This window comes from Spermophilus citellus, assembly GCF_964194105.1.
Source record: "Spermophilus citellus genome assembly, chromosome: 4".
NCBI classification, from domain to species: domain Eukaryota; kingdom Metazoa; phylum Chordata; class Mammalia; order Rodentia; family Sciuridae; genus Spermophilus; species Spermophilus citellus.
In genome coordinates this window covers 193,063,880-193,208,058 of record NC_138185.1, presented here as the reverse complement: position 1 = coordinate 193,208,058, position 144,179 = coordinate 193,063,880, and the positions used below count along the sequence as shown (strand labels likewise).

Sequence of the window (144,179 nt, the reverse complement as noted above, 5' to 3'; positions counted from 1 at the left end):
GCTAGACTGTGGAATCAACCTAGATGCCCTTCAATAGATGAATGGATAAAAAAAATGTGGCATTTATACACCATGGAGTATTACGCAGCACTAAAAAATGACAAAATCACAGAATTTGCAGGGAAATGGATGGCACTAGAGCAGATTATGCTTAGTGAAGCTAGCCAATCCCTAAAAAACAAATACCAAATGTCTTCTTTGATATAATGAGAGCAACTAAGAACAGAACAGGGAGGAAGAGCAGGAAGAAAAGATTAACATTAAACAGAGACATGAGGTGGGAGGGAAAGGGAGAAAAAAAGGGAAATTGCATGGAAATGGAGGGAGACCCTTATTGTTATACAAAATTACATATAAGAGGTTGTGAAGGGAATGGGATAACAAACATGGAGGGAAATGAATTACAGTAGATGGGGTAGAGAGAGAAGATGGGAGGGGAGGGGAGGGGGGATAGTAGAGGATAGGAAAGGTAGCAGAATACAACAGTCACTAATATGGCAGTATGTAAAAATGTGATGTGTAACCGATGTGATTCTGCAATCTGTATTTGGGGTAAAAATGGGAGTTCATAACCCACTTGATTCTAATGTATGAGATATGATATGTCAAGAGCTTTGTAATGTTGTGAACAACCAATAAAAAAAAAAAGAAAAGAAAAGGGCTCAGCTGAAAGAGTTCAGAGTGTTGAAGAGAAATCCTAGAGTCTGTCTCCCTCTTTCTACAAAAGGTCTCAGTTCAATTATCAGGGAATGGTAAGAGCCATTTCCACCTGGCTCCCAAGCAGAGGCCACGGGATGCCTCCTGTGTCCCTCAGAGCAGAAAACTCCCATCCGACTGCCCAAAGGCAGGAAGAGGAAGGCATCTGTGTCCTGGAACAGTGCCATTCACTAGCTGCATTTACAAACAGGACACCAACATTGTAGAACCATAGTTATGACTGAGAGACAAGAAAGGAGAAGGAAATCTGAAAACCACTGGAGTCTGCCTCTTCCCCTGCATCAGAGGAGGACGCAGACAGCGGACAGAAAGGAGAGTTCCATCACTTACCACACTTGTATTCTGAAGGTGTCACAGCCTTGAAGAAGATTCTCATTATAGTACCTTGTAAGTGCCCAGGGAGTATATAGTTAGGGTCCAAATAAGGAAATGGACCCAAAGGAATCCAAGCTGTGACCTTCATTCTGAACAATTAAGATTTTAAAAAGAAAATGAATCATTGAATTTGAAAGCCAGAAGGGATCTTAAAGGTCAAGCAGGAATCCCTCCATTCAATTTCCATGTTCATTAAATATTGATTGAATAAATGTTCATCCATTCTCCCTTCAAATATGTTCAATGATGGTTCTTATTTAAAAAAAAAAAAAAAAGACCTCTAATACCAAATTGAAATCTGCCTCCCTATAACTTTGTATTTTTATGTTTTTTACATCTTCTGGAGCACCACAAAGTTTCACCTTCATATATTCAAGCAACTCAGTGAGACCTTGTCTCTAAATAAAATTCAGAATAGGGCTGGGGATGTGGCTCAATGGTTAAGTGCCCCTGAGTTCAATCCATGGTGCCCAAAAAAACAAACAACAACAACAAAAAAAACATGTCCAACAATTCCTCATGACTGTCCAATAAATTTGAAGCTCCTTAAGAATCCCAAGTTCAACGTATTTTCCTGTACCACATAGTTTTTAGCAGAGTGACTAACAAAAATTGAATAGTCAATAAATATACGTTGAATATATGAATTAATAATACCTATTGTCCACTTGAGTGTTCAACATTTCTATCTGGATATCTCAAAGATGCTTCAACTCAACTCCCAGGTGTAAATCAATCTTCCTCGAAAATATGGTCCTTTTCTAAGTTTCCTCATCTTAGAGAATAACCCCTTCAATTCAAATATTGAGATTTCTTCTCAGATATACAGGCACCTTAGAGCCTACACTAGATCTATAAATCTTTTTCTAGGCAAGATTGACAACACCTTCATTCATACTACCATTGTCTCTTTTCAGTTATCTCTATGGCCTTTTGAATAAGCTATCCAGCCTGTGGTGTCTCCAACTATGTTCTCCCCACAGAGGCCAGAGTGGTTTCCTCAATACAAATCTGAGCATATCATGTCCCTGATTAAAAACTCATCAGCACTTCCCCATTCCTTACATAAAACAAATTTACATCCTTAAAAAACCTCTGACCCCTACCCACTTCCTCCACACACATTTTGCTCTTCCCACCCTCATCTTCCAGGCTCCTGTCCAACATGCCTTCTTGCAGTTGCTTGGGTGTACTAGATGCCTTCCAACCCCATGGCCTTTGCACATATTATTCCCTCTCCATGAAACATTTCTGCCATCTCCTTTTCATTGGTTTAACTCCTGCTGATATTTTTGGATCAAAATCCACACATAGTTTTCTCAGAAGCATCTTGGGATCTCTCAAGAAGTCAGGTTGTTTCTTTTTATAACTTTCAGAAGTCAGCTTATAACATTTCATTACCTCAATTGGGCCTATTTTCTCACTAGTTGGTAGACTCTGGAAGAACAAGGATCAAATCTTACTTTGCTTATCATTAAATATGAAAATTACATGAATGTACATATATAAATAAATAGACAAATCCCCCAAATTCTGGGAGTTTATCATGGTAGACTCTGTTGCATGTGACTCTGTCTTCCATATTCTTACTTTTGAATAGTCTTAGAGACCTCAAATTTACTTCAATCTGGAGCCTAAGGGTTTTCAGAGGCCACGGATATCTGTTTGGTATACTCAAGAGCCCATTTTGGGGTTCACAGGACCAAATCAGATCTGAGCCAGTTCACATGCAGGGCCCTGAACAGGTAAGCAAAACCTGAGCAGCAAGCACAGCTGGCTTTGAGGGGATCCGAGGGCCCATCTGATGATTATCTTCCCAGTGACTCCTAGCTGGACCTGTGGTGGGCCCTGTTGGTGTTTTTTTGTTTGTTTGTTTGTTGGTTTGTTTGTTTTGTTTTGTTTTATGGGGTTATTTTTGGTAGCTATATTATTAAAATACACAAATCTACAATTATAGAGACGCCCTCCTCATCCCTCAAATATGCCCTGAACACGTACAGTATTCCTGATGCTGTGCCATATGCTGAACTACAAAAACCACCAAAGCTCCATTCCTGTCCTCAAGATGTTCTTGCTAGTGGTAGAAACAGACGTGAAAATAGAGACTTCATAACCCATAACCGAGGAAGGAGCAAACAGTTGTGAGAACATAAAGAAAGCTGCAATGGCCCGAGCTGGGGAAGGCTTCTCAGCAGAGGTGACAGGAGGTTATATCAGAACACACTCCCCCTCAACCCAGGTGCAGTGTGCTTGGGGTTCCTTCAAATGATTCAGGAGGGAAGATGTGCATCCACAACAGCGCAATAGTCACACACACACACACACACACACACACACACACACACAGCTATCAGGCTTACAGTTAAAGTAAATAACTAGAAATAAACAAACTGAAATTTGATGGGACCCCTGGACTAGATACAATCAGTTTCTTTTTGCAGGGAAGTAAATGTGTCAAAGCTTTCATAGGAACTCCTTAACCAAAGGACATATCTAATTCCCTGTCAAGGAAAGCTTAGAGATTTCCAAAATAGTGCTATGCTCTGCCCCATAAAAGAGAGCAGCTAAAATGGTAGTAGTCTGGGTTGAGAAGATAAAGAACTAGGTAAAGCAAAGAGGAGGGGGAGAGGAAAAGAATATATAATTTCCTCTATTCATGATCACTCCACTGAAGTTGCTGGGGCATGGACCCCCTCCCCATCCTGCCAATGGGAACCGTGAGGAAGCCTGGAGAGACTCTGAAGAAAGTCAGGCGCTCTACAGGGAGGAAGTTAATGCCATCAGGACTGACCGTGAACTTCCACGTTGGTGTGCTCTTTGATTTTGTGTGGTGTGAAATATTGAGATTTCTTCTCAGATATACAGGCACCTTATAGCCTACACTAGATCTATAAATCTTTTTCTGGGCAAGATTGAGTTGTTTCCATTCCTGGAGTTGTTTTTATATGAGAAAATCTTCTCCTGTGAAGTGTAAAGAAAGTTCAGCTATAAACAGAGCCATTCTGAATCCACTTTCTATTTCTCCTCTGGAGTTGTCTCTTCTCCGAGTTCTGGAAGGAAACAGTGGTCCTATTCACCTCGGCTGTCCTTATTTTCCTCTTTGCACCAGCTGTGGTAACAGAACATGCCCGTTGGTTTTCAGCAATAGACATTTACTTTTTGCTCCTGCTTCTACCACAAGTTGGCGGCTACAAGTTTGCCACTCAATTCCGCATCCTTTGTCTTTCCATTTCAGAGCCCAGGAGGACAGATAGGTCACTATTGGGGACACACTTTTCTTGTGGCAGGAAAAAAAGAACAAGAACCACTGCTAGCTGAAGCTCAGGAAGTTTCTTAAGGCCTCTGCCCTGGTGTGGTAAACATTGTATCCACTCAGACTCACTGGCCACAGATCTTCCACAGCCAAGTCCCAAATCAACTGGGCTAGGACTAGTACCCGCCCCTGCAAAAGCCACCCCAAGACCCACAGCATTGGAAAGGTATCCATACTCCTCTTACATTGGAAGAGGAATCAAATACTTCAGAATTATAATTACAACCTGCTAGACAAGAAATTTGTCTCCATGATGGGGAGACAAATGTCCTAATGTCCACTAAAAGGAATTGGGTGTGATTTTTTTTTTCTTCTTAGGAGGGTTGCAAAGCTCCGGGGCAACATTTGCCAAATTGTTCTTCAGAATGGCCCTGCCACTCAAGATGAGAACAGTTGTAACACAATTAAAAATAATTCCATTTGGTCAGATAATTTCAGCAAGTGCTGCATATTAAGTGTTCCCTAATAGTCACAATACTTATTAGCATGCTAAACACTCTGAGAACCCCTGCTGTAAGGACACCTGTTTAACCCAGGACCGGGATGGCAGAATTCTTCTTGTTAATGGCACAACCATTAATGTCTCATGAGATTTTTAGTATCCAACACTAGAATCCTAAAGAATTATGGGAAAAATCTGTCAGATGAATTCTTGCTGTTTCCTCATCTCTGTGCACCTAGATTGGAAGACACCTACTGATGTCAAGGGGAGATATGGCTGAGGTCAGCAGGTTTCCATAGGCCTCCAAAAGGAGGCTGCATGTTTTGCTAAGACCCAATTCCATGTCAGCAATCTGAAAATGCTATTCAGATATCACTCTTTGCCTACTGAATTAAATACCTCAGCATGGCTTTGATTCCTTCCTTTCTTTGTAAAATAAACAGATCTTAAATTCCTGCTCTGTACCAAGCACTGAGTGTGTAGAGAAAGCAAAACAGGGAATCTGCCGTCATGCACTGATCAGTTTGAAATAAGAGGAAATGGACATGAGACAGACACATGAGTGATAGCCAGCAACGTGCAACCTCCCAGCCGGTGCTGCATCATTGGCCACCCATTTCGTCTTGAAATGCCTTCCACATTTATCCTAGGAGTTGCCATGCTCTGCTGAGTTTTCTCTCCATCAGTGGCTTCTCCTCAGTTCCCATCTGGTTCCTCCTTCTCTATGGAGCTTCTAAATACCAATCACCCTTCCTGGGTCTTACTCCTCTTCCCTCTCTCTTCCTAAGTGATCTCATTCATCCTCACAGCATTAAATTTCACCTACGTGCTCACAACTCACGAATTTAGAACTCCCATGCAAAACTCCCCTGAGGATAGAATCTCCCCTCAACTAAACTACCATTGCACCTGCCTCTCCTGAGTTATTGCATGCATTCTCCCTTTTGCCATGACTGTTTGATTACTTCCTTCATCCTCCTCCTAATTTATAAAGCCCTCGAGGGCAGGGCTCCTTGGTCTGTTTCATCTCCAGTCCCCACAGTGCATTGCATAGTAAGTATTTAATATATGATTATTGAATTTAATGTTTGAACTGAATTTCTGCTTTAGGGATTCCTGAGACACAGATGTAATGAAAGGGAATATTTTATTTAAAGAAATAATGCCTCATCCTCCTGTATTTCCAAATGAACAACCTCAAATGAGAGAACACAGCTACACACGTTGGCATGAGGTGAATGCTTGAGTTTAAAAATGCTAAATTGAGCCAATATCATCCCTTGGGGTCATGGGAGCAGCCGCAAGTGTTTCATAAATTGCCTACATTCCTGCACCCCATCTGGCGATGCTGGTTTCCTGCAGCCACGGATGGCAGGCTCCTCGCAGCAGTCCCCAGTCGAATCTACTCCCTGCTCAAAAATGAAAAGACCAAAAGAAGTCTAGGGGCTTTCCTAAAACTCTCCCACTTAACCAGGGTAGCAATCAACCCCATAATGCTGACTCCTCAATTTGGATTTGGGGCCAAAGAGGAGGTCCAAAGAGGAGGACTCCCTGGATTTCAGAGAGATGTTTCACCAGAAGTTCTAACAATGGCATGTGACAACTGAACTTCTGGTTCCATCTCTAAATTTTTATCCTGATTTTTTTTTTCAAGCCACTCCAAACCCTTTTCTACCTGTCAAAAGCCTGTATTTCATACACCCTTGAAAGAGAACTGGCAGAGCCTCAGCATCTCTGGTTGTCCAAAGGAGAGCTGAGAGCCTCTCTGAACGTCTGTCTGAGTGAGCTGGGGTCCCCAATTACACACAGGGAGGCCCTGGTAATCTCGGGGACATGGACCCCTTGCACAGCTCCCTTGTGTGTATACACGGAGGCTGCTTTTTCTCTTTTTGTTTGCCCTAAAAAAAAAAAAGTTAATCCTTAACCTCCACATACTTGACACTTAGGGCTATCAAAACAAGAAGAAAATTTCTGGGTCTTGTCTCTTCCACAAAAATAAATATTTCTTGGCTGCCATAGCATTTCAAACTATATTTTCTTTTTCTGCTAGATTCCCTCCCTTATCACACTTCCCTGGATAAATACGGAGCTTGTGCTGTGATATTTATTAACAAGGAGTCCTCTGGGCATTTGGTGGCCTTGGGAATTTTCTGCTCAGCGTTTGGTATGCTGTTCAGCCGAGTCCCCCACCACACCGAGTCAACACAAGAACAGCCAATTTGTGAATAAAGGCAACAGTTATACTAACAGGCGGAAGCTGTGACTCTCGGCTCAACCTCTGGGTCACGGAGCTGGAATTCAAGCTGGCACTTTGAAAATAAGGTATTCTGACACAGAAGAGGTCATTGTCAATTGAGTCTTCCAAAAAATCCTCCTCCTTGGCTCTGCTAGCCCATTTCCTCGGTAAGCACCATTCCCTGTGCATCTTTTGTTACCCTGTGTCCCTGGAGTTCCACAGCAGCTGCACACTGCTGTCAGGTTAGATTGATGCCCTGTGCCATGTCATGTACCGTGACACGTGTTATTTCGGTATGACAGATGCTGAGCTGTCCATACACAAGGGCAGCCTTGCAGCATTTTCTTCGCCCTCCTTTGGTAACTTCCTAGGTTCCCACAGCCACTGCTCAGTGGTGCACGTGTCCCACCTCTCTTTCTCCTTGCAATTAAAGCCCTGCCAGAAGGATAGTTCATATTCCCATTCAATAATCTTCTCATTCACTCATACTAAGCATTCATTACCCAGCTCAGTGTTAAGAGCCCTTTAAGCTGTCACAGGCATGATGTATACAACAGCACTTACATTCCAAACTAGGCTTAACACAGCAGTACAACAGTGATTATAAAACAACCACTCTGGCATCTCTAACCAGGTTACATATTGCAAATAAACTGCACACACCCCAGTCCTTGCCCCTGTACTTATTCCCACTTACCACCAAAAGTCACTATGAATCCCACAAAACCGACCAGAACATCTGAGGTGCACAGGTTGTGACCAGGGGGCAGCAGCAGACATGGAGTGGGCCAGGTTCCGGGAAATGGCAAGGGAACTGGGTTTTAGGTCCAAGATTCCACTTGAATACTAACATTCCCACTCCATTGCTTTAGGGACTCTCTTCTTCTAGCCCCCAAAGCTCCCCTCAGGGCCACTCTTTTTAGCTACTGATGTGCCTTCCTGAAAGTACCCTCCAGGGATTCCGTGTTTTTCTTTCATTGTTTCCTCCATCAGCTCTGCCTCCAGTTTGCCATTCTTTTCAGCCTCATTTCTTTTTCTCCCAATCTGTAATAAAAACCAAGTGAAAAATAGTAGGTGTGTTAGCTCAGAGCCCAAGAACTGGAGGCACTGTGAAACTGTGGGCAATGCAGGGGTTTGTTAGTGGCTATGGGACCACTGGCAGAGCACCAGAGCCACCAAAACTCCATCCCAAGGAAAAGACATCTCCTTTCCATCTGTCTCCAGTCTCTGGTCTCAGAGACCCAACCAGAAGGGAGGCCACCTTCTACCCAGCCACCTGAGGGGGAGCACAAGTTCTCCCTCCCAGAGAAGCTCCTATTCCTCTCTCCTCCCTCTTTGATTGAAGGATAAAAGGTCTTCATTTGCTTCCCCTGGGAGCTATGGAATTCCAGCCCCTATAAGCACCAAAGAATCCACATTCTACTTCTATGTGGGGAAAAGCTTTTATATTCTCCTTAACTCTAACCCATGTTTCAGCCTCATCATCATCATCTTGAGCAAAATTCTTTTCTCTGTTTCAGAGGAGAACAGGGAGAGCTTTTCCTTATATATAGCTAATACTACAAAGTGGGAGGGAATTCTACTCAAGTTCTTTAAAACCAACTATCCATCTGTTCCCAATCCAGATTTTCTGCTTCTTACCTCTCTGTTTGGATATTGCTTGTCAGAAATAATAAAAGGAAGGAAGGAAGGAAGGAAGGAAGGAAGGAAGGAAGGAAGGAAGGAAGGAAGGAAGGAAGGAGGGAAGGAGGGAGGGAGGAAGGAAGGAAGGAAAAAAAAACAAATGCCTTTGTTTTTTATTTTTTATAAATGTGCTTTTATCAACAAAGATATATGACATTATCTATGAGCAGCACAAAGCCTCTGTTCTGCTCCTCCATGTTCTGCTCCCCATGGCTTCTAGCAAGCAGGTCAAGACAAAGAGGACTTCCAGAGACAGTACAAAGTTTCCAGTCCATCCACGGCTCTCTATGGCAGAAAATCTTCACTATGAAGTCTGCAATTCCAGGAAAGCAGAAAGTAATCCACCTCTCTCCCTAAGCAAGTGGACCCTTCAAGGAACTGGATACATTTTAACTCTTCGTGATACATCTCCTTGAATTACTGCAGAGTCCCAGTAAACCTGGGAATTACAAAACAAAAGGAAGTTTGGATAGAAGGAAGGAAGGGCTGGGGGAGGGAGAACACAAAGTTGAAATATAGCAAGAACCCATGGCTCAGTCTGGTGAACTGCAGTTTGAATTTCAGCTCTCTCTCTCTCTCTCTCTCTCTCTCTCTCTCTCTCTCACACACACACACACACACACACACACACACATACACACACCAGTGATGTACTGTCCAATGCCAGGAATCACAGATAGTGAGATTCCCTGGATGAAGTCTATCTCTCAGAATGGAGGCGGACATAATTTGGATCAGGAAGATCAGAGCAAGATTAGGAAGAACTAAAAATACAGAGTTGGCCTAATTCATTCAGTACAAAAAGACCCAGCAGGCCAGAATGACAGTACCCAGGAAGTACTGACTAAGCACCCAGTAAATGCCCAGCACTGTGGTAGGAGCTCAGGGGAGTAAGAAAGAAGGTTGGTGCTGACCTAAGTAGATCTTCATTCCCTCTGGTTTGTAAGAGTCCAGCAGTGAGCAGTCCCCAAGCAGGAAAACTATAGAAGGTCCACATTGTCATGGAAAAAAGGGACAAGAAGCAGAAACCAAGAGCCCCTGATCCTACAGCAGTCCTTGTGGTCACAAAGTGGCACCTTTGCCCTGTCCCCTGAAGACAATACTGGAATAAACCTATACTACATCAAATTCATTTTTACACAATGATTTTCAAACCTGGATAATATAAGAATTATCTAGGGAGCTTTTAAAAACTTCAGTGCCCAGAACCCACCCCACACTGATTAAATTAGACCCTCTAGGGGTTGCACCCAGGCCTCCATACTTCTTTAAACTCCCCAACGTGGGCCAAGGTCAAGAGCCACTGCATGGATGTAATTGTTCCAATTACCTTGCCATCTTTTTTCACCTCCACATTCCTCTTATCTAAGTTCCTTTTTATTTGTAGTTTATTCTACTTTGTCCTTTTAGCAGATAATTCCATAATACTCCATTAAACCTTTTTATATGCTTTAACTTTGCTTTTTCTCATTTAACTCTCATTGCCCACTCCACTTATTCCATCTTCCCATTATGTTTGTTTGATTTTGTGTTTTCTTTAGTCCACATCAATATCTACATGGGCAGAGTACTTTGGTAGGTACTTAACTGGTACTGAAAATTAAGTTTGATGCAATAATATTTTCTGTTAAATTCTATGCTACAGTTATAGGCTCCTGTCTCATGGAAGATTGGCATTTTGGCAAATATGCTCTCTTCTGAGGAAGCAGCAGCCTTGGTATATAAATAAAAGATCCAAAATAAATATGTTGCAACAAAAAAAAAATAAAAGACGCATCCATGAATAGAAGGGAAAGAAGCCTTAACAGCAGTCTGAAGCTAAATATCAGCATCTCCCCTGACAAACTCTGAGCCTCACACTAGGAGGGAGATGCTACAATTTGCAGCAGAAAGAGAAAAGGACCAGATCTTGTGTAGAACTCGTGAGGTGGTTCTTCGGGAACAGAATATCTGCCACTTTAAGCTCAGTTCCTCGCTGTCAGGAGGCAAGCCTAAGAACACACAGGCCACTTGCTGAAATGCCAAGGTTGGGAAAAGGAAGAAAGAGCAGAAGATGGTCTCAGAAGCAAAGCCCTTCAGTCCTCAGGGGAGGCCCTGCTATGGATCTGCCCACTTGTCCTCCAGTTGCCCTCCTGCACAGATAAGAGCCACCATGCAGCCTCAGAACCACAGGCCCTGCAGCTTTACCCTGAAAGCCCAAATCACTGTCTTCCTTACAGAGGCCATCAGACCCTGAGCAACCCACAGAAGCCAGCAGCTGCTTTCAGAATGATTGAGTGAATGAGTAAATGACTCCAGTGAAATTACTGCCTGGGAAAATTGTGGAAAAACTGAAAAGGAGGGTGGCTCTGTGGTCCCACACTGGTGCCATGATACTCTCATGTGGCACCTCAATTTCTCTACCTTCCCTATGCCTTGGTTGTTTTTCAGGAATGAAGCCAGATACCTTGTTGGAGCAACAAGAGCTAGAGAAATTTATTCCTTTTAGAAGAAAAAAAAATTGCAGTGCCAAATTTTGCTATTCACCTGTCTTGGTAGGGATGAGAACTCAAGGGGCCAATTCTCCCAGGAGACTTAATACTGTACCACCCTGCTCACAGTGCTGCTACTCTGCCTATGGGTTACAAACTGAATCCTGCCCTCCTCAGACCCTTCCAAACTGCTGAGCTGAACCCCAACGCAGGTCTAACCATAGATCACAGGTGTACGTACCCTTATGCATAATTTCCTGACTACCAACAACTACATGGAACAATGTCCTCTCCACTTTATTGTTCAGGAAACAGGCCAAGAGGGAGAAGTGTCTTGTAAGTAAGTGGTGGGTTCACATGCAAACCCAGATCTTGTGAGTCTAAATGTAGTTGTCTCCATGACAGCATAGCTGCTTGTTGAGAACTGGAGTAAGCAGTGATGAAAGGGGACCTGGAAATTTTAGGGCCTCTTCCAGCCCAATCTTGTGAATAATGCTCTGGCTGCGTCTTGTCTGAGCAGAGGTAGGACCATTCAGCCACCTACTTCTCAACAGTTGGTACAAATTGTTAAGTGAACTAAGCCAGGCACAGAAAGACAGGCACTGCATGATCTCACTCATGTGTGGGATCTAAAACCATGGATTTCATGGAAGTTGGGGGTAGAATAGTAGCTGCCAGAGACTGGGGAGAGTGGGAGAGGGAAAGGTAGGCAGAGGTTGATAGGATTGAGAAGTTCCATTTTAATTTTGCACACTAATGTAGCTATAGATAATTGTACTGTTATTTCAGAAAGCAAGAAGAAGTGAGGTTTTTTTTCCACCATGAAGAAATAATGCTTGTTTCAGAAGATATTTATCAAACTGATTTAAACATTGCTCAGTGTATACAGGTATGAAAATATCGCATAGTACCCCATCGATATGTACAATTTTATGTATCAGTTAAAATTAAATTTTAATTAAAAAAAGAAATGGAGGGTAAATTTAAGGAACATGTTTGAAGAACAGGAAAAGCAGCTCTCTGCTTGAGAACATGGCTGAGTGAAGGCTGAAACAGGGATTAGAAGACTCGCTGAGGTCCCTCCTGCCCTCAAATCTTTCATTTGTCCTTCCATTCCCGACGAAGCCAATAAGCATATCTTCCTCCATGACTATCAGTTGATTTGCCTGGTTCTCCCAGCCAGCACCCTGGCCCTGAAAATGAAATATTAACCACATCAACCTTACAGCCATCTTACTCTAGCAGAAAAGCAAGACACGCTTGTGGCAGTTTGCAAATTAGAGTCAGCCCTTCTTTTCTTCACTCCCCAACCCTGTGTGGGAAGGCTGCAGGGAACAGCAGTTCCTGTGCCGACAGAGCCTGACTTCAGGGCCACAGCCCAGAGACCTGGGTCCTTCCTGCAGCTCTGATCTTGGAATGAGCTGCTTCCTGTTCTTCTGTTCTCCTGTTGTGGACAGCGACATGCTTTCAGGTCAGACATCCTGTGGGCAGAAATCAGGTCGCTTGAGTCAGCATCTTTGAGGACCAGTGAGGGATAACACAGGAGATAAAAACAGACCCAACAGCAAGTGCAAGGCCACATTTGTAACTGTAAAACACTACGTGCAATGGAAGCTCCACAATTTCTACAAATGAGGAGCTGGGGGATGGCAATCTGGTTGCAAGATGCCACCAGAACGTGCCTTGAGGCTGCATTTTCACAGCATTTAAGAGAGTGTAAGATGGCAAGTAGTAGGAGACTGTCGATGATTAGGGGGAAGATGGATACTACCCCCAAACTGCTCTTGCTTTTCCTACTAACTGTTCAAATCTCAGGTATCATTGGTTTTTTTGTTTGTTTGTTTTGTTTTGTTGGCAAGGAGAAAACTCACATAGATAAGCAATGAAACAAGTGTTAGCAAATATAATTTCGTTTATTTCTCACAGAAACCTTGTGAGTTATCCCCCATTTTACAAATGGTAGAGAAAAAATTAGTTTCTCACAGAAGTCACAAGAAAAGAAAGTGACCAGGGCCTGAGAAATTGTGACCTAAAGAATAACTGGGCGGAAGGAACACAGCCTTCGCAGAACTTAAGGTGGAGTCTGAGGGCAGAGCCCTGGAAGGCCTTTCTGCCTCCCACCTGAGCACCCCAGGACAGGAGCATTTTTGTCCAAGTTCCGTCTTGGCGCAGGCCCAGCTGCCTCTCTCTGCCTGGGGGAGCACTTCTCCTAGCCACACCCACCCCAAGCTTCCCCTGTCACCTCTTTCCCTCTCCTGCACTGTCTTCCACCTCTGGCTTTGATTTATTGTTCACACCAGCCCTCTCTTAGGAATAGAGAAAAGTTTTTTCTGTCCATGAACAATAAACTCTTACAATTACCTCTAACTTATAAACAATATAAATCATAGTCATAAGCATACATACATTATTAGGATTTTCCAAGAAGGTTTCCTAAATAATTTGGATAGTTCTAGAAAGAAAGATTTATTTGAGCCCTGCTAACTATTCCTTTGATATTGATAAAGCTTTAAGCCCATGGGTACTTCTGTCTCAGTGGTGTGTGTGTGTGTGTGTGTGTGTGTGTGTGTGTCCGTCCTCATTCCCCATATAGAAGATTTTGTCTCTACTCATGCCCCCTACATCTGATATTTCAGACAGGTTCCCAGCAGGAATCAGGGGGCACTATCAGGGTAGTTAGAGAGAATCTAGTGAAAGAGATATTTACAAAAGTGTGAGCAGATGCCAGAGATTGAACTGTGTTCCCCAAGAAAAGGATGGGGTTCTAACTCCTTGTATTATTCAGAGTTCTCTGTTGACAGAATCAATGGGAGATATTATATATATATATATGATTATAAAATGGGGATTTATTGGATTGGCTTATGGAATCAGAAACTAGATCATCCCACAATGCCCCACAAGGGCTGTCCGCAGGCTGGACAACTGGAGGAACCAGTAGCTGCTCAGTCCAAGAATCTGAAGGCTTAGACCAAGAAGGACCAACAATGCAGCCTCCGATAAAAGGCATGGAAGTCCCTTTTGAAAGAGTGAAGGAGCTGGAGTCCAAAGTCCTCAGGTGATCACAGCAGCCTTGAAGGACCTGCGCAGGAAGAATGGAGATTGCATCTGCTGACTCTCCCACCTTATTCTCCCACCATTTTGTTCCATCCATGCCCCAATCTATTAGACTGTGATGTCCACATTTGGGGTGGGTCTCCCCATAGGTTTGCTGTTCCACATGCCAATCATTCCTATAAACACCCTCATTGACCCCCCAGAAGCCTTTTAATCTTAGGTATCTCTCAATGAAATCAAGTTGACAATTCAGATTAACTGTCACAAGTCTACCCCTTGTCAACTTGATACCTGAACATGACTCCTTACATCATACTTAACCTCCAAATAAACGCAATAACGACCTCATAATTCCTCCTAACATAACTACCCTTTGTACAACTGAAAATTCCCTAGTCCCTTCCCCAGAATATAATAAGACAAAAATATTTTTTGAGTGATGCTTGCTCTTCTGACACCCCACTAAATCTATATAGTAGATTTAATATCACTTTAAATACTGATGTGAAGGGTCTGGCACAGTGGTGCATGTCTGTAATTCCAGTGATTTGGAAGGCTAAGGCAGCAGGATTGCAAATTCAAAGTCAACCTCAATAACTTAGTGAGGTCCTAAGCAACTTAATGAGAACCTGTCTAAAAATAAAAAATAAAAAGGGCTGGGGATGTGGCTTAGTGTTAAGTGCCCCTGGGTTTAATCTTCAGTGCCAAAAAAAAAATAAAATTAAAAAAAAATTACTGACATTAAGTCAATCAATATTACATTATGTTGGCAATTACCAAGAACACAAGTGAGGGCTGGGGATATTGCTCAGTTGGTAGAGTGCTTGCCTAGTATGCACAAGGCCCTGGGTTCCATTCCCAGCACCACAACCACAAAAGAAAGAAAGAAAGAAAGAAAGAGAGAGAGAGAGAGAGAGAGAGAAAGGAAGGAAGGAAGGAAGGAAGGAAGGAAGGAAGGAAGGAAGGAAGGGAGGGAGGGAGGGAGGGAGGAAGGGAGGGAGGGAAGGAGAAAGGAAGAAAGAAAAGAATACAAGTAACAATAAATGTTCTACCAACAGTGTAGCATTACCCACTTCTTGGCCAACATTTATTGTTACTTGTATTCTTTTATTTATTTTTTTAATACTCAAAGTATTTAAAATCAGCATACTTTAGTGACTTGGCCACATCAATGTTTATAGCAGCTCAATTCACAATAGCTAAACTATGGAACCAACCTAGTGCCCTTCAACAGGTGAATAAATAAAGAATGTGGTGTGTATGTGTGTGTGTGTATATATATATATATATATACACACACACACACACACACACACACACACACACACACACACAATGGAATATACTCAGCCATAAAGAAGAATGAAATTATGGCATTTGCTGGTAAATGGATGGAACTAGAGAATATCAGTTCCAAATAAGCCAATCCCTAAAAACCAAAGGCTGAATGTTCTCTCTGATATGCGGATACTAACACACAAAGGAGTGGGGGAAATAGAAGTTCACTGGATTAGAATTCACTGGAACGAAGGGAAGGGATGAGTATACAACTAGGAAAGACAACAAAATGAATCAGACATAACTTTCCTTTGTTCATATATGAATACATAAGCAGTGTCACCATGTACAGCCACAAGAATGGGAAGTTATACTCCATGTATGGATAATATGTCAAAATACAATCTATTGTATGTTTAACTAAAAAGAACAAATTTTAAAAAAAGAAAACTTGCAGGAGAGGGTAACCTCCACTTACACAATACATAAGCACTTTCAGTGAACAAATTTCAGAGTAAACTATAAAAAAATACATTACATGATGAAAAAATAAGAGGAGTAAACAAACATGTCTACTTAATGGATGTGTATATAGGAACAAAGATATTATTAACAAAATAGGAAAGAAATACTCCTGGTAGTTACAATCCTTGTTTCTGTAACTGGTCACATGGCCGTAGTTGGTATTTATAACTTCCTCCTTTTACTACCCATTGTGTATTCCCTCTGCGTTCAGCAAGAACCTCAGCAGATCTTGGTTCTTTCCCTGAAGGGATGACCCACACCTTTATTCCTGAAGGGACATTTGTCAACCTGCCTGGTTTGGGTTGTTGTAGTTTCCCACTGACCTTAGTAACAGGACATGTTAAAGTAAAAAGACACTCAAGGGATCTCCGGCACTCCAGGCCTACTCTTCCTTACCTCCAATTTCCCTTTGGTAATCTGGATCAACCACTCTGCCAACATCATAACTCCCTTTATAGCCTATTGACTCAAAGGAAGGAGGAACCAAACTGGCCAAGGGATTTCTTAACTTCCAGTTTAATGAAATCATTGCCATACCTCCTGGTATGGCATTTCCCCTATGGAACTAAGACTTCTAGGCTAGCAGAGCATAAGATTGAGAGGACAGGAAACAAAACCCTTGCTAGTGGATCATTAGGGGTAATGGTGAGTGATACCATTCCTGTTTCCACCCCTTGATTATTGGATGCATGAATCCTAGCTATAGGAGAGACAGTACCATATAGTAGATGCTGATTTAGAGAATCTTGCCCCACTCCTGCAAGTATTGCCACCTAACTGGTGCTGTACCTGTATCTTCTAAAGGTCATTCCACTGTCCTCTCAAACCAGCTGTTTCAGGATGGTGGGGTCATGGGGAGGCCTGTAAATTTCCATGCGCAGGAGCCCATTTCCACAGTTCTTTGGCTGTGAAGTGAGCTCCTTGTCAGAAGCAATGCCATGTGTGGAATTCCATGACTTGGATAAGGCATTCTGTAAGTACATGGATGGTGATTTTTTGCTGAAGCATTATGTGCAGGGACAACAAATTCATTCCAGGAAGAACAAACTGTTTCCCCTTCCACGATGGAAGTGATCCAATATATCAACCTGCCACCAAGTTTCTGGCTGATCTCCCTGAGAGACAATGCTACATGAGAGGCTTAGTGTCAGTCTCTGCTGCTGTCAAACCGGACCTTCAGCAGATGAGCCTTGATGAGTGGAAGTCCATGTTGCTGAGCCCAGACATAACCACCGTGGTGATGTTCTCCCTCATTTCAAGTCCATGACTGTGGAATTCACCATTTGTATACTGAACTTCTAAAACTATGAGCCAGAATAAACTTTTCCTTTTTGATGTTGTTCTTGTTGAGTCTTTTGGTCACAGCAATGAAAATGATGACTAAAATACACCTAATAACTTAAAATGTGACCCTTATTTGGAAATAAAGTAGTTGATGATGTAACTAGCTATATGAGGTCAGAGGGGAGTATAGTGGTTCCTAACCCAATATAATTAGTGTTCTCATAAGGAAGTCACCTGAAGACAAAGACACACAAGAGAACACACCAGGTGACAGTGAGGCAAGACGCTGTAGTTAAGCAACTGCAAGCCAAGCCAAAGAACTCCAGAGATTGCCAGCAGGAGACAAGAGGCAAGGAAGTGTTCCCCCACAAGTTTCAGAGGGAGCATGGCCCTGTCAACACCCTGACTTCAGATTTTGAGCTTCCAGAACTGTGAGACAAAAATTTATATTGCTTCAAATCACCCAGATTGTGGTACTTTAAGGCAGCTGTGGGAAACTAATACACAGGATTATGGGAAAACAATAAAAGAAGGCGAAACACCCAGGGGCTGGAAAGAGCTCCTACCTACCCTCCTAGGCCTGAAGCATGGTGGGGAACAGCCTTTACTGAAATGTGCAGCTGCAAGAGAGGAGCTGTAGTCTCCAGCAGAGGAAGGCAGCCTCTGCCAACCCGCACCTGGCAGGAAGAACTTAGGGTAAGAACACCCACCTCGCTCTCCTCCTTCCTTTTAGACTCCTGCTGGTGCCTCCAATTGGCTAGACCAAATGGGATACCAGGGAGTGAGGGAACCAAGTAGATACAGTCCATTAAGGTCAGCCTCCTGGAGTAGTAGGAAGCAGAGTGGATCTGGAAGTATAATAGACTCAGTCTCAATCGAAAAGTCACTTCCCTGCCCTCCTGACTGGAACCTGGATTCTCTAATATGCTATCATGATCCTCCCACTTCTGTAGAATACTTATCACAGAGAGCTGCAACAGAAAAATTGATTATGCAAATATTTAAGTGGTGATTGGTTCTTATGCTCCAACATAAGCCCTGTGAGAGACAAGAGCATGTTTGTCATTCACTTGTAAATCTCCAGGGTCTGTTGCAGAGTGATAAGGTAAGAAGGCCTAGATTTATAGGCTGATCCCAGAGCTAGATGACTTGATATAAAAGAGTCATAACTGACACTGAGAGGTAGACCTTGGTAACTTTCAAAGTTTAAGTCCTGAGAGGTAGACTTTGGTATCTTTCAAAGAATTATAGAGATGAGCACCTCAATGTGGTTCAGGTGGGTAATGATGACACAACATTAATACCAAGTAATGTGGTCTCCTTGAGTACTTACTTATAGTCCTGCAGAAATAGTGGGCAGGGTAGTTACTTAGATAAAATGCAACAGAGGTGTGTGGGAAGAGCAAAGACCAGGGCACAGGTGAATTTGAACCACCTTACCTAAATTCCCTCACAGTCTTTCTCAGTCACAATGGTGAAGTCAAGAAAGTTTAAGCACATCTTTCCTCTATTAGCATAGGAACCCAGGTCCTGGGCCCATCCCTAGACACTGCAAGACACCTTTGCCCTTGATTTTTTGCTTACCAAGTGACCCTCTTCCATGTTTTGGCTGTACTTCCTAATTCCCATTATTAGTTTACCTGTTCAATTTTGAAATTTCAAAAATTATTGGTTTTAATTTCCAAAGTATAGGTCCAAAGAATTCAAACACTTCCTCTTTTGAAGTTCATATAAATTGAGGCTGTCATAAACCAGAATGTAGTGGTGATTTCTATGTTTTGTTTTGTTTGTTTTTTACAATATTTTGCTTTGTGGAATTCAGTATAGGTACCCTTCAGGAAAAAAAAAAGATGGATGAGCTCAATAAAGATCAGGAAACTGATTCAAACTTGGAGACAGTGTTTCATTGAATTGCTCTTTTACACGTGGGTGAATCACCCTTATCCAACTTTGCCTAGAGGGAGTTTGCAAGGAACACAACGATCATTACAACATCCTCAGAGTCTTTGTGCAGTAGTATCGATCTCCTCCTTTGATGGTTCTTTTGATTACAGCTGTAAATGTCAATAATTCTTCTTCTTGATATTAACTGTTAACATCACCACAGAGTATACACCATGTATATCTAATTTGGAAATGGAGAAATGATATCGAATTTAACTTCTAGGGCAGGAAACAGAAACCTGGCTATCAATCAAACAAGCTCCCCTCAGCTGGCTTTACTTATGGGACTACATCATTCATCTCAAAGAAGCACTGTCATCCCATCAACAGGAAGCAGGTACTGTGAGCCTTCTGTGGTTGGCAAGACTCCTCAAGGGGGGATGGCTGGGGACAGAAGCTAACACAAGTGCATCATACAGGAGGTATTAACTGAGAGAAGGAAGCAGCTGGGGGCAGCTGGAAGGCAGAGGGGTCCCTGTGTGAAGCCATGCAGAGGATCTGCTTCCTCATCTACCTCGCCCTCTCCTAGGCAGGTAAGGCAGGACCCAGGGCCTCAACAAAGCAAGGCTCAGCAGGACATGACCCTCACCAACACTGTCCCTGATTTCAGCCCCCAGCCCCCACTGAGCCTCTCTCTGTGCCTTCTCTCAAGAGTCATAACAGACACTGTATTGGTGTCTCTACTTTCCTCCCAGGCCACACATGGATAAGGAGCCCACATGTCCCTTCCTCCTGATGCTTATCAAAGGAGGTGTCTTACAGGACTCCCCTGGAGTCTCTGGCAGTTCTCAGGATTCACTGACTTTTTCTCTCCTTCTTAGGAGCCTGCCTGGAATGGCAACTACAGGGGTCTAGGGCTGGTGTAGTGAGGACTGGAGAAATTCTGTCAAGTCTGTAGAATTGCTAACTTTAGCACCCTCCTACATTCACACTGTGAGGCAAAATGTCTGAGTGTGTCTCTTCCATTGTCACCCACTTATCGCTTATACAGAGGCAACAAACCAGCTCAAGATCTGATATCCACAGTTCCCTGCATTCAAAAATGAGCAAAAAAAAAAAAAAAAAAAAAAAAAAACCAAAAAAACTCTGTGGTGGATTAAGGTACAGGAGCCACTATGCAAAGAATAGAAATTAATTTCTAAACAGCCTTCCCTGCTTTAGTCAGGGTCTTAGCACACTGCAGTGTCTCAGACAGTACGTGCTGCCTCATAAATTCTCCAGGCTGACAAGGTGAACAAACTCAGAGTCAAGGCTCCTTTCCTACTCTTCAACTAAACACATTTCCCCCAATATTAATTGAAATGATAGGATTGGACAGCTTTAATTTTTTTGTCAGGGCACTTCATTTGTTCTTCGAGCAAACACCGTCTCTCCTATCTGCTTCATGATGCTCCGTAGCGTTTATCACCCTTTGACATGCTGTGTATTTTACTTGTTTATTTTTCGTCCACTTCTCCACTGGAATACAAGATCCCTGATAGCAGAGATTTTGTCTGTTTTATTCATTGCTTTAACCCCAGCAGTAAGAACAAGTCTGGCACATATTAAGCACTCAATAAATATATATTAAGCAAATGAATATATATTAAGCACATGTCCCTTCCTCCTGATGCTTATCAAAGGAGGCGTCTTACAGGACTCCCCTGGAGTTTCTGGCAGTTTTCAGGATTCACTGCCTTTTTCTCTCCTTCTTAGGAGCCTGCCTGGAATGGCAACTACAGGGGTAGTTTTAATGAGTGAAGGCCAGGCTGGACGCAGGGGACAGGATGGTGCACAAGACTGCTGCTGACTCTGCCCACAGGGATGCTTCTCTCAATCTCTTCTGTCCCCTCCCCTCAATGCTATTGACTGCAATGGAATTTTCTCTCAGGTTGATAATAAAGCACTCTAGGACCCCAAACAACTTCCTGGTGGTGAGCAGATGTTAATTCCCCTAAGTTCCTTGGATATCCTGCTGTGGCACTGGTAAAACAGGGAGGATGGGAACTTTTTTCTCTTTTCTCTACTTTCCTCACCTTTGAGACCCAAGGACCAAGACCTTAAGTCTTGGGTTGTCAGGGAAAAAGGTGAACACTTCTACTTGATTTCACAAAGGAATTTTTCAGACTTTCTCACTAAAGAAACCCGCAAGAGCCTACTATTTTCATAACCAAAAAACAGAATAACACATTTTCCTAAGTGAAACAGCAATTCCTAACTCCCTACCACCTCAGACATCACATAATCTGGGTATTCTTCAAGAATACAGAATCCCCTGGGGTGTGTTTATTTATTTATTTAAGCTATTTACACATCACAAACTCATACATTTATGGATTTAGCAGCACACAGTAGTGTGCATCAAATGCTGAAGACATTATCTGGAGACACGCTCAAGGGCTCTTGAGGTTGCAGTCAGCCAGCATGCCACACTCAATAGGAAAAAGACCTAGTGATGGGACACAGGAAGTCAAGCCAAATGCAATTGCTTGTATTAATTTAAATAAGGTCAGACTCCCAAACTCTGTATTTAAATAAGAAATCTAACCGTCATAAGTTTTCTTTTTACCTGGATGTAGAGAGTAGACTAAGGAAGTTTAAATTATCCTTTTCTGGCTTAAGGACTAAACCTCATGAGTATTTATAGCTTTCAGGAAAAGAAATGTCAGTATAAATATACTACTAGGGCAACAAATTATTAAGAAAGAAAATCAATCCCAAGTATAGATTTTAGAGATTAAAGTTGCTTTCATAGAAAGTAACAACATTCATTTATTCATTCAATAACAATTTATTAAGTACCTACTGTGTGCCAGGTACATTTTTAGAAACACTAGGGATATGGCTCTGGGAAGTTCATAAAGCTCATATTTTGAAGGAAATAAATACAAAATTAAATAAGTAAATATGTTAGATAAATAAAACAGAGAGAGAATATCAAAGAAGGTGTTGCCAAGGGGCTAGAGAGATTACAATTTTCCATCAGGATGTCAAGGAAGGCTATAATGAGAAGGTGATATTTCAGCAAAGGCTGGGATATGGACAGGGTACCCAGTATTTGGAATTTAGGTGTTTTCTAAGTCCTCTGTTAGAAATAACATTTTAATGTACACTTTTAAGACACATAACAACAATAGCTTTTCTGTGAGCTGGGGAAAGGAAACTGCTTTTCCTACTTATCTTGCTGAAAGTTTGAGTAGCTCAAACTTTCATTTTTCAAGCCCAGGTGATGGAAGTCCACTAATTAGCACAAAATATGTGCTGGGGGATAGATTGGAGTAGGGAAGCAAACCAGAAAAGATCAAAACTCACAACATGAAAAGGATGAAGGCAGAATTAAATTATTGACAAGTGGAAAATGAGATGTCATGTTAATCCCTTTGCCTTGACTCTCTCCCCACTTGTGTGACCATATCTATGGACTGATTCTCCAGAAAAGGAAGATGTACAAAGTGGAAGATGCATCTCTTTTGCTGGTCCCAAGCTGCCTCCGCTCTAGGACACAAGCTGCAGCCTCAGCTACACTTGCAGATCAATGTCCCAATAAATTATGAAGCTAAAATAAAACACATGCCACCCAAGTGAGGTTCTTGAGTTTTCCTCCTCTCCATGAAGTCATTCCAGAGAAATCTGAGGAGTAGGATGATCGTGTGCAAGCCCACACCACGCTTTAGGGGTTCAGCCTCCAGGGCTACCAGGTATGCTGGAGTCACAAGCCTGGGCCAAGTTCCAACTTCACTTGCCAACTGACAAAGTATTATTCAGAGGCATTCAAAAGGGAAGCCAGCCTCCACAGGGACAATGCCAAGGAACTGCAGCCTCGTGTGTGCTGTCTTAGCTATCATGTGGGAGGCTCTTCCTACATTGAGACCTCAGCCATGTTTGCTTTGCTCCTGTGCTATAATCATGAGTGAATGGCAGGAGATTAACTGCCCTGGTCCTCTAAAGCAGTGAGGAAGAGTTTCATGCACCAAGTTCATAAATAAGGATCAAAGAACCGCAAAGGGGCCAGGGTCACTTGCACTATCAGTGGAAATCAGAGAGGTGGCTCAGCGTCAATGACCCTCTTCAATAGGAAGAATCAGCTCAAAGTCTTTGAGTTCACACCTAGCCCGTTTCTCAGCATCAAAGCCCATTTCTCTTTGCATATGAGGATATCCACTCCTACATGCACAGAGTGGTAGAACAGTGAGAAACTTTAACCTCTGCCTGATTTCAACCTTTTCAGGAGAAGAAGTAGAACATGAAGAATGGAGAAATGAAGTGAATTCCCCAGTATCACACAACCAGTTAGTGGCAAAACCATAAGAACTCTGATCCAGAATTCTTTCCTCCATACCCTGACACCTGGTTGCCCCAGGAAAGTGCTCTATTACCCATGCACTTCTGGTCCACATCCCTGCGACTCTCTCCTCCGGTCACCTGGAAAATCTTTCTCTTTCCAGCCAAGCTGAGTTCCCAACTAGTACCTTCAAGGCTTAGAGAACAAGAAGTTTTCTCTCTGTTGTGGGAGTACAAGGCCCTTGAAGAACTCCAGAGCTTGCCTACAGTTCAGTCTGTGATCTCTGTCTCTTTCTAAAGAAATTCCTTGAAGTCTCAAACACTGCCCTGGATTTTTTGCATTCCTATAGATACCTAGCATCATACTGAGCACATAGCAGGTGCGCAGTACGTGTTGCTGGGTGAAAGAAGAAAGGCTGGTCTCCTTCTCTCTCATCTCAACCTGTACAACCCTGCTCATTAGGGATCCTGCTCCTCACAGCAGGGCCTCCAGCCTGCTCTGCTGAGGAATAGATGGATCAATAGCCACAGCCCGCCTTGCAGTTTTTCCCTCCTTCCATTCAGAGACAATAGCGCCCCTCCTTTCTTTTTCAACATAAGGGAAAGTCTACAATAGGATAATGCTGTAAAGAAAAATAAAGCCGATGAGGTGCCATGATTATGACAGTTTTATTATAATCACCACTGATGAGCCCCTTCCACAGGATAAGGCCTGGTCCGTTTCCGAGTTGCCCTAAGTGAGCCACAAAGAAATTAGACAATGTTTAATTGCTATGCATGAAGTTATTACAAAATGGAAAAAGAAATCTTAAAGACTACAACTTGGGTTCCAAATCTAGTTTTGCCCTTTAAGAATTTGAGTCCATCACCTCCCTGGGCTCCTTTGTAAGGTGAAGAAGCCTGACTAGATACAGCCTGAGGTCTTCCATAAATCCTATGATAAGTCATCCCCATTTCAATTAGTTGGGAAAAGAAAATCTTTCTGAAGATTCTGCAAAAAGAATTTTAAAATGAAAATTTCCTTGAAAAAAATCATTAGCAACTGCAAAAAGTTACTAGTAATAATCATGATTGATGTCCTACAGTCTTGGAGCACTTTTTTATATGCAAGTCACTGTTCAAAGTAGTTATGTTCTAATCTGTTAAATCCTCACAAGGATCCATTGCTATTTTACAAATAAAGAAACCAAAGCATAAGGAGGTAAAGGCATTGCCCAAGGTCACATGGCTGGTAAGTGGCAAAGCCAGGACATAAGCACGAGACAGCCTGCTTCCAAGGGTACTATGCCACACAACCAGAGAGTCTCCTTTTTCTGGAATATATCAAAAACTGATGATTAAAATTATGTCTGCAGGCAAAGAATGAATTCATTGCCTTCCCAGAGTCCTCTGTGACTTTCATAAACTACTCTATCAAAGGAAGTGTGCATAGAGACCAGGACAGTTTCCTCTTGTGTCCCCATGATGCTGCCCCTGCACTCGGCATCCGAGAAGACCAGCAGCCTCTGTGTATGTCTGTGGCACTCTTCCATCTCAGACCCCAGCACCTGGTGGTATGCCTCAGCAGATCCTCCTTGCACAGTCTCTCTATGGCAAGCAAAAGTTCTCATTGTGAGATGATGTGAGAATCTTATTCTGTCTCTTGAGATTCTTATCAATGCCTCCTCTTGCCCAGAGGTCCAGACAGTCTTTGGAGGGACAAAAGAAATATTGGAACTCCCTGATACTTACCTGCAAATCTGGAGTTTAACTTCAGACTCTTCTATATGAATTGGTAACACCAAACTTCTGCAATGTGAATGTGTTTCCAAACTTAGTCTTTTGAGAGATATTGAGTATTATCCATCTTCCCTGGAGGGAGACTTGTTATCACTTGTTATCAGTAACAATTTTGACAATCAGTTATATTTACAGCCAACAGACTAAAAGAGGGGGACTAGGCTGAATATTATTGTGTTTTGCCACTGGGAACCCAGAGAAACTGAGAGGGACTAGAATCTCCCTGGTAGCCAGAACAAAAGGAGAATCTGCATGTACAATCTTTCCCTAACTGGATCTCCCCCTCCCAGTCTAAACCTCCACCCTGATCATATCTGAACTACACTCTTATCCTTGTATGAACATTACTTTTCCATTTTACTTCTTTGAATTGCCTTGGTCTTTTCCCTCTGACTTACTGAATCCAGAATTGGTTGGGGCAAAGAGTGAGGAGAAAAGTGACAGATGGGGGCCCACCGGGATGAATCTTGAGAGAGCCTTTCAGTAGTCCTATTGGCAAGATCCTTTCACCTCTCTTAACATAAATGATTTAAGAAATTTTGATTATGAATCGCATGCATGTTTATATCTGAGAGTTCTTTTATGAATGAGAAGAATCAAAAATATGAGAATCACAATGTCTTGCTTAGTAGTTCTGGGACCTTAAAAAAGACTTCTCTCAAAATCATTGTAATGTTTTGAGCAACTAATTTAAAAAAATGAAATAAAAAAGACTTCTCTAAGCCTCTACTCTAAGCCTCATCCATAAAATAGGGATAATAATTTCAGAGTCATTACAAGTATTAAATTAATTAATTTCTGGTGAGCACCTGTCAAACCTGGGTGACTGGCACACTAAAGGTAGTCAGTAATACTAATCCTCCATTCCTCCCAACAATTAATGGTCAGAAGTGGACTGATTTTCACTCAGAAAAGACTGAAAGATGCATAATAGAAGGATCATGCCAATGACCACTAGCATTTTTCCAAAATAAGAAATCCACATGTACAGCCAGCATACTTTTCATAAAAATATCTCATTATGCTGGGCACAATGGCACATACCTGTAATCCCAGCAGCTTAGGAAGCTGAGGCAGGAGGATTGTGAGTTCAAAGCCAGCCTCAGCAACTTACCAAGATGCCGTCTCTAAATAAAATATAATAAGGTCTAGGGATGTGGCTCAGTGGTTAAATGCCCCTAAGTCCCATCCCCAATACCAAAAAAAAAAAACCTCATCAGGAATGTTCTTCCCATACAACCTCCCTGAATTCTCTCCTGTGCTACTAATGATAGTAAAAGCCCTAAACGCAAGACCACCACTGTGAGGTCAATCTCCTCAGTAAGACACTGTGCCCTCGTTGCCCTTAGTCTGTCTGGAATGAAGGTGACTCCACTTCACCAAAAGTACTAGGGAGGATAAATTTTTAATACCAAACTTCTTTCCAACTGATCAGGTTCAAATGTCTGGGACAAGAGCTGTACAAGGGGGTCTCAATTTTCAGAAAGCTTGGTCTCATCCAGCTGGATCCATCCTTGAAGCTGGATGAGACCAAGCTTCAAGGATGGTCTCTCAAAGGATCTCTCCATTTTAGGATATATTTAATAAAGGGATATATCTAATTTAGGAGTAGAAAGACTCTTTCCCATCCTTAAAATGGAAAAATAAAATTAATTACTAGCCTGTGAAGAGTAACACTTGTCCATCCTCATGTTCCCCATGCTGTGTGCCTAGGGCAGTTTTCACTATACTATGTGGCCAAGAAAGCCAAGTCCCCCTAAATGAATCCCGGGGGGTAAATATCCTCATTCCAGTCCTCTGGCTTCTTGCATTAAAGGATTATAGGGACCTGGTCCAGGGAAGCCAGAGGAAAAGCCAGGGAATCAGAGCTGCTCTCTTGCCAGAAATGCCTGTTCTGATGGGAGCCATCAGGAGGCACATCTGTGCCAAACCCCATGCTGGAAATCAGCTCTCTGAGATCTGAGGAAACTTCCACCTGCTAAGCAGGGCCAGCCGCCTGTTGGAAAAGAAAACTGTGAGTCAGAACATTTACTCCTAACTTTTTGTGTGACTTTGGACAAGTTGGTTAATCTCTTTGAGCCCAGATTCTCATCTGTACAATAAAAAGTTATATTAGATTACCTCCAAGGTTCCTTCAGCACCAAGAAGCTATACAGGTCTCTGCCCAGAAAGAAAGAGGAGCATTTAGCCATGGAACAAAGGGGATCAAATTTGACAGACTCCCCAAGACTTGAGAAGCACAGATCCCTGGCCTGCTGATGCCTTTATGTGACCTGATAAGGATAAAATCAAAAAAAAGGAACTAAATTAAATATACTCATGATTAATCAAAGGGGATTGAAAGTCATTGCTAACCCCACAGCTACCTTGCATCGCCTCCAGCTCACCTCCCTTGGGACACTCCTCCTCTTCTTTAATGCCTCCTCATGATTCTCAAAAACTGTGATCACTCAAGGTTGAAGCTTTTAATCTCCCATGTATAAAAGGATATGCAAATAGAGTTCAGTTTCCTGTTGAGTCTCTGCCAAGGTCTTAGCCTGGCAGTTCTGGGAAAGGAGCCAAAGACCTCGTATTTCTTGGCTGTTAACATTCTCCCATCTGTGCTCAAGTCAGCAGCCTGGGCTTCAGGCTGTGGCTTGTCTTTAGTCTTACAGTTTCCCAAGTTTTCTAAAGGAACCCTTTAGAATGTTCCTGCAAGAAAGTAAGATACAGCTGGCTCCCAAGAACATTCTCTGGCTATAAATAGGGGCAGTAAGAAAAAGACTGAGAAGTGTACATTCCTATGCTATAGTCTGAGAATCCAAACTTACCAGCTACTTGAGGTACTAATATTAAGTAGGTCTTAGGCAAGGCTTGCAAAAAGTCATCTTTATTTCCAGTATGGGGTTTTCATACCTACATAGGCAAAGTCAAGGCCCTTAGGTACAGTAATAGCCCCATACAGCATTCAAAAACAAAAGGCCTGAAAACACAAACCATTTCAGGGTGTTTCTGAGCCAGAGGACCTGCTAAACCACAGAATTGTCCCCTGTGTGTCCATTATTGAACTCACAGAATAGCATCTGCCCCTTTTACTTGATAAGAAGCATCCAGACTCAAGTATACTGAAATGTTGCTACTAATATTCTGATGGAAAATCATATTTTTTAACCTACGTTAAGTCTGACCACTTATTAAGCATGGAATTTTCACTTTTTCTGCAAGTGTCATGACCTATTTGTATTTCTCAGTATTTCCCTTCTAAAGCTAACTCCCACCAGGGCTTGTCTGTACATTCTCATTTCTATTACAAAGTTAATGTACAAGTTAAATTTTTGAATTTCTTCAGAAACCTCTGTGGAGAGATTTCCTCTTTCATTTCTCTGTTATCTCAGGCAACCTGAACTATCTTGTGACAGTATAACATTAGTTTTTGTAAAATGCTATTATTATTTCAAACCTGGTCATTCAATTGGTATCTTCTGCAGCATTTATTCCTAAATCTCTATTCTTGATCCTTGGGCCTCCACTTTTTTAAATCATACCTTTTTTGAAATCAACCCACACAGAGTGTTGATCTCTATAAACTTTCCACCTCTCAGTTCTCTTTCCCAGCCCCTCACTTTGAGTTTACATCTTCCAATGATGATTATGCCCAGACTGTTTTTATCTCAACAGGGAAGTGACCTAAACCAGGTCCCTTCCTGCTTTTTGCTTCTTGGCCCCACCCCATCTCATGCAAGTCTGAAAGTTAGCACCACCTTGCGCCATTTGTGGGCATTTTTCTCAAAGACAAGTTCCCAGAGCAGGGTTTGGAGACTGAGCCTGAACTCCACTGACCTTACAACCCTTGAGGGTTCCTGTCTCAGAATGACTTGGGAGATTCTACCTATAGCCAGGTCCAGCAACACCATCACTGCAAGTGTCATTAGGAAAGGTTGAGCCATTGCCATATCACTCCTGGAAAGCCTCAGAAGTGAACCTTGGAGTCTACACAATCTACAGATCCTATAAAGCTCCCGATAACTGTCCCAAATGTACCAGTTCTGTGGATTGGCTACTTAGATCATAGGCCTTGGATGGAAGGAAAAAGCACTATCACCTCAGACAACTCCATCTCTCTGGGCCTATGTTGATTTTCCTATTCCACACCTCATTCTACAGTGTGCTTAAGGCAGGCCTGGTTTACTCGCAAAAAACCCAGAACAAGTCAACACAGGCTTGTTAGTCTAGAGGCTCAAGGTAAGTGAATCTGACTCCAGAGAAAAAATGTCCCCTCTCTCCAATGTAAATACTCCAAGTCTCTGTGTAAAACAGGTCTCTAATTACTCTATTTCCATTGGAATATAACTCTCACAGCTCCTGTACATTTCACATACAGAATTTAGAATGAAAATTGAGACTCTATCCTACATGTTCTGATTAACTCCAGTTAATCAGTGCAGATCAGTTATGTGGAGGGGAGACAATTTTGCACCAGCATTTACTAAACTTTATCTTAATGAGAAAAATGAAAGAGAAACTTTTTTTCTACTATACCTTTCTCTCTGTATAGATCTTTCCAGTAAGGGTCAGGATGGCTGACCTTGGTGGTTTTGCCATGGCTCTTTGGCTTCCACACCCCAAGCTATCTTGTCTCCATCATCACATCTGGAAGGATCTCTTTGTTCAGTGGTGTGTATACCACCACATTGATGCCAATAGTCAGATCTGGCTTGGCTAATAAACCTGGAAGAGCCCATTTTCTAAGAGGAAATGTGGGAAGTGGTGGGACAAGTAGGCCCCAGGGCTGGGAAACTGTTCAGATCCACTGCTGACTTGGCCTTCTCACCAGCTGCCTCATCCAACAGATGCAGCTTCTTTATGAGGCAACAGAGCCCCCATAATGTGCACTTGCTGCGGTTCCCTGTACCCCTAACACCCCACATTTGAGTTCCTTTCCAATTCAGAGAACAAAGGTTTCTGGCTTTGGGCCAATTCTCAACAGATGTGGGCTGCAACCACTAACTACCCAGGAAGCATGCACCAGAGCAGGGCATGAGAATTGACTTCTTAGAAATTCCCATACTTCATGAAAATAGAAAAGAGACCAGTAGAGTGGAGGAAGGGACTGGGGGAAGGAAGAGGGGAGGGGCAGGGGAGGTGCTAGGGAATGAAATTGACCAAATTATGTTATGTGCATGTACTAGTATATCACAATTAATCCCACTATTATGTATAATTTAAATGCACCAGTTAAAAATTTGTTTAATTCCCATGCATGTGATACCATCAAAGCATTTAGCACCCAGTCAGAGAGAGAGACTGGAAGACTTTCTCCAGGGCATCTCTGGGTATTTAATTCACTCTTTGGAGAATTGAGAAGACTGAGTTTACTACTAAGATTAAAGAAGGCCGAGACAGAGTTAAGGAAATTATTAGAAAGTAGGTATTGCAACTTTACATGTACTTTAGAAAATCTGCAAATCTTTTCATAAGGTTAATATAATGCCTTCCTATGTCACTGACCTTGCTCATCTCACTCTCTGAATCCCACACAGTGGTCACACGCTGGATAGACACTCAAAGCCATGAGCATCAGGACCTGGCCTCTCTCTATAAGACAATGGCAATGGAGAGTCTGACAATTGGAATATGATTGCTAGGCATATTATATTGTGCCAGGCTTCACAAGGATGTCCTTGTATTGCAGTGGTGCGTAAAAGATTGTACCCTGGCTATCCCTAAGTCTGTAAGGTTTTTTAAAACTTTTTCCCCAAGAAAATAGTCATTGCTGGGCCTACTTGGTAAAGCTAAGAAAGGGAAGAAGGAGAGGGACAATGTGCAAGGAAAGAAACACAAAGACATTAGAGCTGGGCAGAATATTGTTGTGGACTCAGGATGTTTATCACTTTAATTAATAGTAACCTGACTGCCCCAGAAAATGTCAAGATCAGTATGAGGATGTGTGTTTTCTAGGGGACTCTGAAAGAAAATATGAAAACCTGAGGTGTGCTATTGCCAAAAGAAAAAAGAAAAAAAGTGTGTTTATTATCTGTGGCTGCTTGGCAGTGGCAAAGGGAGGCTGCCGGCCGCCAGCCCCTGTGAACTGTGAAGTAGGTTCTCCTGTGCCCCATTTTCCTCCCTAGGCCCTTTTCTTGGGCCCTCCTCTTCATCACATCCTTCATACACTTTTATTCTCTTCAAAACCCAGCCTCAAAAAAATGACTTGAAGCAGTATTTCAAATGACTTGAAATAATGGAGTGTTGAAAATAAGGGAGACTTGAATTTTTCAAAAGGGAGGAAAGGGAGCCTTGGGTTTTAAAAGAGACAATAGCCATAAGCTAAAGACTGAAAGAACCATGGAAGAATTTTCAAACTGTGAGTAACACCACCCGAAATGAAAGATGGAAGGCTGCCCTTTCTTTGGAGACTCCACATGGGTCAGACCTGGAGAGTCTGAGCCTCCCACAATGGGCGCTTCTCCTCCCACATCCAGGAAGAGGTCTGGCTGGGCATCCAGAACACAGAATGGATCATGGAGAAAGGCATTGCAGCACAGGAAAGACGAGGGCCAGAGGGTCGGGGAGACACCTGGGAACACATTTCATTTCAATAGCAGGAACAGCTTTGTAATAGTTCAGCAATGAATCAAGCGTCCTTGTCAGCAAGTGAGTTCAGTGGATAACTACACTAGGAAACCAGTCTACACTGGCTAGGATCTAAACTCATGGCCCTAGGCTCCTTCCTCCCTAGAACTCATTATTCAATTCTATGTTGAAAGAAAATTAGGACTGCCACCAAAAATTAAGTACATTTACTATTTTGGTATGTTTCTCCCCAGTTTTCATTTTTAATGTACATATTAATTCATAGTCTATAAATGTGATCATACTTTACAGGCACATTTTTATCATTTCTAACATTATATAATCAATTTTCTATGTTTGGGGTACTTTCCTACTTAGTATGTCTAATAAGCTACATTAATGCTGTATCTAGGGACATACTGTTGTTTTCTCAATCAATTTTCTTATGGTTGATCATTTAGGTAGCATTTACATTTTTCTCATTACAAAATTTGCTGTGATGAACATATCTAAACTTGTAATTTTTTCATTATTTAAGATTATCACATGTATACAAATAAATTATATATATAATTTATATACATAATTAATACTATACATATATATGTATGTACACACACATACAATGATATAAAATAAAGTAATAAAGCCTCAATTTCCTCAATTAGAAGATTCAAAGTTAAGTATTTGGGCCAACTTGAATATATAAACCCTTAGGATCATATATTAAATTGTCAAATTCTGCTTAGAATTTTGAATTCATTAATTTAATTAATTTCATATTTATAAAATATACGGATTTTAATTGCTGGTTTTTTCTATTCTCATAATTCATAAAATAACTTTATTCAAATTCTTCACAAGTATCTCAAACCAGTGTATTCATCACCATCAAAGCCATTTTATGATCCTCAAACTTTTTTTCAGCGTATATCAAACTCACTTTTGTCTAAGTTCTTTAAAGTATGGCACATCATCACCCCATATGTAAAGTTTTCAAGTATCCATTCTTGAGTCACAACATCTATTTACATAATATTAGAACCATTGTTTTAATACTTATCCTGTGAGTATTCCTAATCTCCACAGTAGAACATTTTAGTTTAAACAATATCAAATACTAGCAATTTTCAAGGCATTGGGAGACCCAAGAACAGTTTGCTTTTTGTTAAACTACTTAGTCCAGCTGGCTTCCATAAGCATCCATAAGTAACTGTTCATTGAGATCATTCCAACTTATTGTGCCCTCACTCAAATGCACTGAATTGTTCAAAATCAAATTATTGAGCACAAGCATTTCAATATTGTGCAATATTGCTTTTTGTAATTTTAGTAAGGAACCAAATATAAGGGCCTCACTCTTCTTTAAAATAATAAACTTCACTTTATATTTAAATACATATATTTCTCACAGTAAATCCCCCCCAGCAAACATGTTTCAATAAAAATATGACACTTTATGTTGCTACTGACATCTTTCCAGCACTAAATGTATCACCTTTTCTAGGAAAATCAGTGCTTAAATATCCGTCCCAAAGAAGTGGTTTGTTAGTGTTTGATTTACAGTTTTATTACCATAGGGTTAAAATAGTGTTTCAAGTTGGCTAACCAATAATTAACTTTCTTCATCTGTCCATTGCCCAATTATTTTTTTAGGTTCTTAATGTTTTACTTATTGATTTGTGTGCTTGTAATAATTGTGTGCATCTGGATTTCAGAGCACTGAACCACAATAACAGGAGATTTCTGAGGTATTGCGGATGGTAGAGGGTGATGATGGCAAAATGCCAAGGACAGTGGGAGAAAGGAAGAAGAGTTTTTGTGCTGACATATTTCACTGTGTCAACGTACCACAGAAGTGGAAGCATATTAAGCCTTTGTTCAAAAACACCCAGCTGTGATCGCTGGTGTACATCTCAGCACTAGGAAGGCTCCACGGAGCACCATGGGGAAATAATACAGGAGCTTTATGGTCCTCTTGCCCCAGCTTCTTCCTTTGGTATTATTTATCTACTGCAATAGTTTCAGAATATGAACTAGTATCACCTAAAGTAATACAAATGATCCATTTAATCACCGAAAAATAATCCCAACCCCAAGCTTCAACACTATTAAATACATACCTCCAGCACTGTATAACAGAATATCAGAGGAAAATAAAGAGAATGGAACTAACAGTGACTGAGTATATGCTAGGTCACACACTAGGATATGGTGAACCAAGGAGTTGAACTCGGATTCGTAATTTCTTTTTTCAAAGAGCTTAATACCTAGTTCAAAACAAAGCAAGGGCTCAAAAAAAGCCATTGTTGTGAGACTAATTCCATCTTACAGGAGTGTGACAGGATTACAGAGTCCCCGCTTTTTGAAATAATGCATTTCTAAAGGCCATCACTGGAGGCAAACCCACAAGGTAAAATTCTGATATCGATTTCCTAGACCCTAACAGTTTATGTGCCTTGTTTTGATGAGAAAAACTGCCAATGAGGAAGTAGTTGTGGCAAGACGGTTGCTAGTAGGTGGCGCAGGACACATGGCCTTGGGATGGGATGGAAAACCCAGGCTCTTCATAAGTAAAACCTAGGTTATTAGAAAGTCACAAATGAGTCAACGGTGGTGGAAGGAAAATTTTTGTGGGGTGGAGTTAGCCAGAAGAGCTCTTAGAGGAGAGGAATCCTGAGCTGGTCCTTGCAGATGGTGAGAAACCTGGCACAACTGGGAATATTATTTCAGAATCAAGGAATCTCCCTCTCTAACACCACCAAGCAATTCCCTCCTCCCAGAGTAAAGACCAAATTTACCTCCACCACTTAAATTTGCATTTTGAAAAGTATTTCTTGGAAACTAAGCAATATTTTTGTTAAATTCAAAGGGTCAATCAAGGCTAATACCATGGACCAGAGGCCTGGGCTCTCCTTCACTCTTCTCTTGACCTGTGTGGGTTTGATCCAAGAGCACATCTCTTTATCTGCGATTACAATCGCCAGATAGCACATCAAACCCACCTGCTTTTTTTCAGTCTAGGAGGGAAAAATCCATACACAGGGGAAGAAAACTATGACTATGCCTCCTTTCTAAGTTGTCCAAAGTAAGTGGGTCTATGGCTTATAAGAGAGAATATATCAATTCAATCAAAATAAAATCAAAGGAGCCATTTTCGGGAAATAAGAACAATTCACAGACACAGTGCTTCTAATGAAATTCTCATTTTTAGTACGGAAATGGAACATAACATCCTTAGATTACTCATTTGATAAAAGTGCAGACTCTAAGATAATAATTTTTCAACAGAACATGATGAGTTTTCAATATTTCTATAGAGCAGACTGTAGGCATTCACAGTTATAGAGAAATATGACTAGCTTCCTGCTTTACCCAAAGAAACCATGCAGAAAAAAATATTCCAAGTCAAGAATAAAAAAAGTTTTAAAGTCTTAGAATACTTGCCAGTTGCAGGTGTAACTTTACCAAAAAATAGATAAATAAATTTTTCTGTCACCATCTTGTCCATGTGACCAGTGTTGTTCTCATCAAGTCATGGTGTCCATCTTGACATGATCTGTACACAAAGCACATCTATCACCTTCACAGTATTCTTGATGAAAATAAATAAATAAACTAAAATTAAGCAAACCTTCAATTCTAACAGTATATAAGGGAACTAGAAGAATAAGTTAAAGGATTCAACAATGAAACTACTACACAGAAAGTGAGCTCTGTGGTTTGAATATGGTTTGAGAGTGTCCCCCAAGGATTCATGCATTGGGAGCTTGGTCCTCAGGGTGGTGGTGTTGGGAAATGGTGTGAAACCTCTAAGAGGTGAAACCTAGTGGGAGGTAATTAGGTCACTGAAGGTATTGCCTTTGGAAGGAATTGATATATTTCTCATGGGACCCTGGCAAATTCTTACAAGAAGGTTGTTATGAAAAAAAAAAAAAAAAAAAAGCCTGGCCCCTCTATGGTCTCTTCTAGCTTTCTGTCTCACCATTTGCCATGAGGTGACAGAGTCCAGGAGTCTTCACAGAACATGCCTCATGCTGCTTGGGCTTTCAGCCTCCAAAACTGTGAGCTAAATAAATGTCTTTGCTTATAAAGTACCCAGCCTCAGGGATTTCATTATAGTAAAGGTAAATGGACTAATACAGTGAGATTTTCTACAAGACAACAGGCTCAGTCCTTCCAATAATCAATGAAAAGACAAGTAAACTCATCCCACTCAGGAGGGCTCTGTTCCTGTAATCTCACCACCTCCTCACCTCCCAGACCACCACTGTAGGAGTTAGATGTTTCAACACAAAAATTTCAGAGGAGAAAACAAATATCTGTCCCTTTAGCAACATGTTAAGAAATAAGGAAAGTGGAATCCTAAAGAATGCTCAATTAAGACCATGAAATTCGTATAATGTCTAGAAAACTAAAAAAAAAAAAAAAAAAAAAAAAAAGAACGACTAACAAAAAAAAAAAGAAAAAAACCACAGTGGAGGGAAAGCAGTGGAAAGGAACTATTAAAGCAACTAAAAAGAGGTGGAAAAAGGCTTAGTAAAAGACATTTTGTGGAGAATTGGGGAAATTTGAGTATGGATTGGCTTTTAAATAATTTTAGGGAATTATTAATATCTAAACCATATATAATATTTGCCATACTTTCTATTTATTTATTCAAATAATTTTAAAAAATCACTAGTATATTGGCAATTCACTTATAAATACTTCAGTAAACATGTTTTAATTAGGATGTTTTATATAACCACAATGTCATTTACTACCTAACAAAGTTAGTAAGTGTCCCCCAAAAGGTCGTATGTGAAACAATACAAGAAAATTAAGAGGTGAAATCATTAGGTTATGAGATCTTTAATCTAATCAGTGCATTAATCCTCTGATAGGGATTAATTGGGTGGTAGCTATAGGCAGGTTGGGTGTGACTGAAGGAGGTGGTTCCCTAGGGCTATGCCTTTGGGGTTTATAGTTTGTCCTGGGTAAGCAAAGCACACTCAGGCTCTCTTGCTCTCTGTCTCTCTCTCCCTGCCCCCTCCTTCATGGTACCATGTCCCTAGCTGCTTTCTTCCACCACACTCTTCCACTATGATGTTCTGCCACAACTGTAGCCCCGAGGAATGGAGTCAGCCATCTATGAACTGAGACCTCTGAAACTGTGAGCCCCAAAATAAACTTTTCCTGTTCTAATTGTTCTCGACAGGCTTTTTGGTCTCAGGAGTGAAAAAGCTGACTAAAATGATCAACAATTGCTCAATCTAAGTTATCATTCTATAGATAATATATTAACCTACCTCTTTTTTGGAATGTTTCAAATTTTTTATAATAAAAGGTTTTTAATTTTTTTTTGGTTTTTAAAGTCGCCAACCAGTCTACAGAAAATCCATACAATGAAAACATAAAACTCCATGTTTTTTGAAAATGTATATACTTTCTTAAAGAATACTGCTCTGCTCAAGTAACTCCCTGAATCTATAGAAGTTAGAGCAAATCTGTATGTTTATCTGACATATTTGTAATATAACAATGAATTCTGTCACTGACAACATAGGATTATGACACAGGTAAAAGATATAAGAAAGCCACTAATAACAAGGTTGCACATTTTGGATTCCTATTATTCTTTTTCAAGACATTTGCATAACTGGGGTATCTTTAAATGATTGACTTTCAAGATCTGAGATGATAGAAGTTCAAAAGCTAGTCGTTCCACTTGTGATAAAAGTGGAGGTAAGAGGTATTCCAGACTTCCACAGTTGTGCCCATGAACCCCAACCAAATGATTCTCAAGTTCAGTTCTCCTTCAGGAGGGTGGGCATCATAGAGATGCTAAGAGAGTAAGTCACAGGCAGATGCCATGTGGATTCGTGGTCCTTTACTCTAGAGCTTTCAACCAATGTGTAGGTCAATTTTATCCTTTCTACAGAACTGGAAGACTAGTCAGTCAAAGCATATTATAAAGTTGATTGTTGATTACTTTAAGCAGGTAGAGCAAGGTGAGAGCAATTGTAGCAGTAGAGAAAAGCTACAATTTACTGATACAATTGTAGCTTTGGCAGCATAAACACCACAGAATTAAGATAGTGGTTTCCAATTTATGGCCCAGTGACTTCTAGGAGCCCCAAGATCTTTCAGGGAATCCATAAAGTCAAAACTCTCTTCATAATAATACCAAACTTTATTTGTTTTTTTTTTTTTTCATGGTGTTGACATGCACAATGTCACTGATAGTGTAAAAACAATGGGGTAAAATTGCTGGAGTCTAAGCACAAATCTGGGCAGTGGCACCAATCCTGTATTAATACCCATTGCATTCTTCGCTGTCACATATTTCCAGGGAAAAGAAGATAGTTCCACATAAAAATGTTATAAACTTTCTTAATTTGCTAGGATTGCCATACAAAATACCACAGATTAACCACCACAAATTGAGATAAGGATGATGATGCAGGGCTATAGTCTTAGCTACTTGGGAGTTTCAGGTGGGAAGACCACTTGAGCCCAGGATTTTGATACCAGTCTGGGCAGCAGACCCCATCTCAAAAAGAGAAAGAAAGAGAAAACCTCAAATTTATTTTCTCATAGTACTAGAGGTTAGAAATCCAAGATCAAGGTGCTAGGAGAGTTGAATTTATTCTGAAGCCTCTGACCATGGTTTGCAGATGGACAACTTCTTGTATCTTCATAAGGTCTTTCCCAGTGGCTCTTTATATGTTCAAATTTTCTATCTTATAAAAACCCCAGTCATTGTATTAAGGCTCACCCTGATGTCCTAATGTTAACTCAACTTCTTTAAAGATTCTGTCTCCAAATATATTCACATTCTGAAATTATGGGGCTTAGAGTTGCTACATATGAATAAAGGGAAATCACAGTTCAGCCCTAGTACTGACAAAGCAGTGAAAACTATTCATTTATTTATTTTTATATTTGTTCTAATTAGTTATACATGAAAGTAGAATACACTCTAATACACCATATATGCATGGAGTATAATTTCTCATTCTTCTGTTGTACACGATGTAGAATCCCACCAGTCATATAGCTATAAATGTACATAGGGTAATAATGTCTGATTCATTCTATTATTCTTCCTACCCCAATACCCCTCTCCTACCTTCACTCCCCGCTACCTAATCTAAAGTAACACTATTCTTCCCTAGCTGCCTCCCACCCTTATTGTGAATTAGCATCCATGTATCAGAGAAAACATTTGGCCTTTGGTTTTTCTGAGATTGGCTTATTTCACTTAGCATGATATTCTCCAGCTCCATCCATTTACTGGCAAATGTCATGATTTTATTCTTCTTTGTGGCTAAGCAATATTAATATTCAATTGTGTATATGTACCACATTTTCTTTATCCATTCATCTGTCAAAGGGAACCTAGGTTGGTTCCATTGTTTAGCTATTATGAGTTGATCTACTATAAACATTGACATAGCTACACTACTGTAATATGCTGATTTTAAGTCCTTTGGGTATATACTGAGGAATGAGAAAACTGGGTCAATTGGTAGTTTTATTCCAAGTTTTCTAAGGAATCTCCATACTGCTTTTCAACCATTCATTTTTTAAAATCTCAGCCCCTGAATATATATTTTTAGTATTCTTTTTTTATTGGTTGTTCACAACATTACAAAGCTCTTGACATATCATATTTCATACATTAGATTGAAGTGAGTTATTAACTCCCAATTTTTACCCCAAATGCAGATTGCAGAATCACGTCGGTTACACATCCACAATTTTACATAATGCCCTATTAGTAACTGTTGTATTCTGCTACCTTTCCTATCCCCTACTATCCCCCCTCCCCTTCCCTCACATCTTCTCTCTCTACCCCATCTTATTTTTAGTATTCTGTGTGACAAAATTCTGTGTGATAAAATACTTCTGCTATATCCCAAATTATGATCTTTATGTCATGGGGAAACATTGTTCAATTATTTGAGTTGCCAGCTGAACTAGCCATACTTATCATTAAATGCCATCTTTAATTGAAAGAATGATGACAGAACACCACAACTATTCAGCTTGGACATTTGGCAGGCATTTTGTTGAAAATGAATAAATTGAGCCCATCACATCAAGAAAAATAACAGACAGTCTTCCTGGTAATAAAGTCTAAGCTTTTGGGCAAAACTTGGAGGTTCATAAAACTTACATCTGCCACTGTGAGCTAGGTGGCTTCCCAATATTTGAACACTTTTCTGATTTAAAGACTCCAGAGGTGACATTATACTGTGATATTTTGATATTGTATAATAAAATGTGTCAACCTGTGGAAGCTGCTTAATGCAGTGAACAAATTATTTCCCAAATGACAAAAAAAATGTTTAAAAAATTATGCATGAGTGAAAGTTCCATCTAAACTGTGAGATAGGCCAGTGTTTTAATGTAACAGAATGTAATAAATTTATCTGCATGGTTTTGGATTCTACATTGCAACTAACCTTTAAAAAACTATCTCTTGTCAAACTTTTGTGTAGTGTCAAGAATACTGTATTCCCAAGGTTTTGGAAAGGCTATTAACACACCCCTTTCTTTTTGAACTACATATCTGTGAAAGGCCAGATTTTCCCCATATGTTTTGACCAAACCAACATATTGCAGCAGATAGTGTACATAAACAGACACGAGGCTCCAGCTGTGATAAACCAGCTCTTCCCTGACAGATATCTGAAGACTATGATCAAATTCCCCAGTATCTTCCTTCTTTTGATCTATATCCCCTCCACCCATTGTTTTTAGCTGTTTCCTCCCTGGATGTGGTTTGAAGTCTTTTAAATAGCCTGATCCTCTTTGAATACACTGTAGTTTGTCTATAACCCTCAAACTATATGTGTTAATGCCAGGAGCAAGGGATAAAGATAAATAACTCTAGTTCAAAGTCTAAAATCTCAAGACTAGAGGACTATCTAATTCCTTTCTATTTTTAGCTTGGTATTCTGTAAGTTTTCTTCAGGTGCTCTGAGTCTCCAAGTATGAGTTCTCGTCCCAGTCAGGACTGGACAGTACCATTGTAAACTGTCCCCACAAATCTCTCTTTCTTTTGAAAATGAACACTCCTGGCACTGAGAATGACCAGACTTCTTCCAGGATGTAAGGGATTTGGGGATGCACTGTGCCTAATCCTCCCCTCCCACAGAGAGTATCTCATTTAACAATGAAAAGTCACATAGAGAAAGCAAAGACCAGGTTGCCCAAACCATCTTATGACCTCTCCAGAGAAAGAGATCAGCAAGGGAGACTAAAACATTTCATATCATAAACACCTGGATGAAAGACTAAAGATGACTTTCATCTAGGCGTTTATGATGCCCGCATATTTGCCTCTTGAGTCAACAAGATCATTGTACTGGGATATGGGTATTTGATTTCCTGTACTTTTTTAAAAACTGGGATGCCTTGGCTAGGTTGTATAACCTCTCAGGATATTTCTAGACTCTCTCATCTAGAAGCCCAGGGAAGTGAATATATGATCCTTAAAGTGTCTCCCAGCTGTGATATTCTTGGATTCCCCTCCAGAGGTGCAATTGATCTTTGATTACCCGTGTTAGTGGAAGAGAATGTTATTTGAATACTGCAAATATGTAGATAACAGGAAAGTCACTTCTATTTGGTTTTAGAATGTATTACATGGTGTGGAGCAAATCACAACAAATTAATCTTCCCAATGAAGCTTAACCCAGGCTAATGTTAAAAATCAATGTGTTTACGACTAATGGTGCTGTGCACTGCTAAACAATGTAATGTAATATTCCACAACACAGCCTGGGGCCAGGTGGGGAAGATGTGGGAAAATCTGGCTGTAGCTCTATCACTTCCTAGCTTATCCACTCTGCACCTGAAATACCTCATCCTTAAAATGGATTTAAAGATACTTTCCAAGCACTCGATGAGTCAGACTTTATGCTGGCACAGAGTACACAGAAACAAATAAGACAAAACCTTTCTTTCAAGGGTCTCCTCCTAATGAAAGAGAAAAAGGGTTTTGAGTGCAATGATAGAGATAAGCATTGAATGCCATGAAAACCCAGGTAAGGTAAGGCACCTAACCCAGCCCAATCTTGGGTAATCTTCTAGGGCTTCCCAGGGACATCCACAGCTAAGCCAAGACTCAGAAAATGGAAGGACTAAATGAGGTGGGTTAGGAACCAATTGGGAGATAGAAAAAGATATGGGCATTTTAGGCAAAAGGAATCACACAGCAAAGACAATGATTTATGGAAGAACATGGAACATTCCAGAAGCAGGAAGTTCAGTGCTGCTGACTTTAAGGGAGAAGGTAAACAGAGGCCTGGTATTTCATATTGTTTTATTCTGAAGATAATGAGAAAGCACAAAAATTGTAGGCATGCTGTTTCATAATTGCTGGAGATAATACAGAGTTAAAAGTATATGCAGATTGGGCTTCTCCCAAGATCCACCATCTGTAATAATCAGCTATTTCTGTTATGATTAGGACCTATAGCAAACAACCCCATCATTTTAGCTGCTTAATATGTCACTTTTGCTCACTGGTCCATAGGCCAGCTGCACTTGGCTTCAAGATGTGGGCTGGGTTCTCTTCTGCTCTGTGTCTTCATTCTAGTGCCCAGACTGAAGCATCGATGACTCCTTGAAGCATGCTCCTCATCTCAGAGGGTGGAGGTTCACAACTGTGGTTGAGATCCATCCTGGAACCCCTGCTTGGATCTGCAACACTGTCCTTTGTATCCAGAGTCTGCAGATCAAAGCATGGCAAAGCCCCCATGTGGATAAACTGGAATGTATACTTCTCCTGTGGTAGAAAGCTCTGCCAAGTTGCATGGCAAAGAAACTGGATATGCTTATGTGTGGGGAGGGGGTGAAGACTTGAGACCCACACAGCTGCATTCTCCTCAGGGTTCCCAACTTTTCATTTCTTATGACTTGTTTCACTCAAATGCTTTCTTATGGCTGCTGCGAAAGTCTCTGTACCAACACTCGGAGGAAACCAATGAGTCTCTTAGCTAATCAGAAGCTTAGTTTGTTGTTCAACACAGTAACTACCACCTCTTGGCATTTCAAAGACAGGCAGGCACCTAACACTAGCTGTATTCCAGAGTCTAAGTTTCCACCCTTTGTTCTCATCTGGCCCTCCCCATGAAACAGACACTTCCCTGCTTCCTGCCCTAAGCCACCCCTGATACATTGTTAGTGAGGCAGCATTTCTTCTTTTCCTCTTTTCTATTGTTTTTAATCAGCAAAAGAATGTTAGACTTTGTACATAGAGATGAAGTCACTTGTAGGGCGGGCATGCAGTGGCATGTAGGGTGGTAGGAGTCATCAAGAAAATTGTAAGTTAAATAGTGATACCTAAAGTAAGCCATGGATTTGGCTGACCTCCAAGAAAAGTGTGAATATCAATCTCTGTTTTAAATCCTGCTCCCTTTTGATAAATAACAACAATAAAACCCATTCTCTCCTTTAATGGTTGACACTTAAGGTCACTTTCAGTGAACCTGTCGAGCTGCTTTGTTTTCACAGTGATAGTCACAGAGATCAAAAGCAAACGGGATAGTGTTTTCAGAGTTTCAAGGAAATTTTTCAAGATGGGAATGACTGGGCCAAAATTTAGAAATTGAACAAGAATTTCACTAAAAAATGCCAGATGGATTTGGCCAGAGCCATTGCTTCTGGTTGCCCAGGTTGTGTTCTGCACAAGGGCTCTTGGTCAAGAGAACAAGTGAGGCTAACATCAGCTTATGCCCTGCTGGAGTGGCTGAGGCCCTGGTGCAGAGTGGCATCATTTGGAAAAGGGGATACCTTTTGTAAAGCCCACAAAACTGTGATCTGTTTGCCAAGCTTGAGCCCCAGGGGCCGCCTCTGCATTCACCCAGCAGGCTGCCTTTTTCAAAATTGCACAAAGCACCATATGGGCTACTGGCCTTGAATTAAACAACTGGGAGGTCAATGGAGAGGAGAAAATTTTAAATTTACATGAAAGCCCTTTGTAGACTGTATAGCACTATTCAAGTGTAAAGCAGGACAGGCCAAGGTGATTCTGAAGCCAAGCAGGTGACAGGAGAAATTACATTGACCGCAACATTTTCTGCCCATCCCACAGCATGTAGAATGCACATGAGACATTCAGATATCTGACAGGATTCTCTATGGGAAGCCATCTGAGGGCGGACTGGCCAGAAAGCACAGATGGGAATGGAAATGCTGACTTCTAGAAGTCCATTCTAGTCACCACTCAGGGCAGAATCTAGCCAGCAGGGCAGAGCGCCTCAGACAGAAGCATCTGGACCAGCCTGACCTGACCTAACTGCCAACCCCTTTGATCTTGCTGGAGCATGATTTCAAGAAAACATCAGGCTCCGTGGGTTCTCAGAAGCCTACACTACAAACCAGAGGAGGTTTTTGTAAAGCTCTGTAGCACTGTGATTGGGGGGATATACACGGTGCTTCAAAACCCGCAGAGACCTGTACAAAAACTGCAGGGCACACGTGCCAGTTCCCTGGGGAAATCCCCAGCCTGGGTCTGGTGCCGCAGGGAATAAACAGGGCTGGCAGCCTTCCCTCATGGTCTGTAGTCCAGAAGGGATGCCAAGGAGTCGACAGGACCAGGGAGATGACCCCAGCTGCTGGCCTCACTCGCTGCTGTTCTTCCTTGGGTGAAAACAGCATTATAACATTTTCTTAGAGTGCATACAGGGAATACAAATAGGTGGTTGTTTAAAAATGATCCCTGTCTTGCTTTCATGTCTATTCTATTGCAAAATAGAGTTATATGAGCCATTTCATGTGGAATTTCTAAACCCAAGTCCCTAAAGAGATTTGTCTAAGCACTTTGCTTTTGCAGTTTGGGAAGGTGGATTTAAAGAGACATCGATTTGTTCGCAGGCAATCACCCATACCTGATCAGTGCTTCATGCCACCCTGTCTGTCCTAGTGCCACACATTATCTGAGCTTAAAGCCACACTGGTGACTGTAAAGTTCTTGACTCTGGAGGATTCAAGGATTCTAAGACTTGCCACTTTGATGGTGGCAGCTTTCTGAGACAGAATTGGGCTTGGGTCTAGAAATGAGAACAATCTAAACCAACAAAAAGCTACAGCTCAGAGAACTTCACAAGTCGCTGTGCTGGAAACATTCACCATGGGCATATGTGTTGCCACCTATTCTCACATCACAGCCTCCTAAAAGCAAAACTGCCCCTATTTGGGGTTATTAAATTATCACGAACCAGTTAGATGAGCAGCAAGTGCCATTTTTCAAGGAACTGAGCATGAAAGACCCTCCAACCCTGAAGCTCATGGGAAGGAGTGAGGCAGGAACTCTGCTGAGGTTTTTGGATCACCCTCAACAGCTGTGTAACTGATAAGCTCATCTTCGGACAAGGAACCCGCTTGACTGTGGAACCAAGTAAGTAACCCTTTTTTCTGGAACTTGGGGTTAATGTATCCTCCACCTAAGGAGGCAGAAATCTTAGGAAATGTGGAAGGGGTACAGATGACACTCAGCACTACAACGGGCATCAAGGAGGACCCCTGGGAGGAGATGAACTGTACTTAACTCCTTCATAGAAGTCAGGGGGGAGGTGACACCAAAAATTAGAATTTGGGGGATGTGGAAGAACCCCTACAGAGAGAAAACTCTGCCCAATCCATGGAATGAGGGTCAGGCTGAAGAAACGAGATTCACTGGTCCAAATCCCCAAGCAGGGTCAGAATGGACCTGGAATGAGATTGACCTGAGCCCGGTGATTCTGTTAAAGTGGTTCAAATATAAATAATTCTGACCTTCCATAGGCCAAACCCCAGCTCCTAGGAGAGCCCAGAACTGCACCAGTTCCCTGGGCAGGGAGGGTGAGCCCGAGCAAGTGATCATCTGCTACAAATGTGTTGCTGTATTTCTCTTTAGAAAAAAGGAAGGTGTTCCAGACATTCATTTCTTATTGTTTGAGCTGCAAATTTCTGTTTTTAGCAAGAAAAATGATTGTGGTTCCCAGTGAGACCAGATTTCAGGCAGAACAAAGTGAATGTGTAATGCTTCCAACTAAGAAATGCTTTGAAGTTTGTCGGACACAGCCAGGAGAAGCTCCCTCGGGACTCCTGCTGTCCATTTTCCCCACACACGGGATATGGTGCCACTCACTAATTAAATGTTATAAAGGAATCAGTGCTGATGTTGTTGAAGGATTATGCTCAATACAGAAGGCATCTTTTGTTGTCACTTAAGTGAAATTTGAACTCAATAATGTCTTGCTTTGAGAAAGAAAAAAAAATAGACAGTGGTTTCTACTTGGCAGCAGTTTCAAGTTAGTGCATATCTTAAGCCAGAGAATGTAATAAAACAATACCAAAAAAAATTAAAGGTCCTAGGGAAGTCTAGCAATGGGGGTCAGTGGTCCCAAGTCTGCTAAACTGTCTATTAGGAAAGAAACAATACACTCTGGAGTTTTCTAAGGTAAGAGAAGGCTCTAGAGAAGCAGGATGGGAGACTACAATGTGGTAGGCTCCTCAAAGAATAGTCTGGAATAAGATAGTCCTGGGTGTATGAAATGAAGGAGGCAGAGTGTTGAGGGCAGAGGAAGACAAAGGACAAGCCTCAGCAGGCATTTCCAGGCCTCAGGTGCTGTGGGGAAAGCGGGCAGGGGCTTTGTGTGCACGGGGAAATAGAGAGAGCTAACACTATGCTAATAGAGGCAGGGCAGAGAAATTCACATTTTTAAAATAATAATAGTAAAAATCTTAGTAAAGTTTTATAAATTCAGGCACTTGCCTTTAAACATTTTTGACTTTACAATTTCTTGCTGAAGTAATAGTTTATCCACATTCCCAAAAACATTAGTGGCTGACTTCCCTGACCTACCTCTGTTCTTTGCCAAGTTCTTCCTGTGAATTCAGTTCCTCTGCTTTTTGATTTACTGGGTCCACTACTTCTCTGAGTGGGACATGCAATAGCATCTGATTCTAGGTGGCCCACAGATAGACTTTTTCTTTTGAATTGCTTTTAATAGAGATCAGAATAGTATAAGTAGATCATCAAAACCATATGACAAAGTTTCCTTATAAGTTAACTTATAAGTTATAAGAGTGACTAAAATTAAAGAAATTATTTAGCAAATTGTAATGGACGGATTATAGCCCTAAAAAAGGAGATGTGTTAATTGAAGTTTGGAAAACTCTGAGCAGGTACATTCCGTCATTCTTTAAAATGAAAAGATTAGGAGCATCCAGACTATCTTTGAATGGTGCCTACATTTTTAGCCAACTGATAGTGGATTAAAGAGGCCTCACTGTAACCAGCCTTTATCTTCTCAGAAGTCTACTTTCTTTTGATGCTTTCTTTCCTCAGGAGCATCTTTCAAGTTCTTATTTGCAGGGCTCCCAGGGAACATAAAACTAACAGAACAGGTCTATACAAACCCATAGCCATGGATCCCACTGCACATTTTCACCCTCTAGATACAGAAAACCTGGGGATACCATTTAACTTCATAAAACAGAAACAGAGAACAGGACTAAACAGCACACAACAAGGTGCCACAATGGACAGATGTGCTACTGAGCATGACAATGACAGGAGTTTAGGAAAAGGCCACCATCATCAGAAACCTCCTCACAAAAGTGGGCCACTAGATGGGCTTAGGATGCTGTTTTGTATTTCATCATTACATCAACTACTATTTTTTGAGTGTCATCAGACCACAGGGCTAGGCACTTTATGAAAGTCATTTATTTAGTTCTCATGGTGATCATATGGGACTAGTTACTATTACTTGCATTTTGTAAATCCAGAAACAATCTCAGAGGAGTTCCCCAACATCACACAGCTTCACAAAGTCATAATTTGAATCATCTGTCTGATTCCATAATCTGTGCTCATAAGCCCCCTACTCTTCTATCAGGGCTACAGATCCACTGGGTGGAAAACCCCTAGAGGTTCTTCCTGCTTGGTCCAGCCTGTCCCTCAGGCTCCAGCTGAATCAGAAACAACAAGTTATGCAGCTTTCCTTCCAGCTGTCACCCCTACCACCTCCTTAACCAAGGAAGGATTCCTGCCCCCACACCAGAGCCAGTTACCCAAACAGCCATTCTCCTTCAGCAGGAGGAGCCGGGAGGGGTCCATCCCTCACATTGTACCCCAGGGCCTGAGAGCCCCTAAACACATAAAGGTCCAGATGATGACTGGAGCATCTCTTTTCCCCAAGGAGAGTAATCCATAAAATTCTGGGCTCATCAATATGTTTCCAAAATTCCAAAAGATATGTTTCCCACTGCACCCAACCACTGGCCTGCCATCTTTGGCATCCTCTGTCATTCAGGATGAGCATGTCTCAGAACGGAGACTTTGCGCCTGTGCATCCCTCTCCCTGGAGCCCTTTTCTCCTAGAGACTCAGTATAGCTTTCTTTCCTCCTCCTCCAGGTCTATACTCAAATATCACTTCCCCAACCTGTCATTCTGCAGATCCCCTTTCCTATTATGTTATTTATAGTACTCTTGTCCACCTGAAACTTTACATTAATTTGCCGTCTGTCTCTCCTGTTCCATGAGAGCAAAGACTTTTCAGTTGTTCCTTACTATATCCACAAATACATTCAAGGCACTAAATAAATGTTTGTTATAAGAGTGAATGAATGAATAAATGAATCGATCAGAAGACAAGTCAGTTGCAGTTTAGGCAAAAGGAAATAGAAATGGAAGTAAGCTGGAAACCTACAGGACCAAATCTGTGTTCCAACCTGTGACATGTCACTGTCCCTATATGCCAAGCACTATTCTAAGTACCAAGAAATCAGCATGAACAGAACAGAAATCCATGCCTTGTTGGAGCTTACTTTCAATGGCAAAAGACAAAAATACACACACACACACACACACACACATATACACTATTTTAGGTGGAAATAAGCTCTGTGGGGAAAAAATTTAAGCAGGAAAGTAGAATAAAGAACCGTAGTTGGAAGAAGCGGTGTGCAGTTTTAGAGAAGTCACAGAAGTCCTCATTGGAGAGGTGACCTTTGAGCAGAGACCTGAGGAGGTGGCAGCATGAGTCAGCATCTATCTGGAGGAATTGATCTTCCAGACAGAGGACATGGCGCTGCCTGGAATGTGTGAAGAACAGTCAGGAGGCCCATGGCTGGAGGAAAGAGAGAGCCAGGGAGAGAATTTGAAAATGAGGTCAGATTAGTAATAGGGGTGGGGAAGTGTGGCTGGTAGGCCAGTGTAGGGACTTCTAGTTTTAGAGTGGAAAGGGAGGACTGGAAGAGCCAAATGGAAGTCAGGTAAGACAGAAACCTGATTCTAGTCCTCATCCATGACCCTACGAAGTGGGCACCATCCTCAGCTAAAGAACACCAAGAAGCAGGACTTGTTCTCCCTCTTCAACCTCTCCCAACAGTCCTTCCTGTGAGGGAGCTCTGTACTTACTGAAATTACATTCCCCTGCTTCAAATAAAACTTATTTCCTCTGAGTCTAAACCTAATAAACATTTTAATAATTACATTTGGGGCTTTCTAGTTTACAGAATGCTTTAGGTACATCCTTTTATTTAATCTTACAACCTACCAACACAGAAGATAGTATCTTTATTTTATAAAAGAGGCACATAAAGCTCAGTGAACTTCAGGAACTCAGCCAAAGTTACACACTCTGGGAGGGACAGACTCAGATCTCCTATCCTGCTGCTTCACCACAGCTGAGAAGCACCTTCATTTTAGTGACTCTCAAGTGCTTTATAAAAAAGATGCATAGTACTTCCTTGGTTTTGTGAGTGACATACAGACAATCTCATAGATGCTGATTTTTACATATGACAGAAGCTAATTTAACTGTCACTTCTAAGTGTGAGTGTGGCACTTAGAGCTTGCTGAAATTTAGTACTCATGAATATATTATTAAAATAGACTGAAGAACCTAATTCCATTATGTACTGAGAAGTCTGTCTGCTGCACAGCGCTCAGAAGCAATGCAAATTTCCCACTGGATAGGAAACGGAATTCCTGCAAGGTTAGAATGAGTGGAGGACATAACCCACTAGGTCTTTACCCCACCTAAGTGTCACCCAGAGGCAAAGAACCACAGCTCTAGGACCACTGTTCCACCCTTTCTTACCCCCAATCAAAACAAAAAAAAAATTTCCAGTCTATAGTCTCTCATGTGAACATTAGTTCTGTCAGATTGTAACATGGGAAAAAGCTTGGATTTCTCTGTGACCCAGAAGTCCTCTGCTGCTTTGACCTGAAACCCAGTCCCCAAGACTAAGGGGAACAGACACTGGGCCAGATAAGACAGAGAATCCCATCTAATGGATATCATGTGACTTGGCAACTGGGGCCAGACTGGGTTGTGTAAAGAGAAAAGTAAAGTGATTATTAGATCAAATTTATCAGCTATAGAAAAATACTGATCTCTGGCAAAGGAGCCTATTTGGAATCAGAACCACATAAGCAACTTACTTTTCTTTCTTATGACTAATATGTTTGGAATTTGTCTTTATTAAATATTTCCCTAAATCTCCAGGTTAGGAAATATTTCTCAGGTTTTTGAAAAATTCCTCCAATGGGTAATTTAGCAAGGGTTGGTTTGAGGGACAGGGAGTGAATTTCTGATCAAATCCAAGATGAGGTGTGTGCTCCAGCTAGACCTCTTAATCCACTGTCCTTCCTGGCACCTTCATTGTTTCCTCTCTGCCTGACCTACTCTAGAGAAGCTGTTTCCTCCCCATGTATACACTCACCAGGCACAGTTCTAGGACACAACTGTGACCAGACCCCACAATACAGTCCTACCAGATGTGTGAGTGTAACAAGGAGCCTTTAAACCGAAACACAGAGGCCAAGTTCCAATCTTCTCTTTGACTGATGGTCTCTGGGACTTTTCTGTAGTTAGATGGAAAGATTTCTAAGGTGTCTGCTGGCTCTAACACACTATAATCCTGATGATTCTCCCAGACCAATTCTTAGAAATAATTTGGTAGGCAAAACAGGGGAGACCAATGGTGTGAATGTCCTGTGACCCAGGAGAAATTCTGTGATTTAATTTTTAAAAAAAGTACTGAAAAGAGATCAAAATTCTATGTAACTGTTAATTAATCCTTCATGATCACAGAGGTTTGGACAGGTGACAGCTAAGGCTACTAAGGTGTCACCTATTACTCTGGTTTGATGGATAGAAACTCCAGAGACCTGAGAGTGAGGCCCAGCTCGGCCCTCATTGTCTTACCCACTTTTACCTTCAGTGACATCATCTGTGAGACGGATCTAATAATACACCTCATGGAGTTAGTTGCAGCATTTATTGAAGTAGTACAGACACCAGTTGTTTGTCAAGTAGTATTCATACACATGGTAGTCACCTAGGATTATTATGATCCTTTGGCTCCACGATGAGTTCAGAACCACTAGTCCCCCAGCATTCTGAGTCGGTGGCACTTGCTCCAGCCATCATGTCCTCCCCCCTCCAACTGAGGCCCAGTCCTATTGCAATTGGCTTAACCTGAGCCCTACAGTTATGTGTCTGCTCACAATGACCATTTGGCAGCTCACAGCAAAACCAAAATGATTCCTTTTTCCCTGCAAAAATACAATCCTAAAGCAAGATGTGGAAGTAAGAAATAGCAGGTTGAGATAATAATAACAGAAAACCTAGGGACTTTCCTAAATGTCGACACTCAGAAGATAATAGACATCAAACAAGCTGCCACAATATAATGCTTAGACCTCAAAAACCCTTACAAAATTCTGTGTCTCCAGCTACCCTCATTCGGCCCCACCCACCCTTTCCAAACAGATGAACCAGACTAATAGGGGCATATAGTTTCGAGGTTTTTTGTACTGAGATCTAGAGTTGTGCCTGAACAGCGCAGCTCATCTTTGGAAGTGGTACTGAACTCATCGTGGAGCCACGTAAGTTGTGCAAGTTACTGTAGCTAGGTGTGCATATACCCTTAGAGTTGCTGGAGCCCAGTACTGAATGACCGGAGCTTCTGGGGAAGCTGGAAGGTTCTAAATTAGAAATCCATCATTTGTTGCAAAGAGTCAAGGTATAAGTTGAGGGAGAGTATATTAGGGTTCTATTAAGAAAATATTCTGTGTATGCTTGGAAACTCTGTGCTAAGTCTTGGTATTGATAAGTTTTCTATGACCATCTAAAAAATTCCTAGGTCAAGCTTCTGGTTCTGACCTCCATGCATAATAAATTTGCAAGCTCTAGATCACGAGGGGTTTCTCCACTGTTTTTGAGGGAAAAGAGTCATGGTCACAGCATAGGAAGAAGGAGTGTTAAAAAGAAGAGAAATATTATGAAAGAGTTAAATTAAAAGGCTCTCTTTCTCTCCTCCCCACCTCTCTCTTGCCAATTCCGCCTTTGCCCCTCTTTTTTTTTTTTTTTCCTGAGACTGTGCAGTAAATCATCTTGGCTTTCTCAAACTGAATGATCCCAAGGTCCCACCCTACCTGGGTCTACAGAGAGCAGTTACATGCTCACCTCTTGTTAGCCCTGAATGTGGGGACTCTGCACAAGGGTCTAGGAACCCACATCTGATGCAGAAACACAGCCACAAACTTCAGAGCAATACAGAAGTAATGGTGCTATCCTGGAGACAATGTCCACTAGTAACCTGTTCCAGTCTTTGGAAATCCAGGGGCTGTATTCAGGTAGTTTGGCTGCCAGCAATCAATCACTGGGACCAGGCCAGAGAACAATAATCTTTCAGATGATTTCCAAAGTGACAAATCCAATGGGACAGGTGTCACTTCCTGCATGGTTAGACAATAATTTTGTTTATTTGAGAGGGAATAAAGAAGTGGGTAGAGGAACACGAACGTGGTAAGGCCATCTGACAATCCCAATGGTGACCAGTTCTGCCAACATGGTCTCTGCCTCTCAGAGGATAACGTGAACTTGTAGGGACTTTTCCTAAATGTTGACGCTCAGAAGATAATAGACATCAAACAAGCTGCCAAAATGTAATGCTTAATCCCCAGGAAACCCTTACTAAGTCTCCAGCTATCTTCATTTAATTTCCTGTTTCTTCCAGAGAAATAGTAGAATTTGGTGAGTTTTCTTAACTTTGAGGGGAGAGAGATTAGAACAATAAAAAGAAGGAGGGAGACAGAATCAGGTTGTAGCTGATTGCAATCTGATTGATGTTTGGCAAATTGCATCTGAGCAAAAAAGTATTGTGTTTCATTTTCCCTTTAAATCATATCCACTTGAAATTCAGAATTATCTGCAGTGTTAGAATCAAATCTTGAGGCTGTGCCTTTGAGAGTCTTAGGGAAAAAGGAAATTGATGAAATTGATGCTTAGCTTCTCTGTTGGGACACTGACCACACTTCCCAAGGATGCTCCATTTGCTTCTCCGGTTTTGCCTTCCTGCAGAGATGGAGTATAATATGATGACGGGAAGCTCAGGTGGGGGAAGTGAAAATTTCAAATCAAGTCCCCAGTCCTTAAAGTTTTGACAGAAAATAATGGCTCTACAAAACTGTCATTCTCTCCTGCCCAGCTCTTTCTCTAGACTCTTGAGTTTGGGAGATGAGAAAGAGTAATCCTCATGGTCTTTAAGTTCTGTTTCACATGATTACAACACACTCCTGAGACTCAGATCTGGATCCAGAGTCAGGAGAAATTATAAAACAAAAATGAACAAGCCAAAGCAATCCCCAGCTTTTCTGACCTGCATCCACAACACACAGCACCAAAGGGATCCCCCAACAGCAACCAATTTTTTACTCAACCCTCAGGTCCTTAGAAAGCTTTTCATGAGGCTCGGGGAATTTGAAAGCAGATTTTTTATTATTGTGAGACTCACTGTGAGTGATGGGCAGAAATTAGGTTTCTAATCAAAAAACAGCATTTGCAACCCAAGAGAAGGGAACCAGAGAATAAGAACAAGCCTGTTGCTCAGCCCTCCTCTCCTTGGCATAGCATTCATTGTAATAAATGCCAATATCCAGTGCCCCATCCCTACACCAAACTATTGTGTTCTTCTTGGAGAGCCCTCTCAATAAGTTAAGTTTTCCATCTTGAAGGCAGATAACGGTCATCTAGCTGACAACTTTCCCTGCCTTGTCTCAACTCTGTCCCTGAATCTTTTGGATGGGGACTTGGAGCTCAGTTTCCCATCAGCAGTTCGACTATTATTAGCTTCAAAGGGAACTGAGACTCTACTCAACCCCTGGCCTCATCAAGGGCATCTTTGTAGTTCTATGAGCTGCCAGGTCTCTAGGTTGAGACACAAGACTCAGGAGGCAGGGCGCAGATGTTTGAGTCCAGGCCCCAGGACCAGCCCCAGGCTGGTTACCCATAAGGCAGTGTCACAATGTGCTCCTGGGACACCCGACAGATGTTTTTTGGAACTGGCACCGAACTCTTCGTGGAACCCCGTGAGTTGATTTTTTCCCCTATATTTCTATGAATAATTTGAGCCCTGGGACTGGGGCTGCTATCCAGTTTACGTTATAAATTATAACAAGTAGATTAATTGTCACTAGGAGATGGTATGGTACAGAGGTAAAGTGGGCCAGAGTGAAGACACTGAGCCACTGAAGAAACTCTGTAGCTATTTTCATTTTAAATATATGTATACTAAAACACAGTCCCCACTTACCACTGAAATTTTCAGTGTGACCCAGAAAATAAATCTGAGAAAAAAAATTTTTTTACTAATAGTTGGAGCATTCAGGTGCAGGGGAGATAGTGACAGGAACACTTTGGCACAAATTCTCCAGGAAGTTGCTTAATCCTAAACATATCCCTGACTAATATGCATGCCTCCTTGCAAATCACAAATGTTCTTCAGCTTGTGAGATCTTGGAGAAAGGTGGTTAGCTTGTTAGAGTAATCAGGTACAGCAAACTTTCAGAATTTAAGTGAAATTTCATATTGGCAGACAGTCTTGAAATTCTCAGTGATATTGATTACAGATGTTGTGATTCTTAGAGGACCAGGAAGATTCTTAATGAGAATCTAAAATAGAAGATATCTAATATCATAAATTAAGAAAAACTGTTCAGGAAGGGTATATACTTCTTCTGTATTATTTGCCAACACATAATCTTAGCATTGTATTATTACTCATAAAAAAAGAAAGTACGAAAACAAAATAACAATTGTCCAAATTGACTCTAAACACATACTGAAATTTAGTTATATTCATGGAACAAGAAGAGACACTAGTCTCAGAAGATAAACAATTAAACCTTTTGTTCAAATCTTACATAAGAATAAATCTTGTCTTAAATTTTATATGACTTCAAATTTTTGTGTAAGTCAAATATAAAGGCAACAAGGATACATATGGCAACAAAATTGAGTGCATTGTATTTATATTTAAAAAAGAAAGGTTCAGTTCATTCAGAGAGCCTTTTCTTTGGTTACCATGATACCAAGTAATGGATCAAATAAAACACTTTTCTCTCAATTATTTTGAACATATAGACATTAAGTTAGAGAATCTGAAGAAAAAATCCTTTAAAAACTCAGTGCGTTATGTTCTTTCTGAAATGCTGAGTAATAGATTCAGAGCTCAGTATCATGAGTGCATGAACTTCAGAAATCTATCTTGTCAGCTATATTACATGGTTCAAATTAATTAAAGCCAGGTGTGATAGTGCATGCCTGTAATGCCAGGGACTCAGTGGGGCAGAGGCAGGAGGATCACAAGTTCAAGCCAGCCTTGACAACTTAGTAAGACCCTGTCTCAAAATAAAAATATAAAAGCGACTGGGAACGTAGCTCAGTGGTAGAGAGTCCCTGGTCTTAAAACCCAGTACTGAAAAAAATTTATTTGAAATCAATTTCCCCAACCCAAAGTGATCATTGGCAACTGCCTGATTAATTTAGACTTTTAAATCCTAAGCAAGCCTATAATGTCCAAATAAATCAGACTAGGATTGGGTCATCCTTTAAATAACCAAGAAGACAGTGTTGGAATGTTTTGTTGTTGCTCTTTGGGGGATTGGTTGTTTGTTGTTTGGGTTTTATTTTTTTATGGGCAAATATCCTTTCTAACTCATAATTCCCTTGAAAAACCAACCATTCTACATCTCAAACTCAAGGCAGGATAGTGAACAAGAAATACTACAGTTGCAAAGGGAGGTGAGTGGTGAGGCCTGTGGTTTCCAACCGTTAGCACTAGGGTTATCCGTTTCTGCTATCAGGGTTTTGGCTATGCAAGAAAACAGAACAGTGAAGGTTTTCTCATACAGGTTGAAAGCCAGTTCCAGGAAAGCCCTTTGAAAAAAAAATCCCAATCTCCCCTTTTGTCTAGAGCTAAAGCCAAAAAAGAATGAGTTTCCAGCCCTGAGTGACTGGAACAGAATACAGTCTTTTGGCTGAGCTTCTTGGCAGAGAAAAAAAAAATGGAGAATTTTGATAGCAGTGATGAGGGGGTTTCCTCTGAACAGCTTATTCCCTAGAAAAGCCCTGAACAGCCAAGTTTATTTACTAAATGATGCTCAGCAGGAACCTCCTGACCAGCAATCACTCCCTCTCAACAGTTGCAATCAGGAGATCTGTTCTAGTTCCACAGTCAGGAGCCACACAGCAGAAGCTCAAATCCAGATTCTGGGCAAAGCACTAGAAAAATCTTTCTTTCTCTGTCTACACATTCACCATCAAGACTTTCCTTCTAGTAATACCCAATTTCTTGCTTGTAGATCACAGAAAAGAAAAAGCACACTAGAATTCAATATGTTTTTCATTGGATATCAAGAAGTCAAACACTCCAAAATTATCAACACTAAGCCATATTCATAAGAGCAATTAACATTGAAAATCAGAAATGAAGCTTAGGATTGAAAATGCATCCATATTTCCATGCTCAGGTTGATTTTCTTTCCTAACTCCAGGTACTAGCAAGTCTCCTTCTTTAAGAGACGGTATGAGATAGCCTACGAGTTTCCAAGTTTCCATGGACACAAAATTTATCACAATTCAGAAACTTCAATAAGGCACAGTGTGAAAAAAATCATTACTACATTTCTCAAAGCTTCAAGACTTTCAGTTTTAAGGAAAGAAAAAGATGCATACACAGAGTAGCAGATAGATGATAGTTCAAGGTAAGGCATGAAAGAAGACAAGGCCAGTAGGGGACCCAATTACTGGGACCAACATTCCACAGCTCCTCCTAGAATAAAACAAGAAGAAACGGGCTTAAGCTAGTTTTATGCCTGTAAGTACTTTCTGAGAATAATAGTTGCTATTCTCTGATTAAAGACTTAAAAGGGATTTCAGAGTAGTCAGATCCTTCCAAAAAAATAAATATACAATACTGAAGGCAAAGAGATATGCCACTCAACTTCAGCAGATCCCTTCCAGTCCATAAAATGGGGATGACTCCCTGCAGTGACTCCAACACTTCTATTCTCAGAGTGTCTAAACCCATCATACAGACCTTATCAGACTCTTGATTCTTCAAGTGACATAATGCATAGCATTAAAAAACCTAACCCAATCTCCCTCCAAGGGTCCATGCATTTAAAATAAACCTACTGAGGTAGGCACATATGTAGCCTGAACTCAACTGTCCAGAGGATCGATTAAAAAGTCAACCCAGATGATCCAGAAACTTCTTTGTAGTTGTTATTTTTTCTCTCTGCTTCTAGTCCTATCTCTTAGCAGCTCCTAAATAGAAGTCAAATTAACTACCTTTCATTTCTTTTCTCTAAAAATCCCAGACCATTAGCAGGATGCAGGGAGCTCTGGATTGTAGTGTTGGGCCCCAGGAGAACTGAAGTAACCATCACTGTTTAACTTCTATAAAGTTGTAATTCATCATCTCATGCAATAATTTGATGATGCTTGCAGAAACTCAGCCTCCTACCAAACCATCGGTTTTCATCATGAAAAATGGAACAAATGTTGCTTGTCTGGTGAAGGATTTCTATCCCAAGAATGTAAATATAAATCTCAAATCATCTAAGAAGATAGTAGAATTTGACCCTGCTATAGTCGTCTCCCCCAGTGGGAAGTACAGTGCTGTCAAGCTTGGTCGGTATGAAGATCCAAATTCAGTGAGGTGTTTGGTTCAACACAACGGTGAAATGGTGTACTCCACTGAGTTTGAATTGAACACAACTTCAGTTGGTAGGTATCTGGCTTCAAGAGACTAGAGATTGTAGGGAAGGGAAGTTGTGGGGAAAGAGAAGTTAGAGATTGAACTCTGGACATACCATCTTCAACTTAGCGTTGTGCTGGGGGAAAAAAAAGAGTGCTCATCATTGAGTGGGAAGGAAATGCTTGCATCCCTACGTGGGATCTAACATAAAGTCTCATCTCACCCCGTCTCTGCACTTCAACCATTGCACCATTCTTTTTCATACAAATGACTGTCCTGCTACTATGGTCTGACATTGAAGTTTCGGGTGTAATTTGCTCAGGCACTAAATAGGGCAGCCCAACCTGTCATGGGATTAAGAATTCTAGTTCCACTGCCTGTTAGAATATGCCAGGATGTTGGCCTTCTGGTGCCAAAAAGCCCAGAACAGGAAGTAGGCTGGCTGGGTAAACAGCCGTAGGACCTTAACTAAGTTATACTCCCTGGTCCTCAGTTTATTTACCTTAAGTCTCAGCCGCTTTTAAAACACAAAAATCCTTTGAGGGGCTGGGGCTGGGGCTCAGTGGTAGAGGGCTTGCCTCGCACATGTGAGGCACTGGGTTCAATCCTCAGCACCACAGAAAAATAAATAAAGATGTTGTGATCGTCTACAACTAAAAAAAAAATTTTCTTTTAGTTTAAAAAAATCCTTTGAGTCTCTCAGTTGCCAATGTAACCTTAACCACTGCTGTTTGTTCCAGGTAATCAAAATGAAGTGAGTCCTAAAAACAATTCTGAAACTTCAGAGAGCTGCCATAAACCAAGAGGTAAGTTCAAGTCAAAGCACCATTTTCAGAACTGAGGGTGGAAGTAAACTCTGTAGTTCTCAACTGGGACCAAAAAGCATCAGATCACCAAAGAAAATAAAACTTGTCAAAAGAAGGGAAAGCCAGTTGGTTGACTTCCCCAGCACAGCTCGCCTGGCTGCCAGTATGGGTTTCTAAAATTTGCCTGTCTGGGTGGGAGCAGCAGCCTGAGGTCCCTGGTGCTCTCCTGCTCCAAGCAGAGCTTGCAGGACAGAAAGAACTATGGTGATTTGGGGCAGGCTGGCATCCGTGTTGTAGACCCAATTTCTAGGAGGGACTTTAATCTGTTGTAAAGACACCATCTTCACTCTTGTTCCACGACAGTGCTTGCTGAGAAGGTGAACACGATGTCCCTCACAGTGCTGGGACTCCGAATGCTGTTTGCTAAGAGCATTGCCATCAATTTTCTCTTGACTGCCAAGTTATTTTTCTTCTAAGGTAAGAATTAGCTGCTTCTTATTCCCACCTCCACCCAAGTTATACTGTACGTAGGAGAAAGAGCTTTAGATATGGTAAGAAACCAAGAAGCCCTGGGAAGGGAATAACACATAGAGACGTACTTAGAATTAACAAGGCCGGCCATCTCAGTCATTCAGTATAACATCCCTCCTCCTGTTATCCTTTTATTTTAATCCAGACTCAAAACCTGTTATATATTATAAGGTATTTTTTCCTAATATGCCAGCCAATAACTACCACTTCCACTCCTAGGAGAAAATCAAGACTAAATAAGGAGAATTAGTTTTTTTAACATTATTTTGTTTATTCAGCCAAGGGATCATGGGTTATTTGCAAGGCCATAAGTAGAGCTCCTTCACCTAAAGAACGTTCAGGAGTGAACATGCACCCCTATTAGTAGTGAAAAGTCACTGTTAGCTACCCAGCATTCACACAAAGTCAAGGCTGTGACATTAATTATTTGCCTCTTACTTGCATCCATTTTCAGGCAATCTAGTACATGTTCAAACCTGGGACTAGGCTTGAAGCTCCCATCTCTCATTCTTTTTCCAATAACCCAAATATTCACCAGTCCCAGCTCCTATTCTAGGAACAACCCTAGACCTAGAGTGTTGGGCTGTTCTGCCCCAAACAGTAAACATACCCAGTTATTATCAAATGGGTGTGCAGCCCCCACCTGCCACTTTACTAACAGTCCCAGGACCACAGGCAGCAAGGGTATATAAGTAGTGCTATTCTAGGAGTCAGAAGACCTGAGTTTTAGTCCTACCTTTGTCACTAACTCACTGCATTATGTTAGCTAGGTTCCTTCCCCTCTGTGGACCCAGGTTTTAAGAATGACTGCAAGATAGCAAATGGGTTTCAGGACTATACTGAGTAGCTGGACTATTGCTGTGTGTAGAAAAGTTATGTGACATGCAATCTATTAGCAATGTCTGCAGTGATACAGCAAATACCCTCCATCCCCAGATAATCAGTCCTACAACTCCTTCCAGACTCACTGACTGTGGTTCTATAACAACCTTCCTTCACTTGCAGGCTTACTGGCATGAGGAAGCTGCGCTCCCAGAAGGAAACCAAAAGCTTTCGAGGACGCTGTCTCCTAGGCTTCAGCCTTATTTAAACAGCTGCTAATCAAACCAATTTCCCGTTAAAGGCAACAACCCCACTTCATTCTTAGCCTGGTAGAAAACAAAAGTCCTGGGAATGGGAGTTTATGGTCCTAACTATTTTACATGCTGCTTTATACAGTGACGGAAAGATATAAAAAATATATAGGACCTATTTTATTTTACTCCTACACCTGATACACTTTGAAAATTATCTTTCATTCCATTTTTACTTTCTTTAATTCAACAAATAGAAAGAGGGGAGCAACAGGTCACCAACTCCATTCCCCATGAGGAAAATAGGCCAGGAGGAGGAAAACTGGTGTCCCTTTACCTGCTCAGCCCAGCACTAGATTTGTCCCAAACCAGCATCCTTGTGTTCCTCTCCTGTGGTTTACCCCACCCTCTATATTCACACTAGAGATTTGACGTGGCAGTAAGGGGTGGAGGGCCAATTTCAGCACTTTCTGCTTTTCCTGGTACTTTACAAATGAAATTACATTTGACTTCCCTAATACTCTCTAAGCAGGCAATGGGGTTTTAAATTCTCATCTAAATACTCTCCATTCTATTAGCAAAGATCAGAGTAAAATACAAAGGAAAGGCACTTCTTTCTATTAACTGATTTAACATACATGGACTGACTCCCTCTAAGTCTTAAGCACTGTACTGAGAGAAGATGAATAAGATATGGGCCCTGCTTTCAAGCAATTCATTATGCAAGTGTGTTTGGAGTGAGGGATAGGAGTGAGGCCTCTATTTTCCCTGTTTAACGAGATATATATAATCTTCTGCCTGTCAATCTATACCCAGGGAGTTTGAGATCATCGGACACTGATTCTTTTGCATGGGCCTTTAATGTTGCTGGTTTTCTGCCTTTCTTCTTAGCCCTCATCTCAGTTGCATTTATTAAACAGCATCATGTGCCACCTCGCCTCTGGCTTTATTCATTGCAGACCTCTGTGGGGGGAAAGTCAGATCTGTAACTCACTATTAGTCAGCCAAAAGCCAAACTGCACTTACAGGTCACACCACAGCTTCCTGGGCCCCAAGCCCAAGGCTGATGCCTGGGGAATTCAGCCCTGAGTTTCCTGCTGCTGCAGCAGCTGCTGTTAGAGCAATAACAATAGCTGAGCCCTCAGTGTGGCATTGAGCCCTGCAACTCCCACCTCAGCAGGTCACAGCTTTGTCCACATGTACAAGCTCAGGTAGCAGAGCCCTAGCAACACAGTACGTGGTTCCCTCCTCTCGTATGTGTTTGTGGAGTGCCAAGGAAGCAGTATGCCTCTCCAAGAGAGTTAACTTCACCAATAACGAACCCTGCCACCACCAACTGCAAACTCCCACATGAAGTCTTCACAACCCAAAGGAAAGGAGGCCTAGCACACTAAGAGACAATAGGCTCAGGATACCTAGATGGATACGCCAGGTCCAGGGAAAAACTAAAGATTCCATGCAACTTCCCCCTGTATATATAAAGAATGCCTGTTTCCAAAGCATTCACTCTTGTTACCTTGTATAACATGAGATTATTTCTCTGAAGTTGCTAGGAATGAAAAATGTATCCTCATTTTACAGATGAAAAAAATGTCCCCTCAAAGAAGTCATTCAGTGAGGCAGGGATACACCTGGGAGCACAACCAAGACTTCAAGACTGTTAGTCCAAAATTTCTGCACATTGTATCCCAAAATGAGAAAGAAATCATTCTGAATATCAGTTACACTGCACTTTAGGACAGTCCTATAGTCTCCATCCTTTAGCCTATGCACCAGAAAAAATAAAAATAAAAAAAATTTTAAAAATAAAAAATAGTACATCACAGGACCATGGAATTTTTTCCTCTTGAAGGAGCCTCAAGTAAAGATTTAAGGTCAGGCATTATGGTGCATGCCTGTAATCCCAGCAACTTCAGAGACTGAGACAGGAGGATCACAAGTTTGAGGCTAGCCTTAGCAACTTAGCAAGATCCTGTCTCAAAATTAAAAAGAAATAAAAAAGACTGGGGAATATAGCTCAGTGGTAAAGTGCCACTAAGTTCAATCCCAGTATCATAAAGAAAAAAGAAGAGATTTAAGGAAAGAGCCAAGGAACATTTGTTTTCCTTCAGATCTGGGGCCACTATGTATGCTGGTGGAGTGATGCACTCAGTAGGCAGCAGAAAAGAAGCCCCAGGAGATGAACTACTTGCCCAAGGCCTGTGGCTCCCTCACCCCATGCTCTTTCCATTGTTCCATATAGTGGTTACTCTCTGCCCACTATCTTCTAAGAGCCAGATAAACTGCTGCCCAAACTGCCCATTGCTAAAGCCTCCTGGGGTGCACCGCAGGAGACAGCCCTAGACAGGCACCACAGCATCCCTGCCTGTTAGTAACCAGCTATAAGGCACTGGGAATAATTGTCCCCCACCTCTCTAGACTTAGTGTATTTCCTGTAGAACAATGTCTGAGGTCTCTTCTATGTCTAGGATTATCTCTACTAACTCCAACAGTTCTTTTATGACAGAGAAGCCAATAGAAGTAGAGGGAGGAGGGACTGAGCCCCAGGGACTGAGGATATATCTATTTCAACACCAACAACTCATTTTTCCCTGGAGAACATGATCTCTCATGGGCACAGCACTGAGCTCCAAACTCAAGGCCTTGGAAACTGGAATTCTTGGATTTGGAGATAACTGTGTAGGAGAATCTGATGATCTTTATGAAAGAAAAAACATGTTCTCCAAATATGGTAAGTAAAATGGAGGTATCAGAAAATATCAAGGAGAAATAAGGTGACTAGACATAACAAGATGCAGAAAGAAGGGAAATCAAGAAAAAGGTTTTAAAGTAAATGAATTTTTGGTCCAATTTGATTCTTAAAGTGAAAACAGACCAATTCGTAATAATAAATCTAATGATGGAGGTTAAAATAAAGTACTGCTGATGACCTCTCCTTAGACTGACTCTTCACCTGTGCCTTTCTGATCCTCCTCACAGCAAACACAGCACAGACTTGGGGACCCAAAGATAATGCTCCCTCAAGCCTGCAGCTCTCCCTTGCCAACACAAGTCACTCAGATGACAAAAGCCCACTGAAAAGAAGTGGAAGAACCTCTGTTCCTCACAGGCCAGGGTGTTTCTGTGGACGTGATCAGGTTTTTTAACTGGTCAGTAGTCACTTTAGGACACCTCTAAAGACAAGGCTGGAACACAAAATGACCAGGAGAAGGATGCTAGCTCTAGGTCGTGCCCCCCCCCCCAAGAGGTAGCTCTGCAGAGCTGTTCCCCAGAGGTTTGTGTGCAGACTTCCTGGGCACCTGCATCACCGTGGGATTCACAGCACAATAGTAAGTGGCACTGTCTTCTAGCCTCACTCGGGACACCACCAGGTGGAAAGTTTTCTGGGTCGGATTGTGCTTCACAAAAAATCGGCCTTGAGCAAAATCTGCATATTTAGATCTGGTGTTATCCTTATAAAGGATAAACTGAAAGGACCCCTCTGGCCTTTTTCGGTACCAGTACAAATCTGGATCTGAGAAGCTAACATCATAAGTGCAGAGCAACATTAGCTCCCTGCCACTTAACACCGTCTGGTCTTCAGAATTCTGGGTCACCTGATTACACAGCATGCCTTTGTCTGAAAAGAGAAGAAATGAGAAAAATAGTGAATTCTGTACTCCCCACCACCAAGTCCACTCAAAACCCCCAGCTCAGAGGAACCCAATGGGGAGAGACAAGAGAAAGACACAAATGAAGGGCAGAGGCAGAGAATGACTGCAAAACCAAGTTTCCAAGAGAAACAGACCAAGCCTTTGCAAGTCAGAGAAGGAGAAATGGGAGGCAGAACAAGACGAGCTCCAAAAAATGAAGCCACTTACAGAAAAACAAAAGGCTAAAGCCCACAATAAGAATCATCTTTTTTTCATGTCAGGGCAGAACATGTAGAGTAAAACAGGGTTCCTGAAATCTCTAAGACCATCTTAAGGTTTTTGGCAGGAAGGGGCTGGGAAGCAGGCAGCCCTGAGGTCACATGACTCAATGATTCTGTAGCTCTGAGGCAGATGCCCCCACCAGGGGGACTGGCAGTTGATGATGTAGGTCCCCCTCCAACCTGAACCAATTTTTGACAACAAAAATGAGTTACTTTACGATTTGAAGGGAAAAGGAGAGAGAGAGAAAGGAAGAGAAAAAGAGGGAGGGAGGAAGGAGAAAGAGGAAAGAGAGAAACTGTGAATTCAGTGATCACATGCTTGGATATTCCATTGCTATAAAAGTAATTTATACTCCATTTCTGCATCTTCTGGTCACAGACTGGTACATCAGTCCACAAATCACACTTTGAGCAGCTCATCTCACAGTACCTGGCACAGCAGTGAACACTTTGTAGAACTCAATAAATGAAGCAAATGAATGAGTGCCTTTGTAATACTCAGGAAATTGAATAAATAAATAATTCCCTGATTACCTTGTGTAAAGAGGGAGAAAAGAGGATTGGACAAGATTGTTTCTAACATCTGTCCTAGCCTTGGAAAGCTTTGACTGGGGAGCCTGGAGTAGTGCCCTGATCCTGAGAGCCCTTGGCAGCTCACACTTGGCTCCAGCTGGAAAATTCTCCCCACAGCAGAGCTTCCTGGTGGGGGACCTGTCATAAGCAGGTTACAAGCTCATAGTGGATATGGGCCTGGAGTGGCTTGAGCCCCTGAGCTTGCCCCTTGTGGCCATATGCCACACAAATTATGGCTCAACATTTGGAAAGCACTGCTCTAGAAAAGAAAATCCTCACTCCCCAAAACCTAGGAGTATTCCTAGGAGTCTCTGTAAGAGTTCCTTTGTCTCCCTTTTTCCCCTATAGTCAACTCATCAGTAAGACTTTGCAGTCCTACCATAAAAATATCTCTCCAGGCAATCTGCTTCTCCCATCTCCACAGCCACCACCTCCTGCAACCATCATCATCTCTTATGGGGACTGTGAATAACAACTCCCTAACTGGTTCCCTTATTTCTGCTCTTGTCCCTGGGTAATCCATTCTCTGAGTCTTTATAAATTGCAAACCCATGACGCCAGCTGACCTTCTTTTCCTGGACCTCTACAACCTGCAAAGATCTAGCCCCTGGCTGCTCTCCAGCCTTGCCCACAGCTGCTCCTTGCTCTCACTCCCCTTCAGCCGTGGTGGACTTCCTTCTGGTCCTCTTCGGGTTCACCTCTCTAGCTAAATAAATCTCTGGTCCCAATTTTTCTCAAATATCAGCTCAAAGAGGCTCCACCAGTTGCTCAAGTAAATTAGCTGCCTGCCCCGCCATCATCACCCTCAATTACATCTCTGTTCATATTTTCCCACACATCCAAAATAATCAAATATTTATATATTTATTATTTCCTTCCCATTATATTCACACCATAATATAAGCTTCATAAAGATAAAGACCTTGTTTAGGTTTTCACTGACATGTAGATAGCCTCAGCCCCCAGGCTTGTGTCTGCCACACAATAGACAGTCAATAAATATTTTTGCAATAAAGGAATACAACTTTATCCACTTAGAAACTCACCATAAGCACAGATAATGTTGCCAGATTTAGCAAATAAAATACAGGGCACCCAGTTAAATGTGAACTTCAAATAAACAACAAAAATTTTAGTAAAATTTAGAATGTACTGTATTTGGGACACAGTTATGCTAAAAGAATATTAATTGTTTATCTGGAATTCAAGTTTCACTGGAAATCCTGTATTTTATCTAGTAACCTTATGCATGGAGAATTCCAAAGTAAATAGCAAATGAGCCAAAGGACCATCCAAGGGGCCCCTGGATGTGGAAGAGGAAGGTTCACCTGAGCAGAGGCTGCTTGTGGCAGGGTCCCTTACACAGAACTCAGTCACTGCAGGCAGAAGTCTGTTTCAGAACTTCCATCTCCCAAGCCCAAGGACTCTGCTCAGTCCCTATCCACAGTCTTCCAGGCTCTGGAAGGAAACAGTTTTCAAGTGGAACTGTTACTCCTCTTCTAACTGCCCAACTCAGTTACATCTGACCACATCCAACAACAGAGACATGGGCTTCATGGGCCTTCACATACAGAGGGGCACATCCTGTCCCCTAATGCTTCATATGAAGTTTCAGACACTGAGCCTTGCTTGGGGTAGCATAATCGAGATTTCCCTGCCCTGGTGTCCTTCCAACATTTTTTGAAAGGTGTTCCTTCAGTAAGGGCACTTTTAGGAAGGTCACACTGCATCGTGGCCAAGGGGGCTTCTGGAACCAACCTGGTTCATATCACATCCAACATCTACTTGCTTTGTGACCTTCAACATGACCTAACCCCCTATAAAATGGAGATAACAATAGCTTTTACCCTGGACTATTGGGAAATAAAATGAAAGAACACATGCAATGCACCCAGAAAATAAATTATTTTGAATCTTAGGTATTGCTGATGCTATTGTCATTTTATTAGACAGATAGATATAGTTTCTGAGCATTCTTCTCATCAAAGCTACTCACAGAAAAGCTACTGAATAAATCTAAAATATAAAGTTGTAAAATTTGGCAAAAGACGTGCTATACCAATCAGTGGTAAAGAAAAAGAGAGAGAGACTTTGCATCTTCAATTTGTTGTCAATACATAAGCACATTATCATGGAGTACTGTGCTCCCCAGACCCGGTGCTCTTCCCAAATCCCAGAGAGCATTAAGAGCATAAGAAATGGGCCTTCAAGCCTATTGTTTTTAGGTCTTCCAAAAGTTGCAACTTTGGTATGACTGAGTGACCCCAAAATGCAAGGATGGAGAGATCCTCAAGATAAGGTAACCACTTTTACTTAGTGCCCTTCAATATCTCCACCCCTTCTCCCTTAATCATATTGATATCTGCAACCTGAAATACAGGTATCCTGCAGGCACCATGTCCCATTTGAAGCAAGACTGCCTTGTCTTAGCCCCAAATCACCACTTAAGAGGGGCTCTGAACTGGTGGGGCCAAAAGATGTGTCCCATAGTCTGGGTCTTGATCACTCTTGTCGCTCAAAAACGGCACTTTCCTTTCTCCCAGTGTCCTTTGGGGTAGGCCCCTTCGTTTCTTACCTTGCAGCGCCCTCTGCTGCTCTGATCATCCCATGTCCCTCACAGGTCATGCTGGAGGTTAACAGAAAGTAGGTCAGGGAAGGAAAACATTCTTTGTTCACAACTTAAATAAAAAATGCTCCTCTTTTCTCCATTCCCCATTCAGCCCTGAGACTGGCAGCTGCTTCTCTGTTGGCCCAAAGGGTCCGTTCCCCACCAGACACCCAAAGAGAATTGTCTTCAAGGATATGAGATCACACCCTAAGAGGATAGATGGATGGATGTTTTCATCTACAAAAAGCCCCAAGCAACATTTGATGACATGGGGAAATTTATTTGGATGAATATAGATGAATGGATCCCTTGTGAAAGAACAGAAACATGATTAAAAAGGAAAAGCTTAGAAACAATTGAAAAATGTGTGATAAGGGGGTGAATCGTCCAGAGAAATTTCTACACCCCATCTTCCTGCTCCACAGTCTGTTCCAAGATCCTGGGGGCAGAAATGGTCCTCTTCACCTTGGTGGGAAGCACACCAGGGAAGGACCAGGGCCAGCAGATATCTTCCACTGCCCAGGCCAGGGCAGCACAGGGATTTTCAGGGCCTCCAATTCAGGGAAACATCTTGCTACATCTGGACAAGAAGGAGCGTGAAGAACACTACCATGGTATTGTGACCAGTGACCTCTACAGAGCCATCATTTGAAGACCTGTGAGGAGGAAGGAACCCTCCAAGGTGTTACTGCTGCTACCTCTGGAGCAGCCGGTGGGAAGAACAGTGTGGGCCCACCAAAAGGTCAGTGATACTTTTTATTATGGGGCTGTGTAGACCTAGCCTGGATCCTGTCAACCCTATTTCTCAATTCTATCGAGTCTTTTCTCCAGTTTTTCTCCTGGGCAGGGAAGGCAAATAGGTTATATCTCAATTACAAGAAGTGACAATTGGTAGCATCTCTCTGGAGCACACTGGTAAGGATTCTGAGGAAAAGCAATGTGTCTCTTAGTCCACTGTGAGAATGGGAACAAGAGGCAGCACCACTCCGTTTTGTATGCACCATCCCTGCTCTTGATGTCAGTCCCTGTAATGATGCCTGCAGAGAGAATAATCAGAGCCAACTCTCTGTTGGATTATCCTTTTGGTAGAGAGAAAATTTTTCAATCTCTATCTTTTCCTTGGCTTCCCTGGGTTCTCATGGGCCATTTCCCTTGCTATCAATTGCTGTTGCCTGCAGCCTCAGAAATGAAATTTTTTAAAATGAATGAGAAAGTTCTATCTTACTCTAAAATCATAACTATGTGCCACATCCTCTTTTGAATGACTTATCTACTATTTAACAAGGAAAATCACACCCTAGTTCATCCCATCATGCCCCTAGGGACAGAGACCACTTGGGGAAGATCCTTTTTTCTCCTGAGGCACATAAAAGAAACAGCAGAAGGCAGGTCTAGGAATCCAGTGTCCTGAATTCTTGCCCCAGCTCTGCCTCTACCTATCTACATGACCTTGAGCAAATTTACTTCCCAGGGCTTCAGCATCTTTATCTTTGAAATGAGAGAAGCAGTTCCCTTCCAAGTCGTATCCTCTAGCATGCTAATATATAAAATGACAAAGCTGACCTGAGAGTTATTAGTTTATATCTTCCCGTGCATGTTGTTTGAACTCCACATTGCCCAGTGAGAGAAAAGGGAAAATATGCCTCTTCATTGGAGGGTAGCATTGTTTCTGGGTTCAATATGTGTGACTCATCAGAGCCTGGAGGGCCAGGCCCAGATGCCAACTTGGAATCCAGTTATTATTGCATCTGGGTGAGATCAAGTGCTGAAAACAGCCTTTGGAAAAATCATCAATTTTACCAAAAAAAAAAAAAAAACAAACTCTGCAGAGTGTGTGATAACATTTTGATATCTTATTTATCATCTCCAACCCTGAAATCCATTCTGTTCTCTCCTATCTCTACTCTGAAGGAAGGAAGGAGGACAGCCCCTTCCCAGGGAAGAGACACCTATGGGAACAGAGGGGTCTCTCTCTCTCCTCTCTCTCTAGTGAGGAAAGAGCAGAGCTGATGCCACCTGCCTTTGAACCACACTGACACCAGTGGTTTTTGTAAAGGTGCTCACTCCTGTGGGGATGGAGTTAATAGACAACTGACATTTGGAGCCCAGGCTAGAGGAATCGTGGAACTCAGCAAGTGTTATCTGGTGGAATTACTTTTTTCCATCTGAAGATTTTCAGAGATTCACATGTTCCTTAAGGAATAAGAGCAAAATATGAATGTTTAATACAATTCAATTTGACAAATATTTGTTAAGAGCCTATGGCTTTTTCCCAAGGATCCTCTGAACCAATTTCTGAGAAGACACTGTCCTTGTCCTAAGGGATACAAGGATTTTGTCAGGGGGGCCAAAAAATGTAGATAAACAACAACAGATTTTGTTTTGAGACTAGGGCACAGTTAACAGTGGCCCTGAGTAAGTAGCTTAGCTTCTGAAAAAAAAATGTGCACACAGCATGGATAACCTAAAACACCACATAATCAAAAATTTCTTTTTATGATGAGCTTTAGCCTGTACCTCTTTATTTTGCAGAGCAGGTTTATCTCCTCAACTGAAAGTTTTTGTAAGCTGATCTGTAAAGTATAGGAGAAAGCACTTTAAAAATCACGTTCCTGAAATTAAGCTCCTGGCAGTCAACACAGGAAAAATGGTACTTTTTTTATCTTTTCAGTAATGAAGAGGGATGCCTGGCACCCCTCATGTTTTTGATGGCCCACCGGGGTCTCCTTCTTCACGCTGGTCAGAAACAGGGATAAACAACCAGTGTCCATACAACAGCATAGACAAGAAGAAATGGCCTGCTAGGTTTTTTGGAAATGGACCCTCAGCTCCCTGTGAAGCCAGAGAACTTTAAACCATACTGGCATGATTGGTCCTGCCCTCGTCACAGCCTGAGTCCTAGGTTACATTTATGGGAAAGAAGCAACCCCAAATGACTGCTCATGAAGCTGGCCTCCTCGTTCACCTAATCACCCTAGAGACTGGACTAGGGCCTGAGAAGAGAAAGCCTCAGTCCAGAGTTAAGAGGAACCTTTAGAAAAGGGCCCAGCACTGTGTGAAGAGCAATGAGACATTCAACTTGGGAAAAGGGCTCAATTATTCAAAATCCTGGGTGAGCACCCCCAGTCAGAGGGGCTATAGCAGAATCTCTCAGAATCTAATACCCAAAAACCAGAAGGCTGAAACACTTGGACAGATAATGTATTCTCTTATCCGATGGGAAAAGGCTGTAAATATCAAACCACCTTTCAGGTGGGTAAGCACAAGTCTGCAGTCTGTAGTTTATGTAAAGGCAGCAGCTCCTGTGGGAAGGAAGGAACCAGAAAATTTACATTTGGAGCTGGGACTCAAGTACGAGTGGAGCTTAGTAAGTACTATCTTCAAATCAAAGTTATTTGGTTTGGTTTTTGAGTTTTCTGGAAGTTCCTAAAGAAAACAAACAAACAAACAAAAAAACCATTTCTCCTATCAGTTTTGGTTCTAAGATACTGACTTCTAACTTCTAAAAAGATAAAATGCTAAGGCAGATGGTAGACTTGAGAAAACTCCATTTCCCTATATAATAACTAGAGACCTACTTTCCTTTGACTGGCTTTTGTTTAGGAAATGGGCAGGAAGATTAGTTGGGCCAAGGAAAATAATTTGAACAACATTTTGGGGTAAATTAGATCCAGAGAATCAAATCCAAAGACTCTCAGCTCAGAAAATCCTGAAAGATCTCCTAAACCCACCTTTTTTAATTTTGCAAATGAGGACAGTGAAACTCAGAGAGTTGTGAACTTGGGCAGGGTCACACAGCTGAGCCTGATACCAAGGTCCAGGGCAAAACAAAGACATTTCTGATCAATTCAGACCCAAGGGGGAAAAAATATCATAGTCCTTGACATGGCAGCATTATCTGCATCTCAAACATTCTTTATGCAAAATTTGAACCCTGGGTTCCAAAAGGAGATGAAAGCACTCCACATTTAGGGGAGGGGGATGACTAGCCGTCCTAAGAACAGGACTTGAACTTGATATTAGGGAAAAGGCATAGCCACCATCAGACTGAGGCAGGGATGGAAAATCCTGAAGGAAAACACTGGCCCTATCTCAGGCCATGGTTATGACCATCAGACACTATCTATGAATTCTGCAGAGCCAATTTCTTTCCTAATGAGAGTGTAGGTTCTGATAGACTGCATCAGACGTGGGATTGCTCTAGACATGGAATATGTATATAAGATTGGCTTGCCTTCTGGTGTTGTAGTGAAAATCTTAACTCTGGACAAACATCTCAGCCCCAAAGCCCTGAGCTCCCTAAAAGAAATTCACCATCACTTATCCTTCTTCTGCATCTTGGGTTGGGGAACAACTCTAGTGCTTGGAAGGCTCCACAAAGATGAGCTTATGAAGTTGACACCACAGGTTTTCGCAAAGTCCCGCAGCACAGTGTTCAACAAACCACCAGCTCTCAGATGACATTTGGGAAGGGAACACAGCTCACAGTGGAGGTTGGTAAGTGGAGGAGACCATTGACCCCTCTTTTATATTGTGTTGTGAGATCCTTTTTACATTAACGAGTAGAATGTGTCTTCCAACACCATCTCTGCAAATATTTTAAGTCCTACCTGGCTTAAAATAAGCCCTCTCCTCATCCCCTGGGGGAGTACACATGCAACTAAATACAGCTTTTTCTAAACTCTCCCCCAAATGACTTAACCACCCTGTAAAACTGCTTCGTGGCTCTTCTGTGCCCTCTAAGTCATGCTGTCCTACTATAGAAAGAGAAGTGCCGAGGGACTTCTAGATTTTTAGGTCATTGTGAAAGAGGAATGTTGACCATGTGTTTGACTTCTTGGGAGGAAAATTATAATGATGATCTATTTAATTGCTTATTATATACCACACCATGTTCAGCATGCCTTCTGCCCATTGCTACACTTAATCCTTATTCTAGCTCTGCGATTTAGGTGCCATTATTAACCTCAAAAGAACTTTTTTATATTTTTATGCTTTATACTTTTATAGAAGCACAAAGAGATTGAGCAACTTCTTCAAGTTGATAAAGTAAGAAAGAGGACCTGAAATTTAATTCATTAATTCAGATTCCAGAGCTAACTGTTTATTAGTGGGGGTGTTATTTTAGTGGGGAAGTCACTGATGTTTTGTTGGTTTGTGCTTGTGAAAATAATCCCTTGAGAAGTGTGCCTCAGATAATGAAGCCAGGGATTGAGCAATGGGACCACCACTGCACCCCACTTACATATTCCTAACACAACATCATCAAGCTGTTGTCTTCCTCCCCACTAAACCGATGAGGAAACTGAGGTGCAGCAAATTAAAATACTTGCCCTGGGTTTCAAATTCAAGTCTTCCTGACTCCAAAGAATTAGCTCTTTTAAATTAATTGCAACTACCAATCAACCAGATTAATTAATTACTTAACTAATTAATAAGACAGCAATCTAATGAACTGTAAAGCGAAAGATTGATCAAAATCATCCATTGCTCCGCTCTCGTTTGGGGAATAACCATACAATCGTATAATAGCATATCTGTCCTTCTGCCTTTGTGCTTCTTCTTGGGGAATGTGGAACCCCATCTCCAGGCACCTGGTGGAAGGGTGTTGCAGTATTTGTAAAGCACTCTCTCTGTGTGTAGCTCAGGGAGGATCTGGAAAGCTCATCTTTGGAAAAGGAACAGAACTGACAGTAAACCCATGTAAGTCTCGGTAACTAATACTTTCAAACTTCTCTCTGAAATCCTGATCTCCAAATTTTTCATTTTGTTTTATAATCCAACTCTCAACCACAGCAGTCCCATTAATGGATTCCAATTCAAACAGCTGATATGTTCCTACTACTACATGCAGGACCCTGCTGTTCGTCCCCACCTGCTGCTTTAGCTAATAGATGAGAATAATAGTGCTAGTATAGCATTGAGCTAAGCCTAATTTTTATTATAACTGGTGGAATTTTCCACGGGCCTGAAAACCTATTAACTCTCTGAAACTCTATTTTCCTCTTCTGTAAAAGGGGAGAGGCAGACCCCACTTCTGTTTTACCAAGGCAAGCAGCTGTCAGGGGAATTTGGCAGTTTTCCAGTAAAGTGACAATAAATGCAGGAAACAAGGAAGGTCTTTGGTGGTCCATGAATTCTACCACCAGTACCTTATTATAAAAACCTGGCTTTATCAGGAGGGTTCTTCAATAACAAGTAAACATTTAAGTGTTAAGAGGAATTTGGGTGTCTGAGTTTTTGTAGAGCCTCGTGTCATTGTGTAATTCTGGGGCCGGCAATAAGCTGATATTTGGAAAAGGAACAACTGTAAGTGTTAACCCAGGTATGTTTCTGTGAAGATTATTTGTTTCTAAACATAAGCCATCACGCTTGGAAATTCAGTGAAAGATGACCGAGTTATTCACCCAATTATTAGCATTTTTCACCAGGGGTCTTTCTGGTGGGAATAAGAATATAGGCAATCCCTAAACCAAAGCCTCTTTAGGACTGTCTTCCACACCTTTAAGCATTTAGGAATGTTACATTTGTTTCTGTTAATGTTGGAGGTATGTGTCTAACAAATGGAATCTGAATTGCAGTTTTAGGGTGTAGGGGCAGAAAGCATTTAGAAAGGAAGGGGAGAAAGGAAACCACAGATTAGACTCAGATACATAGCAAATACAAAGGGTATAAAACCTGACCCAAAAGGAACCTGTGAGGTGTAGCCTTCCCATATATATAACAGCTGAGAGCCCACTCCTCTGTTATCTCCTTGCCTTTCCAAGATATCCATGTTGGCACAGTTAAGAAAAGCAGTATCTAGGGCTGGGGCTATAGCTCAGTGGCAAAGCGCTTGCCTAGCATGTGTGAGGCACTGGGTTTACTCCTTCGCACCAAATAATAATAAATTTTAAAAAATAAGAAAAGCACTATATAACCCCTATAATGCAAAACCCTGGAGCCAAGCTAGTTGGGTAAACCCATGTAAGATTTTTCTGGTACTGCTACTGAGGGCAAGCTGCTATTTAGGGAAAAGCTAAGATTGAAAGCAAATATTCAAATTAGTTATAAAGATCGTGAACCTCAGAAAACCTGCCCCAGGATGCTGTTAACTGCTGTGTTTCTAATTAGGTCCTCATGGAACATTCTCATCCCTGCCTGGGCTGAGCTCTGTGCATCAGGGAAGCCCCTTTTGATATCCGTTCATTTCTGTGCTCCTCAGTGGAAAAAAAAAATGGCAACTAAGCTTGGAAGATTGAGAGAAGGATTCTCTAATCCAAATGTAATAACAACATTTCTCTCCATCTTGCAAAGCCCAAGGGATATTTTGAGTGCTGCTCCACCATCCTTAAAACAAACTTAATTTCAAGTAACTTCAGTGTAGCTCAAATTTTGTTTCATGAGAAAGTCTGCATTTGCTATGACAACAGAAGCTCATTCCAAACAACTGTTTAGAGTTTAACTTTTGTTCATAATTCCGAAAAGATGCCAATTATCCTGTGGGTACCTCAAAATAAATCTTCTACTTTTGTGGCCAAATGATCATCCATGTTAGAAAAGCGAGAATCAAGTCAGGCACAGTGGGGCACCCCTGTAATCCCAGAGACTCAGGAGGCTGAGGCAGGAAGGTGGCAAGTTCACAGCCAATTAGGGGAGACCCAGCTTCAAAATATAAAATGAAAATGGTTGGGGATGTAGGTCAGATGGAAAGCACCCCTGAGTTCAATCCCCAGCACTGAAAAAAAAAAGAAAAAAGAAAGAAAGCTAGAATCAGAATGCCCTCATTAAGCATTATGCTACCTTCAAAGACCTTCCTAAAGCCCCTATACCAACAACAGCATTAGACAGGAAAGAATGCCCAAGACTCTGTGTCCAGTGGCTAACTAGGGCCTAAGGAGCAGAGGTGTCAGCTGCTATGTTTCCAAAGTGGCTATTTAGAGATATTAGTCCTCCAGATATTAGAAACAGTAACCTGAAAAGGCATGTGCAATTCCATTTTTATAATTCTCATCTTTCCCAAAGAACTGTTATAAATTCTTCCCCTAAGGTGTTATATTCATCCTACTTTTAGTTCCTTTATCCGTGATGTGTTCAGAGATGAAATATTGGTTGAGATTCAAAAAGACATCCATGAGATTTACCTTAAGCTTTCCCTGTCAGAGAGATTCTAAGAGCTAAAAAGATGGGAAGCTGACATTTGGGAACTAGATTAAAAAGAAAATCCAAATTAATCCCAAAGAGCAATGCTCAATAGATAGTTATTTAGACATAGCGTGTCAACCCTGCAAGTCACTCAGTTGGCTAGACTGCCCCTATCTTGGTCTTGCCTGGAAAAATAATAATAACATGCTCATTCCAGACGTGCCTGGAGTAGACAGAAATGTCAGCCTCCAGCCCTAAAAACTCCTTGTGATTTGGTTTATTTCAATAGAGTTTATCATTACATACAGTGTTCTGGAAGTAATAGAAAAGTGCATTAGAGGCGCCTACAAATGGAAATGAAATGTAAATTTAGATTGTAAATATATGACTGCAGTAAATAGATAGCAAGAAAAAAGATGAGGAGATTAGAAACCTACCACATTTCTCTAACCCTAAAGGGGCTGTTTCTATAAATAGTTTAAAACTATTGAAGAGGAGCCTGGAGGAGTAAGGAGGAGGACAGAGGCAAACAGATTTTCTCCTAATCCTCTTCACATTGCAAAATTGGAAACTGTTCCTCAATCAAATGTCCCTGAGCCAAGGAAGAAAGCTTGTCTGTTTCAAGACTAAAGGGTGGTGGGTAGGTGTCTCCTAGGACTGATTTTGAAGATGGCTCCCTGTAAGTGCTGGCAATTCCCAGGTTGGGGAAGGAGGTGAACACAAAAATACATCCAAGTAAGTGTGCAGGGACCAGAAGTTCTTGGGGAGCAGGACTTCCCCGGGAGTCTTCTACATGGCCTTTTAACCTTTCCTGTTTTAACCGATGGATGGGATCTCAGAAGATGAGCCCTTGGATTCATACCAGGAATTTCACAGAAAGAACCAGCTTAGCTTCCCTCAGGAGACCTAGCATGTTGTGACTTTAAAGATTCTTTTAATCCGACTGTTTTAGGAAGAGCTCTAAAGGCTGAAAGAAAGGTGAAAACAAGGTTTAAATCCTGTGAAGGGAAAATGAAGATGTTAAATATTTGACTAGCAAAGAAACTGAGAAAAAAAAAAAATCTGGTTCGTGTCTACCACTGGTAAAAAGAGACTTTGTGAAAGACAGAATAAGCACCCCAAGGTGACACTACACTAAACTTCTCTGTCAGTGAGCTTCAGGCCATTCCCCACTGCAGGTAGATAGTGAGGAGAGCCCATCAGGTGCCTTCCTCCAGGGGGCCTGGGGCACCGTTTGTGTAAAGCTGTGTGCTGTGGTGTTACTCAGGAAATAGCGTCCAGAAGCCAGTGTTTGGACAGGGAACCAGGCTGGTCGTCCACCCAAGTGAGTACGAAGGCCAAAGCTGCCATGGCTGGCCACGGCCTCTCCTTTCTCAGTAGTGTCCCATGGTGTCTGGGGAGCTCTCCTGGAGGGGTGCCTGCTTACTTTGCCTGCTCTATCATAGAGAAGCAGACCAGGAAAGACAGGAAAGCCCTCAAATCTCACCTTTAAACATATCTCCCTAGCTCTCCCCATTTCTATAGTGAGTTTCCAGTAAACCAGAATCCAGTGAGTTGATGTGATCAATTTTAATAAAAAGCAGAGAAACAGAGACCCCCAAAGTGCGATAAAGTAGAAACTATGTGAGCAGCAGCCAGGGGAAGGCAATGAAGAAAGAAAAAAAAAAGAAATGGATTACCAGTGAAGGTGGCAGTTTAGTCATTAAAAGAACAGCAAGAAATTTTTAAGTTAAATTTAAATTTTAAATTTAAATATATATATATATATTATATATGTATATATGTACATATATATCATGTATAGATATAAATATAGATGATATAGCGATATCAGGGCTCCATTGACCTCTGGAAGCCCAGGTCTCATCTGCAGAAGCTGCTTTCAGGACATCCTCAAATAACCTGAAAACCTGTAGTTTAGCGCCCTTCTGCAAAGAGCAACCCCTGTTCCTGTTTTTGTAAAGCCTTCTCTGACTGTGACAATAGTGGAAGTAGCAACTTTAAAATGACATTTGGAAAAGGAACTCTCTTGACCGTGAATCCAAGTAAGTGGAGGGACTGGGGCTGGGGAAACTCCAATTCTTCTCATTTCAATTTCTTGCCCCTCCAAAACATCCCAGCTTATCTTCCGAATCTAAGTTGTACAGGGGAATAGGGACCTCATCAGAAGGATTAGAACTCCGTTGTACAGAGACTAAATTACTTTCGGCCAAAAACATTCCTATCATCCATCTTAAATGAAATCATTGGTGCAGGGAGGAAAGTTGAACATAGGATCCTGAGGGATTCAGCTAAGGCCAGGAAGCATTCGCCAAAAAGATAGAGGAAACTGACGTACTGTAACTATGCAAATTCAGTAGACCAAACATAAATCTTCAGATGTAGATACTAAAACTCCCCTGAATCTCTCTCCTGAAATAATGGGACCTGAAATTTCATTAACTAATGCTGGAAAGTCTGCAGGCAGATTTCTTCCTTTACCTTCCCTCTTCTCTCTTAAAGGAACTCTTCTCACTCCCAATCCAGCAACTGAGGTCTCTGTGGGCAAAATTGTTTGGTACCCTCAGGCAGAGCCTTTAACCTCCTTATTCCTTGGTTACCAAGTTATTGATTCGGCCTCCACTTTGTGTGATTCACCTGAGAATAGGGAGGAAACTTGTCTCCAGGGTGTCGAGAATAGAGCAGCACATTCTCTCTTTCAAAAACCCACTCACCCTTCCCTCGTGGTAAGAATGTGAGTGTGTGCCAAAAAAAAAGTTTAAAATGTTAGAGATGAAAGTAAGGAGTGGTTGCTATTGGCACTTATTGAAAATCTATGTTGCTGGTGGGTCTCTGAGAGTGGTGCTTTTAGACTAATGCAGGGAAAGTCTGGCTCATTATAAAATTCAGGTGAAGTGAAAATGGGAAAAGCTTGAAGGCCCCCAGGCTCCTTTTGACATGAGCTAAGTGCCCTGGATGCTGAGCAAAGACCAGTTTAATTTATTCAGCTCTGCTTTCTGTGATCAAGAGAAGATGCCACATCAGGAGGGACACATTGGGAAACCCAGCTCAGTCTTAAAAATAGTGGCTAGGGAAGTGGGGGAGGAGCAAGTGATTCCCTGACACAGCACATGCAGCCCGGAAGCGTACATGCATCCCTGTGGCATACAGCCTGGAACATTCTGGGGTAGGCCCTGCCTGAAACACACACAGGGTGGTTAGTCATGAAGTTCTCACGTGCAGAAGTGCCTGGCTCAGGAGGGGCAAAGTCAGCACCTCTGCGAAGATGGATACAATGAATAATACATGATGTCGTTAAATCCCATGCACTCAGCAGTCTCTGAGGTCTTATTAAATTAAAGCGTCAAGGGGATTCATATTGTTCATATGAATCTCGGGAGACTCAAGGACTTGGTCGCTTTTCATGGGGTGGGCAGGAAAGGATGGAGACCAGACAGTAGGTTTTTTTTTTTTTTTTTTCCCCTAGATGTCTTTCTGGAAATGTGCTAGGGCAGGAATCTGCAGTACCAGATTTTCCAGAATGCAGAGAGAGGCTAGGAACCTCTCTGGTTCATGCTTGGCCTCTTAGGGGCCTGACAGCTGTAACAGCCCCTACACTTCAAAATGTTAGAGAGGCCAAGGAGTTTGACAGGATAACCATGCAAAGAAAATATCTGTGCCAGGAAAGCATCCTTCCAGAACCCTGAGCAGTGATTGTACGCCAGATTTCCCATGCAGTGGACCCTGTATGTGCAGGGGTTACAAGGCAAGGCTGGAGTTCAAGAAACCCATGATTAAATTGTTTTCTTCTATCAGCAGAACACAGAGATTATTGCACAGCAACACTTTGGTGCCCAGGTGTGTGAGGGCTTCAGCTGAGGGCCGGCATTTGGTTTTGTTCATGTCCTATGGAGGCTAAAGTGGGAGAGAAGGGACTCTTTAGACAGTGAACACTGGGAAATGTTGAAGAGATGGGAAGGGCTGTCTAAATCCCTGACTTAAAGCCAATGCATACCTCTTCTTACCTAAGTATTAACCTTTCTCTCTTACCCTTTTCATGACAATAAGCGAGCTAATGCCTTGACCTTTAGCTAATAAGTAACTGCTTGAAAAGATGACTAAGGGAGGCTAGTGTAAACTCAGTCAAAATAGCTTAGTAGTTTAAAATTTTAATTCAATAAAAGAGCTTCAATATCTGTTTTTCACATTCAGGGATAGGATTTGATCGCCTTCACATCACATAATGAGACTGTCTGCATTTTGCTCATTTTTTGAAGCATCCATCAGAAAGAGTCAAGGAGACCCCCAGACCCCTACAGTCATGACTCTCAGCACTGGGAACTTTGTTTGGTCAAGGGACATTATTTACAGCAACCCCAAGTAAACATGCATAAGCCAGCTTCCAAAGGGACCTTGCTAAACCAGTAGGCTGCTCTGTGAGGTCAGACACCTCGGCTGAGACTGTTGGGTGACCAAAACCTGGAACAGTCCCCGGGACAGTGTTTCACCATAACAAGGCTCAGGTATAAACTTCTGTGAGCCTCTACTTACATTTCACCAGGTTCAAAACTGACAAAAGCCTGTGGTGTGGAGGCTCAGCTCAATATGCCCGTCATCTTCCTTTCTTATGCTCGGGCATGAAGGGACGCTCAGGAGACAGTGTTTTGTGAAGCTGGAGTCTAACCTCATCTAATGCTAGTCAGCCTCCAAAAGGCTGAACCCTCTTCTCCTGTCTCCTTGTAATCAATTCATTGTCATCAGAAATGTGTGACACCTCGAGGGGAGGGAAGGACATGTCTTGAAAACTGATCAGAGAAATTGTCCTGAAAATGATGCTGTAAAATGGAAATGAGACCTTTAGAAAGAGAGATGCTGAACATGAGAAATCAGTAAGCCTCCGTGGAAAGCAGAGGAAAGAGGGAGATGAGAGGCAGCCCCCCGGGGTGCAGCAGGTCAGTGTTCCAGGACCACACGTGGTCCTCTGACCTCCAGCAGGAAGAAACTCAGCCTCACAGGCCAGGCCCCTTTGGGTGAATTTATTTTTTACCCAGAATTAAAATAGAAAGATGTGTGTGAGCCCAGGGGTCCCTCTAGGGGTTCTTGTAAAGGCCTCCATTACAGTGCTAACACTGGTGCTGGCTATGGAAAGCTGACATTTGGACAAGGGACCATCTTGACTGTCCATTCAAGTAAGTGTAATAGGACACAGAAGCATGCTGGAAATTCTGGATTATCACCCCTGATGTGTCAGGTTTAAAAGAAATGTATGTTGCCCAGAATCCAGACCTTGCTTCAAGTTAACTAGTGTCATCCAAAGTTCTTTCTCTTCTTCAGTCTCAACATGAAGAGATTCCCTTTCAAGCCCTGAACCTAGTTCTCTCCCACTGCTCTGAGTAAAGCTAAGCTTGACCCTGGGAAACTTGAATCTTCTCTGCTTTTAGAACCTTCTCTGGAAGTGAGGTCCTAAGTATTTTTTTGTTGTTGTTGTTTTTTGGTTTTCTGGGTTTTTTGCTAGGGGCCCACCATTTCCAATTGACTTCCCCGAGTAACCCCTTCTATTTTCTAGCATCATTCTCCATCAGAAAGTTCTTCCTCATATCAATCTTAAGTTCTTCTTGGCACAGCTGAGGCCATTTCCGTAAGCAGCATCCACAGTGAAGAGGGATAATTGAGAGCAGAGTTTGAATAGGTATGTCGTATTCAGTTCAGAATGGATTTTAAATGAAAGCAATGAGGGGAAAAACTGAAAACTGAATGGGAATCTGAGGTCTTATTTCAAATCCCTCTATGGTCCCTGAAAGTCTCCTACTGCTTCTATAAATGCAAACTCCAAAGAGAGAAAGAGAAAGGATGGACAGAAATAAGCATCCACTGAGTCCGTTCCTATCGCTGAAACCACAGGCAAAGGATTACAATTAATTCCAAAGAGTTTCAGATACAAGGCTTAATACCTTTCTCCTGGTGGTGACTTGTATCCTTGCTGATAATTAGAGCAGATAGAAAGATTTGGCTTTCGTGTGTTTGCGGCTGCACCCCACTGGGAAGAGAGAGAAATGCGACTGTTTTTTAAGATTCATAAAGTTCCTTCTGTCAGTCGTTGTGAAACTCCCCTGCAGGGAGATTCATGACAGCTCTGAGATGCTGATATTTGGAAAGAGTTCATAACTAACAGCGAAGGCAAGCAAGCTGGAGACGCCCAAACTCATAGTGCCCCCCACATAACTTCACTCCCTTCCCATTTCCAGCCTTTTGGCTCTTGTGGGGATCCTAAGGGAGTCAGATGGACATGGATTAAGAGGAGCCTGGAGTGTGGAAAGTGTGGGTGCTTGGAAATGATAAGTGAAAGGAATAAGAGACCGGAAGGGGAGAAAGTTAAAAAGCAAGAATATGTCTTTCATTGCACTGGATAAGGCTAAGTCAGGGAGGTGGGTATCTGCAGGGTGCTGTTTTCATGGGATCTCCACCAAGGAGGGTGTCCTTTCAGACAAAGAGATGAGCCAGCTCCTGTGTTCCTGTAGTAGCTACTCTTGTGCAGGCATAGTTGCTCCAGCCGATAGCACAGTCCCAGTTTGGTGTGTGTGTGGAGGAGGCATCTGACATCCCTGTCGTTAGCTGCTCCTCTGAGCAGCAGCATAAATTCACACCGGGTGGGTGTGGAGCTGGAATGTGCCAGAGCTCCTCTTCAGCTGAATGCTGGGTTGTGAGAATGTCTCAAATGTGCAAGATGCCTCCAAGTGAAATCTGGTTCTAACAAGCAGGGCACAGGTTGAGCCAATATTACCCATTTTTTTTTTGTTGAGCTTCTCCAAGTCCATTCATATAAACGCCAACACTGAGAGGTTGACATTTGAGCTCAGGATCCAATTGACTGAAATATGCCAACGGGGTCCGAAAGGCCAAAAGTGCCTTCAGAGCTCAGCCTTTGTTGTTAGCTCTCTGCCAGTTGTCATTTCAGCAAAACGCACCCACTTAGAAAGGTCAGCTCTTCATTAGCCAGACAAATGAGAACAACATATTGACCAGTGATAAGGAGTGGGGAGCCCAGATCTCAGCCTCTGAGAGCCTGGCATTTTCAGTCTTTTAATCATGGCATGCCGGTGAGCATATGCTGTCTCAGAGAAGGCAGATCAATGGTGCCTGAGGACCTGGTGTCACCAAGCCAGAGCCTGGAGATGGAAATGAAATGCAGATGGGGATGCTGTATGGATGGGGGAATAATAGAGAAGGGAGGAGGAGACAGGGAGCTGATGATGCTTTTTAAAACTTGAAGCTTGTCAGAAATTGTAATGGCACCAAGGTGGAGAAGGACATATCCCCAGAAAGTTTCCTGTATCCCAACAGAATCTGTCCTACCTGTGACTCCGACTCAGATCCCATAGGTAATGCTGAACGTGAGCACCTGAAATGCCTTTTGAAGTGGCAGTGAGAGATACTGGGGTCTACACTCTTTAAGGGTCACCTGTCAGTTATTGTAAAGGGTTGTGTGGCTGTGTCACAACTTCCTACAGCAAGTTGATTTTCGGGCAAGGGACAAGTTTATCAGTCATTCCAAGTAAGTCTCCCCGTGATGCTGCCTACGGAGTGTGGCAGGGCTGATAGTCACATGCATGGAGCTCAAATGGCTGTGCAGGTGGCAGGGTGGTTGAGGACACAAAGCTAAAGGACTTAACTTTGATCAGAAAATAAGGTCATATTGGCAAATGTGGGTTTAGACCTTAAAACGTGACACAGAGAGCGTGGGACTTGAAAGTGGTAATTTAAAAAACAACCTGTGGTCTACCGGTATATTCTCCCTGCCCATGGGGGATGAGCTGGGATAGAGGGAATGGACAAGGGACACTGCATAATGGGGTTGTCAGAAAAAGAGGCAGGCTAGGAAGCAGCAAGGTGATCAGAGCCTCAGGCTGAGTTCATCCAGAGAGAAGGAATTGTTCCAGAAGTTTTTATAAAGGAATAAAAGCCTTCCCAGAGTCAAAAGATGTCATAAAGAGCTCTGATTAAAATGCATTTCAGAGTCATATGATCATCAGGAGAGAGATAAAGTCTTAAAAGGAAAAGAATTTTTTAAATGCCCAAGCATAAAGCAAATGGGCCTACACCTTTAATTAGACAGCGAGCAATGCAGACACACATTAGCCTTCCTTTTAATCCCCTCTCTGGAGGAATCTGTCCCTCCAGCTGCACATGGTCACAGCTGCTCTAAGCCCTGGAGCTCCTTCCTGCTGATACCCTTGCTCCTGCGCCCACACAGAGAAGGAGACAGCCCACCTGCCTGCCAGCCTGCAGGGCAGTCGGTGGGGCCCCAGGTGTACGCTCAGGCTCACTCTTCCACCTGGTTTTTGTTGAGCTTCCTATCACAGTGGAACACCGGTAGCCAGTTCTATTTTGGGACGGGGACAAGTTTGACTGTCATTCCAAGTAAGTCAAAGAAAATTTTCCGTCACCATTGTATAGAAACAAACCCTTTAAACTGCAGATAGAACCGTCAAAAGTCTGCTACTCAGTCTCTCTGCTTCTAGATGTAACTTTATCTGGAACATAGCAAAGAGCCCCTCTCCTCCACCAAAGGAATGGTTCATAAATCATCGAGGCCAGAACAGATCTTAATTGCCCTGCCTGAAAATTCCTGTGGGGAGGAAGACAGAGAGAGATGTTTGCAGTGATGGTCTCCCCTCTGTCACACTCCATCATCTGCACGGACCCGAGGGGCAGAGTTCTCAGGAGCAAAGGGTGGAGAGATGACTCTCAGCTGAGAAAGGAGGGACAGAGGCTAGAGCAGGACCAGAGGTGACTTCACAGATAACTAAAATAAGGGATGACGTGAATGGGTGAGAAGCTGGCAGTGGTATCCAGACTCATCCTTGTGTTTAGACTTGAGGGATGCACTGATACCATCTAGAGAGAGAAAGATTTCTTCTTTAGAGTCAAAATCGAAACACATTTCAAGCCTCTCTTAATGGCAGTCTTTCATCCCAGTTTCTCTCAGTTGTTCCAGCAGGAAATGGTTGGAAAGGGTCACTGGTGGCTTTGATGTTGCGAAAACAATGCAGACAACAGGTTCATGAGAAATGGGTGGGGGAGGGGGCCTTGCAGAAGAGTTTGGAGTTTGGAGCCATGGTTTTTGCAATGGCTTAGCACACTGTGCGTCTAATTATGGAAGCGAGAAATTAACCTTCGGAACTGGAACCAGACTCACTGTGACACCCAGTAAGTACTTCATCCCTGGTCAGGAAATCAGCCTGGGTCTGATTCTGGGGGTGACACTGGACCACACAGACTTAGAGAATTTTCATCTTTCTTTTTTCATAACTGGTACAGATGGGTGGCAGCCAAATATCTGAGTTTTCTGGGGGAACTCCAGTCTTGAATATTTAATTCCTCACTAGAAAATATGATTCATAATTCTGTTTTTGCTGCTGCCATCATGTGCTAATAATGTGACATGTGAAGAGAATTCAGACAGAATGACTGTATCCTCACTTTTATCTTGTATGATAATTTTAACTTTGAGTACTGCAAGTGTTTGGGAAAAAATAGTAGAAACATAAGATATCAAAGAGACAAGCAAACCAGCAGAGCCAGCGAGGCCACAGACAGCATGTCAGGTGGCATAATTTTATAAAACTAGTGTGGTGTGTCTTTTTGCAGATGGCAAAGGTATTTGGAAAAGTGCTAAGAACTGGTGCCCTAGGTAGGGCAAGTTTCCTCTAAGTAGGAAGACTAAGCACTGGTTCCAAGGGGAAACTCAGAAAACTCCAGGGTCTTCCCATCCAAGGGAGCTTATCAGTGAGGCACATCTGTATTTAGCTAATTACACTGTGACATGGCACAGAATTAATAGTTAAAAAGGACTATGTCTGAGGTAATAGAAGATAGATGATAGAGATATAGATTGATAGCTGCCAACCATTTGTACACAGAGGAATGTGTAAAACCTGGGGAAAATAGATTTCTTACCCCTGTAATTAAAAACTATAGAAAGTTTGGATATGTTCACTTCGTAACCAAAGACAGCTTCACATAATAAAGATTAAAACATACTGAAAGAGCAAGAACTGGAGGCATGGAAACTTTCCAAGTCTGGATTTCCCAACTGTCTTACCCACTCCATTACCTAGAGGACAGGTTTTTTTGGCCTTTTTGGGTGTTGTTGTTTTTTTTTTTTTTTTTTCACTTTTCTGCATGTGAAATTAATGGCGTGAGAATTGAGAATTTGGAGGGTTCAGACTCTTGCAGTGAAAATTATATTATAAAGCGTCTCCCAGCCAGGCTGGATAAAGAATCTTTAGACATCAAGGACTTTTTCTTCTCTTCTTTTCTCTTCTCTGGATAAGACAAGAAAATGGTCTATTCTCACTCTGAATATAGGAACAGGGAGCTCAGAGAGAGTCTCAGAGTTCTGAAGCAAGACAGTGACAGAACTGAACTATGGGACTTGGGGACCCAGTGACAGTCTGCTCACTCCCAGATGCCACAGTAGCCAGAAATATTCAGGGAACTTTCTCAAGGTGAGACCCTAACATTCCCAGGGAAAACACCACTAAGAGCCACCCAGTATAAGAGTGCTTTACCCATATTTCATGTATTTGAAAACTACATGAAATCCACCTATAATGAGTTCATTTTCCAAACAGTGCTTCCAGAAATCATTAGTTGTTGATAGTTGCTATGGGTTTGGAACTTGGAGGACATGAGGCTAAGTGGAGTTATTTGGAACAGGAGGATCTGATTAGGATTAATGAAATGAAAGAAAAATCTGGCTAGAAGGATAGAAAAGTCCTGAAAGAAAAGCTAAAGTAACTCTTGGAAGAGTTATAGCATTTATCTAGTCCAAGCAGAAAAGAGCAAACAGGAGCCAAATTCCAATATACAACTGATCTTTTCACATTTACAAGATTCTACAATTATTAACAATGTTTTTGGCTTCTTGACCAAATACCAGCAGGTCCTAAAATGCAAATTGGAATGGTACTGTTTCCAGCATTAAGTCACTCACCCCTCCTTCCACATCCCCAGTCACGCCCAGACTGTTGTTGTAAAGGGGTTTGATGCTGTGTGAACTACGGAAACAAGCTGTTCTTTGGCTCAGGAACCATTTTGAGAGTTGAGCCTTGTAAGTACAAAACACATTCTGGTCCATCCTAATCCCAACCCGAGTTTTAATACATATTGAAGAGACTGTGACTTACAAGTATTTGAGTCTAGAGGGGGAAAAAAATAATTGAAATTCCAGGTGCACTACATGTACTTTCATTAGTGTGATTCATCTAAGAATGTCCATGCATTATCTTTGAGTTAATCACACCAATTCACTGGTGTGACCCACAGTTTTAAAAACTGAGTTTAAACTACAGAATTTCTTAAAAAAAAAAAACAAAAAGTCAACATCTGTATGGACCAGGCTGCTTGTTGTTCGGGATTCTAGACTCACAAAATGGAAACCTCAGTCTGTAGTTTGAGCCTGGAGATTTATCTTGAGCCTGTGACTTAGGTGTAAGAAAAGCTGCATGCTGCTTGGCTTGCAGGGCATTTCTGGGATCAGTGTCAGGAGAAAGCCCAGACAGACAGGTTGGTGAGGAGGCACTTATGACAAGTATCTGTCCTGTTTCTGCAAAGCTGCTGACAACGGTGAGAAGAAAGGCAGCAGAGACAAGCTGACTTTTGAGACCGGGACTCGTTTATCAGTTAGGCCTAGTAAGTCTAAGCAGAAAATGTGATTTTTATGTCTTTCCCTATTATTTGCTCTAGCCTGACATTTCAGTTGTCCTCCTTTAAATTCCAGATGTACAAACCACAGTGTCTCTTTATGTCCCTTTAAATATTTGTACCTAAGGGAGGCCCTTGGTGCACCTGAGTGCACCTGGAACAGAGGTCCTTCTTTGCTGTGCTTGTATTCGACAGATGAGAATTTTGTAGCCATGGCCACTTTTGTGGAGAATCCAACTGTATTACAGTAGCTGCATCGCAGCACCCTGGTCTCCAGGCCACCTGATCTGGTTGAGCTCTTATGCCAGCAGCAAGGGAGAAGAAGGAATGACCAATAGCACTGGCCAAGGCTGTGAGCTGTCCCTGGTGTCTGTGGGCTTCCAGCTGTTGGGGAGGCTCTGGGAAGCTCAGGGCATAAGTTTCTTGTGGGGAGGTTTCTGTTAAGGGTTGTGCCAGTGTGGGAATACGGGAGGTGCTAACCGACTCACCTTTGGGAAAGGGACCCAGCTGATCGTCCAGCCTTGTAAGTGCTTCTACCTGGGAGGTAGGGGTCTAAATGCAGTCCAAACCCTGCTCATGATCCTCTGGTACCAATGCCACTGTTGGCACCATCCTAAGTACACAGGAGGTTCTGAGCCACGTAGGTGAAGGAGGTAATGTGGTATACGGTTTAGAGGACTCTGAGATCTGTCCTTTTGCAACTGTTTAACTACCACGTTTATTATTAGAAGTTCTGGGTTCCCGCAGACAACGGATATGAGCTCAGGACTGGGACCCAAACTGATGTGGGCTACTTCACCAGCAGCTCCTTTGCAATGAAAATTACTTTCCTAGAAGTGCTGAAATGGTTGCATAGTTAGAAGTTTAGCTGTTTCTCCTTTTCTGTCTCCCTGCCCTCTTCTCTGCCTGACTTAGGGACATTAAATCAGAAAAGCTATTAATCATCTGATTTCTCAGCCCCATCAAGTGTGACAAAAGGGATCCATTAGCATAAAACTCAGAAAGAAAAAGGACAAAGGGCTCAGTTTCCAATGTCTTCAGAGTTGAACCTGACAACTCCTTGACTTTAATAAGGGTCAGTGCCCCATGATCAACAGAGGACACCTAGCAAGCAGTGCTCACCAAGTGAACATGTGGCCAGAGCCCTGCTTCCCTTGCAGGAGGTACCACTGCAGAGTTTAGGAAGTGATCCCTGCAGGCTTGCCAGGGCTGCCCCTGGGAAGAGGTCATGGCAGGGCTCTGAGGAAGGCACAAGGGAGCACATGGAAAGTCAAGCTTCAGGTTTCTGTTGTGGAGCATCTCACAGTGTCACCACTGGCAACACCTGGAAACTTGCCTTTGGGACAGGAACGAGACTTCACGTCAGCCTTGGTAGGTAATAAGAACTATGAGGTAACTGTGTGTGCCTTTTAAAGAGGAAACACTGCAGAAGGGCTATTCTGAGTGGCGTCCTCCCCCAGTGCTGTGGAGGCGACCTCACTGAGGAAACCTGCCTCTATCAGTATGTGTGTCATTTTGATTTCTGTCACTGAGGCTTTTCCTTTCCACCTGCGAAAATGATTTCTCCATGCTCCAAGCTTCCTCAGTCTTCCTTACACTGTTTTTCCTTTGGAACTGTGGGTTTGGGACTTTGTCACTCTGAGCCACGGAATGAAAGCACTCTCACATGGAGAAGAGTGAATCCTGCTTACTCTGATAAACTTTTCAGGGGTGATATGTGTGACTGTGAGGAAGTGGACTTGAGTAACCTTCTGTGACTGTCTTAGAGAAATCTTGAGGGAACTTGTTTAATGCCCTACGCTCGAGGCTTCTGAGAGGAACCATTTTGTTAGCCTCTTGGTGGAATAAAACCAAAACCTTGACCTTCTGAGACTGCAGTCAAAATGCCAACCCTTTTCCCCAAAGCACTGCTGTGTTTCATTATTTACCAATTATGAAATGACGGCGTGAAATCACATAGATAAGTGGTTTGACTCTGTTGAACCTATGATTAAGATGCAAATTGTAAAAAAAAAAAAAAAAAAGATGCAAATTGTAGACATTCTGGAGTAAGCCACCAGGCAGTTCCTCATACACAGCAATCCCTGAAGATGGACAGTGTGCCTGGGCCTGATTCTTTGCAGCATTGGTTTGCACATAGTGCTGGGACCTGACTGAAAACTGATTGCGTGTCTCAGAGTGACAATTTGGGTTCTAGTTTAGCTGTGCTGTGTGCGCTAAGAACCACCTGTGGTACAGCTTAGCAGCCTGACAAAATGGTTCCAATCCAACAGGAAAACAAGAATGGGATAATTGTGTTGAGTGGTATTTGTCAGAGCCTCCCCTCTCCCTGCTGTCCCTGCCACACTGGGAACTAGTCACGAGGTCTCCCCCGGAGGTTTTTGTTAGAGCATGTATGGCTGTGGCAATAACAACTATGGCCTACAATTTGGAGCAGGGACCAAACTGACAGTAAAACCAAGTAAGTTGGGGAGAGCGGGCCAATCTCAAAAGCCCACCTAGTCAGGGCAGGGTCATGCTGTGCAGTTTCAGTGGGATTAAGACCCTCCTGTGCCAAGAGAATCTGTGCACCTGATTTCTTTGTGCCTGAGACCCTGAGCTAGTGGGAAGTCAGTTAACAAATTCTGGAAATTCAAATAATGGGGTCAGCAAGGAGTAGTAAAACTTCACTAGCTTCTTCGTTGGCTCTGGATATATAGAAATGCCAAGAACATGTGTTAAGCCTAGATTTTGTAATATAACAAAATTAAAACAACTCAAAGTCCAGGTATTCCTCAATAAGAACCCCTCCACTCTAAGAGGAAGGCATTCAGTTCTTTTGTGGGTTTTGTTACTATTATTCTTTTTTTAATATTTATTTTTTTAGGTGTAGATGGACACAACACAATGCCTTTATTTTTTTTTTTTTTTAATGTGGTGCTGAGGATCGAACCTGGGTCCCGCCTGTGCTAGGCGAGCGCTCTACCACTGAGCCACAATCCCAGACCACTATTATTCTTTATAAAAACTATTGCTTTGAATGACATGATGCTGCTGATCCTTAAAATAGCCACCTTCTGACCCCACTGTGGATCTGTGCTAGGTGGCATGTCTCTGCCTGAACTTTCTATAGTGCTCAGGTGTGTTAATTAGGTATGTCCCGTCATCCTATATAGAATTGAAAACTAGGGATTTAGTGGGTCAAGCAAGGGCAGCCCACCAGAGCCCAGTGTTGTAGAAACAAAAGGGGTGGCTTCAGATCTGCAGAGTCAGCTGTTATTTTTAGAGATGTGCCCTATCCTTGCCAGGGATCTGGGAGCTGAGGCTGCAAGGTGGTGAGACATCCACTAGAGGGGAAGATGATCTCACTTGCTCAGTCTCCTTCTCAGTCCTTCCTACCTCCTGGTTATTGTAAAGCCCCATATGACTGTGAATTATGGAGGAAGCCAAGGAAAGCTCATCTTTGGAAAAGGCACTAAACTCTCTGTTAAACCAAGTAAGTGTTGGGGTTTTCAAAGACCACACCAGCTAACCCAGAGCAAGAAGAAATTTATCAACCTTTGCTCTGTGGCCACTTATCCCCTTCACTTTTGAACCCCACAGAACTGCTCCTGATTGATGCTTCTGGCTGTCCTCAGTCCAGACTGGCACTTCCCTCAGATGGACATAAGCAAACTCTGGGCATCATAACATGTAGCAAGGCCTGTCCTTAGGATGGTGCTTCTCAGGAGTGACTGCCTACCTCCCTGTAGGACATGATGACCTTTTCATCAATAGTCTCCTGGAAGAGAAAATTTCATTGACAATATCAAGGGCCCCACATGAGCTGCAGTCTATGACTGTTCTATGTTAATTTTATGATTAGTTTTTAGACATTAGCTTCAATAGGGGATCCTAGGAGGAGGAGGAACAGAGTAGCTACTGCCAGGGGGTTTTTGTTTAGGGAGAATACACTGTGGAACTCAAATAGCGGGTATACACTCAACTTTGGCAAAGGCACCTCACTGTTGGTCATACCCGGTAAGTTCTTGTGGTTAACTAATTATCCTTTCTGGGAAGAAATCCAATGGGACCTGTTGAAACACAGCTAAATTTAATTGCTTCGTTTAGCATGCAGTTGTTAACTATGTTGGATGTGTGAGAAAGATATGAATACATGTTTCCCTGGAGGCTGGATTTGGTTATCAGGTCTCTGGGCAGTTTGATAAATTGTACTAATACTGCAATCACTGTTTTCCAAAGGTCCACAATGCATGCTGTGACTTTGAGAAAGAGGCAGAGATAAGAAGAAGAAAAGCTTTGTGATAGAGACAGAAGCAAACCAATAAAAGGGGAGGCTGCCAAAGCAGCAGCGTAGCCAAGGAAGCATGTCCTCTGCAGATAAGTGATGAGGATCCAGTGGGTTTAGGCCATGTCATCTGGTAGAACCGAAAAAGAGTGAGTGGGCTGAGGACTCCCAGGAGGGGCGTAGCAGTTACAAGCTGCTTGTGGCTTTCTCCTTCTGAGAGATGCAGAACCCCAGAACTTTCTGCAAGGGAGGACAGCCCTGGCTGGGTCCCATCCATGGATCTTTTTTTTCCTTGGACAGTCCCCTTCTTCACCCTAGGGTCAACTAGTTCCCCACACAGACTTTACCCCACTACCTAAGCCGGCCAAGTCCCTCCTTGGGGAGAAGCAGAGACTCCCAGCCTTTTGAAGGGCTTCCCACCTCCACTGGATTATCTGTGATAAAGTGGAGTGTTTATCCAGGTTGTGAAGCTGTCAGGGAGAGAGTAATAGAGACAGATGACAGAAAGCAATATTGGAAATTTACAGGCTACCTCCACCCTGCAGAGTTCAGTAGGTTTTGTGGTTGTTTGTTTTGATTTTTTCTGTTAGTTACTGGGATGGGTGCCTTCCCTGCCAGCACAGTGCCTATAGGAATGTCTGCTATTTCACACTTTGGTACTATTTTATCAACAACCCTCTGTGCCTCAATCAAGTATGGCGATAAGGTAATAGGGTTGATATGTTGACAAATAGGCTTTATACATTTAAATGAGTGACCAGAAAAAGCGCTCAGCTCAAAGTAGTACACACTTGCATCCCACACACTCACTGCTCACCTTCTCTGAAACCCCCTTCAAAGGCCACAGACTTTCTTTTGCACCATCCATGATGGCTTTATCCTCTGAAGGCGTATTTCCCCTTTGTTAATCATCAAAAGGTTTTCAGAGACAAGACTTATCAGTAGAGGAGGGACTCAGGCTAGTTACTTGTCCTGTTTTGAATCCAAAATGAGGTGGAATCATAAAATAATGTCATTGGTTTGTTTTTGTGGCTCATAAACTCACTCTCAGAGAGGGTTCAACTTCAAAAGATTCAACAGCCACTTAGGTATATTTAAGTTCTAGCACATTTGCTAAATCAGACTCTTAATAAACACACTTGAGATAATGATAGCATGAGATTGTGGAAGTTTTGCAAGCTTCACCCCTATAGAAACGGAAGACTTTCTTTGTAGACCGAAATATAATCCCAAGAAAATCCCTTTTAGGAAAACATGAGATCAAGGCCTTTCAATGGGAAAAGTACATATGATGTCCTGTTGTTGGACCATAAAGCCGCTTCAAGCAATGCAACCTTTCATTGGTTTATGTAGAGACATGTAACACTGTGACTAACACAGGAAACAACAAATATGTCTTTGGAGAAGGCACCAGGCTGAAGGTTTTAACTTGTAAGTATTAAAGGCAAAACAGACTTTTTATTAAAAATTGTTGGTGTTCACACTTGAAGGACAAAAGAAGGTACTTGTTATAAAGCATGAAAGCTAAATTATTGCTATCTGAAGTGGCAATTCTGAGTCAACTCTGAACAGAGGGGTAAAGGGAGACTCTGGGGATTGCCATAATGGATTAACCATTGATCTTATAAGAATTACATTAATCAGAGGCTGGGGATATAGCTCAGTTGGTAGAGTGCTTGCCTTGCATGCACAAGGCCCTGGGTTCAATTCCCAGCACACAAAAACATTTTATTAATCACTAGGAGAAATTTATGAATTAAAGATCTCAAGAGACACCAAATATAGTGGTGTGAACCTATAATCCCAGTGGCTCAGGAGCCTGAGGCAGAAGGATCACAAGTTCAAGGCCAGTCTAAGAAACTTAGTGAGGGCCTAAGAAATGTGTCTCAAAATAAAAAATAAAAAGGGCTGGGATGTGGCTCAGTGGTTAAGCACCTCTGAATTCAATCCCTGGCACCAAAAAAAAAAAAAAAAAAAATCTCAAGATACTCCTCTGAACAGAGTAGAAATTGTGTGCCCTGTATTTTCTTTTAAAATTGTACTCTCATTTTACATTTTTCACTGATTTTTTTTCCTGCCCCTCTTTGTGTTCTCTCCCCTGTCCAACTTAGGGCTTCATCTGGGCACTCATATTTTGAGAAACCACCTCAAGGGAAAATCATGCCCACTACCTAAACTGTCACTTAAGGCTCTCTCAGATCTGGGCCCTTTCTATGCTCCAAATTTATTTCCAGCTCTTCCTTTCACAAAGTCTTTACCCAGGCAACCTGGGCACCTGCTTCCCTGAACACTCACACGTGCCCACATCTGTGCCCTGTTCCATAGAGCAAGCATCGTGGACCCACCTCCTGAAATTGGCCTGACCAGGTCAAACAAACTGGGTTTCACAGTCTCTTACCCTGGATACCCAAAACAGATGTCACCAGGCTTAACTTTATAGAAATATTTGAGAAATTATGTGCTTGTTTAAAAATGAAAGCAGCCATAGTAAGAGAGCTAGCAAATAAATAGCAAAGAAGGAAAGAAAAAAGGAGGCTTCTGTAATGGGTATGAGAAGGTGGGATCTGTCCATGAGAAGTAATTCCAAGAAATAACACTGACTCCAAGTAGGAAATGTATGAGCCACCATAGTTCCTTCCTGTGCATCTCTTGCTCTTTCCTGGAGCAGTCAGTTCCTGACTTGTTGGTTGTTAAGCCCCCGATCCTCAAGGTGGCCAGTGGTGAGGAAAGGAAGGAGGCCAAGCTGATACTCAGTGGTGGTACCCATGCAGTTTCCTACTCAGATTTTCAAAATTGAGAGACTCAAAAGAAAATCAAATAGAAAGACTGGGAGAAACCACGTTTTTATTATAAGGGAATGACTTCAGGTTAGACCTTGACTGTCTTATCTCCTGGGAGGGGGCAGTGTGAATGGAGAAGTCTCCCCTAGGACAAGGAAAGGAACTGATGAAAAGTCCTTTTCCTGGTGACCATCTAAGCAGAGAGGGGGAAAGATCTGGAGTTGGGGTCAAAGGTGAATCCCAGAGCAGATCATTGTATATAACTGTATCTAATTCTGGGCAAGAAAGAATTTGGGCATCTTCTTAATAGTTCTAGGAGCTGGACCTAAGTGTATAGTGCCTGGCTCCAGCACCCTGGAGATACGGGTCACATCCTGACCCCTCTTGCCAGGTGGGCAGTAACAGCTCCCCATAATCTCTCCCACCTTGATGACAATCTATCTGCTTTTGCTTTGGTGCCATAGACATAAACTGTTTCCACTTTGTCCAAATGAGGTATATGATTTTCACAACCCTGGAGAATTATTATCTAAGACACTAGAGGATGTGTTGGGATTTGGACAGTCAGTATTCTGGGCCTGTGCAGGAAAAGTCCTTCTTTAGAATATTTAGAAAGAATATCCCTCATTCATCCAATGCGGATATGGTTCTGAAATCCAAGCTGGTGCTAGGATTCTGTGCCAGCTTATTACTGTGACAATTACTTAATATTCTCTGTGCTCACGGTATCGCTCCTTCCAGAAGATCTTTAGGGAAAACTTAGTTTGGTTTCTAGGAGGTTTTTGCTGAGCTGAAGATCACTGTGTGAATAATAATGCAGGCAGCATGCTCACATTTGGAGGGGGAACAAGGTTAATGGTCAAACCCCGTGAGTATCTCTGCTGAATCCATAATGAATGCTTTACTTTAAAAAGGAAGCCTAGCTAAGCTCCATTTTCTGTTTTCTGTACTCAGTTTTTTATATTAATTCTAATCATTAATGATTATATGGCATATAGACATGGCATATGTACACGTGAAAATGAATGCATATGTAATTGTCTGGCACAGAGAGCAAATGTACTGTAGATAAATAGATTCCTTGTCCTTTTGTCTTAATAATTTGGAGCAGAGAGTCTAATTGTGTTCAGCACAGGGATGGGTGAGCACTGGAGTGGGAGAATCCTTCTCCAGTGACTTTATCAGGATTGCACTAATCCTTGCAGGTCTGGTCAGGGGGCAACTTGGTCTGGAGATAGAGGGATGAGGCGTCAGTCTTTCTACCTTGACCATACTCAGAACTGACCACCATAATAAACAATCTTCCCAACTACCTCTTTGGCGAGGATCCCATTTGGAGGAACACGCAGGCCGGATTTGAGGATTGAAAGGGATTTCTTGGTACACATTGGCTGGTCCATTTCTGTAAAGCTTTCTATGACTGTGTAATGTTGGCAACAACCGTAAGCTGATTTGGGGATTGGGGACAAGTCTGGCAGTAAATCCAGGTGAGTCTTCATGTTAACACTCTCAAACCTGTCTGTGCAATTTGAAATATCTCTGAAACTGCCTCCTCCTTTTTTAACCCTAATATTTACAAAGTCCAGTTATAGCCAGTGTTTTTGTCCAGTCCCCTGAAACTGGATCCTTGCCTATCCCCTGGTCAAAATAACTAGATAGAGGGATCCAGAAGTGCATGGCAGGAAACAGAGTATTAGCCTGTGTTTTGTTCGGAGCAAACAGGTTGGCCCATCCCATTTCTGGAGGGGGAGTTGCACAGTGACCCATCCCCAAAAAAGAAGGCTGCCAGAAAGCATTTGAAAGTTGGAGAAAGTAAGGATCTATGTCCCATTTCATGTCCTTAGTCAGTACTACGCCAACCTCACCAAGGGCCACTGTTCAACACTATTTCCCCCAGTAAAGACAAATTGAGCACTGCTGGGAGCTCTCCAGGCCTATGGCCATCCCAGTGACCATGCTAGAGAACATCTCCCCTCCACAGATTATCCAGAATGGCTCTAACAGGCCATGTAATTACTGTATCTCTCAGTTCTCTTTGGCTTAGAGCTTTATGGTGACTTGTTAGAAGTAACAGGAAAGGAGTTAATTTCATCCTAATTCTGGCCTCCCCTGAGAAGCTATTCTTTCCAGGAATTCTTCAAGAGCACCTTAGTGACCATTTACTCTGTTCAGAATTTAGTTCCACCCAACCAAATTGTTCTCAGCAGTGTTTGCTGTAGCTACGCCTGGGGGTAGGTCCTGGGTCAGTACTGAAGAGGGAGTTGCACAGTGACCCAGGGGGCTTCAGGGGAGACAGCTTTGATGTAGACACTAATCAATTCCTAAATGAGCTTTTAAATAGTCTTCTATGTGCTAACTTACTAAGGCTCTTGAGAGAAGAAGTCACCACTGCCTTTGCAGCTCTAAATGTGAGACATGAGCAGTAAAGAAAAAAAAATGTTGCGGGGGAGGGGGCGAAGGGGGGGAATGTCAATCGTAGTGCCAAAATAAAGAAAGTGGGTTTAAATATTGAACTAATTTTAATGTTAAGTTTCTAAAATGTAAGCCTTCCAGAGGAACCATATCATGGTATATTTATCAGGACAATGAGCTACTTTGGCACTTTTACTGCAAAAGAAAACCCAAAATAGAAAAAAGGGGGGGGGGTGGGTAATAAAATGTATTGGTATGGTGGTTAAGAATGTGAATTTTGGAAGTCAGACTGCTTGAGCAAATCTTAACTCTGCCACTGACTAGATGTGTGACCATGGGCCGTTGTCTGATTTCTTTATGCCTCATTTTTCTCATCTGGGAAGTAGGAATAATAATAGTAGCTTACTGAAATAGCATATGGATTGAAAGAGTTAATACTTATAAAAGGCACATAGTAAGTAGTAGCAGGCACATAGCAAGGTTTTTAACACAGGGTTTTTGTTTTGTTTTGTTTTCTATTTGTTTTTTGTTATTAGATCAGGTTACTAACAGGAAGGAATGAAAAAAAACAGAAAGGATCCACTTCTGACAGTTTTTGTAAAGTGCAGCATTAGAGTGTGACTGGCAGCTTAGGAAAACTAAGCTTTGGCCAAGGGACAACTTTACATATAAAACCAGGTAGGCCTAAATGTTCCCACGCAAGCCATAATTGTCCATCATGTTCATCTTCCGTTTAACCTTCTCTGTCTTTTCAACTTCTAACTAAGACTCTTCTCTATACGTTTTGCTTTCGTTTAATGAAAAGTAAGTAGAGTGGGTGTCGAGTGGCTAATATGATCCTTTCTAGCCTCCGTGGTTTCAGCTAGTGGCGAGAAGGGAGCAAGACAAGGTCTGGAATGTCTAGGCTAGGGCTGAGAGAATGCAAGTTGAGCCAACTTGGGAAAAATAAAAACATCCAGTGTGAGTGATTCACTCAAATGAAAGGTGACTTTACAGAATAGTATTCTAAAGCAAGAGCCACCCCCGTGGCCACCAGAATTCGTCAAGCTCTGTCTTTCAAGGAGAATATAGGTAGTGTAAAAATGGCAAGCTTTTGTTTGAAAAAGAAAAATGGGGGAGGGAGAAAAGGAGACTGCTGGTTGTTTAGATGTTTTCATTTAAAAACAGAATACAGCAATTTTTATAGGATGAGTTTCTGAAAGGTTATTTCTAAGTAGGTCAAAATGTGATAGCATGCCTCTGGTGAGCAGCAGAGAGGAAGAAGTAGGAAAGTGTTTTTGTACTGGACAGAAGCACTGTGCCAACTCTTGGGGCAAACAACCTCATCTTTGGGACTGGAACAAGACTCACCATTATTCCCTGTAAGTCCTTCCCCACTTGAGAAGAAGCCCTTAATCTATAATGACCAATTCTCACATCCCAGACACCTAATGAATTTCTAAATGAGCTTCCGAGTACTAACATGATAAGGCTCTCCAAGGAGAAGCTCACTCTTACCTTTGCAGTTTTAATGTAAGACATGTGTTGTAAGGTGTCAATTGCAAAGCCAAAATGAAATGAGAGGATGTAAATGTTGGGCCAGTTTTAATGTTAAGTTTATAAAATGTAAGTCGTTCCGGAGAACCATCGCAGGGCACATTTATTAGTTTGTGTCTCTACAGCACAATTGTCCAGTTAATTTGATTAATGTCGGTAGCTGATCCAGATATTTAGGCACTTCCTGAGCAAACTTCTTTGAGCTTAAAATTGCTTGAATTGACTGTCACATTACCTAAATAATTGCCAAATCTGTTTTACTTTGTGCTGTATAGACTCAGCCTAATAAAAACAAATGCTGTTGTATTTTTCCCCAGTCTGTCTCCTCTCCCCACAGAAAGTTTTCCTTCTATTAAACAGCATCTCTTCACACAAAGAAAAGATACCCAGCAAGCCATTTGACTTATTGCTGCTGCTATTTTGCATTTATATGACTCCTTTCCGTGAAAGAGATTAAGGCACTTTATACGACTTATTAGCTAAACAGATTGACAGCCTAATTAGGAAGAGAGAAACAGATTCTGAGTATCATTTTGTGGCTACTGTTCCTACCCACTGGTATAGAATACTTGGTCAGATAGCTCTGGGACACAGGAGCAAGACAAGGAGGTGGTCTCCGTTTGTAGCGTGGGGCTTCTCAGCTGCATATAGGAGGTTGTCACGGAAGGAAGAACAGTACTAAATAGGTCAGGGCAACTGACAGAGCCAGGAGGATTTCTTTCCCCCACAATTCATGTGTACTCACAAAGCAGAGCATGGCAAATTTTGACATCTGATGTCCCCGGTGTCTACCCTTCTTACCTGGAGTGACAGCCTCCTGCTCCAAGTCCTGTTCCTTCCATCTCTAACTCCTCTGTGGAATTCTTTACTCTCTCTTTTATATTCCTAACTACCATGCCCACCTCAGCACCAGCTCTGCCATACACACTGCTGATGGTCTCTTCGGCAGGTCAGTTGTATTTCTGAGGAATTGCTTAGTTCTTTGAATGCTCCTGAAGTGGCTTAGGGACTTGGGAGAATCTACAGCAGAGCCCCGCAGGGGTGGAGGTGCCACCTTGGACTACTGAATGTCTACAAGAAGGCTGGGGCTGGCCCCAGGATGAGGAAGAACCTCTGGAAGGAATAAGGAATACCATTGCTTTCATGATACCGGTGTCTGAATCCTCTCTCATGCCTGAGAAACTTTAGCTTCCACATTGGGACCCAAGACGTGTGGCTGTGACGAGGTGGCAGGGTTTTTGTAGTGGGGTCAACCATTGTGGACAAGCAGCTGTAAGGGATGTCCTGCATTTTGGGTCCGGCACTCAAGTGATTGTTATGCCACGTAAGTGTCTTATCTCATTTCTGTGGGTTAATATGTCTAAATCATAGAGTTTTTCACATCCCCTTCCCCGATCCCCAACTAGTCACCAATGGGATACAGTTTTGAGGTCTACCAACACAGCCATTTTGACCATGAAAAAGGTCAAATTCATTTTTAAAATGAACATGGACAGATTCCATTTAACACTACCAACAGCAAAGGGGAACTGGCATGTCGGAGACCTAATCAATGCTCATTCACTGCCTTGGGAGGATAGGCTTGTCTTCTTCTCCTCCCTCCTGAGGCCTCAGAATTTCTCTGACCTTTCCATGCCTGCTTCTTCTGGCAGATGAAGTGGTTATGTCCTCTAACTTTCTGGCAGAAAATCACCCAAGATAGATATATTCTCTTTTAGTTTTCACTCTAAGAAAGGTTTCATGTTCGTAATTTTGACAATAAACTTCAGCTAATATCTTCCCAGGTATTCATGTAAATAATACCTCGACTCGAACACTCAAATTTCCCCGTGTTTTCAAAATGCATTTCAGTGCGGCCCACCTGTACCACACCAGCCCTTCTTATCTTCACCACCTTCTCTTAATAAGGTAAACAGGATCATACATCATCAAATACATTCCACACAGAAGAGCTGAAGCACAGACGAGTTAAATGATCGAAGTGAACCCACCACCACCACCACCAAAAAAAAAAAAAAAAAAAAAAAAACTCACAAAAATTCAGGACTAGGATTGGAGTTTGAGATTCCATTTTCTTACAGTAAATTATCTTGAGCTGTCATTTTGTGGGTTGAAAACATAATAAGCACAAACCATAGGCATTTTCTAGGAAATAAAACTTAACCCAAACAAAAATTGACTGTTTGATGGCATGGGAGTTTTAAATGAATCCCCAAATCCTCTTTGCTGTTGGTAGTCATTTAGTACCAGGGATGGGGAAGAGCAGAGAGGTCAGGGGGTTTTTGTAGGCCTTGGTATCACTGTGTCCTCCAACGCCAACAAGCTCATCTTTGGCACTGGGACCAGATTATATGTCTTGCCAAGTAAGTACCAGAAACCATGGAGCAAGCTTGAAAAGGTGTTTTCTAGAATCTCACAGTGCTACAGGCCCTCTTTCCAACACTGTGGGACCTTCCGGGCCTTTGGCTGCAGGGTCTATGGTCAGTTGGGACACCATTCCTCACAGAGACAGTCCTCCATAAATAGAATCAGTTCAGTCTACATGTGACCACCAGGCTCCTGATGAAAGTCTTATCAGCAGTAAAAATAAGACACTAGAGAGTCAGATGCATTGTGACTCCCAGAAAATGATCTCTTTCTGTCTTTTACATTTTTATTTAAAATACCAGGAAAGGTGAAACAAGTACAAGTTCTCCAATTTGAAAACTGTTTATGAATTATGCTTCCCTTATATGCAGAGAGACCTAGATTGACTTTGGATGTTTAGTCATTTGATTTCATCATCTGTGTCTGGAATCTATAATGGGCAGGGGAATCAAATGTAATTAAATGAGCAAATAATCTTCAATAGTCAATATTCCTACATTGTTTTATGTGCTTTGCTCTGGAGTTTTTATCTGGACTTTATCTCTAATAGGCTCCCCAGAAGGACAGTGAAGGTTTTTGTTAAGGTTTTTGTGTCTGTGTGGATAGCAACTATCAGTTGATCTGGGGCTCCGGGACCAAGCTAATTATAAAGCCAGGTAAGTCTCAGATATGTGACAGTAAGGGAGAGAAGACACTAGTTGAATAATGCACGAAGAATATCATGCAAATTATATTTTTAAGAACAATCCAGGGCTGGGGCTGAGGCTCAGTGGCAGAGCACTTGCCTAGCCCATGTGAGGCACTGCGTTTGATCCTCAGCACCATATAAAAATGAATAAAATAAAGGTAAAAATAAAATAAAACTAAAAATATTTTTTTAAAAAAAGAACAATCCAGCCTGCTGGAGACAATGCATTCAACCCAAAGGGGTCTTCACTCCCATTGAGAGACAATGTCAATTCTCTTGTTTGGCCTAGTTGCTTCCAGAATGGACGATGTTTAACTAGCCCTCTAAGAGAGCCGAGTTGTTAGGGAGTGTCTCTGTCCCTCTGAAATGTTAGAATTCTATCCCAAGGATAAGACAGCCTCATTTCATTGGGAGAATAAATTCAAAGAAAAGGGAAAGGGCCCTAGCCAGAGACCAGTAGGTGAACTATAGTGTGCCTGAAGCTTTCCGACATCCTCGCCCTGGGCCACTGTCCTGTGTGGAGAGCAGGTGCCTGCAGAGTTCTTGGCACTTGTTAGTGAATCCCCCAAGATTCTGGGATTCAGCACAAACCACCTAAGGACATAAGCTGAGTCAGGGGAGTATGAAGGCTAGTGGGTGCCTGGCAAGTTGACTTTTGCAGCAGTTGAGACTGAGCTGTTTAAAGTAAGGAAAGACACAGACCTGTCCTCACCCCATCCTGCTGTGCCTCCCTTGAGGGTTAGTGTAAGGCTCTAGAGGACTGTGTGAATTATGGGTCTACCGACAAGCTCATCTTTGGGACCGGCACTCTGCTTTCTGTTAAGCCAAGTACGTGAGTAGTGGGATTTGTCAGATGGAATCTGTCCATGGCAATTGGGAGGTAATAGCCACATTTGGTGACAGGAATGCTGAAGGTTGACTTAGTTCCCTACTGTCATCCTTTATCTGCCACGATATGCTGGGCTCTCAAAATTTCCCATTCTCCTGGATAGCACACCAGTTAGGAAAGGAGAATTGGTGCTAATTTCACACAAACACTAAAGAGGGGGGAAAAATATTGTGGGAAAATTCTTCTCATCTAAATGCTGCAGGCTTTCTGCTTCTGTGGATCCTATTTTCCAGCCATTTATCAGCTCTGATCACACTTTTACCCATGTACTCTGCTAATCCGTTTATACAATTCTGTGTCAGCTGGTCCAAGCAACTTCTTCTATAGGCCGTATCTTCCAAAAGAGACTCCAGAGCCATCCTTGGGGAGATTGCTGAGGGTGGGGAGGGGAAGGAAGGCGTAGGGTGTTGGCTCAGTATCAAAGCTGGGATCCATCTGTCACCTTCCCCCATTTCCTACATTTGCTTCCTTTTCACTTTCCCTAGAATAAGTCCCTTTTGCTGCCCTTGGGTTTGAACTCTTCTTCTTCAAATCTGAAGAATCAGTGTTATAGTTGGGGATGAGATCAAGTCTTCTCCCTCCAAAATTAAAATTCTTCCACTAAAGCTTACTTTAACCAAGAAAGTCAATGCCCTGCTATTCCCGTGCGTGGGGGAGGAGTACTCTTTCATCTCTTTAATACAAACTCTCAGTGTGCATTTTTAAAACCCAACCAAGGCTCCGCTTTGAAATAGAGGAGCTCTTGTGTGCCCCATCTTTATAGTATAATAATCTTTTCTGTAATGAAAAACGTTCACTTTATCCTTTTACTTCAGGACTGGACCTTCTTAGGGTTGTGGGAGATAGTGTCATTACCCTCTACCCCTTTCTGGGTGAAACAACGTATGATTTTATGGTGGAACTTCTTTAGGGAGATATATTCTAAGCCATTGCATAGTCATTTGGCACACTGAGAAGGCTTAAAACTAAGTTGGTCCATAGTAGAGGACAGGACTGTGGAACTTAGGTAGTCTGTGGGTGCGTTTGGATGGCCTATGGCTGCAGAACATCCCTGTGGATATGGGAATGCCTCACCTCGTCACACCTGAGTATCTGAGGCTGAGCTTATAGTTGAGAGAAAGAGTTGTTATTAAATTACTTGATTCAGCTTTGGCAGATTTCACCCTAGAAATGCAAAGGGGTTTTAAAAGCTTGTAAGTTTGGGCCAGGCCTGATGGCACATGCCTGGAATCCCAGTGACTCCCAGCTGAGACAGGAGGATCACAAGTTCGAGGCCAGCCTCAACAACTTAGCAGGGCCCCAAACAACTTAGTGAGACCCTATTTCAAAATAAAAAAATAAAAAGAGCTGGGAATGTAGGGGTCTGTGTTTAAGTGCCTCTGGGTTTAATCCCCATAGCAAGGAAAAAAAAAAAAAGCTGTAAGTTTGGTGTTTTAAAGGAGAAATAAGTTGGTTTATGTAGCAAAGCCAATTCTTTTCTGCCTATGATAAAAAGGCACATTTCCAGAAACATCAGGGAGAAAAAGAAAAACAGCAAGTTCAACTGCCCCCTGACCATGGTGTCCTATGTTTGGTTGGGTTTCAAGGGGGTTTCAGTAAAGGCAGGAAATGCTGTGGGAATAACAATAACAGATTCGTCTTTGGAAGTGGAACCCAGTTGGTGGTGAAGCCCAGTAAGTGTCCATATTCTGTTTATATTTGACCGAACAAAGAGATGCTGTGAAGTTAGTGGAAATTTAATCTAATATGTAAACAAATGTACCTTTTGAGAAATGGCTTTTGCAAATACATGAAACATTCATAATTGTTGAGAATAGAGTAATAACAATAAATAGATGCAAAATGAGACCATCCCAAATCGCCTTTAATTTGGTAGCTCAGCTCTCTTTCTTCCAGAGAGATACTGGGACCCTGAGTTATTTACGACCACAGAATCTCTTAAACTACATTCTGCAATGATTTGTGTGTTTACTGTGAATTTGCCCACAGAACTTGTCATCTATTAAAAATGAGAGTGTATCTCATTTTAAATGCTACTAATATTTATAAGCTACCTTCTTTGTCTCTCACGCCAACACATATATTTATTGTAAAAGATCTAATAGGAAACCCAAGCATTATCCCATTTTGACAAATGTCCACATCTAGTCTCATACATGTCACATTTCCCTAAAAACACAGCTTTACTATTCAGATGCAATAGGGGAAAATAAAACAATTCAGAAATGAATAGGCAATCCCAAACGGCTTTATCAACACCTGAGAGGGAATTCATAGTGAAATAAAATGGCAGGCATGACAAGAATTTTGTTTACTGATCAATGCCTCCATGGGGAATAAAAACTTTTTAAATGTACCTCATGGGGGAGGAGGGAAAAAAGGCATTCGGGAGACTAACATTTGTTGGGGGCACTCCTAGAGTGTCAGTTTCTCCATATTACCATTTGGGGGGCAACAAGATCCATCTAAATGTCAGGCAAAAAATAATAATAATATTAAGAGGTAGTGTTGTCAAGATGTTTAACTGGGTTACTAAACCCTACAATAGGTTAGGATTGAGATTTTGAAATGAGCAACCTAAGGGGCTTTAACATAGGATAGCCTGCTTTATAATGGTTTAGATCAGGGAAATAACAGAAGGAAATGAGCTAGTTGTCTCCATAAGTTTTGGAGGTTTTTTGTTGTTTGTTTGTTTAGATCAAGTAAGTATAAGTATCCCTTGTTAATCTTTTGGACTGTAAAACATTTCGCCAAAGACTAGGATCTCTCTAAGCCAAATGAACGATCCCCATAAATATTCACCTGATCTGAGGCAAAGCATCCTCAGAGTTTGGTGATATGGCTAACTTTAGAGGAGAGCTTCCAGCTCAGGGACAAGGGTGAGGCAAGGGCTGTGTCATGCAAGTCCATCTCCGGTGGAAATCCAGCTGTACGCCCAAAGCTGTTGATTTCTAACTTCTTCCTTGTTGGGGCTCTGAAGAGGGGATTTCTAGTTTGGTGGTTGCCTGCCAGATATTTTTTGCCTGCAGACACAGAATCTGTTTGATATCCAAAAGGAGTTTGTTGAAGTGTTGCTTTTATAATTCACTCTCAGTGTCAAATGAGGGCATTCAATTTCCTCTCTGCATATTTGCAGTAAACAGCATAAAATTCAAGTAAAATAACCAGGAGACACAGAGAAAGATGGTTGGACAGATAATGAAGACTGTTTATTATAGGAAAAGAGATAATATGGGAATCTGTTAAGCCCCGTGAAGGTGAAATATCCATTAAGGAAGATGTAGCTTTCCCAAAAAGAGTCACTAGAAGTTTTTGCTATAGTCCCAATCACAGTGCCAATCAAAATTCTTACGAAATCATCTTTGGAAAAGGAACACAACTTCGTGTTCTCCCCAGTAAGTACTGTTTGTGTAATTTTCTGATATTGACTCCCATTGAGCGAAAGGATTTTGAGCATTGAGTGGGGAAAGTTTCTTAGACTCCAAGATATGTGGGTGGCCTCAAGGTCCTGGGCCCTTCCATAGCTTAGCCAAATACCAATTTCTACCACTCCAGTGCTGGGAAAGTTCCTGCCAGTCTTCTGCTACCTAAATATTAATTAACTCCCCCCACCCCATTTTTGGCAGTGCTGGGAATTGAACCCTGTGCCTTGCGCATGCTAGGCAAGCACTCTACCACTGAGCCATATCCCCAGGTTTCAATTATCTTTTTCATCATTTTTCTATTATGAAGAGCAAAAAAAAAAATTCATGAAAAATCCCAGAATTCATTTTCTAGTCTTTCTCCCTGGGCTTGTCTCCAGGGGACTTTGTTTGGACACATTGTAAAATCCAGTGCGATTTTTGGCTCCAACACCTCACACTGGATTTTGAAATGACCCCAGCAATTCCTCTCCTTTTGCCTTCATAAAAGATCTACAAGTCTGTGGCCATTGCTGAGGTTCCTGGCTCTCATGTCCCATGCCTTCTCACTTCCCTTGTTCCAGGAATGGCAGGAGATACCTTCTTCAAGGGCCACTTTAATGTCAAAGACAACAAAGATGGAAAGATGGCCAAGCACAATACTTTCTCACTGTGTGCATTTTCCAAATCTCTTTATTCTTTTAGAAGAGATCATGCCTTCTATGTCTGCATACAACATAGCAAGGTGCTCATCAGGAGTCCATGAACAGGGGTTTCCTTTGGAATATTTTCACAGGCTAACAATAAGGTGAAAGTTTACAGGCAGTTCAGAAACCATTCTTGGGCCACAATTCCATGTATGGATACTCTTAGGGAAAGGGTAGACAGATGCAGCCAGGGGCATTTTGATTATATCACACTTTGTAGGGCAGTAAAGAGAAAGGGCAAAGATGTGCTAAGGGAAAACAAAAGCTATGATTACCTGGAAAGATATCTTGGTGATTGATTCTATCAGGAAAGAGAATTAATAAGAGGGAAGGTTCAGGAAAACTCAGGTTTTTGTTATGGGAAAAATCACTGTGGGGATACAGGAAGCAGGCAGCTTGTCTTTGGAGAGGGCACAAGACTTTCTGTGATTGCAAGTAAGTATTCCTGGCCACCCTGATTTTGATCAGCAATGGCTTCTTTCCTTAAATGATTTTCCAGTGTACCTAGCAATGCTTTTGCCCCAAGAGAGGACTGTTAGGAGACATGAGCATAGTTCGGTGGTATATTTGACATATATTCTTAGTATGTATGAGGTCCAGGGTTCAATTCCCAGCACCAATAAAAAAGAAAAGAGAGGTCTTTTAAGACATGAGCCATAAGTATTGGGGAGGAAGATGAACCCGTTGCTCTGTATAAACCAAAAGCCAACCGACAATGATGGCAAGCACAGAACTTGGCCTTACCCTGCTCTGTCCTCAAACCTTCAGCTCGTTCTGACCACAAATCTTCGCCCAATTCCTTCCTCTGATCCCAGGAGACCAAAGCCCTGGCACAGAGAACCCAAGACACCATAGCTTGGGAGCACAGAAAGACATGTTTGAGATTTAAGGGCCACTTTGAAATACATTGTAGTTTTTAATGCTATGATCAATTTTAATTTGCCTAAGTAATACATAAACATTTCTCATTGAAAGTAATTCCAATTGCAGATAAAGACAACATTCACCTTCACCTCTTCCTTCAATATCAGTTTCCTCCCCAAAAGTGACTGTTGTGGCTGGTTTGGTGTGTTGTGATGAGTTTCTCTATAGAATATGTTTTCAGATTTTGGAATATTTGCATATCCAAAATGAGCTATCTTGGGGAAGAGACCTAAATCTAAACACAAAATTCACTTTATGTCATATATATATATATATATAATATCCATAGCCTAAAAGTAATTTTATACAATATTTTTTGTACCTCCATTTTGATTGAGACCTGTCAATTGAAGTCAGGTGTGGAATTTTCCACTAGTGGCCTTATGTCTTCCGACTTCAGAGCATTTTAGATTTCAGTTTGGGGATGAGGGATGCTCAGCCTAAAAATATACGAAATAGTTACTTAAAATGAAGGGGTCGTTGGTGAAGGAAGATCTTAAAAACTAGGAGTTCTGAAAAACTAGTCAGGTCTTTCATCTGAAAACACCGGGGCTGTGCCCAGGGGGACGGACTAGATAACCTCAGAAAGTCAGGCCAGGTCCCTGTGGGACTCCGGGGTCTGGTCCTTCCGTGGCAAGCCTATGGAATGTCCTTCTCTTTTTATTCCTATCGTCTGGTCGTTGTTACATCTGAGCTGTTGTCAGAGCTGCTCCTGGCCCGTGAGTGGTCTGATTTCCTCAGCATCTGTGGGGTTTTTGCAAAGAAAGGAAACTCTGTGGATACTCTGGAGTTGGGGCCTACCAACTCAATTTCGGGAAGGGTACCAAACTCTCAGTCACACCAAGTAAGTTCCTTTTTCTGGCTAATTATTTTTTCCCCAAGAAGCCTGTCTTCTATCATGTTGGAAGCTGTCAAAACACAGGTGGTGTTTTCTTTGCTTGGTTTGTGTTGGGTACTTCCTGATACTTGTTGGAAAACAAGGTTGTTAAGGCACATAATTCCCTGGGGCATTGTCCTTGGGCTTTTAATATGTAGTCTCTCCCTGAGAAAACATGTGACCCTCCACGAGGAGGAAGGTCCAGGGATAGAAGAGGGAAAAGGCAGAAACTGGATGAAAATAGACACAGGCTCACAGGAATAGAAAAAGAAGCCGGGCTCCTGGGAGACAGAGCAGTAGCCACTTTGTGTGAATTTCCCAGGAGGTGCTCCTGCCAAGGCCCGTTCTTTCAAGGAAAATTACGGCAAATAGAACCAGGAGGGGAAGTTGCTAGGTATTAGTATTCCTCCCACGTTCTAACCTAATTACAAGGAGATTGTTTTGGCCATGGGCAGTCATTTCAGGTTTTGTTTTGCGGCTTGCCTCCCCACCTCCACCTGTCTTTCTAGAGGCCCCAGTCAAGGTTATTGCAATAGAACTGAACACTGTGTAACACCAATGCAGGCAAATTAACCTTTGGGGATGGGACCACGCTCACTGTGAAGCCAAGTAAGTTGTGTTCTCCTTTGCCTGGGCCTTTAAGGGCAATCAATCAAATCATTAGTTTGAAAAATACTTTAATCCTGTGCATCTGCTTGGGCTCTTTATTAATGTTCTTTCCCCAGGCCAAAGAGAGCTTGTTCTCTTCCCTGGTTTAAAATGAGATGTGAGTGCCGGCCCGCGCACGCTGGCTCTAGCTTACAGAGAGGGGCTCTCAGGAGCCTGTACAACCTTTGAAAGAAATAGAGATACAAACAATAATTGAGCCAGTGAGGATGTCAGGGGGGACCTCCAGGGGACCCAGTACCCCATCACCCCTGGCAGGATTCCCAGCCGGCTCCCTGGCCATATGGGTTGCTCTCTGCCTCTGATGGTCACAAGCTGGAAATTCCTCAGCTTCTCTCTGTAATCAGTTCCAAAATTTAGCAAGCCCTTGCTGCCAGCAGGTATTTTCTCACATCTAACTTTGATACTCCTGCTGCAATTTAAATCTGTTTGAAAAGAACCACTGGAATTCTGCACATCTGGAATAAGAATAAAGCTGTCATATGAGTTTGATTCCCCGGCATTGCAAAAGAAAAGAAAAATTGGGATAGAATGTGAGATTCAACACTGAGTCCACTTCTGCAGCCCCTCTGAGTTACCGTATGTCCTCTCTGGACATTTTGAATCCAAGTAATTATGGATTCTGAAGTATAATATGAGCTCTGTGGGACAGAAAATCCTGAATTCAGGTCCTTGTTCTACTACTTAATCAGCTGTGTGACTTGGGGCAAGTTCCTCACCCTCTCTGAGTGTCTGTTTCCCAATCCATACATAAAATGAAGATAAAAGTATAGCTACCTTGTTAAATTAGTATAAGGATCTAATGAAATAATGGCTAAAATATTTAGCATAGGGCCCAGAATATAGGAAGAGTCCATTAAAGCCCCAACTATTAATAATAATGACAAACAGCCTCTCCAATATACAGTAGAGTTTTTGCTTCGCCCCTTGGGCTCTCCTGTCAAGGCTCTGTCATGCATCAGGAGCAAAGCTGGAATAGGAGGGCGGGTGGAGAATGTCAGCCTGTTCTATGAAACTCTTCGCCTGGGATTTGAAAGTGGAAATAGAAAGAATCCTGACTAATTTAAATACAAAACCATCCACGTGTCCGAGGCAGGGGAGAGGTTTCTGCAGAGAACTGCAGGGCTGGGGCTCTAGAGGCCGCACACAAACCCTGCCATCAGGGGCCTGGTTCACGGGCCACAGGGCAGGGGGTGCAGAAACCGAAACCTTGCACTGCCCTGTCACAGGGCTGACCCCAGCAGCACTTCCCTCAAAGTGTCCTGAGCCCCTTCCCAAGAGAGAGACAGTGACAAAAGATGGAAGCTCCTGGGGAAAGGCACTCAGTCCCAAAATTGTCCTTCTCAAAGTCTTCTGGGTAGTGAAGCTCATGAAAAATCTGGGTCTGGAAACTCGCCACTAAATGAAACTCTCAAACCCAGAGACGACAGAGGATCAGGGAATCTGTGGAGGCAACTGGGGGGCAGCAGATTTCCAAGAAAAGAGGGTGGGTCAGGAGTCACATTCTTCATCTGGGAAAGGAAGCCTTAGAAGATGGAGGGGCTCTGTTCTCAGCTCCACCGGGATTCAGACCACAGGACATGGCTGATCCTGCAGGAAGGGAGGAGGCTGGTGGTGAAAACCTTCCTAATAGGTTTCTGAGCAGTGAAAATGAGCTGTCAGGAGCCGTTGCCAGAGCACTTTCTCCAGAGGGTTTCTGAAAGGAGATAGACACCCTCCTATCAGGGGTGAGTGAAGTGCAGCCCTGCCTCAAGGCAGGAGAAGAAATGAGAGAACCTCTTTAAGCCTCTCCCAGCCCCTGGGGCTTCTCTCCCTGAAAAGATTCAGCCTCATTAATGCAGAGCTGCAGCCCTGGGGACTCAGGAGTGGAGGTGGCTGGGTTAAGTTTTGGAACCTTTGCTTGCTGGATTCTCAAACTCCCTTTGGTCTCAGGATAGGACAAGACAGATGGGCTGTCTCTTTCACCCTAAAGCCAAAAATACAGGTTCTGGGTCCTGGGTCATTTGCAGTGTTGAGATGCCCTGGCACCTGGGGAGGAAACTCTAGTGGGTTTTTGCTGAGCCCAGAAGCACTGTGGGGACAACTACGGCGGCGGAAAACTGACTTTTGGTCCTGGAACCAAATTGTCCATTCTGCCCTGTAAGTACAGTTAAATGGGGAGAGGAAATGAGTTCCATGCTCAGTATGGGGGTAAGCTGGAAGGGCCTGAGGGCAGAGATCCACTGTGACCTCAGGAGCAGTAATGGAAAGGAGGGTAGAAGGGAAGTGAGGGACAGAGCCCAAGAGGACAATAAGAAGTGGGAGAGTTTGCTTACTCAGGGAGGAAAATCCCAGGCCTGTGTGAATAACACTAGAGGAAATGTGCTAGAGGTTCCCTTCTCAGACGGGCTCTGTGTGGGGAAAAGCTGACCTGGCAGGTTTTTGATGCTGAGTTAATCACTGTGGAAGGACAAGGCTTCTCCTTTACCTTTGGGAAGGGGACAAGCCTGCTTGTCAAGCCAAGTAAGTAGCATATAATTTGAATTGTGCATTGAATAGATTATTTACAAGAGGAAGACCTGCCTCTTTTCCAGGGGACCTCCTTGGGTCCAAAGAAGGGATGGGCTGACCAAGGCCTGATACCTTGTCACCCCTCTGGGAAATGTGGTGAAGGGGAACACACCCACCAGGACCCCTCTCACAGCCAGGCCTCGGAGTCCATCCAGTGGGCCAGACTTCCAATAAGCTAAACCCCTGATGACCTGATGGCAGGGTTTTCCTCAGCAGCAGACCCCAACACAGTTGTCCGCACTTGACAGATTGAAAACCGACACAGGTAGAGACCAGGGATTAACAGGAACAGAGACCAAGGATCGTGACATAGGTTTTCCACCAGATTCATGAATTCAAAATACCAGGTGATTTAAATAAGAGGGTGAGAGTAGTAATGAGCTGTGGTTTGAGATCCAGTGGTGCTGCACACTGGGCTGAGCACCAGGCAGCCTCCTAGACCAGTGGGTCCGATCCCAAGGAGTCCTGAGCCTGCACCAGGCTTCATTAAACCCAGCAGCCCCACTCGCTGGCCCTGCTTCCCAGGAAGGGTGGCTCTGGGCACACCTCACCCTCTGAACAGAAGAGAAATTAAAAGAGAAGGGGTGGGGGGAGTTTGTACCTCATATCATGCAGTTACCTCATTTTGTAGCAAGATTGTTTCCCCATGAGCAGTTTATCTTCATTTAGCAGCTGTCTTCTCTGGGGAAGCCATTTTGTAGAGGTGTTTGTCACGGTGTGACAACGGAAGGCTGGGGGAAATTGCATTTTGGAGCAGGGACCCAGGTTGTGGTCACCCCAGGTAAGCCTGATTCCCTGGAGCCTCACCTGTCCTTAATTTTAACCCCTGCAAGCCAAGTCTTTCTTGCTGAGCCTACCAGAAACCCTTTTGAAAGGAAGCCATTTCCCTGAACTACAATCTCCATAGCAATTAGGCAAAAATGAGAGGTCAGTGTGTGTTAAATAGAAACATTTTTGGAAAATAGGAATTCTCATTATTCTCCATCAGTCTCCTGTGTGTGAATCTCCCTTATTCCCCATAAAAGAAGAAATCATAGGCAGAACAGCCATGATTCATGCTGTGGTGTAGGAGCAATCGGCTATAGATTTGGGGGTGGAGGATTAGAAATGTGTTCAGGCAGATTGGATGTGTTTTTGACAGGATATGTAACACAGTGTGAATTATGACCAAGGAAAGCTTATCTTTGGACAGGGAACCAAGTTATCTGTGGAGCCCAGTAAGTATAAAATTGTATCCCTGGATTAAGCAATGTCTGTGGATTAAGGGCTGATTTAGACCCAATTATACAGTATATGAAGAATGCTTAGAGAAGGAGAATGAGGGTCACATAGGAAGCCAAACATCTTCCTGGCTAGAATCTGCCATGCAAAATGAGCTGTGCAGGGATGTCTCTGGGAATTGCTCCCAGACTGTGTGTGTGTTGGGACTAAAGATGTGCGACCAATTAGTTGGGGTATTGGCTAGGATCATAGCCCTGGATTTGTGCAGTAATCAGGGACAAGATGTCTAATTCCATAATAAGCCCTGTAAGGCACTATTCTCTTTGGTTGAGATTATGTAAATGTATGGAAGGAAACTTGTAAATAATCATTGTTGACCAAAATAAGCGTGATCAGTCTCTGTCAAAGTCTGAAAATCACTGAAAAAAAATATTACTCATGGGTACTGGGGGGCACTTCCTGTTTCTGAAACTGTAGAGCAAAAATTCATACAAAAATTCATAGCCTCACTGAACAGAGAAAAATCTTTAGAATCATCCTTTCTGGCTGTCTTCACTTATAAGGTAACTGGGTCCAGGGAAGGGAGTAATCCCCACACCCCCGCCAGTTGATTGCCGAGCTAGACTAGACCTTAATCTCTGGCTTGTTGAACCTGTGTCTGGTCTGAAACCTGTGTCAGGATTCATCTGACAAATATTTTGTACACCAACTCTGCACCAGGCTCAGTGCTCATACTAGGAATCCAACAGGGGACAAACCCAGTGCTGACAGTCCCCTCCAGGATCTCCCAAGCTGGAAGTGGATCCCACTTTTTCTTCTAGATATGACAATACACATTCTGATGTCTTTGGGAATGATCCTTTTATACCATCCTCACTACCTTAGTAAATATTAAAATTTATTTTTGTTGCAGTTTTAAAGTCCTTTAGCAGATAAACCAACATCGATAACATTAGCAAGAAAATTAGCAAGTTCTCAGATAATTTGAACATTATAAAATTATTTTATCAACATAAAACTAGTGGGCAAATTAACTAGACAATGCCAGCTCCAAACCTATGTCATTTAGATTCCATAGGCTCAGACTAAGGAGGACCCAAGAGTTTGGGAAGTTCCCTGGTAGCATAATCTAGTGATGCCCGCAGTGGAAATATCCTGTCTGGATTTTTCAAGTCTCCTTAGATGAAAAGATTTGAATGCTTATTTGACATCTAAAATCAAAGCACATTTACTATACATATATTTAGAAACATGTTTGATGCTTCCAACTCTGTAGTTGAAAAACGAAGATCCTCTAAAAGAAAATGGGATTATAAAAGACAAAGAAAGACTCATTTAGAGATAGTAGACAACCAGCTTGGTTACTCCAGACCAAACCTACATTAACAATGGCACAGGCTACTTCATAAAGGAACTGCCAACTCTTCCGTCTGTGCTCTGCCAGCCTGCCCTCTTTGATCTGGTTCTTGCTATTAGATATAACACAGTGTTTCTCTGGCTCAGGCTGGCAACAGACCTTTGGTTCTGGAACTCGGCTAACTGTTGTACCTGGTAGGTCACCACAATGAAAAATGATTTGCATCAATTTAAGTATCTATAAATGTATACTGTGTGTATCTATGTTAGTTAATGGGCCTGGGATCGAGAATGGTGGAAGGCCACCCGCAATGGAAACTAGAAAGGGAAAAGTGAGATGAGAACTATTTATCAAAGAAGAGGAAAAGAAGCCTCTTTGCCAAGCTTGAATAGGAGTGCATGAAATGAGCAGAGAAAAGGCCATCCTCACCTAGAAGCCTTACTGGATAGTGGGAGCAAGGGAGTTCTGTTTCTCATAATATTTGCTCCAGAACCAGACCAAATGCTACAAGAACTATCTTAAACCAAGCCTAGTTGGCCAGCTACATCTCCAACTTACTCTAGCTTATTTCTACATAAGTCTTGAAACACAAGGTGCCTATTTAAGGTATTTAAATGAAGCTCTATTTCTCTAGTTCTCTAGTGCCCTTCCAGTGAAGCATTCCCACAACACATTGCTTGTCACTTCTACAAGTAAGAGCAAGTGAGCCCCTTGCCCTCCAAAACTGCAAAAGTATTATAATTATCTGGCTTAGACTGAAGTCACCTCTATTTTATTTCTCATAACTGTGTTCATTTTTAAGATCTGTTTAAATCCAAACTGTGTGGGTGTCTAACTGTTGGCACAGAGGTTTCCTTTCTCTTGAAATTGTCAGCAAAATATTTTGCCCATAAATAATGTTTCATCTAGACTTGCAAATGACAGCCAACACTGCAGCCTCTTTTTTTTCTTTATTTCCTTTTTTCTTTTTTTCCTGAAGGGAATATGCAGGCAGGAAGCAAAAATAAGCCAAAATGCAGAGTTTCACTGTGGGGGATGGAAGGGGACTGTCACTGTGGATGTTAAACACAGTTGGTTGTATAATGTAGACTCTGACAGAGAGGATATAGCGATCTTATTAGATCATACCTGCAGAATCACCCGGCATGGCTCCAATGTCCTTAAGAGAAGGTCAGGTTCAGTTGTCAAGTACAATCTAGATCCAGGTTCAGGGTCTGAAAGAGAAGCTTCCAGGTATCCCTAAAACTAAAGGCAGAATGAGGATATTCTTCACAGGCTAGTCCAGCTAGGGGAATTTTCATTTATAAGTAGGAAAAGAAAAAAAGTAAAGAGCATTTCCTTGCAGCGTCCTTGTTTCAGATATCAAGTGCATGGAGCACAGAGGACACAAGAAAGAACCCAAGCAGAAAACTAAAGAAAAGAAATCGATAAAACCACTGAAGAAAATCAGTTGCCCTTATCTTGCCTGTCTCTGATAATGAATGTGTCTCTTCAGCTCATTCCTCACCTTAGTACTTGAATTTTCTAGGGAATAGCAAAAAACTGGTGAGTTTGGATTAGTCTTCACATAACTTGGTTAGTCACCTCTGGATAATGCACCTCCCTTTTAAGAAGTTCCTGGGGACTTTTTGTAATGATGTTGAACACAGTGTACAACTATAACAGATTTTACTTTGGATCTGGGACCAAACTCAGCGTAAAGCCAAGTAAGTCATAGTTGTCTGCAAGAAAAACTTGCCAATCTATTATACTAAATTCCTCTCATCAGTCTATATTTATTTCAAGTTCTTTTATTTTAGGTCCTAGTCCTTACCCATAACATTTTGTCACTCCTGTGTCTCTTGAACATATCTAGAATGTAGTAAACAAATCCTAGGATTCCATAAACATTCTGAAACTGCCAACTATGCTCTTTCCTATATTAGGAAAAGCCCCCAAATTTAACTATTGCTACTTTTTCTAGTTGACAAAAGAATGTTGGTATATCCAGGATTTTAGAAAGGAAATATGACAAATTAAAATTACATGTATTCTTTAAAAGATGAAAATAATTAAGTGGCCTTCATGATGATCTTCTAACTTACATTATTGTACACTTGCTATGTGCAAAGCACAGCATTAATGTCTCTCACACTATAACTCATTTTACCCTTCTAACTTCCCTCCGGAATAGATATTATTATCATCCCCACTTACAAAGATGATGAAGAAACTGTGTGAACATTTAAGACAAAGAGGTTGAAATAGTTGTCCAAGGCCCACTGAATATGAGGGTCAGAGCTAGCCCAAGAGGCAGGCCTGCCTGTCCCCCAGCCCACTCTCTTAACCAGGGTCTTGAGGTTTATGTAGGAAGACATGGCACTGTGGCTATGATAACTACAAGCTCAGCTTTGGAGCAGGAACCGCACTAACTGTAAGAGCAAGTGAGTAAAAAGGAAAAGGCCAGAATACTTTTAATCAAAACCGTGGGTACATTTAAGAGCAATCTCACCTGGGAAGCACAATCAGGAGTAACTAAATTCCAGACACTTCCCAGCTTGTGTTAGAACTGCAATCTTTCTGCCTCATTTGTCTTCCCTCACCTCCTCCTCCTCCCCAGAATGGCTCTCCTAAGGGGCACCTTCACAAGGACACATTTGTTGAGGGCACTCTTCACAGTCAGATAAAACTGAGAAAGCAATCTGAAATTATCTCAGATCTCTAAAAACAGTAAGAAAGAATGTTACGGGGCTATATTAAGAAAAGAGCCACTCTTCTCCAGTAATTGAAGAACTTCTATGTGAGTGAGGGAAGGGGTTAGTACAGAAGGCAGAATCACAACCAGCAGGTGAAGGATATGTCCCAGCTTCCCCTAAAGTCTTTTGAACAAGTATAACTGCCTTGCTATGGAAAGGTGCTTTGTGAAGTATGGGACTGTGCTTGGAGATGTTCACCTGGATCCTTAGAGCAGACCATCAGGATGCTGTGGAAGGGGTTCCTATGACATCTTAGATATTGGACTGAATCACCTGCCTTTCAACTCCAGGTGCTAAGATCCCATGTCTCAAGCCCAGAGGATGAAAGGTGAGCTCAGACTTGTTTCTTCTACTTGTATAGTTCTGATAGGTGAAGAAACAAGTCGTCAAATTAGCCACGCATTAAAGCCTACAGAGATTTTTACATCTATAAGATAATGGAGAATAATCTTCCCATGCAGTAAATGGGGAAATAAAAAGAGGTATGAGAGAAGAAAAGAAAAAAAATTAAAAGAGAGAGATAGAGAAAGAGAAAGGGAATGCCCAGAGGGAAGACCAAAGGTTGAATGAGGGAAATGGGGTGATTTTGCAGAGGACAGATCTGGCCTATCAAAGTTTCCACAAGTTCAGATTTGGAAAGAGATCCAAACATAATGTCAATCCAAGTAAGTGAGCAGCCTTTTATACAGGAAATAGGGCAGGGGAGCGAAGTTCCTTCCAATTTAAACACTCTGAAAAGGATATGTAATTGCTTTCTGATGGGAGAGTCCTCTGAAGGCAGAAAGACCATTGTTACGACAGATCATTTGTCCCTTAAGATATAGCCTCTGAGGACTGACTACACCGCTTAGTCTGCTGGCTGCCCAAGAAAAAGACTTAAAGCTACTAAGAGAGAGTAGAGGTGAATTTCAACCCTATAACTGAAAGAAAGGAGAGAGGATGGGGACATTAGGAACAGGTTCATGTAAAGAGAGCCAGCACTGTGTCAATAGAGGCTCAGTCCTGGGGAGGCAGTACTTTGGAAGAGGAACTCAGCTGACTGTCAGGCCTGGTGAGTGGGTTCTTTTCTCCTCCAGGCAAATATTACTATGAAAAAAAAATGAAAAGGAAGATAAATGAATTTCTTCAGTCTTAAAAACAAGGGAATATGCATGTTGCCTCTCCCTGATGATCCCCCTGCCTAGGTAGCCTGGGGTGAGAAGCAGAGGGAATGCCAAGAGTATCTAGAGACCCTTTTAGGAACCCAAGAATCAGAGAGGAGGCTGCGGTGGTCCCCACCAAAGGCAAAGGAGAAGGACAGGCCCCCTGGAAAGCTTGAGGCATCCTTTTTGCTGCTCTGCTCCAAACCCAACTTGAGGAAGGACATCAACCCAGAATGGGCAAGCCAAATTCAACAAGTTTATAAGGCTTCATCGGCCACTGCACACCTTTCTTATTGAGAATGATCTGTCCATGGCTCTCTGTAAATTTTTCCCAAGACTGCCTATCCATTTCCTTGGTACTAGGCTCACCAGTGGAGGGACTCTAGACTCACTAGAGGGAATCTGGGTCTCAAACTTTGACCAAAGAAAGTAAAGCTGGTCCACAGTGCAAGGTAGGCACAGCAGCTGGAAGGATCTGGTCAGATCCAGGACTTCAGCAGTATCCTTTCTCTCTTTGGGGTCTTCCCTGGGCAGTAAATTGAATGGAGAGACCCTGTTAGCAAGTGCCTGTGTGTGTATGAACGTGTTCATTCAGCATTTCCACTCTGGATATATAAACAGCCTGGCCCTGAAGATTCCAGGGTTTTTAGGGCTTCCTGTTCTCAGATTATTGGGGGGTTAAAAATAGTCAAATGAGCCCTTATATTAGGTTATGGTTGAGAGCTATTATTAACTCACAGAGCCAAGTTCAAATGGCCAAAGCAGAGAGGTAAACAAATATATGAATGGGCTAGAACCAAGTATGTGACCACTTGCAAGTATTTCAGCTGTATAAATCAGATCCAGTGCTGGGCAACAGGCCTGCCCTGGGCAGTGTATCCCCTCCACTTTTTCAAGGCTGTACAGAATGTCAAGTATCTACCAAGGATTTTAGTTCCCCTGGTCACTATATTTTTGCTGGGCCTCAGATCACTGTGTAACCAATACTGCAGGAAACAAGCTAACTTTTGGAGGAGGAACCAGGGTGCTAGTTAAGCCAAGTGAGTACTGGGGCTTGAACCCCAATTCTAGTTTCAACATTGAAACAGAAACCTTGTCATCAATTTTAAGTTGAGTGCTGTATGTCGGCCCAAATCCATCTTAAACTTACCTTAAATGTTTAGTGTTGCTCTTCTGCATAACCATATATGTATGCTTGCATTGTGAATTCCATATGGATAAAGGATGTTGCTATTTTGGTGTTTCCTAAGGTCTATTTTCTAAAGAGAAGGAAAAAAAAATAAAGGTACTTGACTTATTTCTTCACATCACTTATCTGATTGTCCAAAGGGGCAAAGGAAGGTAGAAAAGGATAATTCTTTCCTCTTCAAAGAATGTAAGTGATTTGAACATGGTCACAATAGCAGAGAAAGGACCCACGTTTTCTAACATTCAATATATTGCTGTCTGTACCACGCTGTAGCCTCTATAACCATCATTCTGATTTATTTCCTCCTGCTCTCATTTTTCCCAATTAATGTAACTGAAATATTGGTAACCCTTATCTCCTGGCTCACAGAAAATGTGTGAAGACTAAAAAGACACTGCTCTGAAAACAAATTGAGCTAGAGGGTTTTGGGTTTTGTTGTCATGGTTGTTGTTGTTGTTTAGAGATGGAGAGAGAGTTTTTTATTATTATTAGAATGTCACTTCTTTTGGGGGAGGGAAGAAGAAAGGAGAGATTCTTGAAAGGCAAGCTGATGAGATCAGTAAATGAATGTACACAAAATGAATTATTAAGGTATTCAACCAGGAGCCAAAGACAGTGCAGACCCAGCTCAGTCCCTCACTGGTTTGCCATGAGAAGATCTCTCAAGTTCTCCAAGCCTCATCTGTACAGAGATTATGATTTCAGCCCTGCGTAAAGAGATTCTGAGACTCACATGAGATAGAGTATGTGGAATCTCCTAGACAGGTGTGGGTAGTGAGACTCATGATGTTTTAAGAGTTAGATTTTGAGAAAAATTCCACTAGGGAATAAGCTTAAAAGTGAACAAGTTTAATGGACTTAGGCTATGGCAGAGAAAGGGCTCAATGTGGAAATGAGATGGATTCTCTAGTTATGAGAAAAAAAAATAACATGAGCACTGGTGACCAAGAGAATCCCTGGAGATCTTTGGAAACCCGAGATCACTTAGGAGAGAAATATGTGAAGTTGGGAAAGTGCAGAAAATGATTCCTTCCTGAGGTTTCCTACCTTTGCAAAGAGTAGGTGAATTTTTTTCTTGAGTTTTCCTCGGTATATGCTTAGCTTTGGGTTAAATCTCAACCAAGCCAAACAACCTTAAGAGAATTCTTGTACTTGAAAATAAGGGACACTTTGGGTTTTTTTTGTGTGTGTGTGGTGATACAAATCACTGTGGCATCCATCTGTGAGCACCCAGAAACTGGTTTTTGGAAGGGGGACCATCTTAAAGGTGAATCTTAGTGAGTATTGCCATGAATTCTGAATTTAATTAGTTATTGAGACGAGTAGCAACCTTTTTTTTTTTTTTTTTTTTTGGATATCTAAGTGAATTGCCAAATGCCCTCCATTTGTCCAGATTTTATGGGGAGCAGAGACTCCCCAACCTAATTAGAAGAGTGTATTCTGCCAGGTAAGTGTGCCTTATCTTCAGGCTTAATAGGGAAGCAGAGTGGAAGATACCTCCTTAGCTCAGTGGCCAGCTCCATCAGAGAGTACCTTCTCTTCTATTTGGCCTCTTCATACAACCTCAGTGCCCTCCACATCTTCCAGTTGCCCAGATAACATCCCAAAATCACTTTGGAAGAATATCTGCCTGTCATTATCTTATCTAAGAAGAATTTACATGGTTATATTTACCTCTAGTTCTGAGCTAGGAGAGGCATGATCTAAGTGTCTGTGGTTGAGACACTGTATGATTTGGAGCCAGGCTTTGATCTTTCAGACCTCAATTTGCTTATCTGGAAATGAGGGTGATGACTAACTCCTCCATGTCTGGACTTCACTTCAGACATCACCTCCTTAGAGAGGACCTCCTGCCCAGCCAATCCAATGAGCCATCAAACACAGCTGCCACTGCCTGTTTTCCCTCTATCCTGTTATCCAGCTTAATTTAAATTCACACACTTTTGTTATTTGACATCTTATTAGCTATGTATTGGTCTATTATTTTCCTCCTTCTAGACTGTGAGCCATGAGGACAGGGACAGTGAGTGGCCCTCACTGTCTCCTCAGTGCCTCCTATAGTGTTAAATAAATAGCTACTAAGTGAATAAAGGACCAAGCACCAACCATCCCTCCATTGAAATGAAATTATAGAGCATTTGTGCAAATGCTGAAAACTCATTGAGATCCTGGCCAAAATGCAAGGGCGAAATATGAATTTCCATTGTTTAGAGCTGTATACGAAGAGGGTTTGAGTGAGCAGGCATGTGAAGTATTTGCAGGGCCATATTTCACTGTGCCTATCAAGGAGGAAGTACATGGACCTTTGGAAAGGGAACCACCTTATTAGTGAGTCCCAGTAAGTAACTGGTAACTATTGATCATAATGCCTGTACTTACCCTGTATCTTATATTGCATGGGTGACTTAATGTCTCCTTGTCCTTTAAGTCAAGGACTATTGGGGTTTAATAAGGAAAGCCATTAAAACAGAAATTTTAAAAAGGGGTGCTATCTCCCATCCCTAATACTCAAAATATCTCTCATGTCCCACTATATGCTCACAAAAATGTTTTAAATAAAGTGATAAGGAAAGATTACCTAAAGGGATAGGAGCAGTTTGCTTAACACCAGTAAAATGAGATTATGTACAGTGTGGATTCCTAGGTAAAATAAAGTGGGGATCAGACCTGATATCCTTTGGCTAGTGAAACAAGATTACTTGTGACATTTTGCAAATCTTTTTGAAAGGAATAAGTTTCAGAGTTGTCTAGAGAATATCGCTTGGACTCTTCTCAGGCTTTCTGCCACATCTATTGTAGCACTGCTCTTGTGCCCTGAAAAGAGGCTTTCATAGGCTTAATTCCATGGCTTAGCCTTTATTCCAGAAATCAAAAAGGGGAATCCCAGCCAGAGCTCCCACGAGGGAGGACAGATACATGCTAATCACATTAGTCTATTATCAAGGTAGCTCGGGCATTTTCATCAGGCATTGCAGGGCTATGATTTATAACACATTCATCGTTGGGAGTGGGACAAGATTATCAGTAAAACCTAGTAAGTATGCAATATGTCACTAAAGTAAGAGGCTTAATATGACTACTGAGGCCCACTGAACTTACTAAAGTATTTGTAAGGCCCAAGTGTCAAAAAATTAATGGTTTGTGCAGACTTAAGTGCATATCTATGCAGAAAGAAACATTTAAATAATGGTGCAGAGGATAAAAAGAGCTAGCTGTGGAGAAAAACTAAAAAGAAAAAGTCATGTAGATGAACCAAAAATAATACACTGAAACAATCCAGAGAGTTGATCCTAAAGAAAAAGGCAGAAAGTTTGGTTGACCCCTTCCAGTTCTGCTCACCCTAGCTTGATCAGTGAACTGGGGCCACAGTTTCTTTATGTGCAAAGGGAGAGTATTTAATAATACCTCATAAATCATTTTAAGGTAAAATAGGTTAATATGAAAATTATTTGAAAATTCTTAAGGGGTATACATATGTAAAATAGTATTTGTCTATAGAACAAAAAATGCTGGGTTGAATAGTAAAATTCTTTTAAAATGAAGAGACAGTGTGAGTTCTTAGTAAAAATGGCTGTTTTCATGAGAATCTGCAGCTGTGAGCATTGGTAGAAAGCACTCTGTCTTCCACGGATGGAGAGTGACTTGAAGGCCACCCAAATGAAAATGGCCAGGGAAAGGAAGCCATTTTGTAAAGGCCTGCATTACAGTGTGAATTCTGGTTACCAGAAACTCACCTTTGGAACTGGGACCAAGCTCCAAGTCACCACAAGTGAGTCTAATTTCCTAAGCATTTCTTCCACCCTGTGTTTTCTTCACTCAGATAATGACATTTGGAGCATAATGGAATATAAGAGGCCTTTCCTGGGTCATTTTTCAGGATATTTACATAAAGAGACTGTGTAAAGAACCCTCATTCATCCCTTTACATTCTAGTAGTATTGTTCCATCCAAGCTGTGTTTCTTTTTAATAGAAAAGAATGCTAAGACATTGCCTGCAATGGAAAACAGTAGATTTACGAAGCATAAGAACTAAAGAGAAAAGAAGTGGTGTTTTCCACTAAATTAGAAGCAGAATGAGTATGATGTAATAAGAGGGTCATTCAGCTTTGAGGGCAGAACAGAACTTGAATAAGTAATCAGGCTACCATTGAGAAGCTGGTTTCACCAAACAAGTTGACTGAGGGAGCAGAAAGTTGCCTCTCAGAATGATCTGGACACTTGTCCGTCAAGTTTCAGATTGATTGAAGGTAAAATTAGGGGAGACAGTATAGCAAGAATCTAAAAATTGATAACTGTCATGGAAATGAAAAAAAAAGGCCAGATATATCCGTTAGATAAATAGAGTTGAAAATCATGAATGTGATGGTGATAGACCATGAGGTGTGGGTAGGCAGAGACTTCATTTTAAGTGTTAAGCAATAAATGCCCCAAATTTGAGTCAAATGGTCCGTGTGTTCTGTGGAATGTAAAAAGAAAGTTAAGACACGGCCCCCTTTGTAGGTAAGAGGGCCACATCTGCAGGTCTTGAGACGAGAAGGATATGTGGGCTTGTGAGTGTTTTTGTCGGGGTTAGAAACACTGTGGGCAGGATGGAGGTGCTAGATGGACCTTCGGGAGTGGGACCAGACTGCTGGTCATGCCTGGTGAGTAGGGCACCCGAGGAATAACAGAAAGATTGAGGGTAAAATGTCCTCAGGCCTCAAGAACTGGTCCTGTGATGAAGGATGAGCGGTTGTGCTTGGGTCCCTGTTACTACAGTTCTGGTGTCTGGTTCTAGAAAAGAACCAACCCCAAGACAACTGCAGTCCCACTGAAGAGGGAACAAGGAGCAGGACTGTCTCTTGTGGCTCCTTATGTGTCCTCTGCTAAAATGTTTTGAGGATAATGGATATTCGTGCTTTGTTCTTGGTGCTGGCCCAGCCCGCTTAGCCTCAGGACACCTGTTCCTAACTTATAAAATGAGAAAATAAGATCTAAGCTCATGGCCCAGTTGTGGCCCAAATGAGATAATGTCTTCTGTGTAAATTATCAACCTGCTTAGCACATCATAGTTTCTCCCTAAATGATGGATTTTCTTCCCCCTTCCATAAATAGTTCACAGGTTGAAAACCCCCAGCACTGTGGGCTGTTTTTGTGTGGGGGTTTGCTATAGTGTGTCATCGGGATTCAACAAACTCACTTTTGGAAAGGGGACTGCGCTTCTAGTCTTTCCAGGTAAACGCTGGCCTGGCTCCATGCTTGTTTCCCCCTTGTCTGGTTGAAGGCTCCTCCATGTACTTCCTGTGTGTTATCCTCATGGATTGCGTCGTCCTTGTTTTGTCAGTTGAGACCTATGAACTTGAGGGTGAGCTTCCATGGGCTCTCCATTTAAACAGGAAAATAACAGAAGAGTTGAAAATCACCATAGAACTAATTCACTGGGTTGCAATGGAGGGCAGTCTAACATCCTAAATGATTAGGACAAACATAGTTTCTCCAGAAATAGCCCAACTTCCTGTGGAAAGCCCAGTCTGTGGTTTCCCCGCTAGGCATCCTTCACATTCCTCTTACCCTCTGTATCCCAAATTTAGCTGTGCAACCTTAGACCATTGGCAACGTAGACAGCTCCAGAAATCTTTTACTTCTTAAGGATATTCAGTTATTAAAAGCAAAAGATCTTTGAGAGCAAAAACTCTTTTATGTCCCAGGAAGTATCTCATATGGTCCTTTTACAAAGTAAGGTGCTTGATAAACGCTTGTTTAATTCAAATAAAGCAGCCAAAGAAATCAAGTTTCTAGACCAAAGGGAAGAAGAGAATAAAGTAAATGACACAGGACATTCAAGCCTGTGGTGAAAAGAGTAAAACACTAGATTGAGAATCAAATAGCTCTATATTTTAGTCTTTGCTACCAACTAGCAATGTCATTTAGAGCATATCTCTTGCCTCTGAGTCTCATATTTCTCATCTATAAAAGGGGAAGTGGGTTCGAATGACCTCTGGCCCCACAGCACCAACAGTCTATAAATTTATCCCCATTTGTGCTAGAAAGGGGCTTTTTCTCATAGGAATAAGTCAAATAGCTATGCTAAATCTTTTATTTCATTTCATTTCATTTCATTTCATTTTGGTACTGGAGATTGAACCCAGGGGTGCTTAACAAATGAGCCACTTCCCTATCCCTATTTTCTATATTTTTAGAGACAGGGCCTTGCTAAGTTGCTTAGGGCCTCACTAGATTGCTGAGGCTGTCTGAACTTACGATCCTCCTGCCTCAGCCTCCCAAGTCACTGGGATTACAAGTGTATGCCACCGTTAAATCTTGAGTATTTTCTTTTCTTTTCCTTTCTTTCCTTTTTGACTGAGTCTTGAGTATTTTCTAATTGGTTAGGGTAAACCAGCAGAAGGGGTGCGGTGGCAGAAGGGAGTTTATTGTGAGGCATCCAACACTGTGGGATTCACGGGAGGAGTAAACAAACTCACCTTTGGGACAGGCACCCAGCTAAAAGTGGAACTATGTAAGTATGAGATTCCAAAATAACTACAAAATGTGTTCTACTAATGGTAAACAGGAGAACAGGATATGTCACCTTTGTCCTTATGTCTTATTTTTAATTAGCTGTAATCTAGTGCAGAAGCATTAAGAATGGTAACCCCAAGATAAATCAGTGAAAGGCTTTGATGACTGTAGGGCATATTTCCTTTGGGGTAGAATTTAGCAAAATTTAGCAACCATTTGAGAATTGAGGCTGACAGAAGCTCTGTCTTACATCAGAGTTTTTAACACTAGTATTGAGCTACATGGAGTCCGATAGAGGAAAGAAACTAGGAGAGCAGAAAATTGCATGGCCACCATCTAATAGACCCTTTCTACTTCCACTGCCACTGATTCCAAGGAACACTCAGGGAGAAGACTCTAAGTCTTTTTATCTATGCCCTAAATAAGCCAGACCATATTCACTCGGGAGACAAAGCATCCTCTTCACTAAACATTGTCCAAGAAGAGACAGTGAAGTGCAGAAACAGAACCTCAGGACTTCACCACAGGCATTTGGCCCCAACTGACTTTGTGATATTGAACAAGTCATTCCCCTCTATGCACCTCAGACTCCAGTAGAAGAGGTTGAAACACTCAAAACTGTGTATAGCATGTGGCTATGAGGCTAGATGCATGACCTACAGTATTATTTCTCTTCAAACAACTCTATAAGATAAGGAGCAATATCTTATTTTACAGAAGAAATTGAGGTGGCTCAGAGAAGTTATTATTGTCCAAGATTCCATGGCTATCAGGTAGAAAGGGCTAAATTCAAACCTGGGTCTATATGTATGATCTCAAAGCCCCTTATTTTCTATTATAGGATGACACAAGCTCTTTGCCAGGGTTTATCTAGAAATGAGAGATGAGCCGAGCCAGGTGCAATGGCACATGCCTGTAATCCCAGCAGCTTGGGAGGCTGAGGCAGGAGGATAGCAAATTCAAAACCAGCCTCAGCAATTTAGCAAGGCCCTAATAAGCAACTTAGTGGGACTCTGTCTCAAAGTAAAAAATAAAAATGGCTGGGGATGTGGCTCAGTGGATAAGCCCTCCTGGGTTTAATCCCCAATATCAAAAAAAGAAAAAAGAAATGAGAGGCCAGTCACAGTGAGTAAGGACATAGAATTTATCTTTTCCTTTCTTAGATAGTGCCATGAGGTAAAGATGGAATTTCAGGAAATCTTTATGTGGATGCTTCAAATGTCTGAAGGATTCTCTTCCCCTCCGAATGAAGGATAGAGCTGCTGTGAGCATTTACCCAGATGGGAGAGGAGAGGAAATGATGGCAGTCACTCCCATGTCCTGACTGTCCCTTTCTCCTGAGGTTCCTTGTACATTCCCCAGGCAGACCAGCCATCAATGTAACAGACTGCAAGTACCTGACCCACTAGTGAGTTACAGAAAAACACAATGTGGAGACACTTGGGACACTGCTGCATCAGAGAACTTCAGCTCTGAGAAGAGCTTAAGATTCATCTAAATTCAGCACTCTTTATTTTCCCAATATGGAAATTAAGACCCAGAGGGGTTGTTTGAATTGCCCAAAATTATAAAGTCAAGGAGAACTAGGGCTGGGACTAGAACCTGGGAATTCTGGTCCTGGGGCCATATTCTATAACTACTGTTCGATGGTGTAAATAAGTAGGTGTAAGACCTGTTCGTGGGTTTCACTAGGAGTGTAAAAATGTGTTCTTATTAGCTCTTATCACTCGAACCTTACTATGGGCTTCCTGGACCTGCTCCTCAGACATGTTATACAAATGGAAGGTGAAGGAAATGGCCCATTTTGACACAGGACAAATCACTGTGGGAAATACTGGAGGCTACAAATTTATCTTTGGGACAGGAACAAGACTATTAGTTGGTGCAAGTAAGTCCTATAAAATAACCTGACTTATGTTATAGTTAAGGAACATTCATTTTTATTTTCTTTTTTCTTTTTTTTTTTGTGGGTTGGGGGGACATGGCTTTGCTATTTAAGTAAGAAGAAATGATGGTAATAATAATAATGTCACATTATACAATGTCCATGAACATTCCTGCAAGAAACATGTAACAAACAATAGGTGTGAATAGACAAAACTCTCTGAGCCCATCTAGAACTGAAACTGTAATTATGACTTTTCAACCTGAATATTAATAACGTGTTTTATATAACTCACTGTATGCAAAGCAGAATCTCCTGTTGGGTTCTGATGTATTTCTTGTCATCTTCTAGTGGTCTTAGAAATGAAGCTAAATAGTAAAAATGTATGTCTCCTACCACTTTTGTTTATGCACGCAGACACAGGAGCATACTTATTAACAAACTTGAGTGTGATTCCCAGGCCATGGCCCAGCTACGGGTGCCATTTTGTATAGAGTTATGTCAGAGTGTGAACACAGGCTTTCAGCAGCTCAAGTTTGGAACTGGCACACAACTTTTGATCAGCCCAAGTAAGTTGGAACTCCAGAAATTTGTAGCCCCCAATATTAGGTTTACTTTTATATATTTCTATTTATAGCTGCTACTCTGGTCTGTGATAGATTATTATGATTATTATTTTGTTATTAATCACAACAATGCTACTAACTTGGGGTGCACATTTTCTGCTATAGTATTCTTTTGACCCTTTAGGGAGAATTGCTATCAAGATACTGGGAGAAAAATGCTTGTTTCCAGTCGAGTTTTCTAATTTGTTCATTTGGTTCCCACCTCTCTGCTGAGGGTCAACATGAGTCTCACAATGTTTTGGCTTTTATTCTGCCTCCTTATTATCTCTCTTAGAAATGCTTCCTTGGTTTTTCCTTGCCTAAGCAGTTGGATTTTGCAGTTCACATTTACCCAGAATATACTTAGCTTTTAACCTCTCCCAAAACTGGCCTCCTTGTCTCAATAATTATGCACAGTAAAGTTAGTTCAAGTCAGTAAATAATTATTGAGTATCATCAACAAGCCAGAGACCATAGCTGGTTTAAAAATAAAGAAACAAAGAAGAAAAAGAAGCCTAAGATCTGGCCTCAGATCTCAGGAACTTCCAGTCTTATCAGAAAAACAAAACACTTGTAATAACAAGTCTAATAACAATTTATATGTGCTTGTGCTGAGATGGGGTTGGAAGGGCAGAGAGACAGGACAGGGTGGCAGAGGACACTCCAAATTCCTTGGCAGAGAACCCGTGATTCCACCCCTCCCGCCCGCCTCACCCCCATCATGTTTCTGGGAAAGGATTTGAATCTGTTGTGTACTGAGATGTCTGACTTTCTTGAGGACAAAAGGCCTTACTGGCGGTTAGCATCCTTGAGTGAGATGAGGACAGAAAGAAGAGTGAGTCAGGCGTGAGTCACCCAGGACTTTGCTCAGCCCCAGAGAAGGCACAGTGACTGAGTCAGGCCCAGGCGTGTTTTTAGCATGTGCCCCGGTGCAGTGGGTTGTCAGTTCTCTTGTTCCTACTCTTCCTGACAGAGTGAAAAAATGCATTTTTGCATATGTCCCCAAGAAAATGGGACCTGCTTCTCAATCATGGCAGATGAAGTGGGAAAATGCCCGCCTGCTCGCTGGTATCTTTAGAAATACTCACACCCACCAGGACCATGTAGGAGGCAGTATGTTTCACTAAGTTTTGTAAAGACTGCTTTTCTCAGAGGAGGAATAGCCAGAGGCAATGTTTGTTGGTGGCTGTGATACAGAAAATGAAGGCCATGGGTAGCCCTGGGGGCTGGTGCTGTTCACCTAGGCAGGCTCCTTCGGGTCCTTATGCCACCCATTACCGGGAACACTTCAGGATCGGCCATTCTTGGGTTCAGCTTTTAGAGCTACTGCAAAGGGTGTGTGTCCCCCACTACAAGGTGGGCAAAAACAGGACCTTTTGTAATGCTTGCACTTGGTGTGTATCTGGAAACAACTCATTTTCAGGAAGGGAACCCAAGTGGTGGTCATAAGTAAGTGAGCCGGGATCTTCCTATACAAATGCCCCTCCACTCCACCCTTCCCTGGCCCTACCCTGGTGCTAGACAATTTCTTATCATATTTCCATGGGAGGGGGAAAAGGATATATCAATGCCACACCCAAGTTCTTAGCCAAACATAGTTCCAAATCTTTGCCTACCTGTGGCTTCTCCTCCCTGACCCCTGCTCCTGGCATCTCGGCTGACCACACTGCCATTCTCTATATAAGGCTTCCCCTGCCCTTCCCAGAAGCTGGGTTTCAAATTGAACTGTGAACCACAAAGTGAGAGCTAGGAGGGACTTGAAGGACTTCTTGCTCACATGGCAGGGGCAGCCTAAGGTCTAGGTTTACACCTCTGTGCAAGGCCAAGCGAGGGGCTGTGCAGAGCAGTGTTAGGTCCCCAGTCCCTCGCTTCCGCCCCAAGCGCAGGGGAACCACACAGCTCTTCGCTAATAATGTGACCCTCAAACCCTGTGTGAAACAACCTGAGAGCTGGTAGCACACAAGGACTGGGGACTGAGGGCTGAGTTTCCTTCTCAGCTCAGGTCTGCGGCCCAGGCTGTGATTTCCGTGAGCCTCAGTTTTTGCATCTCTGAAAGAGGCAGCATGAGTTCTATTTCCGCTCATCTTTCAAAAGTTTTATTGTTGTGAATTTCTTCTCTGTAGTCCCAGTTTTCATAGAAAATAAATCCAGTCTGACTGGAAATAAAGGAATTGAAAGGTTTGGGGTGCCTTGGCCTATTTCCAGGTGGTAAAGAGGAAAGGATTAAAGTATAAATCTCAAGAAGGATCTGAAAACTGCCTGGAGTTTTGTGTCAGACAGGGTTATGCAGGACTCACACCCCTGGACCTCCCTGAGGAAGAGGGCTAAAATGGGAAACATCAGGAGCTGTGGAAAGGGAAACATGAGAACAAGGAGGAGAGCTTAAGGTCAGGAAGTCAGAATGGCCTCAGCAAAATATCAAAAGAAACCCTGGCCCCCATTCTCCTAGTACCTTTAGAGGCCACTGAATCTATTCAACAACAGATAAATAGAGTCAGCTCCTCAGGGTGTCCATCCCAACAGACAGGGTGGTAGGGTTGGTACTGGAGTGTTGGATGAAGATATGGGCTTCTCTGCTGGTGGGAAAGTGGTGTTTTCTCAGGGTAACTGAGGCTGAGGTCTTCTCCAGTCCCCTCCTCTTGGCTCCCATCCCTGCCCGGGAAGCACAGGACTCAGGGCTCCAAGTTCAGCAGGGGAGGGTTTCCAACATCAGTGGGAGTGTGGCTAGTGCTTCCCAAGATGGCTGTCCCAACACCACTGGGTCAGTGGTAAAGGGAGGCCACAGGAGACAGGTTTTATCAAAGGCTTTCCTCACTGTGCGCATCAGGAGGAAACTACAAACTGACCTTTGGAAGAGGGACCAGCCTCATTGTGCATCCCTGTGAGTGTTCTAGAAATGCTGGGGGAAACTTGGAATTCAGACATATCATGGAAGGAAATGGCAGTAGTGAGGGAGTGGTGTGGACTGCTCCCTCATTAAAGGAGTTCTTTGTTGAAGAGGAGTGACAGTCAGTGAGTCGGGTCTAATGAGGGCTGGACTGAGGGTCTCGCTTTCAGAGGATAAGTACTCAAATTCTGAGAAAAGAGAACTCACTCTTGCTAGGTTTCTGAAATAGGATTTTTCTTCTTGGCAGCCAAGGGGTCTGCCCTGTCCCTCTTCCCTGCTGCCACCTCCCCTCAGCTCCATGAGATGTCTCCCCTAGATTAGAGCATCCCAGCCTGGATGCTAGGAACTCAGAGGTGCTGGAGTGGGTAAGAGCAGGAATGGGTCTCCTCTGTACGAAGCTCTGCTAGGAACCATCATCTTGTGATGATCTACAGTTGAGGTGCCATTGATACACTCTCTCCTTTTGAGTTCTCATCCCATGCTGACATCCATCTGAATGATAGGTCATTTGTTGGTATGCCCACTTTCCAGATAAGGAAGCATGCTTGGGACAAGTAACTTGCCAGAGTTTAGCTCACACCTCTTGGACTCTAGGCCTTCTTATTAACCGCACCCCTCATGCTGTCACAGTCCCTCTTAAACAAGCTCTGAAGGAAGACCCCACATCTTGAAGGCATGGTGGTCTTCCTTCAGAGAGTGCAGGGGCTTAGTCCACAGTTTGCCCAATGTGAACCTTCTGGTCTTAGTGACCATGGCACAGTGACTCAACATTTCTTAAGACATCAGAAAAGTCATGCATTGGATTGGCAAGATGCAGGTATGGAGGAAAGAGAAGTAGAGACTTAGGAGACTGTTTATTAGGTATCGACACACAGGAGAAGAAATTTATCGTCAAAATCATGGAAAGGGCTGTTTAAAACCTCTGTTCCCTAAGAGGGAAGGTTATAAATGTGAAATGTGACAGGGGTCATGGGCAGCTGCCCAGGTGGCTGAGGGCATGTATTTGTACTGCGTTGTACCATAGTGTAGACTCAAGTGGTCGAAAACTCACTTTTGGGAGTGGAACGAGACTACAGGTACATCCAAGTAAGTGCCTGACCTTAGGCCCTTGCCAAAGACTCCAAAAGTGCATCCTCTGCTCTCTCAGGTGCTGAAGCAGTACCTCCTGAACTCATTTTTCGTTTTTCTTTATGAGGTTTGAAAGTTTTGAAATTTGAATTCCCAGCATCTGGCTTAATAGTTCATTTTCTAATGGAAATTGGCCTTTTCATCATTATAGAAACAGACTCTTTCATGGTTTCTAGATCTTTATCAGAAAGTAAACTGTGACTGATTATGTCAAAAGATTTATTTTTATTTTTCTTACCAGTTAATTTCACAAAAGGTAAAATTAAACTTCTCAAAGACATTGGGCATTGGATACATTCCATGCCCAATTGAGAGATACAGGAAGAACTTAAAACCTAAATAATGTCATTAAAAACAATGAAAAGTTTGAAAAATGAGACCATACAGAAATTAAAGGAGAAATGCAATAGTCCTAACAAGAGAAACCTTGCTTTCTAGCACAATTGCATTAAAGGTGAATCAAAATATTTTGAGGGTTTATGCATTCAACAAGTATTTATTGAGCAACTATTGTATCCCAAGTACAGTGTTAGATGTAGAAGAAGAAAGGGAAGTGGTAAGAGAAGAGAAGCAGAAGGAAATGCGCAGTCTCTACCTCCAGGATCTCAAAGTATAAACCCAGTATCACTCAGGTGTAGTTGAGGTACTCACAAGTTGTGATGGGAATGCAAAGGAAGGCACATCTGACTTCCTATCATAATTGCCTAGTACCTCTATGCACCCTCTACTGCACCATAAAATCTGGGAAGGCAGAACCCTCTCCTTCATTCTCATATCTCTGTAACTAGGCATGCACAATGCCTGGCATGAAGGTGTTGCTAACTTTTTTTTTTCTTTTTAATGCCTTCTGGTTAGGAGAATCTGGAAATGCTCAGGTGGAAGAGCAATTACTGCTTAAAATATAATGACTTTGGGCTGGGGATGTGGCTCAAGCGGTAGCGCGCTCGCCTGGCATGCGTGCAGCCCGGGTTCGATCCTCAGCACCACATACCAACAAAGATGTTGTGTCCACCGAGAACTAAAAAATAAATATTAAAAAAAATTCTCTCTCTCCTCTCTCACTCTCTCTTAAAAAAAAAAGGACAGCTAAATTAAAATATAATGACTTTGACATTAGCAAATATTTTTCTGACAGAGTGAGTCATTAGACCTCCAAACAGGGAGATCACCCAAATGCTGATATAGCAAAGAGAGAAAGAAATAGGTTAATACAGGACCTGGTGGGAGGAAGCCCACTTCTCCAGGGAAAGCCTCCACTGTATTTTATCTGTTCATTTGTGTGCTTTGTCAAAACTTCTTCCCTGCAATGGGTTGGTTCAGGATAGGTTTAGAAAGTCCCATCCTATTCCTCAGGAACCAGAGGCATACAGATTACAGTATCTGTGGTGGTTGGGAAGCAGCAAAAAAGAAGGAGGTATAGATGATGACAGATGCATGAAATCTGTCTCCACTTGAGAGATCACCCAGGAAGTAGGTGTTCTAAGGAAACTTTACTCCATCGGGACAAGAATTCTTTGAAATACACAGCTCCGAGGTACGTAGGAAGGTGAATGGAAGAAAGACCAAAAGTTCACATTTGGGAAAGGCTTTCAAGTTGCCCCTGTGCTTGCTGGGTAAACCCCGAGAGTGTCAGGCAGTGCAGAGTTGGTGTGTCAGTCAGGAGCAGCTCTGCCTCTGATCTCCTGCTGACAGGGCAAGAACATTTGCTGCCCAGCTGCCTAGGTGTTCCACAGCTGCCTAAATAAAATGAAGCTGCTTCATGATGATTAGAAAGAAATAATCAGCATCAATGAGGCCTCTAATTGTGGCCTCAGGAGTGGGTAGGAGAACAAACAGATTCTGAGCACAGAAAACCTAATGGATAAAATTAGACTAACATTTAGAAAGAATTTTAATTTCCTGGAGCTAGAGAAAGCACTTCTAAGGAATATATGTGTATAAACTTGCATAGTCCCATGGATGTTAATGAGTGCTTTAACAAAAAAAGAAAAAAAAGTGTTCTTGGATCAAATAAGTTAGAAAAGCTCTGGATTTACTTATTGGAAGACTTTTCAGAGACTTTAGAATGCTAATATGCATTGTCAATCTTCAAGACCAAAATAGGAGCATAAAGCATATTCCAAACTTATTCAAGCTTAGAATCACTTTTTCCAGAGAAACTTACAAGGAATAGGTTCTGTGAAATTTTGATAAGTATTTGTCTGAGCCATTCTCAAACTTTGGGGGTTTTCCTCCATATGAATGTCAATTCTAATTTACAGATCTCCAGAGAAAGAGATTCTCAGGTCCCATAAGTAACTTCTCCCACAATCTTCCTAGGAAAACAGTCCACATTGTGCATTTTATGTGAATATTCCTGTGGCAGTTTTAGTCTCTGTGCCCTCAAGGAATAATAGAAGCCACTTTCTGGAAGAAGAGCCCTTCCTAGGCCTGGGTTCCATCATTAAGCCTTGCCCAAGGTTTTCCATCTATTGCTGATGCTATGCATTTTTTCCCTCATGATCCATTTCCCAATTAATCTCTGGCTCTTCTCCACACTCTCCCAAGTTTCCTCCCTCACCTTCACTTGCAGAACCCAAAATGGGGCTCCTCTTCCAGGAAGGCCTGGCCAGTTCCAGACTGGCCAAGGAAAGGGCTGTGGAGCCATTACGCTGAAAAGTGAGGAATTCGACCCAATGGGCATGAGTTTTCCATCTGGTCAGAGAAGGGTTGACTTGAAAGAGACTGGGACACAGGGACAGGAAGCAAGTGTCCCAGCCAGGCCAGTCCTGCCTAAGTGAGAGAGTTCCTGTAAAGCACCCTCCTACTGTGCATTGTCAGGCAGCTACAGTAAGCTGATCTTTGGAGCAGGGACCAGGCTGGCTGTGCGCCCATGTGAGTATGACAGTGCCAATGACCAGGGCAAAAAGAACCGCTGACTTGTCCAAGAGAAAACAGGCAAATGATTTATAGCAAACCTGAGGTGAAGCCTTCATTTTCCATTTCTACAAGTTCTCTTGGTGACTTGAAATGTTCCCATTTCTCATATTAAAGTCAGAAGTGCCAAGAGCCAATTGAGTAAATGAAAATCGGAACAGAATAATTTACGGAAATATAAAAAGATTTCCAGATACTCGGTGCTTTGAAGCGAAGCTGATAATATCAGCACCAGATAATCTGAACATTCAGGAAATTAGCTTAGTGCCCTTGGGGGAAAGAGATGAGTTAATGGCAAACACAAATTCTCTTTTATTGCAGCAGGTGGCTAAACTCCCTGGGTTGGCTAATGAGCATGGTCAGGGATACCTGCTCTGAGAATCTTCCTCTCTGGAGGACAATAGAGTCGTGAATCCTCACCCAGGGGTAAAAGTGGTCCAGGCCCCTATCTAGATGGCAGGTTCCACATGAGTAACAAGCATAGAAAGGATGACAGACAGGGGAATTCTAGCTGTATCCTCACCAGCTGTATTTAATGCAGCTCCTACTCCCAACAGCAAAATGACAATAACCACATCACAATATGAACTAATACCCCACAGATAACAAAAAGTAGTAGCTTTTCTGATATATTATTGTTATTATAACTTTTCTGATATATTATTGTTATTATAATACTAAGCTATACTTGGCTATACTAAGATTATTGTAAAGGACCAGCTCCCTTGGGAAACGGGAAAGTAAGAAATTAAGATGGGTCAAGCCTTGTAGGATAGTTCTCTGAGACCCAGGGAGGATGGACGAGGGTGAGGGGTGGGGGTTCCAGTAGATTCACATCAGGAGAGTTATTCCAAAGATGTTACCCACAGTGGGAACACAGCAATGGCAGTCAATCTAATCTTTGGAGCAGGGACCAGACTGAGTACCCAGCCAAGTAAGTAGAGTGGGCAAGGGTTGAATAGACAATTATTTCTTCTTTGTCCAAGACACTGACTTGAGACCAGGTATTCTCATAGGATTCCAAATGGTTCTTTCTACCCACCTCCAGGAAATCCTCCCACTAGCAGCCCTAAGTGCTTTGGAGACATTATCCTTAGACTGGGACCTTAAGAATTACATGGCAGATGATAAGTTCTGTTTCTGAACCTTCCACTAGAGGATCTAAGATATTGCTGCCCTGAATAGGGGATTTTGCTCCATTGAAATCTACTGAATTTGTGGAAATCACATGAACTCACAAACTCAGCTCAGGGTACCATTGCAGAATTGGGCAAGAAAAAAGACATACCAGAGACAAAAATCTCAAGACAAAATAGCAGAAGGCCTCACTCTTAGGAGTGTGATCCTCCTGTCCTCGGGGACATCAGTGCTTCTCCAATGAGTTTCTGTAATGGCATTGCCTGCAGTGTGAATACTGGAGGAATGACTGGTAAACTCATATTTGGGAAAGGGACCCAAGTGTCCATACTATCTGGTGAGTCATCTTAGGTTATGCTATTTGCAACCCCGTGCACTAGTGTCATTAATTCGTTCCCCAGGGATATCCATTATTACCCTGGTGAGGCTAACTGTGGATATTGTAACTAATTGTCTTACAGAGGTCTGGGAAGGGGAAAGGCATCACTATCAATTTTGAATATCTATGTTTCTCTAGGTCAAACACATTAAAATTTGACTTTAATCATTCAGGATATTTTTAAATGCCTTCTAAGTAGCTATCACTCTATAAAATGTTACAGTGCATATGAAGCAGCGTAAGATAGATATCTGACCTGTCCCCAAATAATATAAAGATTAGCCAAAGGGGCTGGGACTGTAGCTCCGTGGCAGAGTGCTTGCCTAGCGTGTGTGAGGCACTGGGTTTGAGCCTAAGCACTACATAAAAAAAAAGCAAGCAAATAAAATAAAGACATGATGTCCATCAACAACTACAAAAAAATTTTTTAAAGGCTAGCCAAAAGTACAGAACTGTTGTATGTTTACCCACTTAAAAACTGTTTTATTATTAACAATTAATGATGTCAGTGGGCATAAGAGATCCAGATGAGTTAGGATCCTGGAAGAAAAGTCCAAGATAGTGGATGTTTTATGTGGTAAAAAAAAAAGATTTGTTGAGCCCTGAGGATAAGTTAACATTTGTATGGGCAGAAAGAGGAGAGACGTGGGATTCTAGGTACAAGGAACAACAAGAAAAAAGATATGACCTTGGGAATGAACAAAGCACATGACTTTTGGTCTAAGTGAACACATCTGATGATCAAGTTGGATTGAGAGACAAGGCAAAGACTGTATTTTCTTAGACCACGGAGATAAGGAATACTAGAGCCTGCAACAGAATACAGAAATTAGGGCCAAGACCAGACACCAGTAATCTGAGAATTCAGTTTAGAAATGCAGACCAGATAGGAGGTGAGAAGGATCAGCTCTTTCCACGGATGGTCCATGGCCTAGGGACCTTCCCTCTCCTTCCTCCGTGGGCTCTGGAAAGAGAAACCTGAGGACTTTCTGTAAGGAAGCACCTGCCTCCTGGGGGCAGTTTGGCAAAGGCTCAGAGTTTCCATTATTCCTCAGAAGTCTGCCCACGCTGTTTCCTGACACTCTACAAAGCTTCAATGAGACACAGATCAGTGTCACTAACTTTCATTTCTTGGTTCCTAGTGCCTAACTGCAGAGCACAGATTTAGTGGTAAGGAAGCTTTCAATCACTGCTCTGCCCCCCAGGGATCTAAAGCACTAGAGCATTCAGACATGTGCTTCTGCAGTTAGTTTTGAATTATGATGACAGGTTAGGATCTAGAATAGCTGAACTTCCACATTGAAAAATTGATTGTCTTGCTGAGGCTACCTTCTGACACTGTCAGTGGTAGAATGTGTTTCACATGCTGGGGTGGAATAGGATGTCCCTCCCCACAGGGCTCTGGCAGGTGGACCCCTAATGACCTCCAAGTTAAAAGTGACCGTTTCTTATTTTCAGAAAAAAAAAAAAGGTAAGGTTGCACTAGAGGTACCTGGAGATGAAAGTAAAAGGGAGCTAAATATATATATCAGTACCTCTAGTACAACATTTTTTGTCCCCAAAAGGGACAAACAAAGCTTCAGATGCCTGACCACAGAGCCCACCCCTGCTCTGCTGCTCCAGGGGTGGCCCCGCTCAGCAGGCTGCTCTCCTTGACTCAACACCCCAGGGTCATGCCAAGCACTGATTTCTCTGGTTTGGGATCCAGCAGAATATCTGCATCACCTAGGCCACCAAGGCTGGCTCAGCAAGCAGGGTGCAGCAGGAGTCTGAGAAACCTTATGTGCATAGGGAGGAGCTGTGGGATCCTAGAACCACACAGGCAGGAAATTCTAATCCCAGCCCTGCTGGAAACATTCTGGGTGGCCCCAACATGTTAATCCTCCTGGCAAACCTCTGCTTCCTCTTCTAAAGGCGGAGGTTGGAAAGAATAAACAATGAGAGTCTTACTAAAAACACAAAGTCCTCCTGAAAAAGCTGGTGTGAGTCCTTAGGGCCTTATATCTAGTTATCTAGCAAATAGGAGAGCCAGGGCTTGAATGTAGGTGTCCTAGTGTGGAGTCCATAGTATTATCAATGAGAGAGAAATCTCCTGGTGGTGTGATAGATTTTCCAGTTTAACGCCAACATATCCTAAATCTCCATTTCCTGCCAATGCCCAACCTAAGTGGGGGAAAACACCTTAGGTTCCAAGAGGCATGATTTGCTTTTCTGGGCATTTTTTTTTTTCCCTATACTAGCTTTTGTCCTGCCAGAACAATGTTGTTGACTAGGCTTACTGAGGTTTTGAAGAAGTTCCTATTCAGTAGAAGAATGAGCAATTTCATTTTTGTTTCCTAGAATAGCAGAAAGAGCCTGGCCAGGGATTCACTGAAATCCTGACTAACTGCCCAAGATTCATAGTTTGTGTTTGTCCCCAAAGTCCCAGTCCATCTCAAGCAGCTGGTTTTTCCCCAAAAAAAAAAGCCTGAGAATGAGACTACCCAGCCCCAGAGAGCCTCATTCTTGTTTATCACCCGCATCTGGGCTTTGGTATAGGTTGGAGCAAAGAAAGCAAAAGCATCTTCTAATCCCAGTCCTCTTGGCCCACAGCCATCAAGGACCCTGACCCGACTGTGTACCAGCTGAGAAACTCTAAATCCAGAAACACTGTCTGCCTATTCACTGATTTTGATTCTAACCCCGACATGTCATCACAATTTACTGAGGATTCTGAAATGTTTGCCTCCGGAAACACTGTGCTGGACATGAAGTCCATGGATTCCAAGAGCAATGGTGCCTTGGCCTGGAGCAGCAAAACTAACTTCACTTGTGAGAGTGCCTTCATCCAGAAGAACATCTCCTTCCCCAGCTCAGGTGAGTAACCTCCCCCTTGCCCTTACACACTTCATCTCCTTGCTTCCAGAGAAGCATGGTTCTACCCAAAGCTTAGGTTAATGATAGATGAAAGCTACTCTGATTGGTGCTCTCGGCTTCATCAATTGTCAGAAAATCTCCCATTTTCTTTTTACTAAGGAGCAGTCAGCCTCATCCTGAAGCCCATTTAAAGAAAAGGGCAATTAAGGGCAAAAAGAAGATGAGAGAGCAGGTGTAGAGGGTGGTGACCCAGCCTAGGTCTCACCTGCTCTGTGAGGTCTGGCCTCCCAGCCTTTGCTTAGGCACAGGACCATGCATCAGTGAAGGGTCTGCCCTGAGGAAGCCCCATTCCAATTAGGGGAGACCATCCCTCAGCAGAGGGAAATCTGTATAATTTCAGATTGTAATGTGTACTTTAACTTAGACTTAAAGACAGAGTCACCTTAGGGTAAAGGGTTCTGAAAAAAATGCTACTGAGCTGGGTTAAAGAATAACAAGGTACCCACATGCCATGCCAGAGAGAGAACTCCATGGAGGCCTGAGACAGGACCATGCTGACAGCTGGGAAAAGCAGCAGAAAATGAGTTAGAAATGTAAGCATGGACCAGAAAACAGAGCTTCAAGACCATGAGAGGATAGATTACTATTTTACTTATTGGGAAGCTATTAATTGGTTGTGACTGGGGGTGGGAGGGAGGGGTGACCCCTAAACTACTTTTTTATAAGGTCAGTCTGATTGGTGTGTGGAGAATGGTCCAGAGTGAAAGAAGAAAGGAAGCAATAGCAGCAGAGAGAGATGACAGAGGCCTGGGCAGGGTGGTAGCACTTGGGTTTCAAGGATGAAACCACTTAGAGATGAGAAAGAAAATAGGGCATTGAGGAAGGTGGCTGGATTCAAAGCTGAGCAACTAAGTCAGTGAGAGAGAAAACAAAGAAACAAAGTTGGAATACAAGGATCAAAACTTTTTGGAACACATTTAAGTATCTATCGCCCTATTGTTCTTATCACTGCTTTGATCTCACTTCCCTGGTTAGACTCCACACTGCAGCCTGACCAAGGGCAAGCTCTATCTTAAGGTCTCCCTGTGGCCCATGTCATACAATCTGCACTTTGCACAGCCAGCGTTTGCTGAGTCAGTGCAATGGTGCCCAGAAGCCAGGGTGTTTGGTCCTCAGGCCTCCTGCTGAGGAGGTGCCCTTGTGCAATAAGTTCCGTCCAGATCTCTCCCTAAGAAAGCATGGAAAGGCTATAGATACTCACGAGCCCAGCAACCAGGAGGTTTGGGATGGGAGAGTCAGCATGCTCTGGACTCTAAGAAAAACTCTTGTTTCTCCTTTTAGAGGTCCCCTGTGATGCGAAGTTGGTAGAGAAAAGCTTTGAAACAGGTAAGAGAAAGGTCTATCCCGCTTGTCACAGCACTGGGGAGGCAACAAACCCACAATTAACTCTGACTAGATAGGGTAGGGGCAGGGGGAATAGATCTGGGAATGAAGTCATGAGGAGCAGAATAGCAGCTATGACCTGCCTGGAGCTGCCTGGGGTCGGTCTTAAGTCCACCTCAAAATGTCGAATTTTCTTTTCCATTCCAAGTACTTTGAGGATGAGTCTCCGTTTTACTCATCCTAGGCCTCTGTATTGCTTTCAACAGCTCCCATCAGGAGAACCAAAGAGAGCTGCTGGGTATTCAGCTGTGAACTTTCTGACTCCCTTAGGGATATCCCTGAATCAATCAGGTCATCCCAGGGACATTTCCCCTCCCAAACCAGCAGAACTTACATGGTTTGTGGGCAGGAGTCCTGTCTCTCAAGGACCCCCACCAATCCTCACCCCCTGGCCCCACTTAAGTTGTTCCTCCTCAATCATCCCTCCTGTGGTTCAGCCACTTGTCTCACTAAAGGACTGGGACCCAAGGGATTATAGTGATAAATTCTGAGCACCTATTCTTACCCCATCCCCATCCCCATCCCCATCCCCACAGGGGCTCAGAAAGAAAACAAGGAGCAACCCCAGTAGGTGTTTTTGTTTTGTTTTAAACCTGGAGGAATGCACAAATATATTTACACAGTATATAAATATATTTACACAAGGAGCTCAAAAAATGAGGTGGATCCAGGAGCTGAAACTCACCCCCCACCTGTCCCACCCGCTTTGGGAAAAGCCGTTGGTGTCCTAAGGAGCTATGCAGACCTCTGGTGCGTGTGCCTATAACGGCTGTGGTCTCTCTGTTTTACAGATATAAACCTAAACTTTCAAAACCTGTCAGTGATGGGGCTCCGCATCCTCCTCCTGAAAGTGGCTGGCTTTAACGTACTCATGACGCTACGGCTGTGGTCCAACTGAGGTGAGGGGGCTTCCAAGCTGGGGGTGGGGGGGGTGCCTCCGGTGAGTCTCCAACTGTGAGAGAAAACCTCCCTGCAGGGAGATGCTTTTAAATTCTAACACTGGGACCATCTCACTCTTCCATTTCTTCCTGTCACAATGGCCTGAAACATTCCTATGACAAAACACTCATTTTGGCCTCCTCAGTTGAGCCAGTCTCCCTATGAGGCATGAAGAACCGTTGTTATATCTCCATTCTAGAAAACCAGGGCCAAGGAATATCAAGGCCCACACAGCTAATGAGTGAAAGAATAGAGGGGCTCAGACCCCAATTCGCTTATACCACATGCCTTATGTTGTCCCTCTTTCACTGTGTAACTAAAGGAGCCCCAATTCCTTTAAATTGTTCTCTCAGCTTCAGTGATGAGCCATCATTGAAGCCCACGGAACCATCTCTATCACATCCCCTAACAGTACTGTTTAGAATCCAGCCTGACTTCTGATCTTCCTCGTTCCAGGTCGGCAAGATTATAAGGACCTGAGCTCCCTCATCCTTCCTCCTCTTCCCTCCTCTCTCTTCTTCAAGCAAAGGGAATCTCCCACCTCCAAGAAGAAGGCGGCTCCATTGCCTCTTTGGCCCCCACTGGCAAAGCCACCAACTGGATCTACCCAAATTTGTCATGAAGATTGCTAAAGAGCTGCCAAATGCTGCTGCCACCCTCTTCATTCCCAGACTGCTGCTTGTCACCAATCACAGCAAAAGTAGGGGCTGCTGCAGCCCCTCCTAGCTGTGGAGAATCCCTCCCCCTCCCCAGAGACTGCCTCTGATGGATCCCCCTGGGGTTTCTTAGACTTTAGTTCCTGGAGAATGTTCTCCAGTTTATATTTTTTAAACATTGTTCATAAAGAAGTACTTTATTATTCTTTTTCTCAAGATGTGGGGAAAATTAGCTCATTATCTAGGTCCTGCTATGCTGTGTATCTGAGGCACATTGTGTATTATTCTGCTACTCACGGCTTCATTAAAAATGATTTAGAAGAGCAGAGACTGTGCTCCTGTTTGATTGGGTTTGGTTGGGATCATTTTCAGTATGCTGTTAAGAGACAAACCAAGGCATGTGTCTACCGTGCTATCCAGGAAGCCTAACTCAACAGGCTGCTTAAGTCAACTTCTCCTTAGAATAACCTCTAAAAAATTCCACTCAGCAAGCTGTTGTGGGGGCCAAGAAAACCCTCTTACAAGCTTGGGCCCCGCACTTCTGTTTTCTTGCCACACCACTGGGCAAAGCAGGAGGCCCACACACATAAATGTTAGTGACCGGTAGTTGAAATTCAACAGACAGGGACCACACAGCAAATGTCCCCCAAATGCCACTGTTTCCTGCCCTCCAGGAACTTTTTTTTTTTTTTCCTTTTCTCTCAGATCATTGAAACTGTTTATTGCCCACAAATTCATGGCTGGGGACTACTCACCATTGCCCTGCTCAGATCCCAGGCCCATGCCCGGCCCCTGAGGTGCCCAGTCTTAGAACTGGGTTGGGAGGAAATTGTGACTCCAGCAGGAATTTCCATTTCAACCTTCTGGACATGAGTGTAAGGAAAGGGAAGATGAGTTCCCTACTCAAGCCAAGGACTTGGCCAAGGAGAACAGATGTCTCAGGCTCCAACCTCAAGGATAAGTAATAGGATTCCCTGGAGCCCCATAGCATACTACTCCAGAGAACCTTTCCCCAGAGTTGGGGATGCTGATGGGAACACACCTCAGAGACCACTCAGCCATCCACCCAACAGCTACTCAACCAAGACCAAAGGGAAGTGCTCACTAATTCCCAGAGTGGGAGGGTGTTCCTTCCTCAAATGGCTATATGGTTCACCTGGGTAGCTCTGTCCACACCAGCCGAAAATTCAGCTGCAATTCAGGTCTGCTTCTTTTCATAGGAATGGAGCTTTAAGAGGTGACCTGGGGCATGAACTCCCCTCTGTGAGCTTCAGAGTTATCCCCTATAAAATGTCGGGTAGGACCAGAGGTTACCTGAAGCTCCGTGCATTTCTGATTCTGTAACCCCTATAGAACTAAGAACCAGCATCCCTGGTTAGCCCTACTCAGGGTAGTAACAGAATCCCCAGTTCTTCCTAATCTGTCTCATCTCCAGCCTAAATAGAATCCCTTAAAGATTACTAAAGGGATTTACTCAGGAAATGTCATCATAGCAGGTCACTCTCACACTTGGGAGGATAGGTACTACTTTTCCCATGAGGGATTTGCCACCTGCAGGGTACTCGGAGGCTTCTTGAGCCTTCCTTAAAACTGTCTCCTGGAGTGTCTGACACAATGCCAGAGATTCTACCACTGGGAATTTCTTTTAATTAAAGCATTCTCTTCCCCTTATTAAATGAAAATGCCCCTGGGAGGGTTAGTAGAGCAAGCCTTTATCAACCTTTAAAAACTTAGGACAAATTAGTTCATCTTCCCTCCCCACCTCCCAAGTGGCAATTCACTTTATTCTGCATAAAAAAAAGATCCCAACAAAGAAAGGTGGTGGTTGAGGAGGCAGGCCCACTCTTGAGAGTTGGGTCCCATTACTCTGTG

The 144,179-nt window shown here is 42.4% G+C and overlaps 2 gene segments (V, D, J or C); both read left to right on the top strand.

Moving 5' to 3' along the window:
- Positions 1 to 54,156: 54,156 nt before the first annotated feature.
- Positions 54,157 to 61,286, top strand: LOC308648518 (T cell receptor delta constant-like). The segment is given in 5 exons: positions 54,157 to 54,283; positions 57,708 to 57,986; positions 58,698 to 58,763; positions 59,127 to 59,240; positions 60,300 to 61,286.
- A 6,821-nt stretch (positions 61,287 to 68,107) lies between these two features.
- LOC308648070 (T-cell receptor alpha chain constant-like) lies at positions 68,108 to 142,627 on the top strand. The segment is given in 5 exons: positions 68,108 to 68,203; positions 139,006 to 139,269; positions 140,611 to 140,655; positions 141,504 to 141,611; positions 142,108 to 142,627.
- The last annotated feature ends 1,552 nt before the right edge of the window (positions 142,628 to 144,179 follow it).